General features: G+C 44.0%; 1 protein-coding gene across 1 annotated transcript; it reads right to left on the reverse strand.

The window, feature by feature from the left end:
* Window positions 1–4,012: 4,012 nt before the first annotated feature.
* On the reverse strand, window positions 4,013–88,894 carry TSPAN7 (tetraspanin 7). The gene is made up of 8 exons (XM_083855082.1): window positions 88,767–88,894; window positions 22,538–22,726; window positions 20,340–20,414; window positions 18,740–18,835; window positions 16,321–16,476; window positions 12,117–12,200; window positions 5,384–5,456; window positions 4,013–5,015 (listed from the first exon to the last, which is right to left on the reverse strand). The coding sequence occupies exons 1-7, from the start codon at window positions 88,845–88,847 to the stop codon at window positions 5,388–5,390; spliced, it is 750 nt and encodes a 249-aa protein (XP_083711208.1). The 5' UTR covers window positions 88,848–88,894; the 3' UTR covers window positions 4,013–5,015; window positions 5,384–5,387.
* Window positions 88,895–133,054: the final 44,160 nt, after the last annotated feature.

Raw genomic sequence — 133,054 nt, forward strand, 5'->3', positions numbered from 1 at the left:
GTCTTGGCCAAGGATGGGGAATAAAAAATAGCATTCAGGTGATTTAGTAGTTGCTTTGGGAATGTTTGCACTGTGGCATTGTGCATCAGGGATAGAATCACAGAATGACAGAATGGTTTGGATTGGAAAGGACCCTAAAGATCATCTCATTCCATCCCCCCCTTGGATGAGGCTGCACAGGGCCCCATCCAACCTGGCCTGGATATTTTGTGTCTGTAATAAACACTCCCCAGTTATTGATCACACAGGAGGACCACAATCTAAAATAAGTCCTTGGTGTCACCTACAGACAGCTCCAGACACCAAAAATAACCACACTGCAGCTACCAGGGAGCAGAACAGGCTCCAGAGCTCGAGGACTTGCTGCCTCAGCACAACTTGTTTTTAATGAGCTTGCACATACCAAATATCTCCAGTCACACTGGACAAAACTGAAATGACTTTTGAATAAAATGTTTCCTGGTTCCAACAGGAACAGGTGCAATGACAAGAAAAAGGCAATAGCAACAGCTTTTTACTTCAAAATCAGGCCAAGCTGGTAGAAACAGCTTGCAGAACACTGACCATACTTCACACATTTGGAGGGCAAAACACTTTTACTTACAAAATAGAAAAAATGTCATTTCTATGTCAAATAATGAGGATTTTTATCTTTGTAATACAGGTTCATAGTGAAGCAGGCCTCACTCAGCCCTGGAAGAAGTCTGACATCCTGATCAACCCTTCCCCTCCAGTGCAATGCCAGCTATTTTTACGCAAGGGGCTTGGCTGCCAGCAAATTCATTTCCTAGCTTTAAAATTATCTTCAACAGTAATGAGTCATTAAAGTCAAGGGAAGAATCACAGAAGACAAAATCATCTTAGGGGCTGCATTGGGTCCTCCAAGGAGCAGCAGCCTGGAATCCTGTCAGCACAGCAAGTCTCTTCTGCAGTGATGCTCACCCAAAGATGGCAGCAGCAGCAAGGCCTCCAAGAGCTGCCACAGTTTCCTGGCACCATGAAACATCACCTTCACAGCAACATACTGTGCTCTCAGCAGGGCTCAGAGCTGTCCTCCTCAGCACAAACACACCCTGGGAGGCAGCTCAGGACTGCACACACATCAGCTAAGGCTGCTGGCCCACCTTACAGCCAAATCAAGCTGGCAGCTCACTGGGACTGAAGCAAGGTGGTGCCCCTTCCTCCTCTTCCCAGAGTCCTGCTTCATTTGTTGTCATGATTTTGTGGTGGATTTGGCAATGCTGGGGTAACAGTTGGACTGACCTTAAAGGTGTTTTTCACCCTAAACTCCACTCTCCTCAACCTCCCACCCCTCCTGGGGCTTATCTGGTTACCCCATCATTTGCTTTCCCTCCCATACCTGCCCACCCTTCCTTGGCCCAGCTGGTTCACTGATTGCACAGAGCACAGTTTGCTCAGGTGATGCCTTAAGTTTTGGCTTTCATGTTTTTCAGATTCTGTTCTGCCTAGGGGTGTAGCTCTGAGCTTCATATTAAATGTCAGTCAGCTCTCTTCACAGAGTAGGCAGAAAAAACAAACCCTTTTCCTGCTGGAGACCAAGGACAATGGTTACAAGTGTTCAGGCCCAAAAGCACAAACAATGGTAGGCTGAAGAGAGAAAACAAGAAGGATGAGAATTCATAACTTGAAGCTGTAATTGGACAATTAACCCCAATATGCAAATGGACCAAAACTTGACAAGTCATGACCTTGTGACCAGTTGTCCATTTTTGTGACCATTTTGGGTCCATTTGGGTGTAGCCCTGGCCAGGTTCTTGTACTGCCCAAGGTGTATTCTAAAGGCCTTTTAACGAATATCTACATTATTCTCTTAGCTCTGTCCAGTCTCTGTTCCAGGTCAGCCTTCCCGAGGCATCACAGGGAGGGATGAGGCAGCAGAGCCAGCCTGATTCCTCTGCTGCTCATTCAGTTCACACCGGGGGGAGCAGAGGGAGGGCAGCCCCCGGGGCAAAAACCTCTGGTACCTGTGACAGCTTCTCCTCTGGAAGGAAAACCCCGCGCCTTTGTGCCCTGCTGACACGGACCCGTTCTCTGCAGCTCCGGCTTTGTTTCCTACACCAGCTACCCCACTTCTCCCTGGCGGAGGGAGGAGCGGGAGGGAGCGCGGGGATGCTCCACCCGGGCAGGGGATGCCGCGCTGCCAGCACAGCCTGTGTGGTCCCAGCCCGAGCCAAGGGGATTTCGCCAGGGAAGCCCCTGGCAGCTCCTCCGCCAGCCGGATCCTCTTGGGGGAAGCTGCCAAGAGCCCAATTAACACACCTACCCCATAAAAGCAGGAGTGGTGCCGCGCGGAGGGAAACAATCGAGCACGCACTGAAGGGCTTTGCTGAATGGACTTAATTCAGCGCTTACGCCTTAAAGCTGAGCGCAGCTCAGCCTTCCTGAATGGGGACAGGCACGTTTGGGGGCCTGCTGACCTGTCACCCAACATCAGCATCTTCAAAAGGAACAGCTCTTGGCACAAACAGCTCTTTCTTTCAGGAAAATGAAAAAAAAAAAAGGGGTGGGGGGGTGGGGGAAGAAACGCAAGGAGAAGCTGGTGCTTTTGTACTCCGGAAGGTCACTGGTGGCTCCTGAAGGAGGCGGTGGCAGCATCACCCACCTCCCTCCCCTCCGTGGGGCAAGCGGAGACCTGCCCGGGAGTGAATAAGGGAGGGAAACTGGGGCAGCTGGTGGGCCAGTTCTTTCTGCTCTGGGAAAACATCGCCCTGTGAACATCCTGTGCCTACAGGAGAAGGGCATCGCTCCAGCACCGCGTAGCCCCAGCAACCGAGCGAGCGGCTGTGACTGCTCTTAAGCCCTCAGCAGAGACTGCAAATGTGAGTGCTGTGACCTGCCGAGTGGCTTTGTCCCCAGCACCGTCCTGCCTGGCTGCTCAGCTCACATGCAGGACCTGTATTGGCACCTCCACCTTTAAAGATGCCTCACTCCCTCCCAATTATTGAGGGCAGATTTAAATTTGGGGACCAGATTCCTCTCCTATTTGCAAAGCTCTTTTTTCTGCTCTGGAAATGCTGTCTGAATAAAGCCAAAGAGGATGCTGCTGGGGTTTTTAAGATACGCTGGCACGTTTCTGCCCATGACCCCTTTTGGAGCTGTGGGTGGGAGTGAACTGACCCCACCAGCACCACTCAAAGGTTCACCAGGATCTGAGGCTGGAGGCACCAGGAAGGGGAACACCCCTGGGCAGAGGGTCACAGTGGCACTGATGGATGGACGGGCAGACAGACAGGGGAAGGACTGGGACTCCAGCAGCTGCACAAATCCCATAAACAGAAGGCTCCAGCACTTCTCAAGTTTCCCCCTCTGTCCACACTGCTGAGCTAAGGGCTCGGCCCAGAATTCCCAGGTTTAAACTTCCATGGGTTTTCTGTCAGATCTGTGACGTTTCTCTTATTCAAGTGAGAGAGAGGTAACTGCCTGCCTTTCCACGAGCCACCCCCTCCACCCCAAAGCTCTCTTCTCTCTCACCAAAATCAAGAGAGAAATGCTCAATGCCAAAATAATTCACATCACTAAAGATGGGATAATTAAACACTGCAGATTTTTAACAATTACAAGAAGAAAAATTGCAAAGCAGAGGGTATGTATTTGTGACATGGTGAAACCAGCTGTAGAAGGAGTTTTGAAACAATTCCAGCTTCTTCTCACTTTTTTTTTTTTCCCTTTTCCCAGGGTAGTAACATTTTTCTTTTACAAGCAAATTAGTTGTTAAAAAACTCATAGAGACGTGTCATGCCAAGCTGTGCCTGGGTGTTTCACACTCACTTTCCCCCCTCCCCAAAAAAAGAATTTTCTTATAACTAAAGAATGAGAAGGAAGCAGCTAGAAATCTGTAATGGTTCCATTTATTAATACGTATATCACAAATACTCACAATATCAATGCATTCTCGTTGGCATGCTAGACAGAGGCATTATTAAAAAAGTCCTATCTTTTTTTAAAAAGGTTTTAAACTTTTGCTTTCCCCCAAAAATATTTCATATGCCTGTTGTGTTTTTTTTTGTGATTTTTTTTTTTTGTGTGTCTGTGTGTGTGTTTTTATTTCAATTTGATTAAACAATGTATTTGGTGGCTGCAACCTCAATGCAAAAAGAAAGAAAGAAAAAAAAAAGAAGAAAGAACAAGGAAAAAAGTATGAAGGCCGCAGTACAGCACAGTTCAATTAGTTCATAGAGCTACGTAATAAAAATAAAGGGAGCAAAAAGTTCTGCCTTCACAGTAAGCAACAACACAGCTTAATAACAGTATTACACAGGATCAGGTTCCGAGGCAAAATGCACTAGACAAAGCCTACCGGGATACGCACTAGGCATACAACACTGAGTAAGAATCAAAGATGTAGAAGAACATCAGGAATAACAGTTTCCCTTCAAGCACAACATTTTAACATCATTTTCAAGTATCTTTATGTTATGTTACTGATTCCTTTGTTTTTGGGGAAAAGGGGGACAGGCGCAGGGAAAAGGGGTGGGGAGGGGGGAAAGGATGGAAAAACCTTAGTAAAGCAATAAACAAAACAAGAAATTAAGATAAAACCCCCAAAAGAATATATATTTCATATACCGGTTTATATGAACGTGTGCAACACTTATTAACCATGGTGAAAGGCTAATTATGCCCTCCAGTCACTACATGCACAGCCCGATCAATGCTGTTAATGAGTTACCTTTGTTAACTTACGATGCAAAACTACTGTGTGACCAAGAACATACAGACGGTGCCGTCCTAACGCCGGGCCACGGGGGTGGGGAGGGCTGGTGGGGACCTGGCCGCTCTCGGTGGCACCGTGGAACTTCACAGGATGGGACACTACGCATGGGGACAGTTCGGGAGGTGGGGTGCGAGTGTGCGCGCACACGGGCTTGCTCGTGGGGGTGTGCGTGCGTGCGTGCGAGAGACAGTGTGTGCTAGAACATTCATGTCAGTCTTTGCTCCACTTCTTGCAGCTCCTGGTCTTCACACAGGCTCTGGACTTCACACTTCTTGAAAGACTGGAGAGCAGGGAGGATGGAAAAAATAAATAAAGGAAAAAAACCCCAACAACAAACCAATGAGTGGGTTGCTCTGGTTGCTAACAGTATTCATGGCAGGTTTTTTTGCTCTCTCTTTCCAAGAAAACTGAAATGACAAAATTCAACACTGCATTTCTCCCCCCACCCTCCCCATCTTTTTTTTTCCCCCACCACACACAAAATTGGGATGAAAACCCCAAAGCACAGAAGCCCATGGGAAAGGTTAATTCTCAACGAATGCTCTCAGAACATAAAACTTGTTGTCTGTCTTCAGCAGAAGCAGCACAGCCACGACAACACAGCAAGGCTTTTCTAGTTTTACCACCTGGAGAACGGGAGAAGCTCACCTTGTTACACCATCTCGTACTGGTTAGCAGTAATAAACCGGGACAGACAGCATGCCAGCAGCATCCCGATCAACTGTTCCAGACAAGACAGACACAGGACAGAATTTAAGTTAAATTATATCAATGCAGAGCACTGGTAAACATGTATTTCATGTTCTGGTGTTATTATGCACAACGTATTTATGGCCTATTTTAAGGACTGCTCCAATTAGAAAAGCAGCGTCAAAATCTGTCATCTTTCTTTGTCAGGTCTTCCTCTTGATTTTTATCATTTATTTGACAGGCAGCATGCCTTTTTTGGTATTTTTCAATCCTGTTGTCAATGCCTGGCCAAGCCAGATGTGGATGAATAAATTGCTGGGGGTGTCAGCATGTTACAGGCTGAGTTTTACTTGCTCCACCTGGATTCCTCACCACCACCCATTAGCCCTGAGAGCTGGTGCCTTTAATTTCTTTATCACTGTGCCAGGGAAAAGCTTCCTGATGTCCTAGAGTAGTTATGTTTCCTTTACAAGTGATGCAGCACTGTAGAAATGAGTGCTGTAAATCTGGAAATAACTTTTAAAAAAGCCATTCACTATTCCCTTGGCTGTCACTCAGATTATTGAAAACAGATCCCAGGCTTCCACTCATCAATAAGCACTCAGTCTTTTCAATGTTTTGTTGACTGCAGTTTCTTAGTGCTTCCTGCATGTGCCAACAGTGTTAATATGCTGTAAATAATTCAACCTGGCTTTTCTCATTGGGGTTGGTCAATTAATTAACTCCTCAGCATAGCCAGAGCATGCCTAGGTACGACTGGCTGGCTGCTCATCCAAACTGGCTCCTCCTATTGCACTCCTCAGGATTTTGTGTCCCTTCCCCTAGACCAGGCACTGCTCCCTGTTAACACAATCATCATCAAAATACACATCTTCTGTACCAGGCCGTTGCTTGATTTGGGCTGGCACCAGCCCAGAGTAAGGCCAAGCCAGGGTAACTCAGATCGGGATAAACTGTTCCCTGTCTCTGAGATGTCACAGTCCTTGTCAGACCAGGCTTCTTTTGCCAGAAATTTGCTCCGTTTCCTGTTTCAGTGTCCACCAGAGCTGTTCTGGGAATTTCAGAAGGGCACAGAGGCACATTTAAAAGCAGGTTGAACCCTCCTGTTCCCCACATGCACCCCCTGATTTTGGCACCAAGGATGACACTGTCTTGGCTGTAACTAAATGTGGGGCACTGGTACCACCTCCTGACCAACCTCCAACAAAAACCAAAGCTACCAGGGTCCAGGGGCTGAGCTTTTAGTTGCCAAAATGATATGTACATGGTGAAAACTCTCCTCAGCTCTGAAAGTCTCATTTGATACCAAGAAGGCATTTTAGCCATTTTGTTGCCTTTTCTACTCATCACTGGGAGGATGATTTAATCAATTGCTGAAGGCATTGCTGAAAACCAACCACATTCTACAGGTTACATGACACTCCTGCAGCTGACTCATGCACTGTTCCTTTAGATCAGTTCAGTTTTGGAGAATAAGATTTCTCTTTTGGACAGTGCTATGTATTTCTCCATGCTCTGACAGGCTGAACAGAGGGAGTGCCTTTGGATGACCCTGTCCCACCTCCTTCACTGTCACTTTTCTGTGTTTGTGGTGACTTTCAGTCTTTCTTCACCTTCCTTGGCTGGACTCAGAAGTTACTTCTCTGCCTTATTTTATTTTTGAGTAAGATGAACTTCACAGTATATTTAATCCAAATTATTTACCCTGAGCAAATTCCAGCCCAGACCCAAATCAATTCCTCTCTACAATAGCCAGCAATGTATTTTCATTGAAGTTGTTTGTTTATTTTTGCCCACCACAATCACCCAGATTTACAGCCACTGTTTTTAACCACAATCTGCTGCTTGTATCAGGTTTACAAGGGGAAAGATGCTGTAGCCTCTACAAATAGGGAACCACAGGCTTTTCTTTCTCCCCTCAACTGGAGCAGACTTCCCTGCATACCTCTAATTAGGGATTCTTCTGTTCTGTGCAGACTGTAACTCTAATAATCAGTGTGCTTAAACTTTGTAGCATCTGCAGGCATGTAATGGTGTTTTATTTTAATCAGCTTATTCCACTAAGACAAATGGCAGGTTACTCCTGAATGTATCTTCATGATCTTTGGCCCACTTATTAATTCTTGGCTCTGACCTGAGGCTGGTTTAGGTATTTAAGTGGTTATAGTGACTTAAGGTTTAACCCTGTATTTCAAAAATAATGGCATGCATATCAAGCCATTGCACACACATTTTATTCAGCACTTCTAAGTATTACTAGGACATAGCAGAGCTATAATAAATATTCTAGAAATATTTTGAACACACATAAAAACATGTGTTTTTCGATGTGTTGACTTCCACATTTAACCACAAGAGCACTGTTCCTCCTGCAGCCCAAAAGAGGCAATATTGTACTGAGTTGCTGGATTTTCTTCATGGTGCTCTTTCATTACAGGCATAACTACAATCCTCTGCATTTTAGTCAGACTAGAGGCTCCCAGACTGTGCAGCACCAATCAGCACTCTCCACCCTGCCTTGTTCTCTGCATTTGTTCCACCACTTGCCTCCTCTGCTCTTCAGGCAGGAGGAAGCTCCTTATCCTATTGTGCACCAGGTCCCCACAGCTCCTTTGAAAAACCAGAAGAATTGGAGTTAAAGGATTCCCACAAAGAAACTGCTGCTGGGAGCTGCATTCATTTCCCCACACTCTCATTGCCTCTCAAATGCCCCTTCTCAACTTTTACCCACTTATTCATTTATTTGATTTTGCTGTCTTGATTTTTGAGTGCTGGCAGACTTGGTTCTGCATTTGTCTTCCCTCTTACTTTTTTCCTTTCTTCCCTTTTTCCTAAGATTATCTTGGTCTTCTGACCAATTGTATAGAAAGCAGAGAGTTTTCCATACCCTGGTCTTGCCACAGGAAACTTGAAAATGCTGACAAATTCTGTGGTTTAGACAACTGGGAAACCCACACCCCTCAGGTGTGTCCTCTGTACTACCACCCTGTTGGCCACAGGTCATTCCAGCAGGCAGAATACAGTGAAATTCTCATGGTTTCTAGGAGCAATCTCTGGTACATCTTAGTTCTGACCACTGAAAACCATCCACAGCACATTCTGTAGCAGTCATATCCCTCCTGTACACATAATAACTGACTTTTTAATACACTTATTCTGTAGGAGTTACCAATGACTGGAAGCTGTTCTGCATGACATATTTATTACACCTTATTATACTGAAGAGAAAGAAACTGAATTGCAATTTGAATTTCCATTTTATTTTGGGTCTTGGTATCGTCACCATTTTTCATTCTTTGGGAGAATTTCTATAAATAGAAATGTGTTGAACTAGGAATTCATCAGCACATCAGGTAAGCCAAAACTGGGGGGGGGGGATAAATCCATCAGGAATAATTTTTTAGCTCAATACCTTGTCATATTCTCAAAATGCAAATCTCCATGCAGGTCCTCTGACTCTATTTTAAAAGAGAGAATTTTCTATGTCACATGTCACTTATTTGAGTCCTGTGCCATGGGGGGCCTCTGTCACAGGTCCTACCTCCACACTGAATCCACTGTAATTCAGTGTTTGGAAACAGATTAGTCTTTAGAAACAGATCTAAAGAGTGGTCTTTAGAAACAACCCAGTCTTAGACCAGATTTCACAGAATCACAGAATGTGTAGGTTGGAAGAGACCTTCAAGATCTCGAGTCCAACCCAGCCCTAACACCTCAACTAAACCATGGCACCACATGTGCCACATCTAGTCTTTTCTTACACACATCCAGAGATGGTGACTCCACCACCTCCCTGGGCAGAGAATTCCAGGACTTTATCACTCTTTCCATGAAAAACCTTTTCTTAATATCCAACCTATATTTCCCTTGGCGTAGCTGAAGACTTTGTCCTCTGGTTCTGTCAGTTGCTGCCTGGAGAAAGAGACCAACCCCCACCTGACTACAACCACCTTTCAGGGCATTGTAGAGAGTGATAAGATCATCTCTGAGTCTCCTTTTCTCCAGGCTAAACAACCCCAGCTCCCTCAGTCATTCCTCACAAGGTCTGTGTTCCAAGCCCCTCATCAGCCTCGTTGTCTCCTCTGGACATATTTCAAGTCACACACTGGATGCTGATGTGGATCCCACTCCCTAAGCCCTGAGCAAGTCCCAGCTCCCTGTGCTCAGGGAGGAGTTGTAGCAGACAAGGGGGATGATGTCTGCACCAGAACTGGGTCCACATGCAGGCAAAGCTACTCACATTAATGCTGACAGTAAAGAGGGCAGGTGCATGTTGCACAGTAGAGAGGCCCCATGGCTGCATGCGAATTTATCTCAGTATGATGGGACCTGTATATGCCCAATAACTGGTTTGGAGCACGAGGAGAACACCTGATTTTCAGTTTTTCAGCACAAAGGGAATAATGTGGCCTGAACATTGCACTGACCTCTCCTACTTACAATCTATAAACCTCTCCAGAGAGTCTCTCTTGCATTCCTTAAGCCAATGCCTGCACGGTAGTTTTATCTAGGCACAGCTCTCCATCATCTATGCAGTTTGCATAATTTTATTCTCTCTTGGACACAACAGAGCCATCATTTTTCTGCTCTGAAGAGCACCTGCTAAAAGGAAATTGTTCCAGCTGGAAGTCAGCATTGGCATCCAAGTCTAAAATCAATCAAATTTTATTTTATTGTTATTATTTCAAACCTGAGGAGCAGAGCAGACAAGGTCAGCAATACAGTGCTTTTTATAAAAAACTCTTGACTGACGGAGAGGTGAGCGCCAGGCCTGTAAGATTTGCAATGCCATTACATCACCTTTCCCTATTTCTGGGCATCAGCACATTCCCCATGCTAGTCAACACCTAACAAATCACCTGAAGGAAAGGCCCTTGAGCATGCTTTACTGTAGAAGAGCAACATGATTTAATTTGTCTTTTATTTAGATGAAACCTATTCTCAATAGGAACAGCAAAACCTTGCCTACAGCTGGAGCCCTGCCTGGCATTACTGCCAGCCACCTTCACCTGAAATCAATCTGTAAACACTGGCCCTGATTGGGCCCAGCAAAACAGATTAGGCAGTAAATTACAACTGGCCACCTTCTATTCTTCACAGCCCAGGAGAGCTGCATTTTTCTCCTCTGCAGCCTCTCTCTTCACTTTGCTAACACCTCAAGCAGCTGGGTATGCCCTGGCAGTACCAAGGGCCAGTGGGGCTGGGGAGTGACATCTCCAGTTGGCAGCAGGGCTCATGGTGCCACCAGCAGCTTGAGATGCCAACACCACATCAAAACACACCTCGTTTTCCCCCTCAGTCACAGGGACAAAGTGCCTTGCAGCCCCTGCTGCCTGCAGCCTGAATGAAACACCCATTAAAGGCTTTCAGGCAGTATTGGTCCTGACTTTTTCCCCCAGCAGCATATTTTACAATTCCACTAGTCTCATATTTCTTTTGGATAGCTTTACACAAGGCATTAAAAAAGATGCTTTACAGCCCTCTGGCTATCTAGAACCCAAACTGAAACCTGAGCTTGGAGTCCTATAGCAGTAATCAAGCCATAATCAAGGCTGGAGAAGACTATCAATGCTGTCACCATTCATCAAGAACTAGAATAGCCTATTAAAAAAACTCCCTCCACTCATCCATGCACAAACAACTCCAGATTGTTCACCTTTTCTGGATCCCCAAAACCTGACATGCAGGTACATGCTCTGAGCAGCTGCTGTTGTGATGAACCAGCACTTCCACCCACACCAAACCACGTGCTCCTCACATCCAACACCTTGGTTAGAGGGCACCAGGATTCCAGATGTGCCCAGGGAAAGGCAGTCAGCCAGCCTGAGCCCAGACAATTTTAGGTCTCCCTCAGGCTGTGTGTATGCTGATGGAAAGGGGTGTGGGGGCCATTTTCCACATGGCCTGGGGACAGTTTAGAATTGTGCATTTTTTCCCTCTCTCTCATTTTTGCATGTTTCCAGTAGATCCTTGCTGTCACACATGAAGTGACTCTTTATGTATAAAGGAGCATCTTGTTGAAAGATGCAGGTGTTTTCCTGCCTCTTCTTGATCAGAACCTGACAGGACCTATACTTGCCCCAGTTCCTGTCTACATAAATGCAGCTTGAATATCATGGAGCAGAAAACCCCTTCTTAGCTCTCCTCTTGTTGCTCGCTCTCTGCACTCCTTTTGGTGCAAACAAGGTTTAACAATCTGATTTTAGTAGACTTATCATTTCTCAGTGTTCACTGTTAAAGGGAAAATAAATAAAACTGGTCACAAATTGGACGCTCCAGGCTCCAGGTCCAGGATGGGGAGGCCTGAGGTTGCACTCATTTGAATTCTTGAGTCTTTTAAGAACAAATAAGGGTACTTAGAAGATAGAAGCCTACCCAAACAATGGATAAGCTATTTGTCTTCTTAGCTGTTTATGCTCCATTTAAGCCAATGTTTTATTGGGTTAACCTCTATTTGACCCAATGGAGGGACAAGTTGTTTTCCTTGAGCTAGTCATTAGCTCAACCGTAACTGATATTCCCAAGGAGAAACTTCATTTAGGTTGAAAAAAAGAAAATCAATGAACAGATGACCTCAGGACTAATGAGCATGCTGAGTTCAGTCCTTTTCCATAATCCTTCCTTCCTTGAAGTCCAGGTAAAGAAAATGAGGGGAAAAGAACAGAGGGAAGGGGAGTGTTTATGTACTTACCTGTGAGAATGCAATCCCAAAAGCCACTCCAGCTATGATTCCCATATTTGTCTCCATAAAACTGGTCACCAGGTCATAACAGCCCTAGAAAACAAACATCATCATTCCTTGTACTGACCTTCCCTGCCATTAATGCATACATAAAAAAATCTCATTTAAAAGGAACTCTGGCTAGACAATATTTCTGCTGTAATTTCCAACAGTGACACATTTTTTTAGAAATAGCAATTCTGAGTGAATGATGTGAAGATGTGGAAAAAAACAGTTCCTTTTAGAAACAAATGAATTCCAATACTTTTTAAATCTAAATGTGATGTTGCACTCATTTTTATGGGTCTTTTAAAAGAAAGTCTGTTAAAAAACAATATAGCTTTGACCTGAAACCAAACCAGTAACAACACACCAATGTTATAATACAATACAGATGTCAAAAATGAATAAATGATGCTGATTTCTTAATACTCCAGGTATTTAATAAAGTGTCCCTTGAGGCATTCTGCTTGCCTTTACCCATCAAAGGACACCAGGCAAGGCACTGAACAGCATGTAACTTTAAACCATGTAACAAAGTTATCAAGGGTCTTGTATGAATTTTCTTGGTTCATTTGCCCCTGGACATAGAATTCCCTGTCCTGCTCCCCAAACCAAATCTTCTCTGCTGACTTGTTTCCTCAGGCCTCAATTCACAGCTCAGACTGGGGCCACAGGGTTCATGTACAATATCTGCCCTTCCCCTGGACAGACTTTTTTGAGAGGTTTCCCATCAGTACAATAATGTTTGACGAGATTCTCCCCTCACCTACTTGACCCCTCAAAAAAGCATTTGAAATTATCTCCTAGATTGTGGTGTCTAAATTAATCTAAACCAGTGAAGAAATAAGAAAGATGGCTTCCCCCTCCCCCTCCTTTCATTATTAACCCATCTGTCCCTGCAATCCAAAGTCACTGCTCAGCCCCTTTTGTCACCTTCCTCAAATGACCAACACTGTGGTTTAAGGCCAGTCCTGAGGAGTTCCATACATTATAACTTTATCCACTTTATCAGAAATTGGAAAACTCAGAAATAACAGTGAGTTGCCTTTCCCAGTCTGGACTCCTGTCCCATAACAGAGAAGTGTCTCCACATTTCACCTACACCCACACACCCCTTGTTCTGCAAGCACCGTAGGAACTCTTTATGACCTCAGAGCATCAGCTGCTTATAAAAAATAGCAGTGAGAAGGACAAACAATGCCCTTTATTACAGACAGGCCATTCATTAAATAAATTGTACCATTTCTTTAACTTCTTTTATAACATCACCAGACATTCAATCCTGAGAGTAATGAAATGCTGAACCTAATAGTAGCTGAGGACCAGCACAGCTGGTCCTGATTAATTTCTGAAATGTTTATGTGTACATATTTACTATGTTTTACCACAGTGTACAGTAGGTCTGATTCAAGCTTGCTTATTTAAACCATCAAGCAACAATAGTTTGCATGTCTTACATGTTAAGCAATGAGATTAGGTTTCTCAAGCAGTATTTTCATTCTGTCTGATATGGCTTAATGCTCTCCCAGCCCTTCTGAAATCCACTCTGTTGAAGAGCCTTCAGTAGATGCAACGCCAAAGCACAGTGGTAATTTGAGGGAGACAGAAGATCTTGTCAACAAAACATGCAATGGCAGGGGTTTGATCACCCTCCTCACTTGGAGACCTTGTTTTCCAAGCCCCAATAATCTGTTTACTGAAGCACATTGTTTACATATGGCTTGATTGCTCGGTCCTTACATAGACTGAGAGTGCAAGCAGCACCCACGAGCTGCATTAGAGGACAGAAGTGTGTGCAGCACTGTGTGAGCACCCCTGGGTGCTGATCCAGAGATCCAGAGCACAGAAGGGACAGTTCACAAAGGATCTGATCTTTCTTGACTCCATGCATCTGTTCCTTTCTTAGTATTTTAGAGAGAAATAGTTCTTGAGGTTTCTTGGTAAAGAACTGTGATTAAAAGCAGTAGATGAATGTTAATTGGCTAATCCTAATGACAGCTTCTAAAGTTAGGTATTAGTGCTGTTGGAGATGAAGAAACAGAGAGCCTAAATAATTAACCCAAGGTCACTAAGCAAGTTAGGGTCAGAATTGGCAAAGAAAATCCAGGAATGCTGTCTTTTAGTCCTGTAATTATATAATTAGTTTAATCCTCTTTGGTTAATTCATTATTAGTCCTCAGAAACTGCTAGTAATTTGATTAGCTCATAGAGAACTCATCTTACTGATAGTTTTGCAAGATCCACCAAAAGATGTAATCCAAATAAACTTGTCCACAGGCATGGTGAGAAGGGTCTTCTACAACACAGGCAATAAATATTTTCCTTTTTCTCCAATAGACAGAGAGCAAAGGGCCTGTTTCCAAGATGAGCAAGGGGCTTGGGTCAGAGGCAATGCTTGCTACCTATCTGAAGCGAAAGGATAGGGCCAAACAACATTTTCTTCTTCCTGCTTTTTATTCCCATGTGCCTTTCAGAAGCATTCCACTTTGCTCAAATGTCTGGGACAAATCTCACAGCTGCTGAACAGAGATCTACAACTTTTGATTTTCAGTGGCTATGTCAGAAAGCGAGACAAAACCACATGAACTTCCAAACATTCAAATTTCCTCTAGGTAATTAAATCAAGTATTTACTTCAACAATTTCCTGAGGAATCAGCAGTCTTTTCTGTCAGGTGACTTGTGTGTTTGACAGGAGAGCAAGAATGGCTGCAAATGTGCTACTGGCCCTGGACTAGCACACGCTGATCCTACAATTCAGCAGGCATCCTGTGCCACGAGGAACTCAACAGTGGACAGGGATTTCCCTGTGCAGGCAGAGCAAGGCTGGCACCTGGGGGAAACAGCAGGTCAGTGCTGGGAGTGCAAATGGTACCGAAATGGTTGTGCAGCCAGGAAAGGTTCAGAGTGTGTGACTGTCCTGAACTGCAAAGCTGGGACCTGCAGGTGGAACACCAGTCACACGAGAGAGCTTTCCTGCTGGGAAGAGGAGCAGGGGCTCAGGGTGGGCTGCCCAGGAGGCACCAGGCCTGCTGTGGGTGCTGGCTGTACTGCACATACCCTAGAACCACCCTGCCCTGCCTCTCACCTTCCTTCCACTTCTACCAAAACAGCAAGTGAGTACAAATTCACAAAGAGCAACTGAACAGAGTGGCTCACCCCCTATACTCAGGCAAGATTACTCTGCTGGTGGTGACTGTGAGTTACTCAACCAATGGACATCACCAGCATTCCACATGTCTGCAACAAGTGGCTCTCATTAAACCACCGCAAAAAAAGAGAAAGGCTTAGTGGAAAATAATCCTCTAGTATCCCTCTTACAATACATGCCAGAAAATGTTGTCTACTTGACTGGTTCTCAAAGATGTTTCAGGCCGTGCTCAGCCACCAGTCCAACCTTCTGAGTCCCAGGTGACTGAGGTTAAAAAGACAGAAACAGAAGAGACAGAGGAATTTCCATATTTCCCCTGTTGTATACTCAGGAATTCTATTTATTTTTTAAATAGATATCTGAAAATAAAAACAGAAAAGAAAATAATCCTTAAGTCTGACTAAACTGTGCTTCAACTCAGAATGATGATTCAGCCTCAATATCATTCCTCTTACCAAAAAAATTTTCCCTCTCTTGCAAATCTCAAGTGAGAAAGAATTGATGACACACTAGAACTTGAAGCAATAACCTGAGTTGCACTTCTTCAGCACAGTGTCTGCATAGTCACTGCATTATTTTCTCTTTATTCTTCCCCTTCTTTGCATTTTCTGTACTTTTATTTTCTAATTATTAATTTTCTTCCTGTTCTCTCAACTTGCCTTGTATTTCTGTCTTCCCAACCTGCCCCTTCAGGTGACCCCAGGGAAAGGGTCACTTTGGCTGTGCTGTGCTTGCAGCCCTACGTGTTCAAAGATTTTAACTCCCAATAAATGTACCCACCAACCACAACATTTACCTGTGTTTCCTCAGAACTGCTGCATCTGGGGATTGGATTTGAGAAAGCCCAGCTCAAAGAATGTGAAGCAAGTGCAGGACCAAACCCATCCTTAACCATCCCTCCAGCCTTATTTGCACATTATCAACAAACCATTTGAAATGAAATGCAGCTGCAAGCAGCCACAAACACTCCACTGGGGTGCTGGGTGGTGTCACAAGTGCCTCTGGCACGATGGTACTGTTACCTTCTGGTTTACTTTAGTGGCAGCCACGGTCATGTTGCGCAGGTCCTGAGTGTTACAGTCACTGGAGTTCATGCAACAGCTCGTAGGGATGCCGTGCTTGAAGAAGTAAGGGCTGGTGCTCCAGTTGGTGTAGCTCTGAATGCCACAGCAGCTCAGCTAGGAGGGACAAGAGCAGGTTTAAAGCACACAGACAAACAAAGCAGAATTAAAGCTGGAATAGAATAATCTCGGCCCACTTCATAAGCTCATGATCAAAATAAAGACAAAGCGCCTCAAGTTTTGAAAAGCAGGTACCACCCCTGCCCCATGAATTACTAAAGTACCAGGGATGTAATTTACAGAACACAGGAGCAGATGACCTAATAAAAAGAAGGTATTTTATGAGCAGAACAATTATTTATAACATTTGACAAAGGTCCAGCCATAAACTCATCTTTTTTAGTTGATGGTCTGTTGGGGTTTTTGCTTGTTTGTTTTCTTTACTTTTTTATTTGACTAAAGATGATCCTGTAAATTCAAGACCTCAAAACATTACACAGAATTACAGGTCACACATACAGGTTCAAACTAGTACAAATCAGTAAGGTGAAGCCTCTCTAACTCACCAAAATAATTTCTAGGACAATTCACTGAGCTGTGAATAGAAAGAGACCATATGCTCACAGGGTGTATCTAGGAAGTCAGCTAGAAAACCCTAAATTGGGAAGGATGTTCTGATTTAGATCCTAAGCTAGAAGACAGAGACTCAAACATATGGAGTATGTGCTGAATTTTCTGCATGGAAAGGGCTTATAAATGCAGCTCCTGTGAAAAGAGAACTATGAATGAAATTAACATTTTTCTACAACAAAAACACTGAAAAACTACTCAGAACTATTTTGTTTGGTCAACTCCAAGGAATCAAAAATTTAAAACACAAGTTAACATTATGCAGACAATATGACAGCAGAATATACTCAGTTTGGAGCACTGCAGTAATCTGCCAACCAGGAGAAGCTAGGATAGAGTTCAGTTTCAACCGTGCTGATGGGTCCAACATAACAGCTGTAATTTCTAAAGGTCTAGAAGTCATCAATACAATTGCACTGACATTTCAGCCACTCATCAAGCTACAATCACATGGAAAGGAAACTGGCTGATAGAATGTATTGGAAACTGAAGGAATAGCTTCTTGCTATGATAGAACTTCCAGTGGGGATGTAAATGTGAATTTTATCACTCTGTGTTGTAGTTGGTGGACTTGGTCTTTCATGAGTGGCATCCCCAGCTGGTTTGTCTGTGCTGTGTCATTTGCTCCTGCCCTGTGCCCTGCTGGAAGGCAAGGCAGCCCCCCACTGCCCTGCTACCACCCCTGAGGGTCAGAAAGGCTCTTCTCCACCAAGCTCCTACTCCATCCCTCCAGCACAGCTCTCACTGCCAATCTCAGCAGCTTTCCCCTCCATTTTCCTCTGGGGAAAATACACCCAGTTGTAGGGATGCATTTCCCACACCCAGCAAATGTTTTCCATGTAGGGAAAAGTTTAAGACTCACCCCTTAAGGTAAAGAACCCAGAAACTTTGATATTCTCCTGACAGTAATTGGCTCAGGGCCAAGAGAAAAGAATCTATTGGACCTTGTCACTGTTCTTCAAACCCTGTATCTTCCTCTGTTGGCTGCAAGCCAGGTTATCCCTCATAAAAATTCAGTATTTAGGAAGTAGCACAAAGGAAGTAGAGAGGCTTTTTGGAGTGTTTTAGGAGGGTGTCAAGAGGTTTCTCAGACACCTGTGCACGGCTGTTCATTTGTTTTCTGTAACATTTATTATTTTGTTATTTTTCCTTGTTAAACCTTTTGCTTTATAAAACACCTCTGAAGAGCAGTCTTTCTAATTAATTTTAGCCACTTCTCTGCACAGGCTGGACCCTCAGAGATTGATACATTAGCACCTAGTTTATAAGACTGGCCAGGTGCTAACCTGTATCACCCAGTTTTTCTCCTTAACTCACCAGGTCTCCTTTGCCAGGCTCTCTCACTGTACTTGTGCAGAGAACTGCTGCAGTCTATCAGTGATGCAGGACACAAGATTATAAAACCCTGTCTCATCCAGCTGAAATTTAAAACATTTTATAATCTTACTGGCTAATTCCCTTAGGAACAAGGCATGTTCTTTAGGAATAGACCCGCCACCTAAACCTAATTCAAGATCTGGGACCAACAACGAGCCAGTGGGACAAGCCTTACCTTTATCAGACAGATTTTTCACTAAAATTTAGGCATCCTGGGCAAGCATTTCAGCTGAAATACTTTTCCTTTAGATCAGTTTTGCCAGCTTCTAATTTTGCTTGCAAATTGCAGCTTGCAGATTTAGCTATCAACATTCTGGGATCAAATCCATGCTTTCTCTATTGACTAATTTTTGGTATCCAGTTTGAGACTTACACTTTCCTGTACGTTATCCACTGCATGGCTCCGCTCATCGTTCTTGTTGTAATTCTGGATTGCTTCAGTGTATGTCCTAAGGAAAGTATCCTTGATCTGTCAAGGTGAGGAAAATAAAAAAAACCAGCCCATTTGAGCAACAAGAAGCACAAAATCTGAAGCAGTTGTTGCAGGAAGTAAATACATTTCCAAATTTTCTAACAAGAGACCCAAACTAGTCCTTCTCAGTTGTTTTTAAGGGTGTTTTTAGAGCGGGCAGAGCTCCATGTTAACTGTCAGGAATCACTCATGCCATTTTTCCAGTGGGATGTCAGACATAGAAACAAGACTACTCCAGGAAACTGATATGTTTTTAAAAAAATACTTTAAAATTATTTAACCTATCAAAAAGGTATCATTTTATGCTTTTTCCCCCAAACCCTTTGTTCCAGCACTAAGTCTGAAGGAGACTTCATTCTTCTTCCTGCTCATGGATACCAGGTGGGAGCCAAAGCTGGTGCAAACACCCTGGGGATACAAGCCAGTGGCACCAAAGTAAGACATGAATCTCCTGACCAGGCATCCCCAGCACCAAAGGGATTTGGGTAAGGAACAAGAGGTCCCTCAGCTGGAAAATGTCAGGCACATCATCAGGAATGGCACTTTGACTGGGTGGGAGAGGAGCTGGGGAGCAGATGATGTGAGCAACCCACATGGCTGTGGCCTTCACAAGGCACTGCCTCTCCCAAAAGGGAGCAGTCTGACACTGGGACTGCTGCAGGGGAGGTGGGATGAAATGGGAATCCTCAGCAGGTGGACAGGCACCTCAGGACCACATTAAAAACAATCCACTGCTTGCAAGGGTGGACAGCAGGAAACTCTGTGGCAATGGAAATGTTATGTCAAAAGAGACTTCAAAACCAGGTAATACAAAGAAAAGAGACAAGGAGGGTCTCTGGGGTTGTTCTGGTCAGCACCAGTGGCATCTAGGTCCATGGACTTACAGCCAGGGATAGACCTGATTACAGTGGATAAAGCAGAAGTGTTACTACAAATCTAGACCATCACACTTTTTTAAAGCTTCTTCCTGTCCCAGTTTCCTACCTCATTCTACTTCTAATTTCTCCTTATTCTCAAGATAGAAATGAAATCCCATCCCACTCCCTCCCCACCCCCTCTCTCCATCCCCCCATGAAAAAAAGGAAAAAGATTTACAAAACAGCAAGTCTGGTGTGATGCAGGAGTTGTCTCTGCCTTACATAAACCAGAATTTGCCTGGCTGAAAAAGCTGTGTTTAAGAAAAGCATTTAATCTATTCTGCAGCCCTCAGCATATGTAAAAGAGTAAAGAAGATCTCACATGGTGGACACATAAAACCTGATAGCTCCAGAGTAAATCATCAGGCAGCTGAGGGCAAGAGCTTTGGCTAAATCCCTTCATTTGGAAACATGTAGGTTTTTAAGAACTGCACAAATTACTGCTGCACATCAGCAGTAATGTGGAGATGTGCTGGAGCCCCTCAGCTCAGCACCCCACACATTCCCCAAGCTCCAGGGGAGTTTTATGTTTTACCAGCCCAGGGAGGAGCTGCCAGATGCAAACTCAGCACATTCCCACCTACCTCGTGGCGAAACACAAACCCTGAAATGCCAGCCACCAGCTCAGCCAGGAACACCAGGGACAAGAACATGGCATACTGAAAAGGCAGGAGGCAAGAGAAGTCAGAGCATGATACAGGCTTTTGTCTCAGCACAGATATTATCACATAAAATGTAACTTTCCCCTCTAGGCACCCTTTGAAGGTGTTAAGAAACCAAAGGTCTGTTGGAGGAGATACACAGGTTATGACCTGAATGTAATACATGTGTTTATACAACTCACAACTGATATATATTGCTTAATTACTGGCTTTTTTGACATTTCTGTTCCCACCTTTCTTAGCATCCTTATATACATTAAAACACACTCACATGCCAGAGGTGAATCCAAGTCACTCAGGTTTTGATCTTGCAATAAGGGAAACAAACAGACCCCTCCTGTTTGCACGGTGCTCTGCTGAGGTTAACAGGTTTTCCCCAGGTGTTTTGGTTTGTGTTTATCTATCTCACTGCCAGATTGGGATTTGCTGCCTGATTCCTGAAGTTTCTCCAATGAATGAATTGAAGTGTGGCTTTCACTGGAAATATTCTCAGAGTAACACTAGACATATGCTCCAAATACTTTTACTGAGCCAAGGTCTATGTTTGGCTTTAGGTGCAGCATTTGGAACAGCTAAATAAACCCTGAAAACAGTGCTTTCAGTGTAGGCACTCACCAAGGCCAAAAATATATATTTAAGCAGAAATAAAGAAGGTAAAGAAAAAATGCGAAGTGGGATAGTAAAATTTGAAGTTGGGGCTTGCTTTTCTGGAGAAAAAAAATTACCTTTTTATTCCACCTGCTACTCAACAGTTAGTTAAGAAAGGAAACATTTTAAATTAAACTCAGTCCTAGCAGGATTTAGTGGAGAAAGGAAAACTTAGCTTTAATGAAAGGTTATTGGGGAAAGGAGCACAACGATGAAGATAGAACTAGAAAAAAATGTGTCCAATTAATGCAGCTTTCAAATCACTGTCTGTTCAGGAGAGAAAAGAAGTTTAGAAACATTTCTTACATGCACAATGAAAATAAACCCACATGCTTGGAACAGCACATGCTACTGTTAGTGACAAAGCTTTAAGAAAGTTACCTGAGTTATGGAACAGCAAGCAGAGCCTGATTTCCTATGGATTTATATCATCATTCACCTTTATCCCTTTCCCAGTCACTGGACTGCAGTGACTTCAGCAAGCCTTGCACATGCCCTGACAGCACATCACCAGCAAGAGACAGCAGTGAGACACTTGCCACCTGGCCACCAGCTGATGGAATTGCAGCTGCTACCTCTTCCCTTCCCCTCCCTGCCATCATTTGAGGAAATTAACTCCCTTTAACATGTCCTTCTTTTTTAAAATGCAGTTTAAACTGGAGAAAAATCATCCCATTTCCTTAGAAAAGCATTCCCAAAATACTCTCTCAGGAGATGCATTGTACTGTTAACCCCTTTCTCACTAGTTCAGTGCTTCACTGAAATGCTATTTCCATCCTTCAAATCATTGCACATGCAGGATTTTGTTCCTGAATGTGCCTAGAAACACAGTTTATCATGTAAGTTTGTTTAACCTGTAGTTATTTTGAATTTTAAGGTAGGCTGAAAAACTCAGAAGAGAGAAACTCATGTAGAGAGAGGTTAAAGTGGACTGAGGGACAACAGCTTCCCCTCTGCTCAGTGCACCTCAAGCCCCTGCTGCTTTTGAGATGAGGCCAAACATACTGTACAGTGCTCTGCTTTTTGGGTTGAATTGTTCTAGCCTAGTGAATGTTAGGAGAAAAAGAAGGGCTGGTGTGCTTTTATGAGGTACTAACTATTTGTTCCATAATTTCACATCAGGTTGTTAAACTGACCCCTTAAAATACAGTTTGAAAGAATTTTATGTTTATGATGCTTTGGGCATATTTAAGATTGTAAATATATTTATCTATCTGGCTCACAGAAAACCAGAATGGTTGTAGAGCGACTCACAGAGCAATTCAGCAGCCTTCCACCCTGCAAAATTCAGCCACAGTCAATCAAAAACTGGTTTGAGCAAAGAGCTTTTTCCCCCCACTTTGTCCAAGAGGCACAAATAGTGAACATAAGGATTAATAAAACCTAGCTTATGTGCCTATAAGGCTTCAACAACATCTGTCAGGGAGTGAGGGTGACCAAAAAACCCTCCTAAGGCACTTGGGTTTGCTCACCAGCTTCAGCATCCATGGGCTGCCACGGCAAGTGGCGAAGCAGCCGAAGAGCCCGAAGACGATGATGGTGGTGCCCGTCCCGATGAGCACGTAGGGGGCATTGGTGGAGTTCTCAGCAATCAGGGAGATGTAAGTGCCGAGGGTGAGCTTGCCCCAGACGCCGACTGCCAGGAGGATAACGCCAGTGATCTGCAGAGCAAGGGGAGAAACGGGTCAGGAGCCACTGGGGAAGGCATCACACAGTGATCCTGAGGGGATGTGTTGGTGCTGCGCTGCTGGCAGAAGCCTCAAGGCTTCTACAAACTCCAGAGGGACAGACAGACAAAACTGAACTCCAGCATCTGTTACATTAAGGCTGCCACTGAAGGACAAACATCTCTAAGACCAATCACTGCCAGCCAAGAGAGGATGCAGTGTGCCACCTGCAGGAACAGCTCTCTGCTCTGACAGATGTGGCCAGCTCCACATGTCCCTCTGGGTGAGTGCTCCCTGCTCCCCTGGATCAGCCTCGGCAGGAATTGGCATTTCTGCTACCACAGGATTAGCAGAGGCTTTCTGCTCTCCTGCTCACAGTGGCAATAAGAATAAATCCAGCTCTTGTCCATCTCTCAGTGAAACTGTGTGAAAAAGTGCTGATTCCTTGTTATTGCACCCAACAGCTGAGTGTCATAAAAAATCACCCAGGAGCATCCCAACCCACAGACACCAAATGCCTTTGCCAAGTCTGGTCCCATCCTTGCACAGCACCATCTTCACCTCTCCTTGTCCTGAACAGAAGTGGATTATTCAGCAAAATCTGAAAGCAAGCCGCAGAGGACTGGGAAATCTGCAGAACAACTTCTGGTTTCTGGCCTCCAGTTCCACAAAGGGCTGGTTTCTGTGCCTAAGCTGCTGAAAGTTTTACCACTGTCCCCAGGGAGGCATAAAAGCAGCCTTCACTGCCAAAATGAACAAGCAGCTTCACATATGAAAGAGAGCTCAAGCCTCGTAATAAAAAGCATTTTTAGTTGGCTGTTTGAAACAATTACTAACCCTTTACTATGCATTTTAAGAGTTTGGTTTCCCCAGGTCTCAGGGGGGGCCCATTCAATTTATGGCACACACAGACTTTGGAAAAAAGGAGGAAAGCCTCTTGGTGGTTTACTCCCTTTCTGCTTCTTAATAGAGCTCTGATTTACAGGCATTTAAGGAAATCCCTGGGTTTGTTGGGAGGTCTAAGCCCCTGACAAGAGGGGATGGGATGCTCCCACAAAGACACGCTGAAGATGCACCTCGGGTTGCAGCAGTGCCGGCTGGAATTTTCCTTATGAAGATGAAAAACCATAAGACTTCCCTACAAACCTTTCCATGACCTTTATTTAGCAGAGCACAAGCAGTGCTATGACGAATGCCTACCTCCACCCCAAGGCAAGCCTCATTTCCTTATTTCCAAGATACACTTTTTATCACTATCTCTCACTATCACACAGTCTAGGGAACAATGAATGTACTGGTTTCTGGTTTGGTTTTTAGGTTTTTCTTTAAAAGCAGGAGAGACATGAGCAGACAGAAGGCCAGGACAGTGCTGGCCTGAGAACAGGGCAGCAGGAATAGACCCTGATCCTGACTCTCACCATCAGTACACACATCTTCCCTTTACCTCTGTCTCCTTCCTTTGACCTGGAATCTCTCCACCAGCCTAATTCTGTGACCTGTGGCTCAGGCTTAACAGTTGCAAAAGCAGGGTGCTGTGGGTCCATTTACACTTGAAAGGTCTAAAGGGAAACTCAGAGCACTTTCTCCAATGCACAATCCCACTCCAGTCTTCCCTACTCCCTTTCCACTGTAAAGTTTCAATTCAGAGAGTGATCAAACAGGAGATGTACAAAGTATTTCAGATATCCTGGCAGTCAGAGGAGAGTGATTACCAGCACTTTGACCTTTAGAGTCCCCCTGAGCATTCAGCATCCAAAGGAACTTCATTTACAAACACCTGGAAGAGCCAGCACACATGGAGCACGAGAGCAGCAGTCACATTCCACCAGTGGACTTCTACAGCAAAACCTGGTCTTCATATGGCCCAGCAGGAATTTTAAGATTTGTCCTGGAAATGCTATGACAGCTACAGCCTGTGAGGAAAGAGTGTCACAACCCCACTCCAGATCCTCAGCAGACACAGAAGAAATGAACTGGCAGCTGCACAGCTCACACTGCCCCAAATGAGACATCTGGAGTGGTACAAAAAAATAAGCATTTGCAAAGGAAAAAAAAAAAGGAAAAAGAAAGAAAGAAAGAAAGAAAGAAAGAAAGAAAGAAAGAAAGAAAGAAAGAAAGAAAGAAAGAAAGAAAGAAAGAAAGAAAAAAAAAGGAAGAAGGAAAAAGTTTGCTTCTAAAAGGCAAGTAACTGCCAGGGACATCCTACTTAAACATAAAGACATGTGGGATCCCGTCCTTTGGTGTTTTCAAGGGAAAGCAAAAGAGAAAAACTACCCCAAATACCAGTTTTCTAAGTGTGTCACAAACTTACTGAATACTTTTGATTCAGAAAAAAAACCAACAACTTCTGGAGTTTTTCTTGAACTTTATACAAGCCTTGGTTTAAGCAGTAATAGCGCACCCTGGATAACACAGGCAAATCCACACCCAACCAGACAACATCACTAGAGAGACTCCTGCCAGCAGCCAGGGCTGGCCTGATTTATCCATGCTTAGGGCCAGTTTCTATAATCATAATGAACCCCAGAAACTCAGGCAGGTTTTGTATCCACAAATGGGCTTGCAAGTGGCTTGTGCTGGTTTTGGTTGTCTCTTTTTCATGCTTGCACTCTGTTCTGCCCCCTACACTGTTTTGATGGATTTTTCATGCACCTTCTGCTTCTTCTCTGTGTTCTTTCTCTAGTTTGCAACACTATTAGAAACTATTTCATCCTGGATGTCATCAAAGGTAGATGATATTTTCCTCACAAACGTTCGCTGCAGTGGAAGCTCCTGGACTCACGTTTCCTCAGCCAGGAAATCAGAGATGTAGCATTCCATAAAACATTATTAGTCCTGCCCCTCACTTAAGTCGAAATTTTAAAGATTAAAAGAAAGAAAAAACAACACAGGAGATATCCAAGTAGGGCAAGGATTGTAAAGGCTACACACAAGTAGAAATCACGTTGTTTAGCCCTGGCAGGTCTCACATTTCAGTGCCTCTTGAGCTCAGGCTCAGCAAACATACCCCAGAAGCTCTTGACTGATGAGATGGCAGGAAATGAAGCAGGTGGGCCACCTGGACATTTTCTAAGAAAAACTCCACTGAAATCAAGATGTTCCCACAGAATGTTTTAATCTGGATGAACTGGCTTGTTCTGGCTTGAGAAAAAAAATATATTAAAAAAAATAAAAATCTGTGAACCAACCCCCCCCCACTCTGCCTCTTGCCTCTCCTCAAGCATGGTGTCACAGACACAACCCACCAATCCCTGATTGCAGTCAAAGGCTGGATTTCTAGTCCTTTTGCCTTCCTTCAGCATCAATACAGATGTTTCCAGTGTCACCTGCAGTACTGCTCCCAGTTCTGGATGTGGTGGAAAAGTTACCACGCAACAGGCAGGCAGAAATACAACAGAATTGACTGTCAGCTCTGACTTCACTTGTCCAACAAACCAAGTGCTTATTAGAGACACACAGACAAAGATAAGGCCAACAGCACTGACACAAGGGGATGTGCCACAGCTTTACAGGACACAGGGAGAGGGATGTCCTGATAATGCTGGGCATTGCTGAAATCGGAACTAATAATAAACACACGCAGTTCCTCATTAAAAGGCAAGAGAAAAATGTCTGAGAATTACTTTTTTAAATAGTGCCAAAACAAAGATTAAACTATCAACCCTCTCCTTCTATGTAACAGCAGCAAAGTATGCAGAGAGGAGTATTCAGAAAATAACTTCTGAAAGTGCACTGTCTTTAATTCTGTCAGAATTAGGCAGGAAAACACTATGTACCCCTTTTAACTGGAGACACATCACTCCTAAAAGAGTCTGTTGTCTTCATACCCCAAAACCCACAGAGCATTGGTGGCATGATATGAAGGTTTCTGCTGATACAGGGGGCATGAAGGGTTCACCTGACATCCACAGAGATTCAAGACCCTAATTCAAACCCTTATTTATACCCAGGACTACCATATGCAATATTTAAAGTTTGTCAGTTACAGAGGTGAAGATAAATGTGCAGCAGGAATTGCTAGTTTATTGGTCCACATAATTCATGTCCTCCTGTTCACTACTGATGTGAAATATTTTGATTCCTAAGGTCTGTCAAAATTAAATTTGGAAGCCAATCCTGATTGCTGCAAGCACACAGCAATCCCTACTGCTCCCAAAAGCTGCAGGAAGAGCTCAGCATTTCTCTGGACCAGCTCTTTATCTACAGAACTGAGATACAGGATGACAACTTCATTAATCAGGATCTCACTGTAGGTGTAATTCTTCTATGTCATGTCATATTTTCAGCCTTGCTAAATGAATGTAAAATGTGGGCAACTTAGAAATTCAAAGCAGCAGCAAAGAATCAGACACAAGGAAAATAACCATGTTGTTGGTACTTTCAGCTTTTCAATTCCAAACTCTTCTTTTACCAAACACCAGCCTTCCTGCATTTTGGTAGAGGCGTGCTGTCTCTGCTCAGCTCTCCTGCAACCTTCTCCTCAAACAGGCTGGATGGAGAAAGGCTGTGCATGAAAGAGATGAAGCCAGGGGAAGGCAGACAAGAACTATCTCAATCCATCTTGGCTGAAGCTGAAAGGTCTAGAATAGGTTTAGCAGGCTGTGAGGAAATGAGAGAGGACCAAGGCACACAGCTAATTAGCTCTTCCAGACATTCCCCCAAAGGAGGGAAACTTTTTCATGAAGAAAACGTCCGACCTTGACAACATCCAGAACAAATCCTGCGTTAAAAGCATGTCCAGAGAGACTTAAAAATAACTGGCCTACCTCTGAAAATTTTATAACTTTCCCAAAATAGGCAATGGATCACATTTAAAGTGTTCTTGCTTTACAGCTTGTCAAGCACTGGGAGTGGCTGGCTTTGAGTCTCCTCCTGCCTCAGCCCCTGGAGTTTCATCAGGCAGGCAGGTGACTAAAACTAATATAAATCTTCCTTTGAGCTTCAATGTCAACTCTTCACAGGCAGGGCCAAAGCATTAAGCCAAGCTATGACAGAACATGGAAATGCCTGTAAGCCAGCAACACACATCCTCTGTCCTCACATCTGCTGATCTTGTCTGCACCTGCAAACCCAACATGGGTCAGCTTGGCACAGGGCTGATCTCTGCTGGAGTGAACAGGACATGAAGATCCCACCAACTGTACCTTTGGAAGAAGGCAACAAGTTGCAGGCCAATTAATAACCATTGCTGCCCCTTTGGAAACTGAGAGACCGCCTGTAAAGGTCACTGTGTTAGGAGAAAACACCTGCAGTGGCCATTCTTGCAACTGTTCTAGTGTCTTCTAGTCCAGACTTCACCATTTCTTAACACATTCCCTCAGCATCTAACAGGATTATTTTGTCCCTCTGCTCTTGTAACTCAGGCCTGTCCCTCTTCTTCTTCATTCCTTACAGTTTTCCATGTAAATAATTCCTTCCTAAAAAGAACAGCCAAAAAGATTTAAAGGAAAAATGTCCTAAGATTAATTCACATTCTTCTCTGCGACCCCTTGCCTGTCTCATCTGGGCAGGCTGCCACGCTTTGGGCTCAGGGTTTTCTCTCCTTGTTGCATGTGTGGAATGTCCAGCACAACGAATCTTGCTTCACTCCTTCACCTCTGGATTCTGTTTGAGTTATGATCCCTGCTGCTCATCATCCATCTAGAGCCAGCTGCTGTCACAAAACTGATTATCCACCACAGCCCTTGCTGTTTCTGTGTAAAACTGAGATTCCTGTGTATGAAAACTACTGCTCCATGTCCTCCCTGTGGAAACCATCATCAGGAATACCAGAACATGCCAACCACAGCAATGGGGATGCTGCTCCCTCTGCTCTCACGTCACCACCAGGTCAGAGCTGAGTATCAATGCACTCAAGTCAGGGGACAGCCACTGAATCTGCCCCAAAATACACAGTGGAGATTTTGATTAGACACACTGATATCAAGCTTAGCAACCTGGTCTTGCACAGCTCCTTTCTGTAATTGGACTACTATCCTATTTCCTTTTCAAAAATATTTTTGATTTTCAGTGTTTGTCCTAGCTGGGACACTATTACAAGTGCATGAATAATTGTCCCAAGTGAGCTGACATCAGATTAAGGTCCTCAGGGGTCAAACTGTAGTGCTGGTTAAAAAAAAACAACCAACCAACAAACCAACCACACACACACACACACACACACACAAAAAAAAAAAAAAAAAAAAAAAAAAAAAAAAAAAAAAAAAAAAAAAACCCACCACAAAACAAAACAAAAACCACATTGGCTTTCACCTAGATGATAAAGTGAATATCAAATTATCATGGAGCTGATGTGTCAACTCACCACCAACTCTGCAGACAACAGAGTGTGTACTAATCCCTAACTGTCTCTATCAGCTACATGGTAGAGACCTCTGAAAGGAAGTGAACATTTTCTAAACAACCCAGGTGTTTCCCAGCACTCCCACCCATCCACACCAACCACACACCAAGGTCTGATAGTGCTCTCCTTGCAGGCTGGGGGAGAAATGACAACCAGGACTGTATCACTTACTCTGTATGGAAAACAGACTAAAAATCACCTAGAGGTGAATGCAACCTTCTCCTTGCAACCAGAAGAGGCCAATGATCATTTAATGAACAGCAGGGAAGAAAACATCACAGTAATTTTGTTTGCTGCAGGATAAAAAATTGGACATGGCCCAAAAAGTCCTAGGAGCACTAACAAGGACTGCAGTGAAGAGACAAGAACTCGGAAACAACCTTGCAGCACTGCTCAAAACTCAGGATTTCTTGCTACTACAGTGCAAAAACCTATTATTAGAGAATTTTCTATAAGGAAACAATTGATTACATGCCACTTGTAGGAAGATTCAGGAAGAATAAGGACATTTGTGACCTGATCTCTATACTAATGTCATACTCGTGATGAATGGTTACAATAAACAGCCATATTCTTATGCTGAAGATGTAGCTTTATTACACCTTGCACTTTCAGTAAAGAAGTTGAAAATCTCAGTAAAATTAAATTCTTTATCATGAGAATTATACTTATTTTTTATGTAAGACACCTCATTAAATGAGAGAAGATATTCTGCTTTACAGTTTAATCACCAGTGGCTCTATTAATTGATGTATCTTTTAAGCCAGCTTGCAGACAAAAATGTGGTCATCTCTGGATAAAAATAAAATGCAAAAATACATTTCTGCTGGGAATTTTCAGACCTAATTTCTAGAAATGTAGCCCTTAAATATGCATGATTGAACATCTCAGGGAAAAGAACTTAGAGAGTGGAGACTTAAAAGCAGCATCCCACTCTTCAAGGCTAAGGCACACTCCTAGCCATAGGAATTGTGGTGGTTTTGCAGGTCTAGTAGGACACAGAACAGAAGGAACTAACTGATCATCAGCAAAGTGATACAGCCAGAGAATATTTGCCTGTGGGGCATGAAAGTTTTGGGAAGCTTAAATGCAGCAGCTGTCCCTCATACTCACACTTTCAAATCCCTTCAGTAGCAATACACAGAGGTGACAGAAATGTTTACACAGCACAACATAGCTTGGCCTCAAATTTTAAAACAGTTTACCTATTTTACTGAGATATAAGACTCCAAATAATTAAAAATGCAAGACAATAAAATATTTTGAAATAGAACTATCCCCTACCTAAATACTTTATTGTTTATTAAATGCTCTTGTTTGTTTGCCTCTTAATAAATCAAGGCAAAAATCTAAACTTCTACAATCCCTAAGTGAACAAAATAAAGGAATAAAATTAAACACTCTGAAAAATAGCTTCTAGTGCTACCCATGCCCCTGAGACTGGTACTGTGTCCAAAGCCCAGGCTGAGTCAGATTTCAGTGGAAAGCCTCCTTTGTTCCTCAGGACTGAGCAGGGCAGAGAAGACTTTGAGAGAGACCCCAGTCAAGGAGTTTTGGTAATTTCAGTGGATCAATCAGCACATAAATTCCTCCTTGCCTTACAAAGTTTGGATTTAGCAGCAAGAAAACTTGAAAATAATTAAAAAGAGATGTACAAGCTCATTAGTCACTGCACACAAGAGCAGTGGTGTGAAACTCTTTCAGAACCATTTTTTATTCAAGCAACTACAGTCCTAATAACCTTCAGAGAAAGCAGAATATGGCATTGAGGTGTGGGATGATAAATTCAGTAGTACCAAATGCAAGGTCATGATGCTGGCACCAATTCTAGCAGTTTCAAGCCCCTAATTTTGCAAATAATAGTGGAGGTAAAGGATTTCTGAGTGCCGGCTGAGCACGGTGTTTATGAGGAACCACTCAAAGCACACACATACAGAAGGAGGCACATGTAACCCAGTGGTGGTGGTGCATTTCCAAAGGCAAGGAATTTCCAGAGGAGGCTGTTTCAAGGAAGCTTTGGTGATGCTGCACCATGTCCATGGCAGGGCTCCCGGGATGATGAGACACTGGAGAGTCCCTCGGGCAGGAGTTGAGATGTGTGGCTTCCAAAGCCTGGCGTGAAGGGGATGAGGAGCAGTGAGGGGATCTAAACCTGCCTGTGAAGGGATTACACTCCAAGGACAAGAGAGAGCTGGTTTAAGCCTCAGGACAGCCCAGCTGGGAGCAAAGTGAGCACACTCTGGCCATGAATGTGCTGAGGGTGCAAATGAGGGTAATGAGGGTGGGAGCAGCCTCCTCCTCTGGAAGAGGGAAGGAGGTGAAGCCAGCAACACAACCAGAGCCTGCAAAGGGTGACAGCTGGGCATCCCTTCACTGAAGGATGAGGGCTGCACAAATGGAGAGCTGGGGGGTCCCACTGAATGACTAAAAGGCTGGAGCCTGTGAAGGGAAGGGGGGACAGTGAGGTCTCAGTCTCCATCCATGCAGAGCCAGGCTGCCTCTGGCAAGAAGGTCGTCAGCTGCAGCATTAATTTCAGTTTAGTCCATCCGAAAATCAGCTTGGGGGCACATGTAATGATAAGGTTTTGTTTAAATTTTAAAAAGGATTTTATTATTGCAACCAAGCTCCTCATGTCCTGATCCCATTTTATGGAAAATCACTGGTTATTTACATTCTCCTAATCATGCTCAGAATTAGCTGAGAACTGCCATTCCTGCTGTGGGGCTGGTGGTGGTTTTTTTTTGTTAGTTTTTTTTTTGTTTTTTTTTTTTTTTGTTTTTTTTTTTTTTTTTTGGTTTGGTTTGGTTTGGTTTGGTTTGGTTTTCCCCAGAAAGGACACATTTCTTTCATCATTAATACTTCTGGTTCTTTCCCTTTCTCCTTTCATATGAACCATGTTTTCCTCTTGTGTTGTTCAAGTACCACACTCCAGTGTTTTCTGGTGCTCTGCTGTTGGAGGCAGTGCACATAGGATGGATCCCCACTACACTGTTGTAAAGTTCACATGAGAAATAAAATTTTCTCAGTTCAGCATACCCAAGTCAGTCCTTCAAAACCAAGCATGTTCTCCATAACCATCAGCATTTAACCAACCATGTTCTCCATAATCACCTGCATTTGCTCTCACCCACACCTCAGCTACTGCCCATCCTCCCAAACACTAGCAGCAACACAGTCAAGGAAGTGAAAAAGGTTGGCAACAAGGATGGCAAAAGTAAGGTTTGTTCTACTCTAAAACAACTCAGTTTTGCCCAGCCAAGGTCCAGCACTCTGGTTCTGCATCTACATAACATTTTCCATACTGCTCTGTTGTTCATTTGTGTACAGCTCTGGTTTTCATGTGCTGCTCCTGCTACAGGAGCCAAAGTCAAAGCCAGAAGTTGCTTTTAATACTTCGATGCTTTTTTAGAGAGAAGAAGGAAATATCTGCTCCAAATTCCAACAGGACTGTAAAATCAAAATTCCACACCATAGCTTATAAATATGATTTCAAAGTAGTTTAGGGCCTGTAACCATTCACCAAAACTCTCTGGATGAAATGAAAAGAAACAACTGAATTGTGTTTTATATTCTTATATGTATACATATACTGGTGCTTAAATGGTTGAGATACTGGAGTTCCTGTTTGTGGGTATTCACTTGGGTATGTGTCTGAAAATAAAGGCATATTCCTCATATATAAGTTGGGGTTTGCTACATGTCAGAGTTGCCTAATTCAAATACTGACACCTTTGAGTGTGTATGACTATATGTGCTTGCATGGGAAAAAAAAAAAAGTTTCTATGTAGCCTGCACTCAAACTGCTAAATTCCAGCTGAAACAAAACCAAAAAATGTCAGCCAGAGCAGAAACAAAACCTTAAAAAATTCAACTCAGATGTTTGGTTATTAAAGAAACCAAAACAATGCTACAAGAAAAAAACCTCAAAACAAACCAAAACCAAAAAAACCCAAGCAAAAGCAAACTAAACCAAAAAAGTCAAACCAAACCAAACCAAACCAGCACAAAAGAACCCGAGCAAAAAATGACAACAGCAAAACCCCAAAAACCACCACCACAACAGCAAAACCAGTAAAAAATACCAGATAATTACAATACCCAAGTGACACTATTGTTGATAACACACATTTAACTATACTGCTGGTACTTTAATGCCCTATTGAGACACAAGTAACCCACAGCTCTATTCCCCATCAGGACAGTAATGCCAGCAGGAGAGCCTTTTAACCCCAGATCTCCCACTACCTAAATTCATTCTTTGGCATGGGTCCAGAAGCTGTGGGATTCCATCATGCAGGATTCCCTCACCCACCCTGAAGCTTTGCCACAGCTCCTAAGGGAGCACAGGGACAAATGTCTGTGTCATTTGTGCCCGAGCTGCTGCCAGTGCCCTGCAGAAGAGCCTTGGGGGGTCATGGCTGCTGCTTCCAGCTGTAGATTCCTCATCCCTGCCACAAACCTCCACCCAACCTGTAAAATGTCCTTTGTCAAAACCACCAAAATACCCCCAAACTGAGCAGGAATGCTCCTGCTCTTTGAGATGCAATGTAAGAAGGGATGGATTACTCTTGGGTTTTAAATCAAACTCTTACATTTCTACCTGCAGCTCACTTGCTGCTTAATCCCTCAAGTTTTCTTTTCCTGAAACAGCTGCAGTGATGTCCTAAATGACAGATGGACCAAACTTTATGGTATTTTGCATAGCTTATTGCTATGAAAGATGATTAATTTTTTAATACTTTCAGATTTCTTTATTCCTGTTCATCTCATCAGCTTTAATCAGGTTTTGATATACAGTTAACATATTTGCTAACCAAATATGCAATCAATGCAAATAAATGAAGTAAGTGGGTTGTTTAAAGGAAAGGAAGAGGAGGACTTTATCTGATCCTTGGCTCTGGTGCACACAGTTCCAGAGTACAACTTGCAAAGCCTTTCTGAGCCTCTCAGAGCAGGCAGAGATGAGCAGCCATCCCACTGGATTTTCGTGCTGCTCTTCAGTCCCTCAGGCATGAGATAAATTCCACAGAGTGAGAGAAAGAGATGAGGTTTGTTCTGCCTGGCAACCCTTCTGAGTTTCCTCTCAAGTGCCTGTAACTACGACAACTGGAGAAAGCCTCTCTGTGTGCTCGGCGTTAGTGCACGTCCATCTTCCCTGGAAATTGGGCTAATAAACCCCCCTATGTTTACATAAAGCAGAGAAGAAATATGTTGAGGAAGCAATTTCATTTTCAAGCTTGAATGGAAGTACTGCAATTAACAGAAAGAAAAAAGACAAATATAAAAAGTAGGCATTAAAAAAACTGTTATGTGTTTCAGAACAGCAATTAAAGGAAATGATTCACTGCAGAGCCCCTGTTGAAAAGATTAAAGAAAACCACTGCATCTTTCTCAAGAAGAATTACAGTTTGAAGGGGGGTTTCATGCTGGTATAATGCTAGTTTATTTACAGATATTCAATATTTATCTTACTAGCATTCATATGAGCAGTAAGGCAAGCTAATGTTACAATCATTATACACATCATTCTGTTTTATTTCATTTGACTGGTTGTTGTAAAATTCATGTTTGCACTGTTGCCAGTTGATCTTATTCAAGCCTCATCTATGCTCTTTATAGGCTCCAATTTGGGGAACCACCTACTAACGACAGAGAATAGAAAACTTTAAAAGGCTGAGCATGAGCCATAAAAATTCCAAGTTGATTACTCTACCAAGCTTTCCTCTTCTACTTCACCAGCTCTTACTACACCCTGGCAGCAGCTGTCACTAGGACTGTGCTGTGAGTGACTCCAGGCAGGGATGTAGCTCCCAAATTTGCCATCCTAGGTGGCTGGAGCTGATACACACTGTTAATCCAGGATGACACACCAGCACCACGGTGGTTTACCAAACAGGCTTCTCTAATCCTAGGATATCAAGAGCCTGGGAGGAATGACAGAGCAGCAGCACCAGCAAGGAAGGAAACAAAGATAAAATTGCTACACTCATCCATATATAACAACAACAATAATCAAAGAAAAAAAAATAAAAATCCTTGGCAGCAAACAGTATGGGAAAAGACCAGACACTCCTTTTCCATCTCATGTTGCCAAGACACTGTTAACACACAGCGGAGTGTTCTCTTCCAAACTCCAGGCATATACAAAAGGACCGCATCCTCCTACTTAATTAACATACAAAATTATATAAAGACCAGCATTTTGATATGGATTATATTATAAAGGGGACCCTACAGCTTCCAAACATGCCAGGCTGTTAGGGAGCTCTCCTGCCTGAATGTTGCAGAAGTCAAAGCTTGGGAATTGTGCACTTTCCTAGGATTCACAGGGAGAAAACAAAGGTTGCTTCCAGCTCTGACAGCCCTGTCCAGCAGTCCCAGCAAGTTCTGCTTCTTCAAAAACAAAACATCCCCATCTAAGTGTTACTGACAGAGAATGCTCCAAAATCAATGTCTGGAGAAGACACAACCCAACAAGTAACAGGAACTTCTCTGAGAGAGTCTAATATCACTCTTTATTTTCTTGCTGTTTGATTCCTCGATTGAACTTCATAAAGGATCCTCTATACCAAAACTATTCCTTTAACCCTAATTCTGCTGTTTCTTATGGCAGTTTCCCACATGGGCATTTCCATTCACACTTCTCATACATTGATCTTGGTACTTTAGTTGCAAGTTTCTCCACTGCAAAATCTTCATGCATTTTGCAGTGCATTTTTCTGCCCTGCAGTTGTGGAAACCCAGAATCAAGACCAGTAGAAAGCATCCCAAAACATGCTACATCAAGGAATGGGAATATCTAAAATTAACAAAAATCAATCTTCTGTTTGTGCCAATAGGGGCATATTTTCAAAAGATATTCTGGATACACTGTGAATTAAGCACAGAAGGGCTGAAACTCACTGACCTGTAAGTCAGCCAAACACCATGAATGAAACACCAGATGAATGCCTTGTCAATTAAAGAAAAAGTACCATTCTGTAACATAGCAAAAAAGACAAACCATCTGACTTACGAAGTTCTTTGCAAAATGCAAATTGCTTAGAACTAACGCCTTCTACAATAACACCATTTTGATAGATCAGGCAAAACCCTTTCTCTCCCAAGTTCTTACTATTCATCTTCCAGATGCCCACTTTGTATCTTTCTAGAGAAATTATAGGAGAAACATCCAACCAACCACATCCACGTCCTTGACATGGAAAAGGGACTTGATGCATCACTTCCAAGAGCAGTGTGGTGTTGCCAGAGTCAGGAGAGGGATGATTGGGAGATCTGGATGGTCCCTCTGGCTCAGGGAGTGGGGCTGAACACTTTGGTTGGTAGAGCAAGCTGGACTTAAAGATTTAGATGTGTGTCATTCATAGAGGCAAAAAATTATGGTTGGGTGCTAAGGCACAAATGCATAAATGGGTGTCCAGATAAGAAAAGAACACATCCCAGGAATATTCCACATGGGGTAAATGATGCCTCTGTGAGATCAAGCTGCCTTGACCAAAACAAAGCCCAGGCAAGTGCACCCCAAGAGGTGCCTCAAAGCAAAAGAATGCTTAAACTATAATGAAAAACTATTCTTTCTATGTACTTTGTCCTCTTCCCCAACAGAATTGCTCAAACAGAGCCAAATGCTTTATGTCAACATGACAAAGTAAGCTGAACTTACTTCAGTCAAATTTGTTGATCAATACAGAAATGTAAGGGCTTCTAAAACACATTTACACTTCTGTTGAGGAAAATATTTTCTCATTCAAATGGATATTTTAATGTCAGCACAAGTAAATACACCCCTGGTGCATCATTACAGCAACTGCACTGTTTAACAATGCAAATACCAGGAGAAAGTAAAAAAATTATATTAGAAATATTTTAGAAAGTGAAGTAAATGTAGATATAGTTTTCATTGTACAAGCTGATAAAGTGCTAATATAAATGGGAAACTAGGGCCCACCTATTGAAAATAAAATAATATTTCGCAACATCTACCATCAGGCGTGGTCATACCACTGGGTATGAGCCATTGCCTCTGCCTCTTGGGATGGGTGACACCTGGAAGCAAGTCATCAGCTAGGCATTATCTTCACTGTTATTTCTTAAACTCTCAATGTCCCATCAAAATGCAATATTATTATGATAACATTTCTTTCAAAACTTAGCACCAGCATTAATTTTCATATCCAGATGATCAGTGTACATCTTTAGCAGTGTTGCCTGTATTATTGCAGCTAAATGAAGCAAAAAAACCCCAATGTTTTATTAATTTAAACAGATGTCCTATTTTGACCACAAAAAAAATTAACTTTTTTTTTCTTAGCTTGTCTTACTTGCTTTATTAAATGAAGGCACTGAGATAAGTAGGAAGTGGGATAAAACCACGCAGAAAGCAAGGCTCACTGAAGCTCAGTTATTGCAAATTAACCCAAATAACTCTTTCTGAAAAGCTGACTCACTTTTTATACAACAGAAATACCACTGGAACCATCTGAGCTCCCTGCAGGAAACCTGCTGACAGAGCACCACGTGGAAGACCCGAAAGAGCTGTACAGAAACAGCCTGATGACAAAGGAGCTGGAAACACAGGGGAAGCTGCAATCACCTGTGCCAGTAGGAGTTATTAGAGAAACTCTGCAAGCACTGGAGCTGACATGCTTTTATGAGTGTCACAAAAAATGAGGAACATCCTCAGGGAAGTTTATTGAGGGTGAAAATGGCCAGCACTGGAGGACACTGGAGGAAATGGAGGCATTTCACACCAAAACAGAAAGAACTTGAATAACTGTGTAACGTCCTGAGCATATATATATACAGACCTCTGGCATAACCTGGTCTCAGTGCCCAGGAATTACAGCTGAAAGACCTGCACCAGCTGCTCCAAAGGTGAGTATTTGCTACTAGGGCAAAGCAGGTGTGAAAAATGCTTGCGTAAACCATGTACTTCCAGCATATGGAAATATGGGTATTAAAGAACAAAGCCCTGATGAAATCTCCTCTGGAGCAGAGTATGATTGGAGCTGTCCACGTTCAGATTATTGCATGATGAGAATGGCAGAAACCATGACTGCTGCAGAAACCAGTTTTCTAGGCTGCTCAGGGGGTTCCTTGTCTTCCTTCAGCAGCAGCATTCGTCATGCTCATGACAGTGCAAGTGCAAGGTCTAAGGGCAGTTTTATTGGCAGTTTTCAGTCATGCTCTTAACTCTTTTTGCAAGCACGCATGGCCTACCTGACTCTGTGGATCACATGTAAAATTGATTACACAGACAGTTTAAATTAGAGCTGGCTGGGGGAAAAAAAGAATGAAATAAAAGTTGATCTCAGTCTCATTTACAGCTTTTATGTTAACTTGGCAATTCCTGCTACACTTGACAATTTTTGCTACACTTTCAATCCCCATGTCTGAAGCATCAAGCACATGGCTCTATTTAAATCCACCCAGAATTACTTGAACAGAGTTCTCAGGTGCCACTTTTACTTTTTTAACACCTAAGAGTGTTTAGCTCCCCCAAGGACAAAGAGCACCCACACCCACAAAATACTGCCTGAAGTGACAGCAGAAACACTGAAAAAGGCTTAGAATTCTCCATCCGCGAAAACACTTTGTAGACTACAGATCACTCATTTTAACAGATTTTAGGTACCTAAACCCTAAACCAGAGTTGTGGGTTCCCATGGCCTCTATTTCCTTCTTCCACCTCTTGTCCAAAAACCCAGTGTTGACTTTGATTGTCAACACTACTAAAGCAGGAAGGCTGTACCCAAGTTGGGCATCACAGGGCAGAGGATAAAATGCAGAGGCCACAGCTTCTATAGCTACTTAAACCAGATTGCCAGAGATGTAAAAAGCCTAGCATGTAAATAAGGACATTTCAAAAGCACCAAGAGACTCAGAAAGGATAATGCAGTAGAAAACAGGCACTCAATTTCCAAAGGGTGTCTTTCATTCACAGAGGTCCAGCAACCTGACCATCTGAAAACCCCAGGACCTATCAGCACTTTTAGGTACCTAAATGGAAACGTGACTCTACATAAATATCACCTTTTCTGACCACTCTCATGCCAGCATTAATCTGTCCCTTCTCTAACATCCCTTGACTTGTGTTCATCTTTTCCATTTAAACCATCTTAGAACAGCAAATCAAAGTATCCAGCATTTTAGCTCCTTACCCTCAGCCTGTTAATATAGGCATAGCATATTTACAGCGGGTTTCTAATACAGACACGTAACTAGAGCACCAGCAGAGATGGTTGCTGTAAGGAAAAGATCACATTAAATATACTCTGCAAAGAACATAAAATCAGTGACATTTTGACCATCAGGCCTTGGGGAATGATCTGTACTCCCTGCTCACAGCATGCAGGCTGGTGCTGGGCTGATGCTGAGCAGATGGCTGCAGAGCAGCTTTTGCTGGCCCTGAGCCATCATATTGTTTTTCCCTTGCTTGGGAAGGTTGGGTTATTTATTTGTTACGTGGCCCGACACAGCTGTGATGGGGGCATGATGGAAATGCAAACGTACGGACAATAAGATGCTGTTTGCAGTTCTGAGGGGCTGTTCATGATCAAACTTTGATTTTCTGCTGCCAATTTTCCATTTACCACCTCTGGCCCAATAAAGCCTTCCCTCCAGCTTATTGTCGCTCCAGCTTACAACCGCTAATGAAATGCTTGGAGGTTTCTATGGGGGCTGATATTGATGTGTTTTTCCTGGAGTTTTCTTTCTTTACAAGCAGCACTGAGGATGTCAGCAGAGATCCTACAACCATTTCTGTTAAGCACGAAGGTCAGGATCTCAAACTAATTGGCATAAAGATAGAAGAGTCTTTAATTAAAGATCTGTGGCAGTGAAAGGGGTTAAATACAGAAGCAGGATTATTAGATGCTAACTTTTGTACAGTTGTTGAGAAGATACACTTTTAGTAACTAATAAGAAGCTCATTTTTCCTTTATAAATAAATCCCTGTAAAAATGGTAACTTTTATTTAAAACTCCTTCCCTATCACTAAGCCTCTCACAGATGCTCGTTTTGACACTGCATTTGAGAAGAAAGCTAAACAAGAACTGAGTATGTGTGAACTAAAGTAGAAATAAACTCTATTTGACTCCAAACTAAGATCCACACAAATTATGCTGCACAGAATCAATAACCATTCTGCCTTTTGCATGCATATTTAAACAGGCCTAATCCCACACATAAAGGCGACAGGTTTAACAATTACAAGACAATCATCAGACAGACTTTAGATCAGTCAGATATCCAGAAATATATTGTTAATCTCAACTGTAGTTTTACCTCCAAAATTACTCTATATCCTATCTTCTGCCCCCCATGCCTCATTTTTAAATCCTTCCATTATTCACTCCATAGCTTTTTATTATCCTCCCCTTAACTCAGTGTGATCAGTTAAGTTCCAGCAGATGAACACATTCTCCATATGAATCAGAAATCCAGCATAGCCACAGTGCTGCCTGATATTTACATGTAAAGTGGTAAATCTTATAAGAAGAAAATTAAAATGACATCAATTTATACTTTGCATTAAGTGGATCAGACATCTCCTCTCTCCCTTCCCCCCCTCCCTCCCACCCCCCAAAGCTTAAATGACGACAGCAGTACTTAATCTTTTTTGCTGAAGGATGTTAACAGCACTGGGCTATGTATTCTGCTCCTCTAAGTTTGTTGTTTATTAAATACTTTTTCTGCTTGGTTGCTTTCAGGCTTAGAGTCAAGTTAAAAATAAATGAATACAATGCAATTATTAATACTCTGTTCTGAACCAACTTTAAGCATTTAAGAGGTAGTGAGAGCACAGTAAGTATACTCTAAGAAATTTTATTTCCTTTATTTCAATTTAGAGGCAAAAGACAACAAAAATGCAACATTTCTTATGACTGACAGGGAAATGAAAGCTGAGGAATGCTTTGTGTAATTCACCTGCTTCTAAGAATATTTTGATCAAAACTAAACACGAAGCCACTCCCTTCATCCCATACAAACTCACAAATAAACCTGGAGTGCTTTGCTCAAACAGCTTTCTCCTACAAAACTCCACATCAATATATTCAAGACTAAAGGTCCTGCCCTTGGTTCTGGACCTCAGTTTGAAAAACAAGAAGGTGTTTCCCATTTCACAGCCCAGGCCTGCCCAGGGCAGCAGAGATGAGACCTAGGTAAGGACCATAGTCACGTATCCAATACCAAGCAATTCTCCAGCCCACACCAACCACTGGTACCTGCTGGATCCCTGGAAGAGAAAGCAAATACAATTTGCACTCTGCTGAATAAATGCTTCATTTCCTTCCCCAGCTATCTCAAGTGACAGTCATTCCTCTTATCATAGCAATGTGCATTAGTAGAATGAATTACCCAAGGCAATTGAGTTAATTTTATTTTTTTTGGAAGAGGAGGAGCTCACATCAGAACAGCCAGCATGAGGGACACTGGCAAGAAGGTATAAAGCAGCTCCAGGGATGGCCAACAGGAAACTGATGACTAAGAGAGCGCCCTCAAGAAGGCTGTGGGTTATTCTGTGGAATGCAGTCCATGGCAGGAAGAAAGCAGAGCGAACAAGGCTTTAAATAAAGAAGGCAGGTCAGTACATGTTGCAGTGACACATACTTGGACAGTCAGCTGTGCTGATAACCAATTATCCCTCTTACAGGTGCTGCTTTATATCAAATACCATGGTTAGGTCCTTTAAATTGTGGCAAAGCACATGGAGAAAGATGGAAATGACAGCAATCCATACCTCACAACACACTGGTATCACTCCAAAGTGAGGCATGGGCTGAGTCTGTCAGCTCCAAGCTCTGATTCCCCAGCAAACATCCATATGGTCTCACACCATAGTTCCCACGGCCACCAAAACTTCTGGTTACAGGAATGTGTGATGCAGCATAGCTTTACAAAATAAAGGTGGGTGAAATCCAGTTGTTACTGGATAAAAATGCATTTTTAAGACAATGCAGTAAGCATGTTCATGGCCAGAATGGTGTTTGCATTTTGTCACAGAAACACAGTGACACAAGGTGGTTTTCTTGGATGAATTTTTGTAGCCATGATCAAGTTTTGGTTTTCTTCTTCAGTGGAATGGAGTAATTCAAGCTTTCTCCACAAGCTCCTCTTTCATGCCTGAACTGGATTTTCTGAAAGCTACACCTATCACGATGCTACAGCATCTCTTCTGCTTAGGAAACTTAAGAAAGGCATCCTTAAGAAAAGTGTCATTTCCATACTCCTCTTCCTTGCAAGGAAAAGCCCACACCACTGCTCCAGCAGATCACCACGGGCTGACCAGAGACAACCCTGCCCATGCAGCATTGTCATCCCAAATTTGTTTCCAAGCATATCATTAGCAACTCAAGTATTTTTCTGGAGGCCTTTCCCTCTGTGTTTTCAGTTTCCTCCCACTGGCATCCAAGTATCCTGAATACCTCACTGGAAGAGGATCCACTGTCATGATGGCAGGAAAGTAAATTCTGGGTTCCCATCCCTTGTTGTGGACTGCATTTTCTGCAGCTCTCAAACAGCCAGGCTGGCTGGGCTGGTGAGGGCACTACTGCATGAGCACCACCATGTGATGTGAACCATCCACTTCCACTCGAAATAACTCTGCCAGCAAGGAGCAGAGTAAATAGGGACTGACAAAACAGAAAAAAAAAAAAAAAATAAAAACGGAAGAGTGATGGAGTAAGACAGCAAATGAAGAGATGGAAGGAAATGACACAGCAAACACAGCTACAATGTTTCTATTGTTCTTTTACAGCCTATCTGTGAAGCCCTACATGCTTTACTAGTGCATCTCTTTTGTATAAGGAGATGCTAGGAAAAATCAGTCTCTGGTATGCAAATGTTTTGTGCTGTAACTACAACCGGGTAATAAATATCCTTGTTACACCTTTAACCTGCCCCTGTTTTACTGTGAACCAGTAAAACAAAGAAAATTCTAGAAGGTGAGACAACAAGTGCATCAAAGAGCCCTCTGCCAAAAAGATACACAAAGCCCATGACCCTCTAAAAGCAGTAATCTGGTTTATGGCCTTAAATGCCTAGAAGATTACACATACAATTGATAATGTACATTTATGATGGCTAAATGACCATTCCGTCCTTAGACACTTGCACATGATGTTTACACTGTCACCCTGTGGTGGTCTGTCATCTTCTAAGCAGAGGTCAAATCCCCTCATGGGTTCCAAACACCAAGAGATAACTTAAGATAACCACTTGGCTCTTAAATTTATGTCCAAATTTCTAGCAGCCAGTGCTAGATGCACAGCAACCTGTAACCTGTAAGCCAGTCTTGCTGAAGACTCCTTGCCAGCTGCTCCAGCCATGGGGCACAGAAAACAGTCCAGGAATTTTCACAAGCCTCTGCCCAGCCTAGAGGTCTGTCACACCTGGTGTCCCTTCCGTCTGGGCTGGCTGGAAGGTGGCAGGCAGAGCTCAGGAATCAGCACATGGGATGGCCCAGGGGCCTCTCCCTGCCCATCCATTGGTCCTTGAGCCTCTGCTGTCACAGGAGGCTGCACAGAGCCATGAGGCAATTAAAATAACAGCATTTCGTTTGGGCATGTTCAAAGCACTGTGCAAATAGAGGGATTAATTAATCCCCACAACAGCAGAGCAAGGTAAGCAGCACTCTCCAGATAGAGAAAAAAAAATGACAGAGGCAGCGTGGAAAAGCCAAGAATAAAATGCAGGTCTGTGTGCCTTGTCAGACTTGATTTCAGTCCCTCGGGCCACAAAGCAAAACATTTGCCTTTAAAGGGGAGTGATTTATGATGATCTGGATCTCAACCTTGACCTACTTTAACTATTATAACCAGGCAGGGAAAAAAAAAATCTCTCTCAAATGTTAAATGAAGGTTTTAAATCAGAATCATCCATTCCAATGCAGAGGCATTTTCTGTACAGTGGGAAGCAGCAAACCCCTCCTGGCTCGATGGTGGCAAGGTCCTGAGCTCATTTACCCCAGAGCCAGGCTGAAAGGCAGCAGTGCTGGGATGTTTTCACTAACAAGCTGAGCTACTGGCTCCCAAGTCACACCCTGTGTGTGGCAGCAAGCACAGAGCTGTCCTGCTGCTATTTAGAACCAACTGCTAAATTGCAGCAAATGCAGCTAAAATACACAAAATTAGTACTTTCAGGCAGAAGTGCCTGGTGTAACTACCCCAGGGGTGCTACACAATACTGAAATGCCATGAAACAACCCCTCTACTGAGGCATGAGCTGCTCTGCAGGATTTGGAGCCATTGCACTGCATGAAACCTTCAGCACAACGAGTTTATTTCACTTTCACACAAAAGCCAGCTGTCAGAAAGCAGAGGAAAAACTACTCTTTGCCACACAGAGGAGAGTAGTTGATAAGAAGGAGACACCATTCTCCAAGGCAGGAGGTAGAGTCCCCTGGGTTCACTGCAAACCCAAGATGTTTGCACTTGCTCCTTCCCCACAAAAGGATTGAGCAGACTTTCATGTGATCACTCACTTGCTGGTATTGCTGTGTAGGTTAAGATTCAGTCGTCTTGAACACAAAAGGTTGCAGAGTGGAATTTTATTGCTTGGGAGATGCTGTGGCAGTTCACAGGCTGATATTGTCCCTTAATACTGCCCTTGCCACCAACCAAGAGCCTCCTCCTGATTCTTCATTCAAAACATCTGGCTATTCAAGCATCTAATCAAGTCTAGCTGTCACTCCCAGTGGGAAAACAGCTATGGTAAATATTTTACCCAATAAGCTATAATGGACTTGGGTATAATTCAGACTACAAATAACCTTGTAAAGAGCAGGTTTTAATTTTTAGGGGGTTTGTTTTCTACATGGGATGGAACACTGACACCATGAACAAGGATGAAACAATTCTGTAACAGTCTAGCTAGAACAAGGTTCTGATATTATCATCAAAGTCCCTGTGGAAAATAATTTCAAAATAATGGACTAAACTCGTGGTCTGACCCATGACAGGAAAAAGGGCAAAGGAAACACTAATTTATGGCACAATTAAAACTTTACAAAGCAAAGGATGGGGATAATAAGCTAAATTTTTTTTTTTTTTTTTTTTTTTTTTTTTTTTTTTTTTTTTTTTTTTTTTTTTTTTTTCCCTGACATCTTTCTCTGGAGCTCTCACTCCTTCTGGTCACAGTCTGGCTCCATCAGCCAGAGCTCAGAGCTCTGCAAGGGCTGCCCTTCAAGATAAGATGCTTGGTTCAGAGGCACCGTATCTCCTACTGTGCTGGAGCATTTCTGCTCTCTCCAAGACATCCTCTGTGATGTTGGAAGGCTGGGACTTCACAGGTATTTTAGTGGGACACAGACACACACTGGGTCTCTGGTGAAATTCAGGCTGCCACAGAACTGTTCCACATACTGAACAAAACCAGTGTTTTCTGAAGTCTCTTCTGTGCAGATGTCAGCCCTGCAATGCCAGGAGACATAAACCTTGGCATTTGCCTCAGGTTTTCTTTGGGAGCAGCCAGCAGCTGCTGTTCCTGTTCTGCCCTCCCTTCAAACACTGAAAGCTGGGGTGTGTGGCCATCTACTTGTGGAGTAAGGGAGATAAATGGCAACTGTGCCTGAGAGGTAAAGGTGGGAAACCTCTCAGACAAAATCCAGGATGGAGACGCTCTGGAACAAGCAAAGAATAAACTCCAAGAAACAAGGAAGAGAATAAAAAAGAAGACACTTGTAGCTGTTACCTCATTAACAGACAAAGATGGGACAAGCTGCTGATTACTCCATGCCATCCACATAAAATAACTGCCAAGATGGCACAGAGTGCAAACCCAGGAGAGATGGTGGAAAAGCCCCTTCTGGAATACAGCAGTACTCACTGCACAGGTAAGAAGCTGTGGGGATTGCACTTCCCAGACTTAGCTGGCTGGTCTCTTACCTTGGGACTGGAGATTGGAGAGGAAAGGAAACACGGATCTTCAGGTTCCAATTTCTACCTAAAATTGGAACATGAGTCTAATCTGCAGTGTGCCACACAAAATTAATCACTATCTGTTTACATTCCCCCCAAGGTCTCACTGCTCCTACCCAGAGAGGAGGCAAAAACAGGTATTACAAGGGGAAGTTGTGGACAGAGAACAAACCATTACAGAGCAAGCCACTCTTCTTATTAGCAGTGCTTTATCCATCAATTCCTGCTACTGGTCTCCACAGAGAAACCTTGTTATTTCTAAGTGACACAACTTGAGTACCAGGGGAAGGTTCACTGACACTTTTTTGGCAGCCACACACAAATCCCAAGCCCCTAAGCTGGAATTGCAGTGAGTTCATAGGTTAAAATCACAGAAATCACAGAATAATGAGTCAGAAAGGACCCAGAAGGATCACTGAGTCTCACTCTTAAGTTTTGTTGCACCTGCCACACAAATGTGCATTTACTGCCCATTCTGCTTGTTGTCTATACTCAGAGGAAAGGAAAGGAAAGGAAAGGAAAGGAAAGGAAAGGAAAGGAAAGGAAAGGAAAGGAAAGGAAAGGAAAGGAAAGGAAAGGAAAGGAAAGGAAAGGAAAGGAAAGGAAAGGAAAGGAAAGGAAAGGAAAGGAAAGGAAAGGAAAGGAAAGGAAAGGGACTCAGTTACTTCTAGCAAAAGTATGTTTCTTTCTAGCTCAGAATGCGGCATAATTTTGTTCCTAGGCTTGGCCATTTTCTCAAAGCAAATCAGCAAACTCTAACTCTTCTGGGGAATTAAGCGTTAGAGTAAGGAAATATCAAAGAGCCAGCCAACGGCATTTAGCTCCTCTGCAGCATTTGCTATCATCAGCCTCCTCCTGTCCAAGCATCAAAGCAGTTCTTAGTGAAATTTCACTGGCAACATTTTAAAACAGAATGCACTGTATATACACCGTATATATTTACATATATATGTGTGTGTGTGTGTGTGTGTGTGTGTGTGTAAACACCCACAATTTTTGGAAGGTCTGTTCAAAATGTTCAAAATCCTTCCTTAGAGAAGTGTTCTTCTCGGGGGGGGCGGGGAAATTACCCCAAAACACAATACCAACAGCTAAGTTAGTTTCTTTCCCAGCAAAGCTACTGAATCTTCAAAGTGTCATGTGGGAGCTACTCTCTCGGCAAATTTTTGGGCAATTAACTGCATTACCTGGTGCTGCCACGAGATGTCAGGGAGCAATAGAGAAAAATTAGTTGTGGCTGCCCTAAATCACGGAGCTGGTGTTGTAAAGGGAGGGGGTAACACGGCCATGGCAGCTCTGACAGGGATGTCACACATGATTCTCCCCTATTTACTGCAACGCGTCTTATCACACCGTAACATCTTTCATGCAGGGAGTCTTCTTTCAAATAAACACCCCCAGGTTTCGAGAGCATCGTCAGGGGATGGAAGGAAAAAAGGAAAATCAAGCTTGGTTTTCTGAAGCTGGAAATTCAAAAGAAAAACCCTAAGGTAATGTAACAGCATTATGTAGGTCTTAAAGGCACACGGCTCAGAAATACCCGCTTCCAAGATCAGCCCTGTTTTGTGCACATGTAACAATATTTTTACATGTACCGCTCTCTTCTCCCTTTAATTATCACGCTGTTGGCAGGAAAATTTTACACACTTTATTCAGAATCCCCACCCTCTCCAAATCCTGTTTCAGTGATGAATAAAATGCAGAAGGATGCATTTGAGGCTCTATAGCACTTACACTGTTCCTGCTAAAATGAAGAGCCCCTTCAAGTCCCTCTGTAGCAGAGACTGAGAGCAGGAACAGGAATATGTGATGGGGAGGAAGGGCATACAAGGTGACTGCAGCATGAGTTTGAAACCGTGGATTGTTCACAGGTGGTGAAGCCATAAACTGGGCTTGGATGGCAAGATAGAAATGTTAAAAAAGAGCTACCCTGTATCATCCATATGTCACCTTTCCAGAAATTCATCAGATGGCTTTTCAAATCCTACCACAGCTATTTTTTTTTTTTTAATCCCTTCAATATGATGGATACAAGGCTTGGAGCATGATGAAGTCTGTTACATGATGTAGAACACTTACACTTTCCTGTAAAGAGAGTAAGAATTTTAAAAATTGGTGTCTTGAGTCCTTTCCAAAGTAAGATGGAAGTGCTACAAGTCACAAGGGAAGGGGAAAATTCCTACTTCTCTTGCAGTGCACATCTTGTTGAGGAGCAGTCCAAGAACACTCTCAAAGCTGTGGCTTTTTAAATTACACCTTTGACTGACTTCAGGCAGAGAAACTTGGAGGTCCAGAGGAGAAAACATTTCTATGGCAGACTGAGTGACTGAAAAACATGTCTAAGGCTTTAAGACACTCAAGGCTGAAACAGGGCTGAAAGTGATCAGGTGAAGGGAGGGAAGCCTGGCCATGAAACCAATAGCATATTGCAAATTAATTCTTTTTTGTAGGACTTTCTGCATGTATGATTTTATACATTGCACTCAATAAATATACATACACATCGACATCCAAGTCCAAAAAAAATCTAAGGAGCTGTGTTTTGAATCCGCCAGCCCTTGGGGCTTGGATTAGTGGGCAACTCCTCAGGAAGCCTGTCCCAGGACCTGTGTGGTACGTGAAGAGGACCAGCAGCTGGGAGCACAGCCCTGGAAACCTGGGAGCAGATGGGAAGTGGAACGATGGATGTCAGCAGGGGAGCGGCGTGGGTAGCACTTTGTTCCGGATGCTTCGCGCTGAACGTAGGAGATTATCGGTTATGTGAGCAGCAGATATACGGGCAACAGCTCCAGCTACTGTGGATGCTCTGCTTCCTGTCATAATCCCTCTCCCAGGTGACGAGAGCAGCAGACCCAATGTTTTCCCTTCCTCTCTGGAGCATGGTACAGGATGGAGTACAAGGTAAACAGAGCGTCAACAAATTGGTTTGTGCCAGCCTCGGCATAAAACACTCGGCACATGCAGCACGTGACACAGCCTAATGGAAATTGCTTGGGAGGGCTCGAGCTCCAAATGTCTCAGTGAGGACATGTCCCCATCCTTCTGTTAAGCCAGAACACTGAGGAAATCCCGTGACACTGAAGAGCAGCTCTGCTTGCTGTGGTGGATCTGGCTGTTGCAGGCTATAAATACAGCCACTAAGGCTGTGCATTAGTTCCACAGCACGTCAGGCAGCAGACACTTCTAGTATCACACACTGCAAGCAGTGCTGCCTCCTAAAAATTCCTTCAGGTTACGGCAGCTTGGGTGTGAAGCAGGTCCTTAGCATTGCAGTCTTGTTATCGGATGCCAAATGCTTTTTAGAGCTAAACAAACTTATTTTATAAGCAACATTTGAAAAATCTCCCAAAATGTGCTGGCACCCTTATTTATTTATAAATTAGTGAGTAACTCATGAAAGAGGGCAGACAAAGGGGAAGAGACAGGTAGAAATAAGGTGCCCAGAATTCTAATGTATGTATGGATTTGAAGAAAAAACTTTTGGCTTTGAAAGATAAGACTGCACAGTTGTCTTAAAGCCTTATGATGTCATTTCACTCTCCCAAATGCACATCAGCAACCATAGGAGAGATTAGTGGTTCAGAGCCTCACCACAGAGATCTAGGCACAGACCTGCTGAGTTTGCTGTGGGCTGTTTCACATAAATGGCTTTATCCTCACGTAGGAGAGCAGGAGGCTGAATGAAGGCATTAGAGGAGACTCCATGCAAAACGGTAATTTGAATTAAAGGCAAAGCCTGGAGAGCTATGCTCCAAGGGCTGATCACAGCTGCAAAGAAGGGTTGTCAGAGCACACCCCAAATCCTTCAATAAGCAAACTTGAACTTATTTGACAGATTGAGGAAATAGCCCACCCTTAAAAAAGAAGCCCCCCAAGTTTGTTAGTGCCTAGTTTACTTCCAGACACTGTTTGTCCAGCTCTCTAGCCAAATGCAGGGCAGGCTGATCGTACCCTGCAACTGCAGGCACCAAAAGGAGTTCACGTTTCCAGCTCCTACTGCCAGCATTTGAGTTTGATAGAATCAGGTCAAAATCAGTCTTGCTCAGTCTGACGTAATGCAGACTTCTGGATCCTACCCTGCTCACCAAGATGTGAGACCTCATTCTCCCTTCCCACAGTCAAGCTCTTAAAAACTGCCAGAGAATTGCTTATGCTGTAGATTGACATACCAGCAAAAAACCCCAAACCACAGGTAGAGAGATCATTTTCAGAGAGGAGAGGTACATTTCCTACCACCACAGAACAAAATAATGGAAATGGATAGTGTGCCACGGCAGGTGGGTACTTTAACTGAGAACCATTTAAGTTAACTGCACTCCCAAAATCTATTAAAAGCCAGCACAAATCTTGATGTACTGGCTTATCATGTCGTAAATAAAAATAGAGTGAACAGAATGTGGTATCCTCCTTTCCTAACTTTGGCTCCCACAGAAACATTTGGGGGTGTGCACTGTCACAACCTCTTCTCCATCTTCATTCTCGGGTAGATTATGCAAGTCAGAAGGTCAGGGGGATACGTAATTTTGCCAATCGATCAGTGCTGAGAGCAATCTTATCTAAAAAAGACCCAGGATCTTCCAACACAAAGAAATGTCCTCAGAAAGCAGAACTTCAAACCCCATAAGGGTTCCTTCCCAAATGGTTCAAGCAGAATGAGCTAACACGGTAAGGACATGGGTTAAAGGAATGTACTGAGGCCACCTCCAGAAACGGATCTGCACATATTCCAATCAGTGAGGTCTTTTAATTGATGAAAGCTTCCTGTAAATTGAAGGGGCTGCACAGAAACGTCAGTAAGGCCTATTAATGCTTCAGCATATCCCCTGGAATTTACTTGGGGAAAGCAAAGACCAATCCACTCCCGAATTACAAAAATAAAGCCGCTAATCAGCCCAAAATCCAGGGTGCAAAGTCAGCTGGCTTTGGGAAACCGGGAAAACACAGTCATTAAAGCACAAGCGCCGTAGCTGTGCGCATTTGCCGCTCCAGCCAGTCTGAACCCCTGTGACAGCAGCAAGCGGCTGCTGATTGCCACCAGCTAATTATAGCGCCGGGCTCACGGCAGGGCGGCCGCTGCCGGCTGCTGGGGCGGTGCGAAGGCAGCAGCAGCAGCTCCGTGACACATTCACCAGCAGCTCTCCAAAAATGACCCTCTCCTGCCTCCCCCTCACGGCCACGGCGGGACCGGGCTGGGAGCGGAGCCGCCCCTGGCTCCGAGGGTGCGGGCCCACGGCGGCTCCTCCAGCCCCACGGCCTCGCGGCTGTGCTGCCCTCACAGCGAGCACCTGGCCCTTCTTCGTGTAGGAAAAGCTCAGGGCAAGACCTCATGGCATGGGGAAAGGGATATATATTCCGAGTCACTCCAGATCTGGGGAATCTTTAGGAGGAGGCGGAGCCAGAGCCGTCAGGGCACCCACCTGCGGCCTCCTCAGGAGGGCAGGGCCCGCAGAGCAGCGCAGCCGCCAGGCTGCACCCACTTCCCCGGGGCACTGCCCACCAAACAATGACTGCTGCACGTTTATTCTCTCCAACCTCCTCTGTTTCCCAAGAATGAGAGGCAAAATAAACCGGGGAGGTTATTCCTCTGGTGTTTTCCTTGACCTGCAGAAAGCAACAGCTTGCTACAGACTTCCTGCTGGCCTGCCCTTGGTCAAAGCAACTGAAAGGGCTGCTGCTGCACATGTTTCCATCTCAGAGTTGTTTACAGCGTTTTGTCCTTCCCTCGGGCACTTTCCTTCCCAGTATTAGCAGCGATGTGTGAAGATACTTTGGTATCAGTACCCTTTTCCTGGAAGCGTTCCAGTTCACCAGCCCCAATGACTGCTCTGAAGGGCAGCATTAGCCTCAGCCTCTGCATTTCTCACCCTGCACAGGTCTCCCAGGTTCCTTTCCATAAGGAGCCAGGCAACGAGGCACACACGGATTTGCAATTTGACTCTGCCAGAGTATCTCTGTAAGACTCATATTTAACAAGAAGACTGTTTTCCCTCTACTTGTGATAACCAGGCAACCAAAATGATGCCACACAACCTTAAACATTAAAGACTGCAGAACAAGACAATTCTAAAGAGGTACTTAACATAAAATCAGTGCTAAGTAGATGGGGAAACAGGGATGAGGAAGGAATGAAAAATAAAGCCAGCAAGATAGCACATCTTAGTTACTTTTCTATTCACGCAAGCTGCCTCTCTTGGAATCAATTCTATTTGCACCTAAACTAAATCTGATCAAAGTTGCTGTAATAATTTGTATACTTAAAGTATCAACTCATCAGTAAGAATGAAACACAGTCAGCTCATCAAATGCTTCTCATTATTACAGTCTTTCACAGCAGGAGCCCGCAGCTCCCATCCCTGCAGACATCTGCTGTGCTCATCAGAAACCCAAAGAGAAAGTGGCACGAAGACTCTCTTCTCAGGATTATTTCAGTTTGAGCACTTGTCGGTGCCACACACCCCATCTCCAATCTCCCCAGCTGTCACACATGGAGAAGTGCAAAAGTACTATGAAAAGAACCTACTGCAAAACCCACACACTGGCAAGGGATTTGGGGACCTACATAGCACTTGAACCTACACTTGCCTTCCGTCTGTGAAATAATTTAGCTTTCAAGCCTATGAGGCCTTTTAACATGGAAGCTTTCAATGCCAATCTTCCTAAATGGCAGCACCTAATTACCTGGTTTTGAACATTTAAAGCCAGGAGTATGGCCATTCCAATGTCTGCTACTCCCCAGCTTCCACAATCCTTATGTTTATGACTGATTTACACTTCTCTGCACGATTTTTTTTCTTATATGAAGATTTTCATGTGAGAAACCAGCACTTACGCCCCCACTGTTTAGGACAAACACTCGCTGTTTCAACTTGACTATAATCAAACTGAAGAGGAAGACACCATATTAGTAGCCCATGAGTTTTCACTTCTGCAGGAAAGCTCCAGATACCACCATACAAAAATATTTTTATAGTTTTTACTTCATGTATAGCCACACTTCCTTGGATGCTGCATTCACAGCTGTTGCAATAAGCAAGGAAGGATGCACAGTCTTGATGAAACCAGTAACAAATGGAGGACCCACATGGGTCTTATTAATGGGACACTGTAAAAGCAAAAAGAGATGTCAAGTAGGTTTCCTCCTTTTCTTTCCTTGCTCTTGGTTCTATTCTCCACTAACATTAGTGAGAGAGGAGGAAGTAGAGGACATGCTTATTAAAATTTGCAGCACACAAGTCTGGAGGGAACGCAATTACACCAGAGGACAAGATTATATGAGATTATTTCATCATTTGAAGACATGCTTTGAAATTCAACACGGCAAGAAGTATAGTCACTACAGGCACTCAGGAGCAACCAACAAAGAGAGGTTGGGGAAAACTGTTCAGACTGTTCAGACAACAGCTCTTCAGAGGAAGATCTGGAGTGTAGCAGACTATAAAGGGAACGTGCCTTGGTGAAGTCATACTGTTATGAAAGCTGAACAAACTGAGATTAATAAATACAGGAGCCCACATCACCTATAATATAAGTAATTCTTCTGCTCTGCTCAGCTTGCTTAGTCCTTGGATGAAGTATTATCTCCTACACTGAGTACTTTAAGTAAATAAAAGGGGACCAAAGGAAGAGAGTACAAAAAACAGGAAAGACATCAAGAAAATAGGACTTGTCAGGAGGCGTTACAGAAAATGGCAGTGTTTTTATCTAGTGAGGAGAATGCTATGAGCAGGATGATAATGGACTGCTATGTACATAGAAACATGCTACAAAAGTCAATATAACGATCTGTTCTTCATAACCATGGCAGATAAGGAGTAATGGGCTGAGATTGGAGCAAGAATGACTCAGATCAAACATTATAAAAACTACATATAACGATAACAAAGCACAGGAATAGATTTTATTCAGAGTTCTCCAAACACAGGATAAATTATCGGCAGTGGTACATCACTGAAGCACTGCTGATCACACCCAGGGGCAGGAAGAGGACCTTGGCAATCTCATGGCATTCTCCCTCCATCTCATTTTTTCCCAGTTTCCCATGGATCTCAAGCTGTACAACTGTAAGCACTAAGAGCTACAACAATATCATAACCATAAGAGCTACCACTAACCTCAGTGAAGTTCACATGCATTGAGTACCTCATTAATACCAACCATTAACTCACAAATGGTTTGTGCTGTCTGGTCAATGTGATGGCAGAGAAGTGCCTTTTACTAAGGGCATGATTCAGCTCACATAGGATTAGCAGAAGAGAAATTTCAGCCACATATCACTCTCAGCCCCTGGCAGAGTCAACAGAGACAAATACCCATGGTCAACACCTGCTTTGGGATGAAGGCTGTGTCAGGGCTCTGTGCTGGCTAGGCAGGCACCCTCAGGGCTAGCTCAGGGCTTGGCTGGAATTGTGAGATTTCTTGTGCAGGTAGTACAGGATGATTTGTCTGTGTGCACTGAAACATTCACCTGTGTCCTCACCCCCTCAGTCAGAAACCCATGCTGACACTTCCAGAAACTTCCAGATCAGTGCAGCCAGAGAAGATGCTGCACAGCACTGGCACATGAAGCCTCAGATGGATTTTACACTTCTCTTCTACAAAGATTTTGGCTATAATCTTTACTACACAAGGGAGCAGAGCATCCCAACATGCTTCAGGGTTCTCACTGATGTTATTCCATATGGGATGTCAGCATGTTTTTAGAGAAACGCTTCTTTGAAAGATGTACCATTAGCCCTGGATCCAGAGCCTTTTTTTTGTTTGTTTTCAAGACACAACTTGAGAAGTTACCAGACAGGAACGGCTCATGCAATATCCTCACTGGAACATCAGGCTTAGCTTCTTGCAATTAAGAAAAGCAGAACCCTTCAGATTACATTTCAGATTTGGGATCTGTCCATTTGCACTGAGCTTTCTCCTGGTGGGGCTTGGCCTCTCTGGAAGACATTACAAAGCCAGGCCAGTGCTGTCCCATAGCTCGTGGGCCTTTTGCAGGGCACAGGAGTTGCTTTCTTACACCCCAGCATTCATTCCAGCCCCTTGGGGCTGGGAGGGCGAGGAAGGCACACACAGTTCCCCTACTGTGGAGAGCTGAGATAATTTCTTCTAATTAGAGAACTCTAAATATTTGGAAGTCAGCATCCATTATTATTCTGGAAACTTCACATGGCAATACAAGATGGGTTGATTCTGGCAAAAAATTCTTCATAGCAAAAGAGCATTATCAGGCAAGAACAGAGACCTTTTTCTGGTTTTCAGTGCAGTAATGCCAACAGATACATTACAGCCAGTCAGACAACTCAGCTATCTCTAAGGGGGAAGAAGGGCAAACGTCTAAATATGAAAATTCCAAATGAATTGCATTCAGATATTTCCCCTCCTCTCACAGATGAGCCTGTAAAAAAGATTTCTGATAAAAATGGCACAGAACATCAACTGAAAAATAACCATGAATTCATGTTCAGCTGCATCTTTCAGATGTCAATACAACTTATGTGACTTCTCTTCCCTGAAATGGCTTTGAGGGGAAGGAACAGAAAAAGGAGAAAAAAGAGAAAAGGGAAAAAAAATTGTCCTGGAATTGACTTTGGGAACAAATGCTATGTCAGCTGGAAGAAAGCCAAACTTGAGTTGAAATAGCACTTTGCTATATTCAACTCTACAGATTTTTCTGACTGGAGATGGCTCCACTCAAGGACATTGCCATAATAATTGGGAACATGCTGACATCTGCATCAGAGGCTCAGTCTAGTCAGAAGTCAAAGTATGAGAAAGAGGCAGTGAGCTCACGCTTCAGGATCTAGAAAGCTTGCAGTCAGGACAGCATTTTGGGGAAGGTTGCCTGTTTAATTCCAGAATGTCTTCCTAAGCTTGCTGAAAATATTGGGAAACAGAAAGCTGATCCTTTACTCAACCACTTGCCTCAGAGCAAACCCAAGCTACCCACTGCACTTGATCAAAATGTAGTTAATACACAGGCTTTACTCAGGCAGTACCACAGATTACATTTGTTGGCCTGTTGCTGGGACAGAGTGATTCCTTTACCAGTTTATCAATTTTGCACAGGTCTAGTTATGTTGAAAGATTAACTTTCAAATAGCAAAATTCCTGTATGAGAGGAAACCAGAAGGCTTAACAAATAACAATTTGAGTCATGCTCTCTTCTTGCCATCAATTTGCAGTGTTGGGAGCAGCAGAAAGTGAAGATGCAAAACAGAGATGATGCACGGATTTGTGAGAAATTACTCATCAATCCAAACCCCAATATGCAGCAGGGCAAAGAGGAGTTTAATTTCAAATGAAAAATGTCCAGTCACCAGCACATAAAATTGCTTCACAAGAAGTGGCATTTCCAGTTGCAGACTGTGTTCTGCTTAGACACAAAATCCATTGTATTCCTCTTTCCCTTGGTATGCAGTGCACACATGAATGGGAATTGCTGCTTGCTCTCAGGGTTGAAGGTGATCACATTCCTCCTAATTATGTAAGAAAATTCCAGAGACATGGTGATTGTTGCGACAAGAACAAATGTGTAATGCATGGGAACAACAGTGCTTTGGGACTTCAGCAGATCACCCCACTCTGTTCCAAGGATGCTGAGACCTCCCTTCCTGATACTCAGTTCCAAATACATTAGGCACCAAACAGGCCCAGCTGCTATTTCTGCCTTGCTTCACTTGCTGTGATGTGGCTTCCTTTCAGTTTGCTACCCTGCATCCATCAGGGATGAAGGAAAAGTGGTAACCGGATTTACTGCATGGTTCTTCTAGCTCTGCATACATGATCCACATTCCTACTAGAATACAATAAATAACCAGTTTTCTGTTATTTTTCTCTTTGTTTGGAAATTAGAAGTCACTTTCATTCATTCACAGACCAGGAAGATAAGGGCTTGCACTGTCACCATGTGTGTTGGTTTAGCATAGCTTCAGGATACAGTATTTGCTGAATTTGTTTGAACTTTCTTTTGGTTATCAGGCCTTCATCCAAAATGTTCCTCAAGTAGAAGAATTTCCTCTTTTCCTAATACTGGCAGCAACATAGCCAGTCTCCTGCAGTGCCCACCAAACCAGAAGCTGGTGAAACTCAAGAAAAAGCAAGACTTTGCTTCCAGCACATACCAAAAAAACCCAGGGAAGTGGGATGGAGAAAACAGTTTTCTTTAGGAATATACCCAGGAGTTTGCAACTGACCGTGATTCTACCTGTGACTGTCTAAATCTAGAATTAGATCTTTGTCTTCCAGGACAACTGGGGAGACAAAGGAAGGCTCAGAGGAAAATAATAGTACAGTACAAGAAATTGGCATCTTCATTCATGTCATGGCACTCCCTGGGATACCAAGGTAGGAGCTTCTTTGTCCTGTTCCTGACTTGGCTCACACAAATGGTCAGGCACTCGCCCTGGCCAGGGTCCAGCAGCCTCCTCCTGATCTCCATTTTCCTCACTTGAAAGAGTTTGGCACCACATGAGTTTAAGTGCAGAGAAGGTTTGTAGGCAGTCATGCAGATGACCCTGAAGCAATCAAAACCAGCCACAAACCTTTCCTCAGCAAAACCACATTTGCTCTTGCAATGTTACATTTTCTTTGCTGTCTCCATCAGGGGCTGATTTGACCTGACATATGACCTGCAATCCTCACCAAAACTGCCTTTTCTCTGTTCTACATTTTCCTTTCAGGGTGACTGTTTGATCTCACCTTTACACAGGAGTCTCTAAGGGCAGAGAGCAAAAGGGAAATGCAGGAAGGATGGAGGAGAGAAAAGTCACACCAGCATGTGGACAGCAACACAGACTGCAGCCCACAGCAGAACAATCAGACCTTTCTCTGCTGGTGGGGACAACTCACGTGGCAGAAGAGGAAAGTTGCTGCTGTTGAACTTTACATTAATCACTGGCTGCCAGGAGAGAAGCTGGAGTAGCCTGGCTCTGTGTGGAGCACAAGGAATTGCTCAAGGGTGCTGGTTTCTCCTGCCATGGGGATGTGCTGCATCAGCAATCCCAAAACCAGGACTGTGGCACAGCAGATGTGGAAACTGCTGCAGTTAAAGCAAGGGAGGATATAAAATGACAGGATGTAAACCCAGCACCTTTCTCTTCCCAGAAAACCACCGAGCAAACTCAGAAGATCTTGAACAGGAAGGTACTCATGAATTCAGTAACAAAATTACCTCATATTGTTAAAACATCCTTCCTTCTCCCCGAAAGGCTGCTGCTGTCTCACTGGCAGAGCAGGCGAGGACACTGCACTCATCTGCACATTCCCTCAGCACTGAGGATGCACCACTGCACCATTTTAGGAGAAACATACTGCATTTGCATGTCAGGTCTCAAATGAGCAGCCTTTTAGATTTAGGGCAAACCCAGTGTTTTTGGTTTAAAACAACAGCACTTTTCGTGGGTTTCCAAGAGCATGTGCCATTCCCTAAAAAGCTGAGCTGGCTATTGCTTCAGAAGCAGCTCTGCACAGGCCATACTCCCACAATGTACTTCACATTTCTCTGCCCACATGAAACCCCCCTCTCAGCCTGTGGAAGAGGGCAGGCACCAGATGCCCTCAATGCAGCTCTCTGTTTCCTAATGCAACATTTCACAGCCAAAAATAAACCAGCCCCAAACAACTCACTGGTTTATAGGTAGTGCACATCCTATCTGTTTCCTCAGCTAAAGCCAAGCTCTGTGATGCAGAAATAGTTACACCTTGAAAGAGAAAGGTTCACTGGGGTAAAGAAGTGCAAAGGAAAATTAAAGAAGGATGGGGCTCTCGTAAGGAAAGCACTCTGGCACGTCTCCTCCTCGGTGGCTTGGTCCCCTGAGCAGAATACAAATGAAGAGCATCACTGACAGCCCAGTCTCACATCTCAGTCCCCTTCACAAGCCATCCATTCGGCTCAGGGCACAGAGACAGTGCAGGCATTGTCACAAATACACTGGGCACAAACAGACTGAGAGGGAGGCCCACAGACAAACATCACCCTATTGAGACTGAACACAGCCTTAAAAATATACTAACAGATACGGCTATTAACATGCCTGCACAAAACGGAATATGGGCAGAGCACTCAAAGTGCTTGTTCATTCCTCATCCTCCATTTCAGGCTATAACGTCACCCTGTAATTAGCTGAAATAACCTCTATTCTGTTCAGCTTCGCCACTGATGAGGAGCTCACAAGGAGCATGAATCGCCAGGAAAGGTTTAAAAATACACCCAAATTTAACAGCAACGAAAAGAGACATAAAGCACTTGATTTTTCTTTGTGGGTTGTTTTAGGTTTGGGGTTTTTTTTTAATCTTGCAAAGGCTGATTAGCAAGGATGTCACCAGTTTGGTTTTGTAAGCTAGTTCATAAGAATTAAGTGGGAATAGACTTGTCCTAAGTGGGGAGAGACTTTTCCAAAGCTTCAGTTCCAAGACAAAATGACCATGCCATTGCTAGGAAATATATGGGCATTACATCCTTAAACAAAGGTACATTGTAGAATCCAGCAATGCTTAGCTTTAAAATAGAATAAGGACAAAAGACCTAACATCAAGGCAAAATAATTAGCATAGCAGAATTTCCATAAGAAATAAAAAGTTGAGGATGTCATATATTTTTACTGCCTGATCATTCTTGCAAAAAAACATGGGTGGGAATTAACTGTGGGCAAATAAGAGACCCTACATTTAAATAGCAGATTATTCATGAAGGTTTTTTTCCCCCACCTCTATTACTCTGAACATCTGATTCACTGGGCCTTTTGTGTTTTTTCTTTAATTAAACATTTCAAGCCATTCACCACATCTGACTAATGAACCTTGAATCTTTCATTCTTGTTTTGTGTGCAGATGGGTTGTACACACAACTGTGAGCACTGTGGCTTATGATGGATAAAAAAACAAATGCAGATTCAAAAACTAAGAAAAAAAATCAAATCTAATGCAGTTTCAGAAGCTTGTGAGAGAAACACAGTCTGAGTGCTGGGGAAGCTCAGGCTGTCAGAATGCCAGGAAAACCTCCAAGAGTCGTGTATGAAGATGCAAAAGACAAATACACTGGGATAACAAAATTATTATAGGCAGGAATTGTTCTTTTAAAGAAAATTATGGGCTGCACAGGAACAGCAAACTGTTCTCAAGCCCAGTTCACGTTCTCTAGGTGCCACATTTACACAGACTGTAATGAGAAACGCAGGCTTAATTAAGCTTTTTATTTAAAGAATAAGCTGATAAAACATGAAAAAGAGAACTCCACATCTCTGGTATGCATTCCCCCTTCTTCTAGCTTTGCCTGCTCAAAAATCAAACACAGAGAAGATTAATTTATTGGTTGGAATATAAAACCAATTAAATAAATAAACAGCTTGTCACTCTGGCTTCAGAGTGAATCTAGTGGAAAATTTTTTTCCCAGGAAACCTATTTTGGGAAAGCAATAAACCACAGAGAAGGGCAAAGGCTAGAGAAAAGGCTAGAGGCATAAAAAATCCCACCTGGAGATACTGTGCTGTTTCTGATGTTATTGAGGATTTTTTTGGGAAGGAGCCTGCAGGAGCTGTATGCTCCAGCTCTCCTACAAGAGCAGCCCACAGTTCTCAGGTGCCTGGGCATCTCACTGCACCTCCAGCCAAGCAACCACACTGCTGTTCCCATCCAGATATCCATGGTCTGTGCTCTTTTTCTTCAGATAGACCTTTTTTTCCCCTCTATTATTTTGCTCCTCATCTATATGACTACAGAAAGATAGTGAATGTCTCTTCAAAGAAACAGACCAATGAAGCTGTGCTTAGGCCTGATGGAATTAAATCACTGGTGAAGGGTTCAGTTCCAGGTGCACCATTACCACCCACCCCTGTGAGGAGGTGAGGAGCAGCTCTCTTTTGCTGCCAGCCCAGACTCCAAAGCAGAGAAAATTACTATACACAGCACAGAAAATGTTTCCTTTGGCAGCAGTTATGAAAATGCCATTCATCCTGTACACAGCCTGTATGCTCCAGCATAATAAAGAGAGTGATTGAATGGTCTTTTAAGAAGTTTACTGGGTCACATTTCTCCTGGACTAAGGCCAAGGCTCCCATTATTCCCCAGTGCTGGGTGCACATCACACAAATCCTTTACTGGTCTCAACCCTTCTTTCTTACTGATGCTGACAGTGCCTGAGAACAGAAATATGAACCCTGACATTACTTCTAGTGTAAAACATGCTTCCAGAGGTTGTCTAGGGTAAATTAATAAGCCCACCATCCTTGCTTCTTAGGTGTCCAAATGGCCAAGAGAAGTGGAGCCTGTGCACTTATATCTGTGTCATCCAGCACACACCATTCTTCACAGGCTTGCAGGAGAATGAGAAGCAAACTAAAATACAGTGTGGGGTAGGATAATGTGAGAGCTTGATTATGCAAGCCATTAAAGTTAATGGCACTAGTCATTTAAGGACAAATTATGCCAGGGACTATGGTTTTGCAGAGAAGTGCACTGACAGTAAATTGTACTTTCCAGCTAGACATTTATGCAGCTTCCTAAGGCAGTCAGTCCTCCTCTCACCACCATCAAGGAGCTACAATTTCCAGAAAATACTCAATGCTGAGGGAAAGAGCCTGTGCAGGGACACTGCTGTGTCCTCTCCACAGATGAGCTCAATGCCTTGAGACAATCACCTGCTGCATTCAGGGGTTCTCCTGAAAACCAGCAAAGCACAGAGACATTAGCAGTTGCATAATCACAGTCTGAGGCTCTCTAGGCCAACAAGAATTGCTAGTAAGCAATTCATCTTTTGCAAAATGAAGCAATTTCTTCTGAAAGAAGTAAACCCAGAACAAATAATTTTTTCCTTCCCCTTAATTGTACTATTGGATTTCTCACCTATTTAATCTCTAGATTCTTCTAGAGAAGTTCTTTTCTGCTTTTATTTTAATGATTCAAGCATTATTTTAAGAATAATTTAATATTTTAGTGCTTTGGGTACTAGTACTTAAGGAAATCTTGTCAAGGTCCACATTTCAAAAAGCATTTCCATAAACTAAGGGTAATAAAGCTCTAGAGAGTGACCTGTGCACACTGGGAATCAGCAGCAGTCACACATCCAGAGGAGGGTGGGAGCAAAGAAATGACCATAAAACCCAGCCTCTGATTCATCCACCGAAATCACCCAGCCCTCCCCTGCACAGCATCCCAGCTGGCTCAGTCTGGGCATCGTGGGCAGAGAAGAAATTGCAACACAGCTCCTTCAGGAGCTCTTTGCTGCACACTTGTTTTAGTGACTCTGCAAGGCAGAGTGGCTTCCCCAGTCCAGGTTTGAATACACAGGACCTCAGCTGGGCCAGGGAGCTGTCCCTGCATAAGCAGAAGACACCCATGAAAGGTAAAGGCTCTACAAGGACACAAAATAAATAGGCACAGAAGTACATTTGCAAAGTCTGGCAAAGAGTTTCACTCCTCACTCCCATTAGACTAATGGGCACAAGAACAAGGAGTTATTCTTTATGCTGCCCAGATCTGGATAATTCTGCCCAGAAGGTCCATCTGTGGCAATTTTAAGTCATTTCAGATGTAAAAGCAAAGATGGGAAAGTAAGGGGGAAATAGCAGAAAAAGAAAAGAGGGAAAGAGCCTTTGAATCTCTCCTATTAATAATGTTAAAAAGTCCAAATAGCTTCATTTCAGACCCAAGACCTAATTTACTGAGCAGTAATAGCACTGTCACTGTACTTATCACAAAGAGCCATTTTGTCTCAGTGAAATGTGCCCTTGGAGGCATTACTGAAAAGCCTGCAGGACAGGAGGCTCACTTTCTTGTCTGGAGGAAACTTTCAGCCTGTGAGCCTTTGACTGAGGTAGCTATGCACAAACATAGCAAAATTATATGCCCTCTTTTGCTGCTGTCTTGCAGGGGCTGTAAATCAGCACTGCAAACACTTAACTAACACCTCACCTAATGCCAACCTCACCTAATGCCAGAGAGGCAGACAAGCAGGATTTTGATTTTGATTTTGCATTTGCAAGAGGCCACGAGCTGCTGAGAGGAACAAAGCAAGAGCATCCTGACAGTGGTGATGGCATCTCTGGAGGGCAGCGAGGTGCCCAGCTCCCACTGTGATGGCCAGTGGAATGGGAGGCTCTCCTCAGCATCCTTCTGCAGAAGCCTCTTGGCTCGTGCAGCTTCAGAAGCAAAAAGCCTCCTTTCTGGTCTGCTGCATGAGCAAGGAGCAACTTTGAGCCAGAGATCCCTCCTGGAAGCACCCCAGGGCTGGGAGAGCTCAGCCCCAAACAGATAACCTCTCAAAGAGATTTAAAACCAGACATTTGTCCAGACCAGAGGAGGCATGACAGATGCTTTGTGGATTTTCTCATCGCTCTGAGTTACATTTTTGAGCCTCCCATAAGCTTTCCCTGCTGGGATCTCCACTGAAAACTTGGCTGTGAAGAGGCTGCAGCTGCGTGGGACTGCACTGATGCCTGGCAAAACCTCCAACTCCAGGGCAAGGATGAAAAAACCAGAAGGAAATGTCGACACTGCACTACAGGCACTTGTGATGTGCCATTTCTCTGCTTCACACTGCAGCAGTTGGGCTCTCTGGTGCTCCCAAAGACCCACCAAACCCTGCCAACACTCTGCTTTTCTGCTTGTCCGTTGGTACAACCCAACAGTGTTTCTGCAGTGCCATCAGCAGTTGTTCCCAGAAGAAAATCCAAGCCAATTTTGACATGTCTCCCACAAAAGAGGTAATTTAAACCACACTGGGTACACTCCAGGCAACATTTATATTGCACGAGCAGAGTGCAGTTTTCAGTACATGCAGATCAAGCTGTGGTAAAAATTTAAGCTTGTGACACTTGTAGGAAGGAAGGCTGGACTGATAAGTGGTGACTCAGACAAGCTGGCACTGAGGAGCAAGATGACAGAACATTTAATTAACAAATTAACTTTCTACTCTCTTAAATAATCATTACAGTCTTGCAAACATCCAAGAATACAGCATTCAATTTCTACCTACAAGGCTGCCTCTGACATTTTTCCAAGCCTTACTTCCCAGTTTCCATTAAAAACAAGTTTACCTACTGCATCATCTAACATTCTGCTGACAACAACATTCTGCTCTGAGTACTTCTTTGTAGCTGCAGGACGTTATTAGCCAATTCCTCTGAGTCACTTCTAGCAGAGTCTCACTCTATCAGCAGCACTGAGTTGTGTGAGTGTCTGTTTGCTTGGCTGCCCTCCAACCACACCAGCTTTTCTGACTAAATCTCCTGGTCTCTCTCTGAGCAAACAGGAGTCAGGAGGCTTGCAGAAAGTCTTCTTCCTATTGGGAGGGTGACCCAGCAAAAATATTCCCGGAGACCTTTTTATGAACTGACTTGGAAAAAGGAAAGGAAAATGGACAGGAAAAAGTAGAACCATGTATGTCACCATAAGAGTCTTAAGACCTTTGTCCCTTTATGAAAATCTCAACCTTCAAAATTTGGGTGCTGTGTGGAGTTAACCAGAGGTGATACCAACTGTTGTATCACATTTCCAGAAAACACACAAGAAGTGGCTAAAGCTACAAAAAGACATTTATATGTGCTGATTCCACTGGATTAAAAATCTCCCCAGACAATTTGGTCTCCTGTTCTGCTTTTTGGTCACTGTCTTTTCCCCACTCCTGCATGCAGCCCTTGCTTCTCAAGCTGGAAAAATGATTTACCATTAGCAAATGTTAAGGGCTTATCCTGTTTCCCAAGATAAGCCATTTGCAAGGTCAGGCAGGCCCAAGCACCCATTTTTCTCTTTGAGCATCTGCTCTCACATCAGCCAGTCCTCAAACACAACGGCCCAAATTTCTCCAGCAGCCACCATTTGGGTAAAATTTTGAGTGTCAGTGTTTAACAACCATATGGGAGCATCAGCTCCAAACACCATTCAGACAGGTCCCTTGGGCTGGGACCCTTCTGCAACCCTTGCAGAAGCAAATCACCTATTACTTACTCAGGGTAGGTAACAGGCATTTAATTGTAATCAACAGTTTGCTGAAGGAAAGGCAGCAGTAGCAGGGCCAGGACACAAAGGAAAGAGATGCTCTCCCTCCTTCCTTGGACAGGGAACAAGAAGCAGAGACTTCCAGTGATTTAAAAGAGCAAACAGCAGCCAGTCCAAGTACCTCGGGGAGCCCTGTTGTAACGGGGAAAAGGTGTTTTGGCCAGGAGGTCTTAGAAGGAGTAACTTCCCAGCACCAGTGCTAATTCCAAAAGCCCTGACGGACACACAGTAGAGAAATCAGGAAGCAGTCTCGTGTCTCCTCCGTTTTCCCCAGGGCACTCTTCCCATCCTCCGCGTCTCAGCGCCCTGCGAACGCTTCCTCCCCGGAGCCACGGGCTCGCTTACCGCATTACCATCAGCAGGAAAACCGGGGTTGTTTATTGTCCCTCTCAGGGAGGGCGATCCCGTATTAGGAAGATTAAGGTCATCCTGCGAGCGCGTGACAGGATAATCTGCTGCGGGCGCCGGAGGGGCTGTGACAGCGACATGGCACAAACCCTGTCCGGGCTGTGACAGCGACACGGCACAAACCCTGCCCGGGCTGTGACAGCGACACGGCACAAACCCTGCCCGGGCTGTGACAGCGACATGGCACAAACCCTGCCCGGGCTGTGACAGCGACACGGCACAAACCCTGTCCAGGCTGTGATAGAGACAGGGCACAAACCCTGCCCGGGCTGTGATAGAGACACGGCACAAACCCTGCCCGGGCTGTGACAGAGACTCTGCACAAACCCTGCCCTGGCTGTGACAGCGACATGGCACAAACCCTGCCCAGGCTGTGATAGACACAGGGCACAAACCCTGTCCGGGCTGTGACAGCGACATGGCACAAACCCTGTCCGGGCTGTGACAGCGACAGGGCACAAACCCTGCCCGGGCTGTGATAGAGACACGGCACAAACCCTGCCCGGGCTGTGACAGCGACATGGCACAAACCCTGCCCAGGCTGTGATAGACACAGGGCACAAACCCTGTCCGGGCTGTGACAGCGACATGGCACAAACCCTGTCCGGGCTGTGACAGAGACTCGGCACAAACCCTGCCCGGGCTGTGACAACGACAGGGCACAAACCCTGTCCGGGCTGTGACAGCGACAGGGCACAAACCCTGTCCGGGCTGTGACAGCGACAGGGCACAAACCCTGTCCGGGCTGTGACAGCGACAGGGCACAAACCCTGCCCGGGCTGTGACAGCGACATGGCACAAACCCTGCCCGGGCTGTGACAGAGACTCGGCACAAACCCTGCCCGGGCTGTGATAGAGACAGGGCACAAACCCTGCCCGGGCTGTGATAGAGACAGGGCACAAACCCTGCCCGGGCTGTGATAGAGACAGGGCACAAACCCTGCCCGGGCTGTGACAGAGACTCGGCACAAACCCTGCCCGGGCTGTGACAGAGACATGGCACAAACCCTGCCCAGGCTGTGACAGGGACTCGGCACAAACCCTGCCCGGGCTGTGACAGAGACATGGCACAAACCCTGCCGGTTCCGCACGGCAGCAGCTCCGCACGCCCCGGTCACCCCTCGATGCTGCTGCCAGCCCCTATAAACACCACACCGATGCCGAATCTCCACCCAGAGCCCTGTGCTTGGATGCTCGACCCCGCAGCCCACGGGGTCTGTGTCACCTCCACGGGGTGCTGGACTTCGCTGCTAATACCCCCCGTCCTCAGCCCTTTCCCAGCAAGACACAATATTTTGGTCAAAATATACCAGCGTTGCTTTGGCATCCCCTCCATCTCCCCGGCACCCTGCAATATGCTCTCCTGTGCCTTCTGAGCAGCTTGTAAACCAAGATCCTTTTTAAAGTGTCAAACAAATTACACCAGAAAAGTCACGAATTAGTCCAGAAGTGTGTCAGGGGGATGGGGAAAGAATTCTTTATTTTCAGAGAACAGTTGCTGTTATTTGTATCCTAAAGGAACAAGCAACCCTTCTGCACATATTGGGAAAACAGAATCATGGCTTTTAGATACCAGCATTAACCTCATGAAACTAAAGGAAATTTAATTTCATGCTGAATAAGGTAGCTAAACACAGACCATATTTTAATGCACAGCAGCACCCAGAGAAAAAACCCCAAACACAAAACCCCCCAAACTAAAGACTTATTTCTTGTCCAGAATATCACTTTACTGCTGACTCAGGGCAGAAACATAAAGCTATTATTAACCAGCCTGGTCACAGTCATTTTCTTCAACAGCAAAGCAGAATTTAAGTTTCTGGATGCTCAGCAACTGCAGCTCACAGCATTTCTAGTATTTTGCAAGCAAAGCCACAGGATTCCCCTTGCACAGTGTCCTGACAAGAGGCCTGACAGTGCAAGAGCTGCCATGCAAACCAGGCATGCTGTAGGCAGCCAACACAGTGTCTAGGTATCCACAGTGTGAGTCCTCTCTATGCTTGTGGTTGCTTTATTTGATAACTGATGGCCCCCGCCCTACTTAGATGAACCTCTTCATCATCCCTTCCTCTACTGCCTCCACCTCTTCTTCCTCCACAGCTTCCATCTCTTCATCATCCCTTCCTCCACAGCCTCCACTCACAGGGGAGACCCCAGCCCACAGCTCTCATGCACTCAGGGGATGCAGGGCTGATTTTTAGCAACCATTCTCTCTCTCCCGCTCTCGTTTCATGGATGAGCAGCAGCTTTGAATGCTTGTCTTCCCTTCAGACACTTAATTGCTTGATGTATTGAGAAACTACCTCTTAAAATTATTATGCAGCTATGTATCACTAGATCCCCATCTCCCAGCATCAAAACCCGTCATGCACAATCAAGCCAAAGGAATCTTTATTTGTGGCATCACAAGGAAAGAATTAAGGACCCTATAAATTAAGAAAACTGCTTGTATTGCAGCAAGCTTGGAGTGGTTGGTACTTTCTGTCTCAGCCTTCCTTCTTTAGAGCTAAACCTACTTTTTCCAGACCTGCCTGCTATTGATTTTCCACCAGGACCTCAAGTGAGGAAATCACTCTGTTCTTTCTCAAAAGCCCAGATTTATCACAGGTTCTGTACCTAACGACGTGAAAAAAGAAAATAACCCTTAATGTGGTTTTGAAATCAGTGCAAATGGAGTTAATATTTAAGTAAGAAAGCCTCATTAAGTAAATCTTTATGTCTAGAAATCCAACCTGTTTTGATTCTCATTTTCCAAGCCCCCCTCCCTACCTCCCCTCTAAGCCAGCAAAGCCAGCTAGAATGATCAGAATGATGGTGCACAACAGTTGGTGTTTGGTGCACAAAATAGCCCCTCCACTCCCAAACCACTCCCATTCCTGAGGGCTGGGATAAGATCCTGGGTATGCCAGGTATCTGCTTAGCACCAATCTCAAGGTCAAATTATCTTTTAAGATCCACTACCTGCAGACAACGATGAGTTCACTCTACCAAAGGTAACTCGAAATCCAATCATCTTCACTACAGAGAAATAAAGGGGTGTCAAGTGAGAAAAAGGAATGGAGCCCCCTTGGAGAGAATCACAGCGACCGCTGAAATATTAATGAAGCTCTTTATTTGAGAGAGTCTAAAAAGGACTTTGAATAATGCATTGCAAGCAACGGTACATCAGCACTGGCTTTTTTATCCGAGAGGCAGCTGGCATTTTAAAAATAGACAACTTTCAACTTGATGGGGGTAGCTCACCAGCAGAGGAAATTATCCAGAAATGCACCATCGTTTAAGAGAACAAAGCAGACAAACAAGCAGAGCACAAAGAAAGTTCATTAGTACAAATGCTCTGAAGCAGTCCTCTTCTCTCAGCACAGACTTGCCCACCATAAGCTCAACTTCACTATTGTTGGGTGTCTCAACATATTCTGTCCCTTAATGTCACCAGAAAAGTCTCTTTAAGCTACTCCACAACAGGCATGGTCTGGCAAAGATCTAATGATTTGCACTTGTAAACAAAAGAGATGCTCTGTCCCACCCAGGCAGCTCATAAATTTCTGAAACTTGTATTTAAAAATAGGATAGTGATACTGGCTTTTTAATTCAATAGAAGAAAAGGAAGTCGGAGAAAACAGAAGTTTGATAGGAATGGAAAGTAAGACCCTTGTAGTTTGCTCTCCTGCACAGCTGATGGGACATGTGGAACCCCTTGGCTTCAGGATTGCACTGAAGGCCGCAGTCCCACTGCACAAACACCTTCAGCACATGGAACAGACACATGGGATGCAGCCAGTGAAGTGCTTGGCTCGTTGGTGGGTCAGTGTTCACACTTGTCAACAGCAAGGTGACTGGTGGACAGAGATGTTCTGTAACTGGTTTTTTGCCAAGTCCCCCAAAAGGTGATGTAAGTTCTTCCAGCCAGAGATGTTTCCTAAGTATTCTTTATATGTACTTTGTTTTCCTGCACAAAAAAGCTTTAAAATACAATCACACAGGCATATCTAAAGGTGTGGGGCTGGATTCAAGGCAAAGGTGCCCTTGTAGTGACAGTGCTCATGGCCAATGCCAATGGCTCCATTGATTTGTTGCTGAAAACACTGTGAATCTTGATGCCACCAGGAGGGACAACATGACAAAGCTGTTTGGGAAAGGGACTGATAGGAGTTTTGTATCCACACAACTGGAAATTTCCCTCCCTGCCCTCAGTGCCACACTGCCTCCCCTCCCACCAGCCGCTCTGGTGACTGACTCTGGTAACCTGCAGATAAAAGGGTTTTATGCCATGGTGGCAACTGGAAAAGAAGCACAGGCATGTCTTCCCTACTCATTTCCTGGGGTTCTTCTATCCCTACATAACCCCTGAGACACAGTGATCTCAGAAACTACCCTGCTCCCATACCTTTGCCTCTCCCCAGCAAAGAGTGGGGTCAGTGAGGCAGCAGCTCCCCACCCTGAGGCACAGGGAGCCAAAGGGGAAGCAGAGATAGGCATGAATAGGCCCCACAGTGAAGCACAAAACCCAGTGATACAGAAGTGAAATGTCTCAGAAACCAAGTGAACAGGGCCATAAACCAGAATGCCCTGCCAGCCTTATCTCCTCTTTCACCTATTTGATTTATTCTGCCTAGCCACTCACTTATTTTACTGGCCAACAATTGACTGGTTGGTTGCCTCAATTACCTGTTTCCCTTTGCCCTTCTCCATTAACTTCTGCCTTCCTTCTCCATATATCCATCCCCCTTCTTTCTGTTAGCCCACCCTTTCTGCTTTGCGTGAACAACCAGATTGAGTCACTTGTTGGTGTCCACATTTCACACAGCTAGAAACAGGGAGCCATCAGCACCAACACCCACACTCACTCCTGGCATGTGAAGCTGCCTGAAGGAAGAAAAACCCAAAGGAAAGACAGGAGGAGGAATTCCTACCCCAAAGGCATCACATGCTATTATGGCCTTAGAGAAACTCTTAAAGTGTCATCAGGGGTTGAGGGGCAGGGTAGCCTTGCTCCACCCTGCACTGGGGGTAAGCAAAGGGGTGCTGCCCCATCAGAGCCACCTGGCACCCCGAGACAGCAGCATTCACTCCTGCTGCTGGAGGATAATACAGCAGCACACGAGGCAGCCCTGGGCTCGACTTGTTTGTTTGCAAAATCAGCTTTGCCTTGCCTGGGCACAGGGGGAGACACTTGGACACCACAAACAGTGTGAGCTACACCACAGGCAGCCTGCACTCACCACCACCTCTGGGGAATACCTGAGTGGTGCTGCCAGTAATCACACAGTGAGTGAGAGCTCATCTGTGCACAGGCAGACTGTGCTGTCTAGGGGGTTAGTTGTGAATTGAGATGACAGGAGAGGAACCAGCAGGCACAGAGATGTCAGGAGTGCAGCCCAGTTTGCACTCCTGACATCTTTGTGTGTGCTGGTGCATCTGATGCCATTCCCCCCTGCATCAGCACACAATGCACCAAGGTGTATGCTTTTGCACCTCACTTCACACTTTTATTTTACATTTTTTCACCTCCCTTCACTCCTTCCCCTCCCTTTTTTAAATGTAATGCAGCCTTTTCTTCCTTGTTTTCTTTTTATTTTCTTTTTTCTTCTTTTCCTTGCACAGTGCAGAATGTAGGAATAACTCAAACCAGCCTGAAGGGCAGAGCAGGAGAGTGTGCAGGGCGTGCAATGCTGCCCAGGGCACAGGTGCTGATGAGGGCAGGGCAGTTGGCTACACTGTATGCACAGTAAATAACTGCAGCCTCATTGGGAGAGCATTACAAATCCCAGATACAGCTGGCACAGGATGGATTTAGTGTGGTTGTGCTACTCAGCACTGGTATAAACCCTCCATGCCCTAAAGCTGGATCCCCTGCTACTGCAGTGCAGCTGCCCCCTCTCTTGTTTTAGCAGTTCCCAAGAGGCAGATCCCTCCCAAAACGCTGAACAAGGACAAAAGCAGAGGAAAAACAGCCTGCAGTGAGGGCTTGGATCCCCAGACTGTGCCACAGCCTGAAAGTCCCAGCATCTGGACTTCTGACAAGCTAGGCAGAGTTTCAAATAGAGAGAGCCCTCAAAGGGGAAGGCAAGTTTTTCTAAACCAACCCAAAACCATATGGTAAGCCTTTAAACTGGGGGGCGGAGGAGGGGATAACAAAAAGAGAGAGAGATGATTTCATCAGTTTTTTTAAAAAAAGCAAAAGGGGAAGTGCAAGAGTGCATGGTGTTTAGGATGAGGCATACCCTGTGGAGCAGGTCATAAAATCAGAGGGAACTTGCTGGTTAGCCAAAGAAGAGTATTAAAAATGGGATAACTGTTTCTGCTAGAAGCATCAGAAGCAGAGTGAACTCTGAACTTTGGGATTACATCCAGGATGATCGTTAGTCAATATATTCCTGTTAGTATTTAGGTTAGACATATACACAAATATCATTTTATCATTAAGTTTTTCAAGAAAAAACTGTTCACCACTTGTCTTCTACTCCTAAAGCTGGGAGCCTCAAAAGTGCAACCCAGCTGTGCTGTAGAAACACTGGCAGGTATGTCAGGAGCAAAGAGATAAAAAACTTCAGTAGTGTGATATTTGTGAGCAACTATTCCCTTCATAAAGAGAGTTTCAAAACAAACAATTATGGGGTTTTTCTTCATTCAAATACCTACATCATGAGACTAACTTACTTAAATTATTTCAACTTTTCTATATGAATCATCTTTCACATATTGTTTGTTGTAACAGAAAGCATAGTAAAATCTGCTGTCTCTACAGGCCTCCTCACCTTCTATGACCAATTTGAAATATGTAATGCGAAAATCCACATCTTCCTACAACAGGAACCAAGTACAAACACTTATATTTTACAATCATTCTGTGATCTTCCTTCCATTTTCAAAGTCAGGTAAAAAATTCATGGTTCATTGTAGGAGTGAGCTAGAGACAAGGCCAGCAATGGAAAGTCTTATGACAAGGATATACCTAAGGAGGTAATGAACTTCCTTTTCCTCTAGCAGTGGAAACCCATGCAAAAGGAACCTGCCAATTTCTATCTGTTTGCAAGACTGATTTGTGAGGTCAGAGTATCCTGATAAAGATCTTTTTGCCTGTGTGATATACACACAGATCTTTGAAAAGGAGAGAAAGGTTCCATATTTAAACTCTGGTGTGAAGTTTTGGGAAGAAGGTGGCAGTTAACTTTGGAATCTGTGTAAGTTCTACAGCCCTTACATCATTTCTTAGGTAACTTGTCATGTCCATAAAAAAAAATAAAAATTCATATATAGCAGCCTGTGTATGAGCAGCAGCCAAACTTGTCTATGGAATAATAGGGGAAGCAACTTCCTCACCATCCAGCTCCTGATTTCCCCACTGGAACAAAGGGGCAAAGAGCAGGTTGCTCCTGCTATAGAGAGACCTGACCTGGACCAAAGCCATTTGTTAGTGGCATTCCACCCCCTCCTTTCTCATCAAGCCACTAACAAATTAATAAGCTATTTCTCAAGAGCAGAGCTTAAGAAGGGAAGTGCAAGGGAGAGTTATCATTAATTACTTTGATCCCTTCAGCAGCTTAGGTACAAAAGCAGGTGCTCCCTCCTTTGCAGTTCTCCAGAAAGAATGCCAAGGGACTCCAGTCTGGAGCCAACAATGAACAAGAGAACCAGAGAATGCCCAGCTGCCACCATCAAAGGCAAATGCATTTGACTGTTCTGCACGGCCATGTTTTCCATGTCTCCTGGAGAAAGTGGGGATAAACTTATCTTTCCTTCCCTTGAATGACCAGCAATGTGTTTCTAGTCCTGTCTCCACACACAAAGTTGTTGGTGAAAAAGCTTTTAAATGAATACAGAATCTGGCTTTACTCTAGACCCAAGCAAGTTTGTGTATATGGGCCAGGGGGAGAGGAGGAATCACCACCACCTTACGTGGTTTCCTCTTCTCTCCCAGGGCATTTTAGAAGCATTCCTCATGGATTTTTTTCTTGACACATTGGCAACAATTTCTGCTTATGCTCAAAAGACACACATCAAGACAGCAGAAACCATGGTCAACGCAGTGATATAGCACTAGGAAAGTGCAAAATTCATAAGGCAAGTTGTGAGACAAATCCTTCCTGGCCAGGCTGACAAGAAGGGTCTTCCCCTTTCTCAGCTGTCCAAGGATAAGGGCATATCCTTGATATGCTGACAGGATTGCCTTAGGTTATCATCCTAAGATCTTCCACATCATTCTCTTGGCAGCTGTAATGTCTTTTATCTACTACAGGTTATTATCCTGCTGGTGAGAAGTCAGAGGGTGGTGAGTCACTGGAAGAATTTTCCCAGAGAAACTGTGGCTGCCCCAGTCCTGGAAGAGATCAAGGCCAGGCTGGGTGGAGTTTTGAGCAACCCGGTCTAGCAGGTGGCATCCCTGCATTTGGCAGGGGATTGGAATCAGAGGATCTTTCAGGTTCCTTCCAACCCAAACCATCCTGTGATTCTATGATTGCCTCATCCCATGACTGATACAAGCTCTAGTTGCCTTATACAAAGCAAGGACTGCTTAGCCTCTGTCCATGCAGGGGAAAGAAAAGGATTTAAATGTCAGAACCAAATGGAATGTTATCTTCTAAACTGAAAGCTTCTAGCAACAACGACAAAAACAAAAAAAAAACCCCAAACCCCACAAAGTAATGATTTTCCCATGACTGTCCAATAGTGAATTTTTCAGTAGCAAGTTTCTCACATTTTTATTCATGTCGTGTCTTAGTGTCAAGAAAAGACAGGTACCAATATGTACTCTAAGAATCCTCTGAAAGGCCTGGTGCGCCAAATCTTAATCACATGGCCACATCTGGGATCTCTTGGTCATTTCCTGCTGGCACCTGGACAAACATCCAATATAATACAGTACAAGACAAAGGTGGCTGTGGCTAAAGTGTCTTGGCCACCTTATCAGAATCAAAGCTTGGCCTCCACAGACTCTGTTCAAGATCACAGCTTTCTCCATTCATGCTTTTTGTCTGCCCCCTTGGAAATGTGCCCACTGCTACAGAAGAAAACCAGGTTGAAGCACAGAGGATGCTGCCAGCCCAGCATTAGGAAGAAACTTTCCCAGAACATGAGCTCTGCAAGGCAGCCACTTTCTGTCACATCCCTCTCTCCTCTTTGGCCTTTTGCCTGTCATGGTACCCAAGTGTTTTAGTGCCAGAGCAAGCTAGAGGGGGAAATACTGGTCAAATATCTATGATTAATTCTGGTTTTCTTCCTTCAGTTGTGCATTAGTTACTCCATTTTCAGGCCATCCTGTGGTAGAGCACACATGGAAGCAAGATTACATCATGAACCTGGCTGCTCTCTTCTGTTTATTTTCTCACACAGTACTTTTGATTACAGGATAAGTGAAAAAAAAACCAAAAAAAACCACAAAAAAACCAAAACCAAAACCAAAAACAAAAACAGAACAAAACAAACAAACAAACAAACAAAAACAAACAAACAACCCCCCCCCCAAAAAAAAAAAAAAACCAAAACCAAAAACAAAAAAACCACAAACCCAAAAAGAAAACTAGCAAGCACAGTGATTTTATTCAAGAGGTATAATTTCAATATTATTGATCTAGCCCAACATGAACTTGATTTTCACATATGCCAAGACTTGGAATAGAGAATACCAAAAATCAGATCTCAGCAATTCCAGTGCCAGCTGTGCTTCCTCCTGGGAAGCATTCATGATGCAATCCAAAACACGTATGTAGATAACACTGGCTCCTACCCCTGTGATCCTTCCTGTCCTCGCTAGCATGGGCCATCTGTCACTGCTTAACAGGCAGCCCCACTAGACACTTGATTGGTACGACTTGCATGAAAAGTATGAAATAAACTGCCAGGAAAAATGGCATTAAGAAGTCTTTCCTAAGCAATTTACCATTTGAAAAGTGTAATTTAAACTGCACCACATAAGGTGATAAAAGAAAACAAAGCATGAACTAAGCCACAGAGCAATCTCTGTCCCTACATGATACCCACTCAGGGGGAAGGAGAAGTGGGAAACAGAAATCATGCTGTGGCTAACCTGAAAAGTCTCTCTGCCTAAAAGCAGCATGGTCCAGGAATGCCAGAGAAATTAATTACCTTCTGCTGAGTCCCTGCTGAGCCCTTTGCCCTCTTGTTCACCAAGCCATGGGAGAGGATAAGGACAAAACAGAGACTGCTCTAAGCCATTCTGCTCTGCTCTCAGCCTGACCAGCTGAGCAATAGCCCTTACAAGGGATTTTAGATAGAACTGCACAGGGCCATCAGAAGAAAACCAGCCTGTCATTCACCCACTCAGATTCAAGATGCATGCTAGAATGAATGATCACATCTTTCCATGAGCTGTCACCGCCTACACCCACCAAACACCAAAATACACCTTAATCCAGGCTAGTGAAAAGCCTTAATTTAACTCTGACACAAGAGCAGCTAGCATTAATTTCTTCCAGAAGGGTCTCACTGGGGTGTTGGAGAAAGCACAAGCTACAGAATAGGCTCTCAGCATGAACAAACTCCCTTCTATTTGAGGAAATCCACAAATTAAGTTTCCTCCAAGCAGTAAGTTACCTGATATCCTTTTCCTTATAACATGTTCTAGCCTTAAATGACAGCTTGGGAAGCCCCCACTGTCCTTCCCAGCACAGCCTCTGCCCCAGTAGATGCTATTGCTCTCTTCCTGTGCTAAAGCAGAGTCCTGAGAGCTGCATCCTCACACACAGTGTTCTTTTTAGCTGCCTGATTACTATTTATGAAGCAAAACTGTTAATAACTCTTTGCAGCTGTCATAATATCTATTGCATGAGTAAACTTAGACAGAAGCCCTTCTTGAGCGAAGAAGTCAGTCCAGTTCCTAGAAGCACTTGACAATCCCACTCCCAAAACCTGGCAGAATCCACAAATGACCAAATTCTGCATCCTGGTCTTTAACCAGAACTCCACATTTGCAAAATCTTCCTCTGTGTCTTCATGTCCACAGCAGGGTAAAAGTAAGCAAACCACCTTGTTCTGGAGGTCACCATTTAAACCTGATCCTGCTTGCCACACTTGGAAAATACCATGGAGATAACAGATTGCTGGCACTCAGCACAAAGAGGATGAGGACATTCTTAAGGAGGTACACCAAGTCTCCTCTCCATGGAGAAAAGTGTTAACATGCTTGTGCCCCAGTCAAATGATCTTCCAAAATAACGGTGGATATCCATCTGCAGAAATGTGCAGCTCCTTCCATGAAGAAAAATTATTCCCCCTATGCCCTGCATGACAGGATTTTTTTTTCCCCTCACAAAAGGGCTTGCCTGATCTGTGAAGTCAGGAAAGTTGCTGTGGAAGCCCACTTACCTTGGGGCTTGGTCTCATGCATCTTGCCCTCTCCCAAGATCTTGGGCAGACTAAGGTTTTTTTCAGAGCACTGTCAATGAAGCTTCAGAATAAAGAAGCATCATGGTGTATCAATTTCATAGCTCAGATGCAGCCAGCTGCTCCATCATCATCTGTCTTCACAAGCAGCATTCATTAGACTTCTCAGAAGCATTCCCATACTCTGCAAGCAACATCAGGTAACCCAAATTTTTATTTCAGCTTGCTACTCCTGCAATTGAAGTAAGATGTCAAAGTGAATGCTACAACATGATAATTATTACAGTTAGGGACTTAAAATAACTAACTCACAGCTCTGCCACATCTTAGACATATTGCCTGAGTAGCACCAGTGGCTGTGTCTTATCAAATGGACATGCCAACTATTATTTTTTAAGGACTGCCACTAGTAAATAAATCCAAAGGTTTGGTGTTGCCATAAGTAATTACACAATGCTTCTTAAGAACAGAGAAAATATAACATACAGCTATCAGTGTTGTAAAAAAATCCCATCTTATCAACATACAGGGTGCAGCCAGGGTCCAGTTTTTTCTGAATTTAATCCAAACAATATGCACTCTGCCATGCCCTCTGATGCCAGCCATAATACTCAGCATTTATTCATTTATTCCACCAACTGACTCATATGGTCTCACACTACACCATCTCATCAACATGGAGATAAGTCTTTTGCTCCTGTATTCTTTTAGTTTATGCTTTGTTTTCACAGAAGCTGCAAAATCTGAAACACAATTTTACCTCTTTTAGGGTCCATCTAAGCTTCAGTGGGACCAGTGCACCAGAGGATCACATATCTTCTTGTAAAATGATGTTGTGCTGCAAAATCACGGGGTAACCAAAGCAAGTCTAGAGACCAGAGTCTGAATTTGACTTGATAGAGGAAGGGAAAGAAAGTTTATCCTGTTGAGATATCCAGCACATGAATGAATGATAAACTCTCCCAACCACATGTCTATGGGAATCCTGTGAAATCCAAACCAGAGTAATTGTCTGTTTCACTGGACATGAATATTAAGCACAGGTGAGTTTCAACAACCATTGCCTGACTGCATAAGACAGTTTGGTCATGTTTGTTTCCCACTTAATTTAAGCAGAGCAAGATGATGTTCTAAGATATTTTACACCTTTCATGTGGACCAAGCTGAGTCCACCCACATGTGCCCATCAACCAGAGCTGATGTAATTCTTCTTAAAATGTCTTTTTATTTCATATTCTTTTGCTTACCAGTATTGCACTAACATAGGATGTAGAGCAAATATGTTTTCAAAAGGGAAATTTTAGTGCCACACAGACTTGGACTTGAGGCACAATTGATAAGCTGGTTAATGGTACTAGAAGAAAAACTGGATGATTGTCTGCTCCTCACTGATGAGGTGGCTCTTGTTCTTATATCATTAATAACTTGATTGATTGCCTAAGAGCTAAGACTTAGCATGAAATTCTTCTCTATATACCCTTCAGATTTAGAGGTCTGCAATCTTAAATATTTTTCATATTCAATAGTGCTGGAAAAAATAGGAATGAATTTTGGTCTAACACCTGCTATGACACTGGAAATTTAGTGAAATTAAGAGAAGAAATCAACTAAGTGATTGTGGCTCAGCTATATTCCTTATCATTTGGGGATTGTATTGCTCTAGGAAACAACGAAGCTCCTTGCTTTAATACTGGATATTCTTCATGGCACAGGGATTAATCATGTCTGGTCCCCCAGCAATATGAGATCAGTGAGGAGGAGGGAGGGGAACACATTAAATCTGATACTTCTGTTAAAAAATAGCTATGGTGCAGCATGCTCAGGTTTCTGTACAACAGGGACCAGGTTTGTTTTGTGTTAAGGAGTATTACATGCATATCATGCCAGCTCACAGAAACTGAGGCAACTTTTCCATATCATTCTGATCAATTCCATGAGCTGAAAATTCCCTCTACCACAAACATACCTATTTTGAGTACAACCATCTTGTCACAAAGCAACTAGCTGTTGCTTACAAAACACAAAAGTCCTGGGAGTGGGAGGTTTTATTTTTGTTGCTGGTTTCAGTAGAAAATTACACAAGAGCTGGATGAAATACTGTTTGTTACCACAGTGGCTGGTCCAGCACATCTCCTGCAGTTTGTAATTTCACTGGCTGGTGAGCACAGAGGGAGAGCCCACCCCACACCTGCCTGGCAGTGCTCTCGTGCTGGCCAGGAGGCTGCTGGCTGTCCCCTGGCTGTGGCAGGGACCACCTTGGATGGGACAAGGACCAATGGCCCTGTCTTGCACGTCTCTCTGGTGAAAATGCCAGTAAACACAGCTGAGGGTGGGTGAAGTCAGTGCTGAGCAGGGCACAGAGGGCACTGAGCTGCCCTTTCCATGCTGGGAGGATGCCCAGTAAAAGCATCACTTTGAAGTTGGAGACCAGCAGGGAAAGGTTTAAAAAGGAGTGTTTTTTTTCAATAAGGAACTATTTATTTACAAGGCCATGGGCAAAACCAGCAGTTGCCCCATCTGGCCAGTGAGAGTTTTGCACGAGTGCTCTGAAAGCTGCACAGACATCCTGCACATATTCAGTAAATGCAGCAAGGTCATGCTGCCTCCTAGAAAGGCTGTTATGTGTCCCCAGCCCTACCTGCCATGACAGAAATAAACCTGTAAGGTCGTCTCTGTGAACTACTTTTTTTTTTTTTTTTAATAGTGTGACCTTCTGTTGGAAAATCCTAATTCAATCCCTTTGCATCAGCTCCTGTTTTCTGAGAACAGGAAGCAAGGAATACACTGAGGGTTGGCTTGTATGTTCCAGGAAATAATAGAGAAACATTCCTGAAAGTCAGCTCTCTGACATCTTGAGGCTCTGGTTCTTTCTTCAGGAGGTTTTAGATCACACTTGCATAGAAGAAAACCAAAACCCTGAAGACTGCAAGTGATGCACAGATGGCCTATAGGTTATTCTGGGACAAGAGAGATCAATTTAAGCCTCTAGATTATTAGACCCACACGATTTAACTCAGCAATTTTCCTGAAGTATACTGGAAAGAGGAACTCAGTTCCAGGTAACACTCAAGCTGACCTCAACATTTACAACTGCACACTGGACCAGCTTTAATTGGCTCAGAAATTCTGCTATACAAAAAAGAAGATCTAGTGTAGCGTCAATGACCTGAAAACAAAGGAAATCTGAAAAAAAAAAAATTCAAAAACATGCAATAATATCAGCTGCTGGTTTCTTCTAAGACATTATATTGCAGGTAAATTGAATCATGCTCTGTCTGCAATCAGTGCACGCCACAGAGCAATAAATGCTACATCCAGCACAGGGCAGCTGCACCAGTGAAAATGAACCCAGCCATAAGATGCAGCCATCAGGGAGAGCATCAAGGCACTGAGGGTAACCTGTCTGTATTTGTTTCCTTTCTTTGTTTTCAAAGGGAAACAGACATGCACTTAATTATGTTCCCATTCCAAGCCTAATTAGAGCCTGTTAGATGTTAAGTACTATTGAAGTGAAACAGGAGGATTGAGTTTCTATCTGTTCTTCTGTTAATGCATACCTGGAAAATATCTTCTATCCTAATCTATTCTTCCAAGAATGAAAGGCACAACCTGCATGACACATTTCTGGTGTGTTGACTCTCTTTTGATGCAGTGGTGGCCACGGCAAGTTGTAATAAAAAAGCTTTGGGCAGGAGACTATTAGGGAAGACAACAAAAATCATGGGTTCTCCACTGCAGGAAATCTGCAGGAATCCTCCATCTCAAACAACTTTTGGAATTAACTTGGACATGTTTCCATGATGTTTACAATGTCCTCCACCTTTTCTTTGGTTGAGGTCACAGCGGAGTATCTGGACAGTCCAAGAAAGCTGCACACTGCCATGCACCTTTGTATTATCTTCAAGCATGGACAAAAATCCCAGTCCAGGTGTATATCCTTGCAGGCTACATGGGCCTGCAGACCCCAGGTCCTCATCTCTGCCAGACTTTCACTTGTGGTTGGGCTTCAAGCCCCAGACACAACTTTGAAGCCTTGGTACTGCCCAACTGGACTGATGCAAAACATACCATGACACAACCTGTGATACCATAAATTTGCCTCTGTTTCAAGTCCAAATACCAAAAAAAAGAAAAAAGAAAAAATTCAGTGCTACCTGGCATGTTCAAAGAATTCTGATTGCTTTGAAACTTCAATTTTTTTTCCAATTTCCCAAATCACTAAGTTTTTATCATTGAGAAGACTACCTCCATCAAAAATGTCAGGTTCTGATATAGCTCCCATTTACTTTGAGAAACATACAAAATGAGCAAATTTTCATATTCTTTTGCCAAAAAATGCTAAAAGAGGTTCTCCAAATGCTTTAAAGATTTTTCCAGGTGAAGTCTGACCTCTGAGAAACTCCATTCAAACGATAAATGTTTTTAAAACTTATCAAATTACTAAACCAGCATGGCCTGGCTGAATCTTCAGTTGCAGGAGATATTCTCAGATCCCTACAGTAAGAGTTTTTCATGTGCTGAGCTGCAGACATGCTTTGCTGGTGGCATTCAGTGCAGTTTGCTGTTCCTGTGTACTGCATTCTCCTGTGTACTGCATTCTCCCCATAATCCAGTCAGGAGCAAGATCCTGAGGAACTTGTCAGCTTCACTGGTAGCTTCAATCCAGTGGCAGCAGCAGGTCTGAGCTAATAATTTCTGTTCAGAGGCATTAAGGCACTGAGTGGTTATGTGGGTCAGATAGCAGGGGCTTCCTTTTCCCCGTTTTAGAGAAATGTAAGTGCTCTTCTTCCTATGATATTTACAGGGTTTTACTCTCTTTTCTCCTCTCCTACCCCTCTGCAGCATCCTATAAGCATGCCAGCTTTTTCCTTAGGTCTGCTCCCAAGATCCAGAGGCTTCTGCAGATTAATTCCATCACGTCATTATTCACCCCATCACATTCTCCTAGCAATTAAACTCTTAAAAAAGACCCTTTTTGAATATAATAGCAAAAAAGTAACATTTCAGTTTGATCCATTCAAATCCACATTCAGCCCAAACCAAACTCAACCTTTCCTCAAAGTCCTCAGCAAATATCTCCCAATAATAAATGACGGCAAGACAAAATTTCAACCTTCTGCTCAGCCCAGGCTGTTGGTGAATGTGGTGAGTCTTGCCTGGCTTTTGAGAGAGAGTCACTGCCAGCATCACGCAGTGACCACCCACAAACTGAACTCAGCACAGCAATTCAGGGAGATGGGAAAAGCAAGAAACAGAGAGGGAAGGGGGGCTGCTTGCTTCTTTTATGGATTTCAGTACTGTCCCCAGAAGTTAAATGCTAATTAATAGAAATGAGCCTGAAGAAGTAACATTGTGCAAATAAGAATGTCCATACAATATCTGTCATGGAGATGAAAAAACACAGCTGGAAAACATCTTGCAAAACACTACATGGAAATTACAGTAAAATTAACATTAACAACATTAACTTCCACTCCTTTATTACAGCTCCTGTGTCCTTCTCCCAGAGCTCAAAGAACCAGCTCAGCTGTGAAGTAACAATAATCCAGCAAGACACAAGTGTGCCATGCTTCAGAGTCCATCAGTGCAGGGGAAATTCAAATGCTTCCCTCTCCTAACCCACAACTGTTATAGAGACAGAACATTTCAACCATCTGCCCACCACTGTGAGAGAGAGCTCAGATGGAAAGAAGCCTGCTCTGCCCGTGTGAAGGACCTCTTCTCTGAGAGATTATTAAATGCTAATTAATAGAAATGAGCCTGAAGAAGTAACATTATGCAAATAAAAATGGCCATACAATATCTGTCATCTGCTCCTCACAGTCATTTCTGGAGTCCTGCATTTTATTCTAAAGATTCAGTTGCCGAGGTTTGCAAGGCACTGAGATCAACAGGGCTGAAAAGTGCAAATTTGGTGGCTGCAGAACAGACTCAGCACTACAGCAAAGCCAGCATCTCTGTAACAGGCCTCACTGGGCTTAAACAGCATGTGAAAGATTGAAGGAGATGTTTCTGCAAGCTCACATGCACAAAGAGCCTTTCTAGATATTCATCTATTAACTCACTGGCACGTAAATTTGTAGGACAGTTTTAACAATAGAAGAAATGATGATAAAAATCCAGAGATGGAGACAACTAACGGTACCAGGTAACCTAATTTCCCCTCCCTGACAGCATGGGGAATTGATAAATAGTCACAGAATCAGAGATAAAATCAGATTATTGGATCCATTTTAAATTCCCTTGGTTTACCTACGATAATTGCCTCCATTTCCTTGACAAGCAAGGTTGGAATGAACCAGCATCCAAGGACTCTGCTGCTTTTTCATGGAAAAATGCTAACAGGGCCTCCCCAGCACCTTTCCCTAGAATTTATATTTACCTTGTTTAGGCCACGCAACAGGTTGCTCAGAGCACGAGGGAATGCTAAACAGCCAAATGTTTACTACACACACAGTGACACTCCCCCACAGCCCCATCCCCTTCCCTGTGAAAAACATGGGCTCCTGCAACTGCTTGGTTATGAATGCATCCCATGCCTTCCCAAACAGAACTGAAACAACTTCCAAGTCACCCCCTACCCACCTTCACCTGTCCAAACTGACCCATTGATGTGAAAATGTCACCATCCTCAAACTACAGAGCTGTCCTGATGCAAAGCCCAAGGTCAAGGGGCTGCACCTGCCCAGATGCAAGCACAGCTTCACAAATAGAAAAGAAGAAGTATTTAGCCAAGGGCAAAGTCAATTATTCCATTAAATGAGGTGTAAAATGCTAATTTGTACCAAACCCACACAATTTTCAGAATGTGAAAAATTCCAATCAAAACCCCATGAAACTAAGCCAAGCTGGGTACACGTCCCAAGAAGGAATGTAGAAAGCTGACTGGAGTTATGGTTTCAAACACCATCTAGCCTTTTTTTTTGGTTGTTTTTTAAAATCCAGTTATTTATTTAGCCAACAGAATTCACCTTGGGCTATGCTCTCTAGAAAACACCATTATCTTTAATCTTTCATGTATATCATTATGAGAACAGAACAGGAAACAACTGACTTAAGGAGGCAACTGCATGAGGTTTGTGCCTGAACAATGGAGCACTTCAAATCTGTCATGGTGGGGGGATACTGTGCATTTTTGAGAGCTTGGTTTTTTTGGGATTTCAGGTAACTACATATGAGCAAAACCAGTTCTTTCTAAAAGTACAGAAATGTTGACTTTGCAATAAAATGGAACCACCAAGAGATTGAGCAATCTAAGCCACATGGGAAAGCTAAAAATTTCCCAAAATATTTCCTTTAAAACCATCTGCTAACATATACTTTGAAAGAATTAAAAGAAAAGAAATACAAGCATGGTAAGAGGTATTAAAAAGACCAGAAACATGCAAGAACCAAGGCAGAAGCCTTGGAAAGAAGACTTGGGGAGAATACCAGTTGTTTCAGCAACCCAGCTGAACACTTATAGGGGAGATGACTAATGCCACTAGTAACTCAAAGGGACACCAAATTTAATCCCACATTATAATGCACAGCTCAGATGGCTGCATTTGAGGATGGGTCAGGAGTTGAGCCATAAATCTGTGTTCCCCAGCAGGCTCCCACACTCGCTCTTTGTCTTGGTCATCTCCCGGAAAACAGCTTTGTGAGCCCCTGGAATGTCAGGGGAATGCCCCCTCCACCCTCCTGCCACAGCAGGAGCTGCCTGTCCCAACAGCAGAGCTACTCCCAGCACTCACAAGTGATATCCTTTTGGGGGAAGTCTGAGATGGAAATGGAGGGGGGCACTTCAAAGCAGACTTTCCACACCTCCTGTGCCAGAGGGCCACTGAGCCCATCATCCTTCATGGGGCCATCTCCAGACCCCCTGACCTCCACACCAGTGGTACCACATTCCCAGAGAAATTGGTTAAAAGAAGAGGAACCATATGAAAACATGCAACTTCAACCCATTTTTAAAATCACAGCCCTGGTGTGGCCTCACAGCCAAGCAACACTTACCTGCCCCACCACTCCCCTGCCACCTGCCAACTTCCAAGGGGTCACATCAGGATGCACAGGTCTGTTTTCAAAGCAATAAAAACTCAGAAAACCAAACTACCAAATAACTATGAGTATCTACCTTAGTTCTGATTTTGTCACATAGCCAAAGACACACCAAGTTCTAAGAACATAATGTAGTCCCCAAAAACTTCAGGAGATGCTCTTCAGATCAGTGACCCACCTTGGAACATTACCTAAATGGAAACTCTACTTCCACACTTTTATTACATTAACTGACTGCAAGAAAACCCAATTCCAGCAGGACAGCACACACAAATCACACATTTGAGTGCCTAGTCTCTCACAGGGCCTGGGATCAGGAAGAAATCACTTTGCTATGGTGCCTATTTGGGGCAACAGCAAGCTTTGCATGGAAGACAAACCCATTTTCCTCAGCCATATAACTTTAAGGGCAAGTGCATGCCCCCTTAAAGCTCCCTCCCAAAGCACATTGAGGAAGGCAGTTAATTTGGTAACAAAATATATTTAGAAGGCTACAATGAAATATTAATTATACATGTGTTTTAAGACCAAAGGTTACTTAAGTACTAGACAGATACAAGATACTGAGGGGTGCTTCAAGGTTTCTCTCTCCTATAAAAATTCACTTAGAATTCTAATCCAAAATTCATCTTCTCTTAAAAACAAGACAGGCTCTATCTCGGATTTCTATGCAAGCAATTTATGATACCCAAAAGGAAAAAAATAAATTTAGCTAACAGCCAAGCAGAGCTTTTATCGCCTTTTTTTTTAATCTACTAGTTCCAAACCAGATGCATTCAGCACAGAATTCTGATTAGGAAAAAAATGGCTGTTGAATTTTTATTACTACATCCCTTAAGGACCAAAAGCGGTAACCTTAGGCATTTAATGTGTTCTATGAATAACAATACGTATGAGCACACAAAAAGCTTGTTATCTCTGTTTATGGAATTTTTTTCACCATGTTGATACATTTACGGAAAGAAGTTGGGAAGTGTGGTGAGGGGGAGGAGAGGAAGCTATCAAAATAACAAATTACATTAAACAAAACCTATTTGGAAAGGAACAAGCTACACAGTATGAAATTTGAATGAACTGTGTCTCCCCATTACAGTCCTACAGCTCCCATGAAATCCATGCAGCCTCATTTAATGCCTATACTAAAAGCCTTCACCTATACAAATCTGTCCTGCAGATACAGATGCAATTCATATTTAACCCTGATAAAAAATCACTTGTTGGGAGAACATGCTGTGTACACAGATTTTCTTATTTTATAAACAACGTGAAACACACAGAAGTCCTTCGTGGTGGTTCAGAACAGCTCACTGGATGCAAAGAAGCATCTTCTCCCCACTCCCTCACACCTGGAACCACCTGACCCAACAGGCAAAGGGTTGCCACCACACACCACCCTGTCACAGGATGAGTTTCTGCCCTGTATTGTATGACAGCTCCATTCCCACAGCTAGAAAAAAAAAAAAAAAAAACCAAAAAAAACCCAAAAAAACCCATACAAACTGCAGCTAAGCAACACAGAGCTTTCTTCTTCAGAAATCAGCTTACAATCTCTCCAAAAAATGTGGGAAAGCCGTCAGAATAAAAATTTACAAACCAGCCATTTGTGGCGCTGGCATGGTTTCCTTCTGGCATTTAGATCAGTCCAAGAAATAAATTTTTAAAATAGTTCCTCCAATAGAATCCTTCCCATATTTTCAGCTCTGAGAATTCACAAGGATTCAAGTTGAGCTACACTGACTCTGGAGCCAGCAGCTTCTAAGAGTACAAAAATCACCCCAGAAAACAATGGAGGGGGGCGTTGAGGGAAGTCCATGCATCCCTCAGCTCTCAATCTTGCCTGAAAAAATCCCAAATGAGCATACAGCCAGAGCACACCATGTTTTTGCTCTCCTTATGGCAATAGCTGCACCCTTGTTCCAATTTATCTTGAATGGATTCAGAGCCCAGAAAGGGGACAAAAATGCGAATTAGTTTTTGTTATTCCTTTTAGCACAGAAGAACTGATAAAGACTTAGAATCTGCTGTCAAATGCTCTGGACCTTCACCAAATCCTTCGCTGTCTTCTCCCACTGAGGCCTGCCTGGGAGTCCCTAGGCTGGTGCCTTGAGAAACCAGATGCAACAGCAAGAATGATTCTTCATTCTGCTTTGATCATGGCTGCAGGATTCTGTCTCCAACCATCGATTTCCTCCTCCTCTTCCAGGCTCAAGGAAGAGGACAAACAGAGACTCTGGTGGCCATCGAATGTTAAGTACCTGGAAGATGCCCTTGGAGAAGATCAGGACACACGTGAGCCTGACCCACAGTTCAGAGGAAGAGAATTCCCAGCAGAGCATCCCACCAGCACAGCCATGTTGCTGGAGCCCAGACAGGAGCTCAGCTGTGTTATTTACCCTACGAGGTCCCAGCTGTCAACCTGGCCTGGCATGGTGACAGCCTAGGGCACAAATGCCCTCAGCCAGCTGCTTGGCTCAGTGTACAATTCTCTCTTTTTAAATGAGATTAGCCTTGGTGAAATGTGCTAGCTCAACGGGCATGCTGATCTAAGTCCTCTGTTTATTCGGGCCACAGCAGATACAACAATCACTTAAAAAAAAAAAATAAAAGGCAATTTTAAAAGGTGCCATGAATTCGCCTGAGCTCCTGCAGTTGCTCACTCATCGCAGGATGAAGAGGGGTTTCTTCCAGATCTGCTGAGAACTGAGGACTGGAAAGGATGAATCTTGGAACTGTGGTAAGTATATAAACTTAGCCACCTACCTCCTTGACACTAATGTGAAGGATCTACTTGCCAACAAAAAACCCAGCAGATGATTCCGGCTTCCTATCCATTTCAGTCATCTGACACATCTGCTGCCACCAAAATTATTAAAAAAGAAGGAAGGGATATGTTAAATACTGGGGGGGGGGGCAGTAACACCGAGGTACTGCCATAAGTACAGATAAGCAAAATGTGTTTTGGTTATGCTTAAAAAAATAAAATAAAATGAAAGCCTATGAAGTTAAAGTTGAAACAGTTGAAGTCCTATGTTCACTGTAAGGATACCCAACGTTATCGCCATGAATAAGCAATTCTTTGTTTAGAATGCCTCTTTAAGCAGAAAGATGACGATTTGAGTCACTGTGTTTCACAGGCACTTTCCACAGCACAAAGCTACCAGAGCCACAGAGCACAGCCAGCTCCCGTGGCTCGGAGGTGACAAACGCGCCTCGGTGCGCTGTGCCGATGATGCGCGGAGCGGGTCTCTAACTGCACACAGCGGGGCCATTATCCTGTGCTGTCACCGTGTGCCATTAAAAGCTCTTTAACCTGCCGATCGCCGCCGCGATACGCGGCTCCTGCCGGGGATCTGCTGAGTAACAGCCCGGGGAGCTGCGGAAACCTCCGGCTCCCGGGGTCGCCCGAAAAACACGGGCCGGGCCGCCCGTCAGGCAATCGCGGCAACTCAATTAATGCATCTGGGTCAGGAAAATGGTTTGCGGGAGCCCGAGCCCGGTTACGAAACGCGGGTACCGCGGCCGGGGCAGGGCAGGTACCGGGGGCTGGGGGCGGCATCCCCCGCAGCGGGGACACGGGCCGGCCCTGGGGACCGCTCCGGCCCTGGGGACACGGTCCATAGCTCTGGGGACACGGGCCGGCACTGCGGACACGCTCCGGCCGGCCGGGGGGCGGCGGGGAGGGGGCAGGACAGGGAGGCTCTCGGGGAGACCCCTGCAACTTTCCCCCGCGGGGGCTCGGGGGGATGTGCTGGCCGCACGAGGAGGTAAAACCCATCATTTTTTACACATAGATATATGTGTGTATATATGTGTGAGCTCCTGTATATACGTGTGTGCATGCGGATCCGTGTTCCGGCGGACATGCCCGGTCCCCGCTCGCCCAGCCCCGGCGGACCCCCGGTGCCCCCCGCCCCGGGCAGGTGGGTCTGGGGGTGCCGGGCCGTGCCCAGCGCCCCCCGTGTGCCCGCGCCCCGCCGCGCCGCACTCACCCAGAACACGAAGGAGTAGATGATGAGGAGGGTTTTCAGACACGTTATCACGGGTTTGGTCTCCATTCTCCTCGATGCCATAATACTGAGATCCCGGCTGCAGGCTGGGCGCGGGAGGAGGCGGAGGAGGAGGGAGGGCAGGGGGAGGGAGAAGGGAGCGGGGGGGCGGAGGGAGGTGAGCTCAGCTCTCGGCGGCCGCGGCCGGGCTCACCGCGCCTCCTGCTGCTGCTGCTGCTGCTGCCGCTCCTGCCGCCCGGGGACCCCCGGCCGCCCAGGGCAGAGCACGGGGGGCTCCAGCATCACCTGCCGGGCGCGGCCGCAGGGGTGGCATTTACTGGAATATCTCGGGGAGGGGCGGGGGGGGGGGGTTGAGGTTTTGAAAGATGAGGTGAAAGACACCCCCCGGCCGCCCCGTTTTCCCGGGAAGGTGCTCGGGGGCGTTGCTTGGGCTGCTCAGGGGCTTGGGGATGCAGGCGCTGCATGGTCGGAGCTGCAGAGGGAATTGCCGGCCCGGGAGAAAATGTCTTTCAGTGTCACGATTAAAATGTGTGTTCCTGCGCAAGCCTCAGAGCTCTGGAGACCACAGCAAGGGCAAGTAGCGCAGGTTTGACGGTGCTCTGGTTCCAGCCAGGCGGTCTGGCGGAGCCAGGCTGTACCTAAGGGCAAGAGCTCGGCACCGAAGCCATTTGGGGGGCCGGGGCTCCTCTGGCTCTCCACATTTTTGCAGCTCCAGTGCGGGTGACCGTTTGGAGGCTGTGAGAGCTGTGACCCATGAACGGTGCCTTACAGGAGCCAGTCATGAGGCTGGGGTGCTGCTGAGCCTGGCCCCTTCCCTTGGCTTCGTGTCAGCCTTGAATCTGAACTCTGTGCTAGAACTGCTCTGGACATTGAACCCCAGCTAAACTGACCAGAAACCTCATACTTTTATGTCTTTGAGGGCCTGGAGCAGACCTGGCTCAGCTGTGCCTGGAGTGCCAACACACCCCAGAGAGAGCACAGAGCTCCAGAGGGAGCCTGCTCCTCCTCACTGTCACTGCAGCCACCAGCCCGCTGGGAAATCCAGCAGGGGCTGGACAGCAGGGAAATCACCGTGCTGGCCTGGGGATGGAAAGGGAGCTGACCCTGCAGAGCCCTGGCAGCAAAGCTGTGTGTGGGTCTCACCAGCCTCCTCTGAGAGGGAATAGAATAGGCTTGTGGGCTGGCTGCCTGCAGGAGGAGCATGGGCAGAATGAGGGCACACATGTGCCTTGGCAGCCCAAACTGCTGCAGCAGGGCCGTGGGCAGGCACAGAGGGGATGCCCTCAGGGGTTTTTTTTGTAGTTCACGTTTTGGAGGAGGTTATGTGTGCAGGGCAGTGGGTGCTGGAGCACTGCATGTCCCCCCTGAGTGCTGTGCCTGCACGCCCCACAAGGCAGGGATCTGAACTATGACTTTAACTGCATTAAAATCAAAACAAGGTCAACACTAAACAGAGGATCTCCTCAAGCTACAAAAGTGATGTAGTTGGTGCAGCTGAGACATATCAAAGTGGTGAAACAGCCTTTGCCATTCAAGGGACTGTTTGAAAAACAGAGTGAGAAAAACATGGTTTCTGAGCAAGTGCTTTTGTAATATGCAGAAGTTTTGCCATGAAGACTGCTGCAGGATTTTGCTGGGTTTAACTTATGACTTCTAGATCTGTTAGCCTACTGTTCCCCAGAACAATGAAGGCATCTAAAAGATGCTTGGAGAGGGAGTATTCTGCAGGAGATACTGGGGTTTTTTTAAGCAATCACCACTTTTGTGGAAAATTCAGATGACAGGTGCATAAATCTTTATTGGCCTGGCCATTAAAATGTAAATAAGTGCACTAACTGCAAAAAATTGTATTGACACTAACAACAGTTATAAATATTCACTGTACAAAAATTACACTAAGATTTTTGACAGAAAATAGCTACGAGCTGGAGAATTCTCTTCCTTCCCCTCACACAAGGGCTGTAGCAAAGATAAATGCTGCTGTCACAGCCCAGAGGACAGCAGCCATTTATTTCAGTAGCTATGGTTATACTTCCCCTCCCCTTCAGATGTTTTTAAGAAAGCATGAAACAAACTATAATATCAATCAGAATGGATATTTTGGTAGATGCTGATTTTGACAAAGACTCACACTTTTTCCCAATAGCTTGTGATTTTAGGTCACTCTGTCCCATAGTGCCTAATTTGAGATACATCCCCTGAGTCTTCTCAGAAGGATGTTTTGGGGATCTAAACTACATGAGTGCCTTCAAAGCCTCCCCTGATAGTGCTGTTAAAACTCATAGGATTTTGCACCAGGGAACCAGGGAGAAAACAGAGGTACAAGAAGAAAAGTCCTCTCAGGAAATACAGCTCCTTTCTTCACAAATGTCAGGCCCTGGTGGGGATGATGTCCTGAGAACTGAGAGACAGAGGCTCCATGATATCTCCACCTGAACCTACAGTCTTCTCACGAGGCTGTCTTTGGAGGAACTCTGAGTTGCTTTTTGGCATACAGTCAAGGAGCATACACTTTATTGGATGTAGATGCAAATTTTGGATTAAAATGAGGATGTCTGAACAGAGCTGAACAAAAATCTGCCTGATTACAGAAAATACCATTAAAATATGACAAGAGCACTGAGCCATCAAACATTTTAGGCTTAAGTGGAATTACCGAACAATTGCTAGCCTTTATATGTAGCTTGGAAACACATCTACCTTTAAAAATTATTTTTATCATAGTTTTGCAGGCTTGGGAGGGCAGATTCTCAAGTATTACTTGAACAAAATCAAAGCAAGCCGTTCTAAAGCAAAATACGTTTTCAGTTCTGTAATCCTTGTTTGCAAAGTTGGGAACATAATTGCTCTTCACATCTCCCCACAGAGAGAGAACATTCTTTTAGCTATTCAAAACAGGACATTTTTGCCTAACTGTGTAATTTGAAAAATATTTCTTTAAAACACTGGCAGTTTGCAGGGGTTTCTTCTTCAATCTGCAAACTCCTATTTCTTCATGATGCACAGGGAATATTCTCTATCTGAATAAATCTGTTTGGTCTAGAAGGAGCTCCTTCATCCCATGGCAGAGCCTTGTACCACAGAAAGTCAAAATGAGGACTTCCATCCTTACCTGAAGCTGACCTTGGCTATTTGACATTTAAATAGCAACTTTCTGGGGAAAATGGTGGGAAAATGTAAACATCTCACACTCTTCTGCAATTAGAGCATGTGAGAAATTTGGTTCTTTGTTCTCTTCATGCCCATTCTGGCCTTTCCTGGATTTGCTGTGGTGCTGTTGAATGTAAAGGCAGCAACCTCTGCTATCCTTTACTGGGCATTCAAGTTTATAATCCACACTCACTCCCTGGAGAGTAGAGTTTTGAGGGAATTTTTGCACTTCCCCATTTCCCCCTGTCTCCATGTGGCCTGGCAGTGGCTGTCCTCAGCTGGGGGAGCCACAGCCTGGGTCACTCCATTGCAGAGTGACCACAAGCTTTGAGGCAAGATGCAGGAAACAGGAGGAAAAATAAGTGTCTGATAATTTTGCTGCACTCACAGTTCACAGGTGAGTTCAGACAACTCCATACAGGTCCCACAGACGCCTCTACATCATAATTCAGCTCTAGAAAAGCAGAGTTCTCACTCAGCAGCCAGTTTCCCACATGGCTGGTAGCTGGATGCTTTTGGCAGATGCACCAGTGGGGCCAATCTGCCAGGCCCAGGCCCCAAAATGTGGCTTCTAAAGATGCCTCAGGCTTTATGGGTCCCCAAGGAAGAGATGTGGGGTTACAAAATCAGTGCCAGAGAATGATTTGCCAGAAAAGATGCTGTAAGGAGATGAATGTAGTGTTGACAAAGTCAACCAAGGTATTTTCATTTACCACAGCTTGGAAATAAAGGCCCAGTCTCCTGCAGCACAGGCATAAGGGAACAAATACAGACATCAGCTTCAGTAGTTTGGCAACAGATATGGGTTAGGATGAAATTTATATTCAGCACTGATTCAACATAAAGGGCTGATGGGATGGCTCTGCAGCAGTGAGATCATAGTGCTTACCCTGGTGGGCAGCAGTACCTGTTTTTAGAGTAGTCAGTCAGTTTTAGTAGTAATGCTGGGAAACTTTCTTAAACCTTTTAAGAAGGTCTTTAGGATGCTTTATAGGAAGTACCTCATGCTCTCTGAATTATGCTCAGTTTATGCTCTTATGTTAGGTCAAAAAGAGATGTTCTTTATCCTGTTTCCCTTCAGAGTGGGCATGCAATAGCTGGCTTTTATCAGTAACTCTGATACAAATAAGCTTTTCATAACTCTTTGTATTTCTCAGAAAATGCCTTGATTTAAAATGGAAGTTTATGGCTGCTTTGTAGGCAGGTACTTCTCATGGTCTGTGATGACTTTCCTGATTATGCCAAAGCTTTGTGAAGTGTTCACTTGAAAGGAATGGAACAGAAATACATTTGCGACTAATCATAACTACCACAACAGGATAAATTAAGATCACCAGCATTTACAGAGGGAGGGTGGAGGACTCGGAAAAGATAAGAAGTCAGAAAGCAGAAAAATACACAAAGGGCATATAAATAGACAAAGAGCAGATCTATATTATTTCAGGAGAAGCATTATTGCTTCTCCAAATGATGAGAGTTTTGACATACAGCAAGAAGAATGGAGCCACACAATTTTATTATCTTCACCTTTAGCAATAAAGTGACAATTAACCCTGCACATTTGCCAAGTCACTCAAATTGGTTTGTCACACTGTATTTTCTCTGGTTTTTTCTTTTCTTTGTAGTTATGAACAACAACAACACCAGATTCTCTCCTGTGTGTCTCCGGACTACCTGGACATTTTCTTAAGGTCAGTAGATAATTAATAATAATCTTGGATGGAATTAAATAATTTCTTCTTCTGGAAAGATCAATGTGAGGGACCAAAAATCATCTATGAGGTCCCCCTCCTCCATGGTTTTCTGTTATTTAGCTTCTGTCAAGAAGTGTGGTTGGGCTGCATGTTAAACTGTGAACACCAAAGCATTCAGTTCTGTTTGCATTTTCCTCCTTTTCCTTTCTTGAATGTGCCATGATTTGTTTCCACTAGATTTCTCTTTTGTGTGCCCTGAAGCAAATGCAGGCACAACTGGGGGCCTCGGCCTCTTCTCCAGTGCTGGCAGAAGTTACCCATTGTCATTGCTGGTCTGTGAGTGTTTGCATAAGGAATAGGGGCAGGGGAGCAAATCCCAATTTAAGAAATAGGGGCAGGAGAGCAAAGCCCAGCTTTTCTGTTCTGCAGCAATCCCCCAGTGTGACAGACACAGGCTCCTGGCTGACATGGGACTGTCTGTATATTGTGTGGTGTTTTCTGGGCTGGGTAAGACATTGGTCTGCCTGCAAGGACCTGCCAGGCCCTGAACCTTGTCTCTGACAGCAATCACAGGTGGTACACGGGGGAGGACTCTGACCTCTTGCCTGGGCTGCTCCCACTCTTGTTGTCCCAGCTGCAGACTCTGGATTTTTTTGTGTCAGCCATAAGAGCCCTGCAGCAAGAGTGTTCCCATCCTTTCAGCAGAGACCACTCCAGTTACAGTTTGGAAACAGGTTTGAGAAAACTTCATTTTTTCCCTGAGACTTGCTTGTCCTTGTATGCATCCCAGGTCCAGTTCCAGAGGAAAGGAAACCATAACCTAAGTCTTGTGCAGCTGTTTGAACAGAAAGGGAATTCTAGATGTCCTCAGCTTATGGACAGCAGGATGGGGAAAGCTCAGGTGTGAGACAGCGGATGGACCATGGACAACATAGGTGCTGCTGAGGGAGCTCAAGGTGGGGAATGTGATATTCAGAGGACACTGAAGAGCACCACAGAGGCCATAGGAGCACCAAGAGCTCTTTAGTAAACAGCCATGCTCAAGGTAAAATTAGACCATATAGATAATGAAAGGAATTTGAGGTACACTGCGTGGATTTTGATCCAATGTGTTTTCTCTCTACATGGTGTCTAGTTTTCTTTCTCTTCCTCTGAACAATGGCTCCTCTTCTCATCTTCAAAAGACAAGATGTTTGTTTTTTAAAGCTGCCATGTATCTTACAACAATATGCTAGTAATGAAAAGAGAAAAAAATGACAACAAAATATTAGCATGTTTTAGCAAATAGAATGATGCTGCATAAAGAAATAACATTTAAAAAACCATTCATTACAGGTAATGTGTATGGCAGCAAATCTTAAAACCACAAAAGAAACAAGACTGATCCTTAGAGCATGCCTTGTGCCCACATCAGTGCCAGTGTAGGCAAAGTTCTTGTTTTTCAAGGACAGCCTGTTGTATGTTGTGTACAGGGGTATCTCTTACAAGAGCACGCAAAAGCTCTGGTTCCAGCTTCTCATTGTGTGCAGACTCCTTCCCTGTGAGGCTGGGGAATGGAGCAGACAGAACTGCTCACTCAGACCCTGCTTGTTGCTTGGATGAGCTGGGAGGTGGACGAGAGCAGCTCTCCTTCCCTTGTGGAGGCTTTTCTTGCTTTGTGCCCACAACCCTTCCTTCTGGAGGAGCAATCTGTTCCCTGGAGACACCCACTGCCTGTCCCTGCGAGGCTCCCTCAGCGAGCAGCCTCATTTTCTCCATAACCATCCAGCAATTCCCTAAGCCATTGGGTGAGGAGCTCTGTTCCTCTAAGGGGAAGATCAGAGCAAACATTTGTGTCTCAATTTATGTCAGGTTGCCTGACCCTTTGCACACCCTTCAGCACCTGGGCTTTGACTGCATGGGCTTGGGACCAGCTTAGGTGAGGGGTGGAGGTGTCACATCTTGATTCAAACATTTGGGAGAAGCTTTGGTGGAGATGGAAGGGCTGCCCTTCTCTCTGGAGATTTCAGGCTGAGCACTCTCTTCATGATGCTGCAGCCACATTGCAGCCCTGCCTGTGGCCATGCCTGTGCTCCAGGCTGGCCACCCAGCCAAGATGGACTCAGGTCAAGGAATGCAAGAAGCACAAGCAGCTTGTTCACAAAGCCTCCCTGGCACTGGAAACAAAGCACCATATGCTCGAGCAGCCGGAGCAAAAGGATGAGCCCAAGGCAAAGGGGGCCGAGAGCAGAAGGGAAAGGGAGGTGCACAGGGAAAACACCAGGACATCTCGCTTCATGCTTCTCCACTCCTCCTTATGGGCACGGGTGGATAACTCAGAGATCTCCTCTCCTCTCCTCTCCTCTCCTCTCCTCTCCTCTCCTCTCCTCTCCTCTCCTCTCCTCTCCTCTCCTCTCCTCTCCTCTCCTCTCCTCTCCTCTCCTCTCCTCTCCTCTCCTCTCCTCTCCTCTCCTCTCCTCTCCTCTCCTCTCCTCTCCTCTCCTCTCTCTTCCCTTTTTATTACTTTTGTATACCCTCACCTCCCTCCTCTTTGCCTTACAGTCTCCCCTGCTGTCTTGGCTGCAGGTGAAAGCCATGGCAGGGTGAGCAGCCTGGGCAAGGAGTTGAGGTCCTGTCCATGTGCCATTGTCCCCAGCACAGAGCAGGGCTGGAAAGCCCTGGTGCCACTGTCACTGTCACCTGAAGCACAAAGGATGCCTGCATTACTGGTCTGTCACACTGGGCCAGCTGCATCCGGGCCCAGACTGGAGATACACAGATTTTAATTAACAGGTTTTAATTTAATCAGCCAGGGCTTTCCTTTTGAAGGATGCATAGTGGAGGCTGATAAAATTTTTATGGATTTATTGGCTTTGAAATGTGTGATGTCCACATTTGTTCTGAATTGTATGTATTTCTTAAAATTTCTTCTTTTTCTGGACAACCTGTAGAAATATACCTGTGTTAGGAATTGAGATAAATAGTTTATTGACTCATTTGAAATATTTTTAATGATGTCACTTGTATTCAATACTCAATTTCATTTAGCAAAAGAAGACATAAAATGGGGCTGCATAAATCTCACCACAACAACACACTGTGGAAACAACCTCTGTTTTGATGCAGGATTTGGTATTTAGTGCCTGGATAACATTATTGACCTTCAGAGCTTTGCTGTAGCTGGTAAAGTAGTATCAAATAAAATTTAAAGTTCTACATTTGCTTTCTCCTGAAGATTTTTCTGTCAAACTGGGTCAACTTCTAAGTAAAGCAGGAGATCATTTTAGTCTGTCAGCACTGCAAAACTAGTCTGGTATTTGAAAATTACTTGTGTGCTTGAAAATGATGTGGACTCTGGGTTTGGCAGGCAGTATTATTTAAAATCTAATGGTATATAATTCAAAAACTGAACCTTTCTCCTTTGCTGAGCTTACCATTATTTTAGCAAATGTTTGTTTTGGTGGGGTCTTGGAGGTTATATGAGCAAATGAAAGCTCTATAATAATATTTTTTCCAATACTGAAAATAAAAGAAAATAAGCAACATCCCCCCAGTTTTTTAAGCAGTAGTATTTGCCACCTTTATGACAATTCTATTACAGGCAAGGAAACATCATAAAGCTGCTATGCCCAGATCTGCAGGGGAATCAAACAGATGGCAGATCCCACTGCAGTTTGGATGAAGATTTCATAGCTACATAGGCAAGAAAATAGCCAAGGTCAGTGATGAGGTGAAAAGCATCCCCCAGGTGTCCTTCAGCTAGGAGCATGTACAGCCTTCTCACACATTTAGAGGAAATGCACCAAACCCAGAATTTTTTTCAGAAGTAGAAGCAAATGCCCTTAGTGTAATACAATGTAGCAATAGGGAAACAATGTGCTTACTCAACTGTCATTATTAAAATTGAAACTATTTTTTTCCAAATTTATGTGTGTATGTGCTAGTATATATTTTAAATTCTGTGAAATCTGCAGGTGGTCATACACCAGATTGTAAATAATATTGTTTGTGAATTTTGGCAACCAAAATGATTCTCAAATAATAGTTATTGTTAGTCAATTAGTTCTGGCACCAACATGCATCTAGAGCTCTTGGCAGATTATTTTTTTCCTCCATGCTTCTGTCTTTTATGCCCTCACAAATGTCTGAATTGAGAAGTTATGGCTTTAAATGGAAAATTTCCTCCTTGATTTGTTGTGTTCTTTTAAAAACAAAAACCCCAAGCAATCTACTTTGGGATATACATCAGGTTCAGCTACACAGATCTGGAGGCTGTATTTCTCTCTTGTTTATGTCGTTAGTCTGGTTTTAGTTAATTTTCATTTCCAGATGTCTCTTGTGCATGTTGGGTTTGTTGTTTTTTGGTTTTTTTTTTTTTTTTTCTTCTTGTAGTTAACAGGATATAAATTACCTTGATAGGACAGAGCTGTTTGCTCTGTTTTACTTGTTTAATTTCTGGGTATGTTTTATTGAGCCTGATCCCTCATCATCACAAAATAGATTTTTACTGGCTTAGAACATAGATTTTACTGCAGTTATTTACTGACATGAAATATGCACAACTCAGTGAAGAATCACACTTGCACTCTGAGTGCTTGTTTTTTCTGTCATTAAAAGGGCACAAAGACCTGCTCTGGCAAGGGCTGTGTTCAGCTCTCAGAGCCCTGAGGAGCACAAGGACTCCAGTTAGCCTTGCTGAAAGAGCAAAGCTGGGGACTACTGCTGTGAAGGCTGACTCCTGCTTGCTGGGTTGGGATTTCACCTAAGAGCAAACAGTGCTGGGTGGCTTCATGTTTAGTATCTGCCATCTGTGAGAGGCAAAGGTTTTGGTTTTACTCATTTTCTGTGAAGGAGGTGCTGTAGGGCAGCAGCTTTAGACCTGCAGTGGGGTCTCTGCCAAGCAAATCACTCCTGTGCTGCATCCTCTTCTGCTGAATCACTTCTTGTCCTGAGGTTTCCCTCTGAGGGAGGAAAGGACAGTGCCAGTGTCCAGGCAGCTCCTCCAGTTTTTTTTTTTTTTCCCTGCAGGAATGTGTGAAGAGGGGTGTTCGGGGTGCAATGGTGTCTCTTGTGCCTCAGTGGACTTGAGCAGATCCCCACATTTCTTCAGTTACAAGGGGATCAGGTGCCTTTGTGTGTGGGTATTGCTGGGTTATATAAGGCACTGCAGCAATCAAATACTTCCTCCTGCTTTCCCAAAGAGCTGCTGCAGGGACACTCACACCTTGCACACAGGGAGGGCAGGGCACCTTGTGCTTTTTGCTGGAGGCTTTAAGAACTTAAAGAGGTGAGATCCAGCAGTCTTAGAAAAAGCCTGAGAACTGGTCCTCCAAGAAGAAAATCTGAGTGGCAGAGAGGTCCCCAGGCTTGTTCTATGCCGTCATTTCCCCATTGGGAAACTAACACAGGGATAACTAACATTCAACTCCAGGCCATCAAAAAGAACAGAAATGCTTCTAAAATTTTCCAAAGCTTAAAAAAATACACAGAGTCATCAAAACAGGCCATGATTTAGGGGTCTGCTGTTTGTAGTTACCACCTCCAGACAGTCCTTGGTGGGACAAATCAACTTACTGCAACACTTGCTTAATTTAGGGGCCAGATGCAAGTGCTTTTAGGGCACCTTCCTCCTGCTGACCAGCTCACAGGAGCACAGGTGGAGAGGAGCAGCCACAGAGCACATGCCCACAACCAGCAGCACAGATGCACGCACCAACTGTTGTCACTGAGGTTACATATTAATGGTTACTCAGAGCTGCACTGACAAACACACTATTTTTGGCTCTGTGCTAGTCAGCCGAGGTCCTGAGCTCCTGCTGATCAAGGATCACGAAGGAGACGATGCAGCAAATGAGATTTGTATGCTGAAAGTCGCTCGTGCTTTGAGAGCCTGCCAAAAATAATGTTTCAGAGGGCATGTATAACACTGCCAAAATCAAGCTGATGAATGGCTGTATCATTGAATTTGGATGCAAAATGAGGGTCAAGTTCGGAACAGTCTAGCAATAGGCCATTCATGCAATCTAAGCAGGATGGGATCAGGGCATTTTGTAATCAACACTTATTAAAGACCTGTTTTATTCCAAAGTGCAGTAGAAAGAGGGCAGAGAGAAATTAAGTCTGGAAGGTAGATGACAAGGGAAGTTTGGGGCTGTATTGTGCCAGGCTTATCTGATTTTTTGGGAGTTTCCTCTAGTTATGCACAATAAAACAAGAAAAGGGAATACTGATAGTCTCTTCAGAAATCTGTACACATCCAGGAGTGTATTCTGCAACACTAGTGTTCAATATTTTCTTGCAGTAGAATTGTTCATGGTTAATATTAATTCAAAACACGGGAATAAGAGGTTTGTAGATTAAATGCTGCATGATATTTTGCCTGAAGATGTGAGGAGTTTGAATTTAAAAAATGAGGCTTAGCTCTGAAAATGTACAGCCTTGTGTTTCATTTTTTATTGAGGAATTTTATCTCCCTGGGTAACATGCAGGTGCTACAGCAAGAAGTGCATCACTTTTTCCTATCTAGGGAAAGGTGGTGAAGAAAAGCACAGATCAGGCACAGAGAGTGTCAGGTCTTGACTGAATACTCTCCTCTCTTAGCTTTTGCTTTTCAATTCCATTTACATTTTTCTCTTTAACCAGTAGGTGCTTTCCCATTGATTTTGCTTGAAAGAGCTTTTTTAAAATGACAAGTTACTTTGGACTGGAGCCAGTTTTGATCAGTTTTGTAGTCAAGGACCTTGTGACCAAGAAGAATATCATGTTCAGGTCCATCATGGCAACTGCTGAGAAGAAAACTGAGGGCTAACATCAGAGACAATGCTGTCTAAAATAACCACCAAGGATGGTTCTGCTAATTGCTATTATCTTATGAAAAGTGCAATATCATTTCTAGCACATGCAAACAGCAGCACTTGAAGGTGTGCTGGGAACGTCATTGACAATTCAATTGAAGTAACTGGAGGTGTGGTAATTGTTGCTCTAACCTTCTGTGGTTTTTGTGACCTCAGTGGGATCTCATACCTCAGTCATGAGCTCCTGGAGTGATGAGGAGCCACTTCCAATCCACAGAAAAAGGCCCAGTCCATGGTATGGAATTATATCCAGAAGGGAACATAACAGAGAGATGACTAAGAAAACCACTTAATGTAAATTAGTTGTTTGTGCCTAGAAATGTCATGTGAGAGAGCTCTTGATGCACATGGCTCAATGGAAGACAGAAAACAATAAGAGAATAACAAACATGTAATTAAATAGAGTTTACAGCTGAGGCTATCTATCCAAAATGATCTGCTCAGTGTTGCCATAATACCTAGTGATGGACAAATCCACCCCATTGTATCTGGACATACTGGTTTAATACATATTTGTCAGTTCTACATCTATGCTTAGGTTCCTAAATGACTCATATGAGGCAAATTAAATCTCATGGCAGAATATTACATTAGAAACATTAGCTAAGCCTTATAGACCCGAATAATTGCAGAGCTATTCCAAGTCATGAGTGATGATTTATACCTATCCTTTTATTAATTTATTGCCTGCCCCTAAATTGGAGAGTTGCTCTTCAGGAAAAATGTCTCTGTTAAAATAAGAACTGAACTCCAGAAGACAAAGGACTTGGATTCAATATAGCAAAGAGGGTAATAGGGATTGAAGAGTTGCAAGTGATGTATTAGTTTGCAGTTTGAATTCAGCTTCAGCAGAAATCTTGCCAAGATACCCAATTCTCTTTCTGCACTTATCTCTGGACAGCAGGGCTGGATGCTGTCCATTTCATCCAGACAGGAGTCTGCTTTTGAACCATGTACTAAATAATTATCAGGGTCTCTCTCTCCCAACCAACAAGTCCATCTCAGTGATCTTTAAGGTCAAAGCTAGAGTGCACAGAAAGAGTTTTACTTAACTGCACCCTTCTGCCCAGCTCCTGCTCAGGCATCTCATCCTGTGCTCCTGCTCAGGAGCACAAAGACCTAGATTCTGGTCCAGGACTTCACCACTTATCAAGGATTCCTCCTCTTCCTCACCACCTCCAGGCATCCATCTTGTGGGTCTGGACTGAAAGTGCTGCCTGCTTTGTTCCCTGATCTCTCTGTGCTTCCTCACTTTTTCCCAAACAACCCCTGCCTACACAGTGAGGGTTAAACCATGTTGGTGCCAATTCCTGCAGCGTGGATTTGTACAAGCACTGAGGAACAGGAACAGCCCCTCTCCACATGTCCCTGTGAACAAACAGTGGCCATTCAAATGTTTGCTTAAACACGAATGGATTTAAGCCTGGCTGAGCAGGATTTCTGTCTGCTTAGGCACAAATATTTGATAGGATCTTTCTCCATCATTTTCCCAGCTAATTTCCAACTTTATACTTAACTGATTATCTAATTGATGACTCACTGTCAGTGTCCATGATAAGAAACAGTGATTGTCTCTAGAGGGAAGTTTATTTCATTCTCCCAGGCCACACTGAGGATGATGATGTTGCAACGCCCAGGGGGTGAAGGTCGGCCTTCACAGGAGGGTGGAAGAATAGGTGGCTGTACTTTCATTAGACCAAGAGCTCACATTTTTAAAGGTCAGATCTCTCATCTTCAATTTCCTAGCTACAATCCAGCCACTGCTTTGAAATGCATTGCTGCTCTAGCTGTAAATAACAAAACCTAAATTTAGGCCAGTTTATGAAGCGGCACTCAACCCTATAGCTTTCATGGCATCTCCTCTTTTGAGACCCGTAAAAAGCAAATTTATCCCAAGAGGTGTTGCCTTACTACAGGTGTCAGATTCTCTTAGAGTCTGAGATTTGAAGTGAACACCTTGGCAATGGTGAAAAGTGTTTTGTGTTTGGAGAGCAGCAAGTTAAATGTCTAGCCTGCATCCATTTTTCCTGCTTCAGCTGAGCAGCAGTGCTAAAAACAGCCCAAAACACCAACAACTTGCCTGCTTTTATGAATTCAGATTGCCCTAATTTATGGGGCTATGTGTGGATATGTATGAGATCTACTGTGGGTGAATGGGGAGAAGAAATCCACCTAGAAAAACTGGAGTGTGTTTTTGGGCTGGTACCGGCTTACAGGGACGTTGGCAAAGGTTGGTTAATGCAGCTGCAAAAAATGTGGCTTACACATCAGAAAATAGAACTGTGATGCATTTGGAGGAGCCAGCTGTGCTTTATGAATATGGGAGTGGGTAGTGCTGCTGGACAGGGTAAAGCTGTCTATGCTGTGTATGGATAAGGTGGAAGAAGATCTACATGGATAGGCTTGCCTTTGCCATGTTAGGCAAGTTTGTCTTTGGAATGGTCCAACCTAACCAGCTCAGTGGCCTTTTTTATAGAATTTATCAGACTGAATAATAGAGCAAATATAAATTGAAACATGCATGCTACTTAGTTTATTTACAAAGCTAATAAAAATGCAAAAAATATAGTAATCAAATTATGTTCTCAAGTAAAATGAATCAATAGATTAATAGCTTCAAAGTGCTTCCGTACCAAATTAACACAATAAGCAATCAAATCAAATGATGAGGCTGTCACTTTCCCTCTCAGTCCTTGTCACTAATGAAGTTATGCTGAGGGAATCAGAGGAAGAGTTGTTTTCAGACCACAAGTGTCTGGCATCCAACCCAAAACATTCCTTTCACTTCTCTGGGGAGCAGCACAGGTCACATCACCTCTTTGGTCTGGGCTTTGACCCTTATCAAGCAAGAATGAGAGAAGTGAGCAATATTCCTCTTTCAACACAAGTAGTGCTCAGCTGTCCAGGTGTAAACAGTGACTCTTGCCATAACATTTTTTTAAAGTTCTGTGGCTGTTTCAGGGAGATGGGTGTCATTGCCAGTTCCCCTGTCCATGCACACAGTTTGTGGACAGTAGGTCCACCCTCTAGCACAGGTGGGATTGCTAAATACTGCATGATGGCAGCTTTAGAACAGCTTTTGTCCTCAGCAGAACTTCCTGACTAACTCAGCAGCGGGCTGACATAATTTATTTTTATGTAACTGAGAAAGGTGTTTCTCCTTGAGCTGTACACAAACATTCATTTGTAACTGGGGGAGAAGGGTGACAGGGGGAAGAGAGAATATACATGGACAAAGTCAGCCTGGAAGTGGAGCAATCCAGTGAGGAGCCTGCAGCTGTGTCTGGGAGCTGGGGAAATGCACTCTGGCCTGTGCTAGACCATCCCCAGGAGCCAGGATAGTGCCCACTTGCCCAGGCTGGATCATGCTGAATCCCTGGAGTAGAACTGCTCAGATGCCACTTGATTCACTGCTGCTGACACACACATGAGCAGGAGGCAATATGGAAAAATAGAGAGAAGTGGAGAAGGTATTGCTCAACAATGCCCATGTAAATGTGCACTAGGAGAGGCTGTGCTTTCTGATGACCAGAGATTTCTCTTCCTGAAACAAAACTGAACCCCGGCGAGTGCTGGGGACAAGAAGGGCTGGATTTATCCTCTTAGGGCGATGCTGAGAAAAACATTTCTGGATGTTTCTGTCACTAAAATATCTCACTAGAAGAGTACAAAGGCAGATACTATTGAGTTTATCAAAAGAAAAAGCTTTCAACCCATCAGGGAGCAACAATGTGCTGTCCAAGGAATATGAAGATAAGCTACTCTAATTTCATGCTGTGTTATTTTATTCCATAAGACAAACTATTACTTGCTTTCATAAATTTATAACGATGACCATACAAATTATGGTTTGATGTCACAGTCAGTCTCTTGGTTTAGCCAGCAGGGGAGAGGAAAAGGTAATTGCAAAATGTACAATGACAATAAAACAGTAAAGCTAGGTGGTTATGGTAGCCATTATTTCTGATGTGTGAATGTTTCCACTACAGCTAATTTTCGAGAGGAAATTGGAAATTTCTTTTAAAGAAAAATCCTTCCTGGAATCCTAATAAGGGCCAGAGGAAATGGTTGGTAAAGTTGGGTGAGCAGCATGAATGAGCAGTAGCAGGGAAGTTTGCTGGGATGTCATCTGCTGCTTCCTGACAGCTTCAAGGAGAGGATGTCAGTCAAGGATCAACTGTGATGAGAGCAGGCATCAGCCTGGTGGTCCTTGCTGGGGGAGTAGTTGGAATGTTGCAGTCTTCAGATATGCAGTAAATGAACAATGCAAGAAATCAGTTCAACAACTCCTCTGAGCAGATCAACACCAGCAACAAGAAGAAATTTCTGGCAGATAGTGAGAGGAAAGCCCCCACATCAGATCTGCGTGGGTGGTTAGCAAGAGTGCAGCAACCTGCTTCTTTTCGGTATTGTTCTAAAATATTGGGAAGTCACTGAGGACAACCTCTCTGGGACAATGGCATTGACTTTAGTAACTCTTTAAAGTGAAGATGAGCCAACAGAAGGTGGGCTGTGGTACAAAATAAAATGTTCTAGGGCATTGTGACTGTTGAAGTAGGTGCTTGTTTAACATGGCTGGGAATACTGTTATTAAAATAAATATTTGTTGCTAAGATACCCTGTTAGTCCAATAGCCTTGAGATCTAGTTTGTGTCATTTGACTGGAGGTGCAGATATTTTATAGATATGTCATTGCAGTGATTGCAGGCAGACCTAGGAGGCAGGGAGGGAACTCCTCAAACACTAATAGGAAATAAAACAGCTGCTAGCAGCAGTTCTGACCTTCAGGGCAAAGCTATCCTTGGAAAGCCAGCAGCTTGCTGAGTGGGAGGAAGAGAAAGAAGGAAAACAGTGGTAAGAGAGAAGGGAGAAAAGGAGCAGGATGAGCCACAAGGGAAGGGAGCAAACTGCCTGATAAATGCCACCTCATTTAGGCTTTGTTCACATCAGCCTGCGAGGAGGAGTAGCAGGGGCAGAACCTGGAATAAGAGGGGTGGTCTTCTGGCAGCCAGAATTCCTCACCGTTACTACAGGACATTGAGTCTGCCCCTTGACTTGTCCTATGAACAGGTCCAGCCAGTGACTGGAGCACCATAGATGCGTACATAATACATACTCCTGCATTGTGTCATCCAGACTGGGATTGCCCAAGCATAAACAAGCACCCAGATATTGGGTTCTTTATCCAGAGCATGGCTGGGCACTGGCACAGGCTCCCCAGGGTAGTGGCCAAAGCTCCAAGCCTGGCAGAGCTCAAGAAGTGTTTGGACAGCTCTGTTAGGCACATGGTGGGATTCTTGGAGCTGTCCTGTGTGGGGCCAGGAGTTGGATTTTGATGATACTTGTGGGTCCCTTCCAACTCAGAATATTCTATGATTTTGTGATCTAATTTAGGTCAACACCAGCCTGCTTCTCGGGTCTCTAGCCCATGGTATAGAAACATTTCTTCCAGCCTTCCTAAAGAAAATTCTCTCTACCTTTTAGAGAGGGCAGAAGGCATCCCTAGAAGCTTCCAGATATTAATTCACCATCTTTGAGCATCTCTCTTTCTCTCCATTGATAATTTAAGAAATGAGTAGGAAATGCTGGATGACTCATTCCACCAGAGGTACTGCTTTTCTGAGGAGGATCAGCAGCTTTTTAGAGAAAAGGCAGTCGCATTAGCTCATCTTTTTCTTCATCTTCCATCTCACCATATAATAAGACTAGGGGGTGGAAAATGTGCCTTGAATGAAAACAGCTTTGGCTTGGTGCTTTCCTCAGCCCAAGAAGATCTGGTTTTGTCTGATATGAGAGCATGGAGGGGAGCCAGGGAGGGAGCGTCAGGAATCCTCTGTCCCTCCTGCTGGCAGGGGATCCCTCTGCAATCCTTAAAGGGGTCTGGCTCCCAAAGCTCACAGGGCTCAGCAGCAAAGAGGGAGTCTGAGTCTCATTTGGGAAGCAGCAGGAGGCTCTGTTCCCTGCAATATGTCAGTAATAATAAAAGTAGTCACCGAGCAGGACTCAGGGTGTTTTGGGACAAGGCACTGACTGCCCTTAACTGTAAAAAAGTAAAAGCCCCAGGGTTGAGTCCTGATTTCAGGCACGAAAGTCCTGGGGCAATGCTGGCCCACAGAGGAAATTTACCACATATTCTCCCTACTTTTTGGTGCTTTAGCAGATGATCTTAACATCTGTATTTCTCAAGTCAATGTATACAATTTCATTACAAAGAGTTTTGTCAGATGGTAACCCTTGCTGTAGCAGTTTAAGATGTTATTGCCTCCAGCTGTCTGCTCTGTCCCTCTGTTCAAAGTCACAACCTTTTAAGAGTCAGCAGAAGGAGATGTGCACCCACTTACATCTGCTCCCATTCCCAATCCTGCACATAAAAGCCTTCAACTAATGCTGTGGATCAAAATTTGGAGCCACCAAAGAAGAGGTGACATTTCCTTCACCTCACATTGCTAAGGAGGCAATAACCTTTGCAACGGGGAGTGAGTGACAGCTGGATCTGGGCACACATTAAAGCAGTTGCTCAAGTTTCTCAAAGCTCAAGTGTGGCACTCGGAAGCTGTGCTGGCCCTAGAAGGATTTTTCTTGCACAGTGATGCAGGTACAGTGATATGAGAAACACAGTTTGTTCTTGGGTGTGTAGCTGTATCCCCATTTCTGCTCTCTGTGCTCCTAAAGAAACCAGAGCTGTATTTTATGAGCAAGCCAAACTATCCCAGAGAACACCAACTCTCGCCAGTGTAGCTGGATCTGCACCAGAGGCTTCTGCTGACACAGTTAAGACAGTCAAGGATTATTCTGCTTTTCTCCTCTATCAAGCCACCAGGCTGGAAAATATCTGTTGTAGAGAGCGGAATAAAAGCAATCACAATAGTTTGTCTTTTCTGTGGTGCTCCAATTTAAACAGGATCACATGGGCAGCATCCGTGGGTGCAGCTTTACTGCAGAGATCGATTTCAGCACCATGAAGAATTTGATCAGTGGTAATGTAGTGTGGCTTTAAAATTAGAAAGCCCAAATGCAGCCAGGCTCTGTCTGCACAACTTCTGCTTTGGTGGTTGGGGCCACCAGCCTGTTCATGTGAGGGCAGAAACCTGCCACAGGTGCCCCATGGCCAGCCTTTGAAAACAAAATATTGGGTGTGCATATGAAAAGGAGTACACAGTTACACGTAGCTGCTGTGCTGTCTGCTTGTATAACCATTTTTTACTCACAGAGGAGTGATTCTGGCAGAGTATAAATACTGCCATAACAGTCTGAGAGCAGTGCTGAAGGAGAAATATGTGGTTTAGCAGGGATGGCTAGTGAAGCACTTATGTCACCTCCTTGCAGGGTGATGGAAATATTATATTATTACCAGCCTATCCTAGGAAATGGAAGCCCTCCATCATTTTCCTTGTCCCTGTGCTTTAATAATGAGAGTGGTGAACCATATGGTGTCCTCTGCAGGCTAAGAATCTGTGGACAAATTACTAAATTACTAAATTCATTAAAGACAAGCAGATAAAATCTTGATCCTACTGACTTCAGTGGGGCCTGGATTTTACTTTATGTTCACAAACTTTCCCATGTGTCATTTTGTACTGTGTTCTGCTCTTGTGTAATAGTTAACTCATCTCCCTGTACTAATGTTTAACATAGATTTTTTTCTAAAAAAGTAGTTTTTAGTGTAGAACTAATTGATTCTTGCTCTGCCCTGAGTTGCTGGTAACTGAACCATACTTCCTTTGCAGAGGGGTGATGCATGGGAATGTTATTATCTGACCCTGGGACTGGAGAGCAAAGAGTCCACTGTGTCATGGTCCACCATTCCTGCAGCTGTTTAAAGTAGCCAGGAGCAGTGGGGATGTTCCCCCATTCCCCACTGGTGGTAATCTGTGCTCACCTGGATGAAGAAAAATCCCTTTTTGCTGATCAGTAGAGGTGATGCTCAGAGACAGCCACTTTCTCATCTTGCTTCTCCTCTAATTCCCCAATGGCTTTGGGCATGTCACTTATTGTCCCTCCCCTTTTTCTCATATTTATTAAAGAGGGATAATATTTATACAGTCTTTCAGCTCTTGTGATGTCTGTTAATTACTGTTCAGGCATTGCTCTGAAATTAATGTATGATACCGGTTCTAGGTGTAATTTAGTTATTGAATTTCAGAAGCATTTGACTCTATGGGTTATTTTTAACTCTTGTTTCTTAGTGTATATAGAAAACATACCTATTTCTTTCAGTCTGCAAAAGTCTGTGTTAACGGCAAAAGGCATCTATGACTTGAAGCTGGATGTTACAGAAATATGAGACTTTCTGGATGCCTAGAAACCAGAGTAATGTTTGCACCATCTTCTATACCCACTACTGCACCTTCTTTCTTCCTGTCTCCTCTCTTCCTTTCTTTGCACTGAATGGTGTATTTTTCCCACCAGTTGCTACATTAAACCTGCCTGGAGAGTCTGCCTATCTGGATACAGCTTGGTCTTAAGATTAACCTGCCCCCTATCTTACCTTCAAAACTCATTAAATTTCTGTGCTCTAAACTTATTACAATTTCTTCATTTCTTTTCAAGCTAAGAAAAAAAAAATCTGCTTTTTTAATTACTTATGACTGAAAATCCTTGGGGATTTGGCTGAACTCTATGTGGAGAGCTCAAATAGATGGTTTGTGTCTTGTCAGATATGTCATGGTTTGGCTGAATGGATGTTGCTTGGTCTCTGTCTTCACCAAACCATGACGTGGATTTTGTGTGTGTGTGTGCGCTCATGGAAAGAGAGTTGCACTTCTCCCAGTTTTGTCCTGCTCCCTCAGGAACTTAGAGAAAAATCAGTGCCTGTGCTGCAGAGACCACAGGGACCACCACTGAAGGAACTGTATTTGTTGGATTCCCCATATATTGGCTGTATTCCCCATTGTCATTATCATACATCCCCTGCCTGGTGTGTGCTGGGTTGTTTCTGTGGTCTAGAGAAGAGCAGTACTTACTCTGTGGAGGATTCAGAAGGACCTCATTCCCCAGCAGACAGGGACAACAGGGTCCTGAGATCTGTAGCCAGTTAAAAGGAAAAAAAATCAAACCCTTATACTCCAAAAGTCGTAGGGAGGATTTAGGGGAATGGATGAGAGTTGCATGCTCAGCTGCTCATCTTTAAAACCTGATAGGATCAATGTTGAGACAGCAAAAAGTTGTAATAAGTTTTTCTACTAGATATTTCTCTTCTACAGACAGTTTAGGTGAGTCTACAGAGGCTAACTCAAGAAATGCCCATAATTTCTCAAATTCTCCAATCCGTGTGCTGCCAATAACTCTATTCTGGGAGTACTGGGTAATATCTGACAGGCTCAGTGAGTACCCTCTGCCAGACAAATAGCACAGCTGCTGCAGATGGTTCTGAGGAAATAGAGACCAATGTGTTTATGCCAGAGTGGAGGGAGGACAAGGAGTCTCCTCAGGCTCTCTCCTAACCCAGCTGTTGCCCCTGAGATCCCTCTGCCTCAGGGGAGACACAATTCAGGATGCTTTAAACCCATGGCCTGAGGCAATATCTTTTTCTAGAGGAGCTGTAGGAAGAAAATATAAATGTAGAAAGTTAGGGAACAACACAGAGGCATCAACCAGGCCAGAGAGGCAGACCCAGACAAAGGACCATTGCTCCATCCTTGTCCTGATTTATGAACAAAGCCAAAAGTCAGTTATTTTCTTGTGGAAAAAAAAAATAAATATCTGTACAATATTTTTTGTTCCAGAAAAGCCAAAATACCTGGAAAGGGCTTTCTTCTCTCCACTAGAGGAGTGGTTCTGAGCAGGCTGAGAATGGCAAGACTGGGGAGAGGAAAAGCCTTCAAGTATATAGGAGCAAAACTGAAGAGAACTGATGGCAGCCAGCATGGCTCTAAGCTTGTTAGGAGAAATGTATGGAAAAGACAAGAACAAGTCAGGAGACAGAAATAGCTGTATGCTGTATTCAGTAGCTACAGAAAAAAACCCCAATACTTTGAGACCGTAAAGCTCCTGTCTTGCTGGTAAGATGAAACCAAACAAAAGGCTTTTCCACTAGAAAATGCAGGAATAACCTTTTGAGAAGAGGGTGTCTCGCATGTCATCGTATTTTTTTCTTGGTGTGACAGTTACTGTGTTGAGTCTTGAGTTATGAATCACATTGCAGTAGGACAAACAGTTAAATGGGTCTGAATAACTAAGCACATCTGAACAGAAAGGAAGGAGTGCTGGAGACTGAAAAATGGGAAATTGTCATTCCACAGAGAAAAGGGTTTGAGTAACAGTGAGAGTGACTCTTTATACATTCCCAGCATGTCCATGCAGCAGCTACAGCAGTAATGTAGTAATCAGCTGGAGTCAGGGTGCATTTGAGCTGTTACAAAATACATGGTTTGATTTGGTTCCATACCACAGCTCTTCTTCTATTGCTGTTATGGTTTTCCATCAGTATATAATATTCTGCCTAACTGTATTTTAATAGCACACTATGGGCAGCTCTGTGCTCTGCTGAAAACAAAATATTTAAACAAAGGACTGTGAATTTTTAACCCATTCATATTTTATGGCTAATTTTATTGAATTTTTTATAGCATTCCAATAGTTTTCTGCAGAGGTCACAGTGGCCTTTTGCTAATAGGCAGTATAACAAGTTGGTCCATTATAACATGGACCCATCTTCCAAAGAAGATGGCAATGGAAATATGGCAGCTGAGAAGTAGAAAGGTAGACAGCACCAGGGCTTTCACAGAGACTTTTTGAGGGGTCAGACATAATTATTTGTAACAGAAATGTGCAGTGGTTATTACTTCAGCTTCATACTGGTGCCTGAGTGGATTCATTCTCTGTCTCGCCTCAGCCCCAGCTGAGTTCAGCATCACACAGGGACTGAATCATGGGTCATTCCAGCTGGAGCACACTGTCCAGACCACTTCCCAGACACTTCTGAACTGCTTTCTAGCCCTGAGCATGTAGAGGCTACACATGAAGAAAAAGAAACCCATTCATAGCTGGCATGCTGAGGAAGCTTGGAAGACAAGCCCTCTGACTCTGGCTGCTCTGCCACTGCCATGGCAGAGCCACGAGGTTGTTCCAGCCCCTGCACAGCTGCTGATGCAAGTGCCCAGCAATGAGGGTACCAAAAGCTATCATTAGCAGCACTTAAACACAGCAGTTGGGAGGCAGCACTGGGAAACACAAACCCTCTGATTGCAGGAAGCTGGGATAAAGTCCTAGCACACTGGGAGAAAGCAAAACCTGTGTTCTGATATCCCTTTTCAAGACAAGCCAGGCTTTCAGCTGCTGTGGTGCCATGTGGCTGAGGATGCCATTAGTAGAGAGGTGTGAGACATCTTACTCAAGTCTCATCTCCAGGCTGAGCATTACTAGGTGAGCATGTCATCTGCAGTTCAACAGGATACAAGCAAGACTCTGTGTGGGAACATGTTCCTGGATGGCACAGTCATGGAAGTGTCTGTGTCACACCTGTCAGCTGTGCACATTTTGGGAATGTGGCAGCAGGTCTTTGTCAGCCAAAAGGACACAAGACAGAACATCAAACTGTGATGCTGTAGACATGCCTGTAGCATGACTAAGAAGGGGTGTCCATAGACAAACCTGGCACATTCTAATTCAGGACAGGCCCAGACTTGTATCAAACCATGTGATGCCCCATTTAAAATAATTTTAACCAATTTTTTAGTTATTGGTAAACCTGAACTTCTGGTTTATGTGGATGTAGCTATATTGCAAGACAGGAATTGTCCCTTTTATCTTCTTTGGGCTTTCCATTTTGTACTGATAAACACAAAGCAAAATCTCATTAGTGTCTTCTAAAAATCGTTCAGAGATGTGGTTTCAATCAGAGCAGCTGATTTTGCACTCCAGGCTTGGTGAGCATCACACAAACCAGCACAGGGGCTTGGCACAACAATACTCACCACTTCCAAGATGTTTTGCCTGTCAGGCACCCATGTAAATGGCATCCTGCCCGTGATAAGCAACTTTGTCCTCATTATCCCTCTTAAAAGCCTAAACCCCTTTCTGATTAATTCAGGAGAAGAGGATAAGGGCCCTGTCATTTTACATTGCTTAGTGCTTTTCATTACAAAAGACCATCATGACGTTTCACCAGAAACTCTCATATATTCAGTGTTTTGCCGTGGGGTGAGGGGAGCTGGATTTTCAGCAGCAGCAAAGCCTTTTGGCTGGAAGAGTGAAATTCTTGTTAAGTTTTTGTGAAGAAGTGTATTGCCCCCAAAATATCACCCTTAATTTTAATCTTTGGGAAAGACTTGCTTCCTTGCCAGCCATCAGCTTTCTGAGGCTGTGGCTGTAGCAAAACCACTCATCTTACTCCTCTTGGGAGGCCTCAGTATCTCTGCTGAAGCAATCAGTGATGAGAAGAGAAACAGGCCAGGGGCTTTCCCTCTCCCTGTACAATCATACATTACTCTGAACCCTGTACACAGCAGCAGAATCCCTCCTTTTCTGGGGCACCATGTGAAAGAACAATATCCCCCTCCTCACTCCCAGCCTGGAGGACCCTCCTGTCTCCAGCAGGTGAGCAAGGAGTGAGCTGAGCTTGGCTCTCCTGGGTGTATCCATTCCCCAGCCTGGAGGGGACATTCGGGTTTCAGTTCTGTTGTCCAAAGACAACTTGTGCAATTTCAGACACCCTCTGCTCTCCTGCAGATTTCTCTGGGGCTGAAGGAAAAGCAGGAGACCCACAATCTTCTGGAGAGGTGGCTGGAGAGCAAAGAAGGTTTCCTGTGGTGTGTAAGACAGCACCAGAAGTCCATGGTCAGGGAACAGGTTCGGATGCTTCTCTTTGTTTCTACTTTCAGACACTTAAACACACCTCTCCCCACTACAGGTACCTGCAGGTGGAGTGAATGTCTCAGTTCCTGTTACTGTCACTGGAGAGCCATTTAGTAGGACCTGCAGAGCTGTGAATTCACCAGACATCCCATTTTAGGGAAGTCCTGTAGACTCCAATGACTACACTGGCAGGATAGGTAAGTGTTTCACGTGTAGACCGCTATTCCAGGAACACCCAGATTTTGGGGTCTGGGTCTGGAGGCAAGTCTCATCCTCTGTGTCTGGAGTTCAGGTCCTTCTCACAGTGACAGCAGGTTGCTACAGTTACCTATAATTTGATTTTCATCATTTTCCACTCAAGAGGAAAAAATGGAGGATTACATTTAAAAACAGAAGCATGCAAAAAATTCTGCTAAGAAAAAAGTTGCAAAGTCAGACACTTGGAAATTAAAAGTTCTGTATGTAGAAGTCATTCTGCAAAACCTAACTCAGTTACCTTCTGAATATATTGCAATTTTCTACATTTTATACAGCATTATATTTTTTTCGTATCCACTTCTCTCTTCATTTTGCATTTCAAATTGCTTTCCTCCAATGTTTAATGATACATTATTAATATAAATATAGGAATATAAATGTATTACAAATCTCTCTGTACAAAAATTGTATTTATTTCGGCTGCATAGTCAAGCACTTGAAAGCCAGGAAATGCCAGATGCACGCACTGCAAGCACAGCAAGATACATTCTCTATCCCAGAAATCTTATGAATCAAATTAGCACAAGGTGAACCATCTGCCACAGGGGTAGGATGGGAAGACAAAAATAATAGTGACCAGGACATGTTATATAACCTAGGTATGAGCACTGAGGGAAAATGAGTGATTGCCTTTGTTTTCTTCTAAGTGGTTTCAGGAGACCTCTTGGCCCTGATGCTGTTGACATTCCTGGAATAATATTCTGCATATTGCACATATCCCTGGACCTTCTGAAATGGCATCATCAGGAGCAGTGTGCCCGTGGGGGCTCAGACATGCTTTCCTCCAATACTTGTTAACAGACACACTCCTGGTACCAGGAATTTGCAGTACTAAGTGGGACTTCATCTAGCAAAAGTGCTGCAAGTAAAAAAAAAGGATATTTCATGTTACAAAACATGACTCTGGGCTCCAGGGTAAGGGTAGCCTACCCTGAGCCCACTGTCCTGAAAAACCAGGGCCTTGCAGTGCAAATTCTGCCCCGAGTGGCCTCACTCAGGAGCTGGCACATACTTGGATTAACCTTCTTCTTCATGTTCAGTGTTATTTTCAGGGGTAGATATCTGAGCATGGGTGTGTGCAACAGCACTGAATGTTATGTGCAGAGCTGTGATCCCACTCTTGGGGTCTTTGTGTCTGAGTATTTCCTGCTGGCTCTAGTGACAGAGCATGACACTGACACTGCCTACTGTCCCCACATGGGATACTTTAGACATTGAGGGCAGAAAAAGGAGGAGATAAAATAGAATTAGGTTCTCAATTTGATCTCCTTGCCAGTTGTTCCACCAGATCATTCCCTCTGATACAATTCCTGGTCTCTGTGTGATGCCTCTGTTTTTATGCTCGTGCAAAAATATCTCAACAATGGGAATGTAGAAAGAGACAGTAATGTGATTCCATGTCCCTTTTGCTAGACTGGCTGCAGGCCACTCCTTTGCCCCAAATGCATTTTTCTCCAGCAGGCTCTGCAGAGCATCTCAGGCTGCTCTGTGCTATAGGTTTCTGATGAAGGTTCTGGTGGAAAGGCAGGCTCCTGAAGAACACTGGCTTTTCAAAAACTGTCTGGGCGACTGGTTCACCAATCTGCCTGCTAATTTCAGATTTGTGCCTTTTCTGTGAGATCCAGGGGGATTTCCCAGCTTCTGGATCTGTGTGTGTGCCTTCTTCTCACTTCCGGACGCGAGGCTGAATCACGACTTGGATATTTGTCACATCATTCCTGTCTCCACATTCCAAAAGCCTGCATGAGCTGCCCAGAGAAAGAGCAGTGACACACTTTCCCTGTGCTTCTGTCTGAAAGGAGAGGAGAGCAGGCCTGCAGGGCTCACCACCATGGCCTGTGCTACCTGAGTAGCACCCTGTCACGAGCACTTCAAACTCTGTGCAATCTGTTCTCAACTTCTGGTGTGTCAGATGATTCATAGCACAGAGGAGAAGAATAACTAAATATAAATGGCAATTCTCACCATGCTGCTATTAATCATCTCAGAGTATTGTCCCATCACACACCTCTCACTGGCTGATAACCCTCCAGAGTGTTTGTGTCTCATGGGCTTGTGCAGCAAAGGAGGGGTAAGCACGAGTGAAGCCATGTCCCTGCACATTTGTAGTTCTCCTAATAACCGGTATTTTCTCTTGTAACTCCTGGAATCTCTGCAATCCACTCCCCACCCTCGTGCCTGCCATCTGCTCCAGCCTTTCTGGTGGCGTTGCTGTGCCCATGTGAGAACAACTGCACACAGCTCACCCTCAGAGATGTGTCAAATGCTGCTTTCTTTCCAGGCTAGAAGGAGGAACTGTGGGAAGGGTGTGGAGATCTTCCCTTTCCTGGTTTCTGGAACCTTTGAAAAAATATCTTTTCTGTAATAATCACAACAAAATTTTCTTTTTCTTCTCTTTTATGCACACTTCAAAGCACACCCCTTGCCCTGATCTTTCTTTGGAGCAAGCAGTTTGTTCCTAGTACTCTTTGCTGTTGTTAGTATTGATGATTATAGTGCTTCCCAAGTTTCCTTGGTCCAGTAGGTGGAAAAACCCCACCATTTCTCTGACCTTTAGAAACGCTTTTCTTAGCTATCAGCATAACTCAATGTGCAAGACGTAAAAAGGGGTGGAAGAAGATTCATCTGTGCTGGTTTGTAGAAGTGGGGTCAAGTGGGTGGAAGGAAGAAATAATTTGAATAGAGAGGTGTGAATTTATCTTCTTTATGCTGTTTCTTGAATGTATTCCACCCTGTCTCTTGGCCTGCATGGGAACAGGCAGGTCCACACCCTGCACGGTGCCAGTAGCACTAGAAGGTTCTCTGAAAACTTTAATTACACTAATGATTTCAACCTGAGCTACCAAATAGAGAGTCCTTTAAGTGGGGGATTTTTGTCTAGCTTAATTGGCACTTCTTTTAAAACCACCCCTAAAGCTGCCCCAAAATATCATTAGTTAAAAATGGGATTTTTCTATGTCTGGCACAATAATGGAGGAAGGCATGTTCTCACTGCAAGTGTGTTGGAGCTCCCCTGTGGTACTTTCCATGACATCACTCACCAGGACACTGCACATCTCCACACAGCAAAAGGCTACATCAGTGTCAGTGCTGAAGCAAAAATGGGAGGAGAAGGAAGAAAAGCTTTCTTTTTAAATATGTATATAGCTCAGCTTGCTAAAATGGCTTTAAAAGAAAATGTAGACAAATTCCCTTCCTTATGAGGCTGAGTCAGAGAAATTGCTAAGATAATTAGTCTGAAAGTTCAGAATTGAAATTACAAATTGAATAGAATATGTCCTGGATGAACAGGACATTCCATTTCACAATGGAAATATTTTCCTATAAGTGCTAATAACATATTTACCATTGCTTTCTATCCAGGCCAAAGAAAAGAGAAGGGAGCAAAAAGAGGGGGTGAGGAAAGAAGGCTACACACTTCTGTGTGATGCAATGTTGTGATGTCTCTCTTAGCTGCCAACAAAAGCAACACTAGGAGTTTTGGCTGATAACTCAACTGGGAGAATTTCAAAGCACTTTACTGATTAGCAGAAGAACAACTGTAACATAAATAGTAACACAGACTGAGCAGGACAATAGAGGGGAAAAAAAACGAGATCTCCATAAGAAAACACTGTGCATCTCCCTGGCAGCCAATTCAGTGTCTGGAGTGCAACAGTCTGTCCCTTCCTTTTGCACCCACACACTCAAGAAACACAAACTTCGGGAAAATGGGACAAGATGTGAACTGGGCAGACCATTTCCATCCCATCTTTTCTGGGGTTGCTTGGGAGTGGACCTTTCTCTGCCTCCTGAGCTGATGTTGCAGAGCAGCAAAGCATGTTGTTATCCTTTTGTGATGCCTCCTCATTTTACACTTGTGATACCTCACATGTATTTTGAGTTATGCTTTCTGTATTTATTAATTTATACCTGTATTTTCTTGCTCACATCATCCTCATCCTTGATAATTTCTACTTACAAACAGGTTGTGCCCCCATGGCTCCCTGACTGCCTGGCTAAAAGTCTTCAGGTGCAATTGTTTGTGAGAAATGTTTTTGTGGAGAAAACCCATCCTGCATGGGAGGGGAAGAGGGAAGAAGGACAATGTAATATATTTCCTCTTTTATTGCTTTTTCAACCCTTTGATCATTGTTATATAAGGGACTTAGTTTCCCTTTATATAAGTTGACAGTGTCCAGAATAGAAGGTGTGTTTATCATAAACTTGGAGCTGCTGGAGACATAAGGGACTTAGTGTTCTCTAAGAATGTCTCTTGAGACAACATTCCTAAAAATCCATTATTCTTTCCAGATATTTGTAACAACTAGTGAGCTTTCTGCTCTATCTTAAAAAAAAAAAAAAAGTCTGTGATATTTTCTTTACCTCCCTTCCTAGAGGTAAAAATGGCAATAGGACAATAGGAGACCCAGGCTGCTTTCAGCTCATTCCTAATATGGGAAAAATCAGACAGCTCCAGAGGTTTCACCAGGGCTGAGTTTTCTCTCAGCTCTAATCACTAAGAATGAGAAAAGAAGATATTTGCTGTTGCCTGCTGGCTCCATCATTCTTCTTAGTTAGTGGACTACAATATTTGTGTTCATAGCACAAGAATGCAGCCAAGAGATCCTAGACAAACCATATATTTCTGGGGTTTAGCAACCCATAAAAGTGGAGAGTAGCATCTGATTTATCTCAGCAAATGGCTCCAACTGTTCTCAGGAACATATTTTTTTTATCAAAGGAGATGTTCCTTAGTTTAAGTCTTGATTTGAATCTCCTTGCCCAGGGATATATTTACAGAACTACTTATAAAATATTATCCACTTCATAACTGCATTTTGAATGCTTTGTTCATGCAGTGACTCTCCTGAAATCATTGTTTATTCCCAAAGGAAGCTAGCAGGATTATTAGTAATTGCTGGATTATCAAACAATGCACAACCTCATTTTCTGGCCTAAGCAAGTTACTGGAGTTTCACAAATGCTCAGTCATGTGCATTATTCTACTATGCTGACCTGAAGGGACCACCAAGGAGAAGGTAAATGACCCACAGAGGGACAGAAAAATATTTCCATTCCTGAATGATCTGGGACTTCACTTCCTCGCTGCCTGTGAAGTTGCTTCTTCCATGTGTGAATGCAAGGGATGCCTGGCCCCTGTGTCCCACAAAATATTGATAAGAGAATGATGACAAGCAGTGATGGTAGAAATACCTGACATTTATCTTGGCTTGGTTTTAAATAGTGGAGTCAACCTTTACTCATCTGCAAGCATCCAGCACAGCTGCTTTATGGTCCCTCCCTTCTTCCTCTCCCAACAACTTTCTCTTTTTTGTCTCTGAAGCCTAAATCCTGGTATGATGCAGAGATGAAAAATCTTCAGGCTGGTCTCCATCAGAACAAAATTCTACTGGTCTTCACAGGCCTCCATAAATCACTGGCTGGCCTTCTTCCTTCCAGAAAGGAAATCGAAAGACGAGTGTGACAGGTACATATTTTTGATTGTTTAACACTTAGTTTTAACCAATAGGTGAATGTACTGGAAAGACAATGCAGAGATATATTAGAGGGACTATTTTTCTTCAGGTGGGAAATGCTGGTTTGAAAAAACTGAATTTTTTTACTGGTACACATGGCTTTCATTAAAATAATTGCAAAATATGTTAAAATATTCCATTCTCACCTTTTTGCTACAGCTTTTATGTTACACTGTTATTTTAAATAAATGCAAAATGAAGTCTAATTTAATGAGCCCAAAGAAAACAAATTTACTTTAGTGTTTGAATGTTTGCCCCCCATGAAAAAAAAAAAAATAGAATCAGTGCAAGCCACTTCATTTAAGATTCAGAATGAAACCAATTTTGAAGCCCTGCAGCTTTCCTGAGGATGGGATTTCTGGTGGCTGGCTGCCCCTAGTTCTGGTGCAGCTGTGAGACAGCCAGCAGTGCTGGTCATGGCACAGAAATGGGACTGAAGGGGTGCAGCACATGGCATGGACTGAGGTCTCTGCTCTGTACCACTGCATCCAAGGGCCACAAAAGCTTCACTCAGCAGCATCCCTGGAAAACCTCTTTTTAACTCATTTTAGTTGCTTCTTCTTTTCTTATTTACTGTTGGTGGGGTTTTTTCCCTTTTATTTTCCCCTCTTTTTCTCTTCCAGGGACTTTTTTCATAGTCTTGTCTTGCCTTTTCTTTTTTTCTCTCTTAAATGGTTCGGTGAGTGTGATGCTCTCTGTTGGCAGTCCATATGTGGGTTAAAGAATGAGGAGAGATGCTTTGCCCTTGCCTAGGGGTGGGTAAACTGCCTAAAATTTCTTCCTGGGAGACTTATTTGAATCCCTGCAGGAAGGTGGAAACACGGATGATACATGACTAAACTATTTCATGGCTTATGACTTTTATCAGCATGTAAATGAAAGACAGTGAGTGGCTCTTTCAAACGTTCACAGTGAAGGTGTTCATTTGGACACATTATCAAAAAATAAGCAGTGAGGTAGAGATGGGAACACAGCAGAGAGAGGCAGAGACTGGGATGTGACCAGTGTGGGAATGAGCCATCTGAAGCTTCACTGGGGGATGTGGTGCAGACTTACTTTGTGACCCAAGGAAAGCAATTTACACGTTTTCAAAGCAGCCATTAACTCCAGGAGACCAAATTGAAACAGTGTGAGAGGAATTTCTCTCACCGGAGATGTCCATGAGTGGGCTGGTCACAAATCCTCTACTCACAGCCAGGAGAAAGCAGTAGCTGGGCTTAAGATATTTACCTCTTGGACTGCTTCAGGTGTTCACACCAGGACAAAATGCATCTCTCAGAAATGCCTGTTCCTACCCCCAGCCTACACAGGAGCCAGCATGGCTCACCCATGCCCAGCTATCATCAGGACAGGGGTCTGGAGAGGTGAGAAGCTGCAGCACCTGCTCTGCAGCATCTTGGTTGATGCAGCTGCTGAGTGGCTGCAAACCCCCTAACCTCAGGTGACACCTGTACAATGGGTGTTTTGGAGGCAAAATCATTTTCTTGTGATTTAGTACATGGATCTTGTAAAAAAAATTAAATCTAACAGCCTGAAATTTTTTTCCTCAGGGAAAATATCATTTCAGGATCGTGCTCCTTCTGCTTCAAGATTCTTGAGTGTCAGGGCCAAATTAAAAAAGAGGAAATGAGGAATGTGCTATTAGGAAATCACAGATACTGTTAAAGGCCTCAACCATTGTGCTGTTCCTTTCAAAATGTAATTCCTTAACCAAAAATTGCCTTGTTTTTAGAATTACAGCAAGAGGCAGATAAGATCAACATCTAATGGAGGTCTTCAATCTGGCAGGTTCTGTGTCTTCCAAGTTACTTTGTCTTGTATTCATGCATAACCATAAAAGTGTTACAGGTCTTAAATAAGAAACAATAATCCCTAAAACATTCTAAGGTGTCAGAATAGAGAAAGAAGATACAGAAAATTCAGACAACACTCCCTATTCTACCTATCTACTAACCTATTCTACCTATCTTTCCTGGAATATAAGAAACTTGAAAAGATTAAAGAGAAACTTCTTGGTTTTCAAACAGTAATCCATTGCCCTAATGTGTATCCCAGGCCAAATTCACCCATCATGTAAGTGATTGGGACACTCATGAAGTCAGGAAATTCATGGAGCCAGGCTTATGCCTGAATTTGGCTTCCTATGTTTTATGGGAAAGTTCATATCGGGTTTTTTTTCCCTAGGAGTGAAAATACAGTTTACAACCAGAATGCGATGCATCCCCTCACAAATAATAAACAAATTCCCTGTGACAGAAGCTCAGCCTCACCAAACTGAGCTCTGTGCAGCACTCAAAAGAAAAAGAATAAAAAGCTGCTACAGCCCTAACACAAGCTGGGATGAACACGATGTGTACCTGACTTCTGGTTTGAATTCAGCAGGCTCCTCTCTTCTAACAGAACAAACGGATCCTGCTTCCCCAAGCATATGGCAGCAACACATGCAATTTACATTCCATATGGGATCTTTTTTCAGGCAACCATCCGACTATAAAATGTCACAAGAAGTCACTTTAGATCCCCATTATTGAGTGCAGACACTTAGCATTCCCTTTTGTAGCATTGTCCACAGCTTCAGGAGAGGGGCTTTTATTATCATTTTTATTTGTGCTGCATTAGCACCTGCAAGTTAGAGAGCACTGCAAAGCCTCTGCCATCATGCTGTGAAAAATGTGAAATATAGGATCCCTTCAGATGCCCATGGACTAATTTAGCCACAGATGAAACCAGTTGGAGTGACACATAATGGGAAAGAGTGGGACAGGAAAAACAGCAATGGTTATTGCATAGCATATTTTATCACTCAGTCTCAAAGCACTTGGAAAACAGGGTAAGCAAAATTATCCCTGTTTCAAAGGTGGGGAGACAGAGGCATGAGCAGGTGACTTGTCAGAGCATGCCAAAGCAGTGACAGAGCTGGCATCCAAACCCCAGTCACAGGCCAGCCCTTCACACCCTTTCACACCGCCTCCTCCTCACATACCCGGTCCCGTTTAAAGAGATCACGTAATGCCTATGAATAGCTCAGCCACACACATGTAAATGTGGGGGCAAAACACCGCACAGAATAGGCCTTTTCATCTCCTTGGCCGCCTGTACCATCATGTTTAATTGGCACTGCTGTGTAGGCAGCACAATGAAAATGCTGCAAAATGCAGATTTTAAAGAGCGGTATCAGGAGGGCCCCCCTTCCATGAGGAAAGCATGTGTGCACTCAGTGGGAAACTGGATATCCAGGCAAGTGAGGCTGGGATTTCTGGCATTGCAGAGGATGGAAATCAACAGGGGCATCAAAGTAAATAAATGGTCAGAAGTCTGGAACGGGAAAAGAGAATATTTGCGCTTGATATATTTATAAGGAAGACAAGAGCAGAAAGGGATAGAGCAGGAAAGGAAATTGCTTTATCAGTGCACATGCATTAGATTTAATTGTTTTCATACTAGGAAGGCCAAGAAGGGAAGGATTCATAAATTCCCCTCACAGTGGACTATTAAAATACCACGTTGGGAACAGCAAGTAACTCAGGCTGTGGAAATTCATCTCACAGTGGACCTGAAAGACAGGGAGAGTGGTCAATGAGAGACATCCAGGGTCAAGGAGAATGGTGATGACTAAGGGAAGGGAAGATGCAAAGGATGTTGATGTTTTAGCCTAGAAAGATTACTTCCAGGTTAATGAATGGCTCTTATAAGCTCATAAGAGGATGTGGCTGGAATGCAGAGAGGATGAGCAATGTACTGTGAGATTCTCTTTTCAAAGAAGAGAGGAGAAGAAAGAGGAAGCTATTGATGAGAAGCATTAAAAGAATAAACAGGGAAGTAAAAAGAGGTCTTGAGAGGGGCAGGACTGTGCCAAAGCCACAGAAAGAAAATGTTTCAGCAAGGGGATAAGACTGATGTCACAAAGCCAGTAAGGAGATTTAGGACCTAAGGATATGGACTAGCTGGGAAAGAAGGGATGACACAATGGTGCATGTGCCCCTCAACAAAAACTGCACAAGCAGTGGACCACTGTTCATCCCATTTCACTTACCCTTGCCCAAGAGCGCATGAGGGAATTTTAGTTGTGTGGCAAAAACCTTGTCTTGAAGGATCTTACCTCTTTTCACTGACCGACCTTACATCATGTCCTTCATCCATCCTGACAGTGACACCACTGTTAACACCACTGACTTGACATGGCAGTGCCATGGAATCCAGATAATTGTACCATGAAAACCCAAGTATTTCACAGCACATCACATAGCCAGTCTCCAGCCAGTAATTTGCCTGCAATGTTGTCCCCTTAGCAGGAGTTTGCAAAATCCAGAGAACTTGGTCTGGACAAGAAAATATTCAGTGCAACACTTGAATTTCCTGCAGTCATTAATCTGATGTTTTTCTTTTACCTCTTCTAGTTATCCCGGTCCTTTTTAATGAGACTGTTTATTAAGTCACTCTAGGCTTTACCTTTAAGTTTGCATGCAGCAAGATTTTGACAAATGTTTTTAATAAAATTTCTTTGGTTTAGTCAGGCAACAAACTTCCCCACTGCCAAACACCTACGCCCAGCCTGCTGTCTTTCCATTTAGTCCAGTGAAGCAGGTCAAACCCCAGTCAAAGCCTCATTCCTGGGAGGCTCCCACTGGGCTATAAAACTGATAATGACATGAGGACAGTGAGCCCAGTGCTCAGACACAGTAATTGCTCAACAGTCCATAAGAGAAATAATCACAGTGTATAGATAGTAGCCAGCACAGGGAGACCAGAGAGTCCAGAAAAACAAACATATTGTTCTCCAAAGAAGACCTCTAGTTAACTTCTCCCTGCCTTCGTCTAGACTGGAATTAACCTTATGAATTCAGGTAATTATTCTGTGCCCTGACTCCTGTGCAAGTGGCTTCAGAGCCGTGTCCCTGCTGTCTCCAGAAACAGCAGCCCACAAGGACATTTCAGATATTAATTGGAAGGGAAATGTTTGCCAAAGGTCAGTTCAAGCAGAAGAAAAGCCCCTTTCATTGTGGCTGGGGGGAGAGCAGAGAAAATAAGAATCTCAAGGGAGGCACAGCCAGCCTTTATGATTTATTTGGTAGAAGGCAGGTGAGAATCAGTGAATCATCCCTCTCTTATTATTTCTGCTCAGCCTTTACCAACTTAACACATTTCTAGCCAAGACATAGATCACCTCAGCACAGTTCTCAAGACTGTCTTTTTTTTTTTTTTCCCTCCACTTATGCACACACATGATAAATCACTCTGCCTATGACTTTGTGTGGATTAGTGCACAGAAATGTTTAAATCAGTGTTTGGAGTGGCTCATCTCACTTGCTGATGGCCAGCACCCAGTTTAATGCAAAATGGCATTCAGAGACCAGAAGGGCATTCCCCCTGTATTTCACATGAGATCACGATGCCATTGGGGATGCAGAGACTGAAGTTTAGGAATAATAAGGATAGGAAATTATGAAGGACGCATTGAAGGCCTCCTGACAGTTCAAGGCAGATGCAGGAAATACATCATAAATTATTTCAGCAAGGTCTTCTCCCACACTGGACATCTACCTCTTTGCTGTGCAGGCATTTCTCTATAGATCTAGATGTCTCTGGCAGCTCTCATTTTGTTCCAGATTTTTTACTCTCAGACAAATGTAGGATTATTTTACTCTTATTTTTGTGGTTACAGACAACATATGACATAAATGGAGCATCACGTTGCATTCATTATTTAAGAATGGGAGGGGTTTTTTGGTAAAAATTTGTCATTTCAGGCCTTTGTTCCTCACTGTCTTATGTTCCTGGGTCCTGGTAAGCTGGGAGATGCATTGGGAATTCTAGGACTGAGAGAAGGGGATGGGCAGATGAATTTGATAATTCTGACTGTGCTGAAAGTCTCTGAAAAACAGAATGAAGATCCTGGCTACAGGACAGTTGCCTGCCAAGCACCTCAGTGCCGAACACTGGAGGTGGCTCCAGGGTGTTCAGACCATGAGCCCAAATTTTCAGACAGCCATGGGCTCAGAGGCTTGGAATAGGAGAATCTCCAAAGCTGGTAGGCACTTGGGGCTCTGTCTCCTCACCAGGTAAACACCTGGGTTAAAGGACACATATTCTCTTCAGTAGCCTGCTGAAAAAAACTCAAAGACAAGTTGTTGTGGTTTGAAAGCAAAACGAGTGAGAGGCTCCAAGTCAGAAATACAATTTAATAAGAAGAAAGGTAAAAAGGTAAAATAAAATAAATGCAATAACACAAAAAACACAAAAGACAGAGTCAGAATACAACCTGAGCAGGATGGTGGAAGCAGTCCAGATGAGGTGCTCTTCTTGAAGCAGTAATCCTGTAGAAAGGTCTGGTAGCTCTGGTCCTCTGGGAATCCAGTAGGTAAGGGCTGCTTGTGCTGTCCCACATACCAGCTTATATCCAGGTGAGAATGCTTGGCTCCTCCCCCTGGGTGGAGCATCTCACAATGGGATGATGAGTCATGAAGTGGGTCCTTGATGGCCCATTAAACAGAGATAACTCCTGGAGGGAGTTACCTGTGAGTCATGGGCAAGGCATTGATGGGCCATTAGCAGAAGACAGCCCAAAGGCAGGGGGCCTTGGAAGACACTGCCTCACTTGGTTTAACAGTTCATGAAGATGGTGATAGAATACTTTGTGTACATCCTACACTACAACCCAGGACACAAGTAAAATTTCCTGAAAAAGCCTGAGCTCTACTGTGACAAGCTGGCTTGGCAAAGTGTTTTGATACTGTCACAACTGCAGCTGGAAAAGCTGCCCCCAGTTTTTGCAGAAGTTTTGTTGCAAAGAATGTTCTCCTGCTTAAGCATTTGCTTAAACATGTCCTGTGTTTGCTTCTGCGAACAGCCCCTGTAATACAAGTTCTCCATCTTCATCCTGGTATCAGACAACCAGGCAACCTGTGAGCAATGGCTGTCCAACAGCTGGCTGAGAAAGAGGACTGCTGGAAGGAAAGGCACTCTTTTGGAGACAGTCCAGATATTTAGTATGTAGAGGCCAGTCCAGTTAAGCCATGTAAGGCAAATACTCTGCAGATTACCTTTTTAGCTGCCTAGCTAACAACTAACAACCTACAAGGACCTCCTTTATTTTTTGTGTAATGGCCTTTGACACGTATTTCTCAGAGGCAGCAGTAACCTTGAGACAGGCAGTGTGAGCTTGGAGTGCTCATACTGAGATATGGAGTGCTTAAGGTCCATGCAATTTCTGTGAATTTATTTCTCCCAAAGGTTAGCTCCCATGTGTATAAATTAACTTCTCAAGTCAGCAGGACCCTGATTATTGTTACTGGCAATATACAGTATTCAGAATAAACATTGTGATCCTTCTTCTGTCCACCTCAGCAATGGGGAAGAGTAGGAAAATGCACTGTGACCCTGAGCATCAGCAGTGAGCAATGGAAACAGCTTTGTCCCTTTGCAGAATGAGGCAAGTCATAAAAGTTACAGGTGAAACAACTTCCCCGCCTAATCATGATGATCTCAGAGGGACACCTCTGTGGGAGAGATGCTCCCATCATCATCCACAGTGAAACAGTCGAGCTGCAGAGACAAGAAAAAGGAACCAGTGACTTTTTCCTATAGTCAGAGGGAAATCCCTCCAAGGGGTAATAACTGACTGACCCACAATTCAGGATCCATCCTGCCTTTAGAAACCTCCAATACAGGTTGGATGTACTGACCTCTCAGAGCAGCAGAAAAGCTTTTCCTTGGCAGGCCCAGTTGTTCCTGCTATATGGACACCTCAAAGCAATTTGTGCAAAGTCACTACAATAGTCTTTCAGAGGAATTTATTTAACATGCTTTCCTGAGTCCCTAATTGCAGTCTTGTGAATCCTAGTTACTACCCTGAGCAAATCAACAGTATTGCTGGGAGAATAAGTATAATCTCCTGGTTTCGTTTTCCCAGGAAGAAAATTAGTAAAATAGATAGTTCTGCTGTACTGCAACTTCCTATAGCTGTATTTGATTGCATTGTCCTCCCTAGTGTTACAATAAGAATTAAACTTCTCTCTCTGGTGCAGTTTTCAGATCCTCTCCTGCTGGGAAGATGCTCTGTAATGCCCAGTGATTCACAGCTCTGATATTTCATGTCTAATGGAATTATTTCTGGATGGAATTGTTACCTTTCCTGAGAGAGAGACATTCATAAAGCTGGTAGGAGACAAATTATATACATCTTCCCCTATCTCCTCTGCAGTGCTCTCAAAATCAAGTTATTTAGCTACATGTTTAAAAGTTCCTCCCACTGCAAGAATGTGGGAGAAATTGAAAGAAAAACATGGGGCATTGAAATTACACAAAACACAGGAAATTCAGGGTTACAAATGGACTTAAGAAAGACCCAGCTGTGTCACAGAACAGAGGATTAAGACAGGGGGGATCTGAAAGCTCTCTCTTCTTTCTCTGTAGACCATATTATCAATAGGTCTCCATTATAGGATTATATGCCTATAAGGCATATATATAGATCACCACACGGGGTGTGTTCTGTAATTGCTGGATTGGGATTAAGACATTTTATTGCTTGAAGCCAGTCTGAATTTAAAGTATTTTAGACACCCTGCCCCTGCTCTCTTCAGAGGTGGCTGTGTCCTGTCACAGGTGGCAGAGCCCCAGAGAAGCCCACAGGGCTCTGCCACAAGGGAAATGCCCTGAAGAGGTCTTCTGTCATCTCCCTCCATCACCTCATCCTCAGGAATCCCCCAAAACTGGTCTGGGACTGCAGTCAGAAATCTGAGCTGTGGAGTGGGTCTCATAAGCCTGCTGGTGAATCATGCAGGGATCCTGTGGAGCTGGCAGACATATCTTTTCAATTAGTTGAATTCCCAAAGTAAGCAGATGTATTTCAAGTGATATCAATTACAAACATTTCAGTCTGCCTGGGGACAAGAGCAGTGCACCATCTGTAGGGCTCCATTCTTGGGGTTTGCAGGACAGGGACAAACCTGCCCCACTGAGGCTGCCCTAGGGTGGTTGTTCAGCCCCATGGGACAGGGCAGGGGACAGGCTGGTCCCCCAGCAGGGCAGGAGGTGACAGGATGTGATCACCCATCGGTGGGACAGTGCTTTGCAGGTGGCTGAAGCCCATCCATGGGGACAGCACACCCCAGACATGCAGCAGAGCCTCCTGGGCAACCAGAGCAGTGCAGATCCCATCCTGACACCACCAGAGAGCACAGCAGGCTGCCCTGCCAGCAGGGACATGTCAGGAGGGCACTCTGACCCCCTCATTCCTAACCTAAGTCAAGGTTTGTGTGCAGCTGCGTGTACTTGGACTCACCAGGGCATTTTTCTGTGTGTGCACTACGGTGTTTCTCATTTCAGGCTCTCAAGGTTTTCCTTCTTGTTACCCAAACAAGAACAACATCCAGCCACGAGCAGTGTGTGTGTGTAGCACAGAACCCAGGCAGTCCTGGCTGGCAGTCTGTCAAACACAACCCTTTGGCACAGCAACACCCAGGCCATGTTCACCTGGACACAGAACTGGGAACGGGAGGGGGAAGTTGGGCCACAAACAGAACTTGGTTTGTGTCACCCGAAACAGGTATTTTATCACCACTTAGTTGCCATTACTGTGATGAGCCTCATCTTTACCTTCTGAAACAAGTGTCTACACTGGAGCTGCAGAGAGGTTATGGATCACATGGGCCAAACCTGGAGCCAAGGTGGGGTTCCCACCTCTTGGGGTTGGGCCACTCCCACCCCACACACCTGCTGCCCACCCGCAGGGAATGGGCCATGAGAGCAGCAAGGGAGCCATGGAGTGCTCCTCCTCCAGGAGTCCAAACTGGCCAGGAGTGGCACCAGGTGAGACAAGACATTCCCCTCACCTTCAGGTAGTGGGTGGGCACATCAGGTGAGGCAGGACAGAAGTCAGTCAGGTGCAATACCATTGATCTTGCTGACTGTGAGATGGAGAGGGACCTGTGAAGTGTCAGAATTTCAGGGGTTGTAGGGCACTGGAACAGGTTGTCCAGGGTGCCCCATTCCTGGGAAAGTTCAAGGTGAGGTTGGATAGGGCCTTGAGCAGCCTGGCCTAGTGGAAGGTGTCCCTGCCTGAGGCAGGATGGTTGGAACAAGATCTTTAAGGTCCCTTCCAACCCAAACGATTCTGTGACTCTATAATTCTATAACCCATGTGGATGGTTTAGCTTTTTCCCTTCAATTAATATTATTTTGCACTTAAATCACTAACCATGACCTGCATTTGCCCTGCCAGCTCTTCAGTACTCTTCTTCAGCTATCACTGCTGTTCCTTACAGTTGGAATTAAGTTTTGGCTCAACCAAGGAAACTTTGATCAGCAAAGATTGCGGATCTTGGTGCTCATCCCTCTTTCTAGATACATTATGCTTGTGTTGGAGCCTACTTTGCATGAGTGCCAATCCCCTGAAAATAGGCCCATTAAAGAGCAACAGCATTCATTAATCCTCTAGCATATAATGCAGACCACAAGGAACTTTCCAAGGGATTTGGCAAGGGTAGGCAATGCTTTGACTGTGGCTGTGAAGGATCTGTTGTCTGAATGGAGGTACCTCAGATTTCCTGCCCCTAGAGAAAAATCCTCTATACATATACATGGAAGGGATCATCAGCCTTTACAGAGGCCACAAAGGTTTGGGATTTCTTCAAAAAGCTGGTAACAAGATTGTGTAAGAATCAAATAACCTTGCAAATAGCTGTATCCCATTAGTCGTGAGAGCAAATGCTGGGCTGAATTAAATGTTGATTGTGGCTTATGAAGTGTCTCTGTACACATAACCTTGGGCAAGACCCAGAAATTCTGGGCTCTGCATTTGAAAGGCAGCTGGCTAAATAGCCATGGCAAAATAATCAAAAAGGCACTGTTTATTTTCTCAATACATTAACCAAGTGATTAGCCAAGAAATGGGAGACACAGAAGAAAGAAGAAACCTTTCCCTTTGTGTGAAATCTGTTTTTCAGACTTTCCACCAGTATTACACATTCCTGGAAAACAAAACTAAGCTCAATATATCTCAGCTCAGCCATGAAATCTTTCCCCAGACTGAATGATCAGTTCAGTGCATTGCTCAGACCTTCTTGCAGCTTTGTTCCCTGTCTCACAAATTTGAAAGGCAGTGAGAAAATTCTGGATTACCTACAGTCTTATGAGAGGCAAACATTAATTCAGGAGTTCCAGAGGATTTCAGGCAACCAAACCTTGCTGTTTCCTCACTATTTAGTTATTCCTGTATTTCTCTTTTAGCAGCTCAGGCTTTCACAGGCAAGTGCTTCCGCTACCAGACAATAAGTAAATCTGCTGTATGTGGTGTCATTCCTGATGTAAGCTGCCACAAATGAAATATTTAATTCTCTTTGAGAATTTTTACTTTGTTCTCTTCTGGTTGTCCAGGCTCCCCATTCAGTCCTTCCTAAGTTACACTAATAATTTGCAAATTCTTTCCACAGGCCTCTTACCTGCTGTGGTTACGGTGCTCTTTTCCTTGTAGTACACGGGAAAAAATGCTGTTCTTCCTCCTTGAGAAAATTATAAGGAAGATTTTTGCCCCTCTTTGTCTACCGAATCTCTAGTTAATGTTAGATCACTTTTGGAACATTACACACAGATAATCAAAGAAACCCCCCCACTGCTGTTAATGCGCTGCAGAACAAGGATTTACAGAGTCTGTGAACTCCTAAAAACAATCCTGCACTTTTCTTTCTAGGTGTAGAACAGGAGTAATCCTCTACACACCATGAATAAAGTGAGGGAGTGGTTGCCAAAGCACTGGATTTTGGGCCATCTGAGGTGCTGTAGGATGTCCTTGCTGGCCACCAGTTCCTGCCCTCAGTGCCCCATCGGTGCTGTGTCATATCTGCTGGATCTGTGCAAATGTCTCCAAGACTCCCAGCCGTCTAAAATGACATTAAAGTACCTCTGGCCCCTGTGGTCCCCCATGGCCTCAGCTGGGATCAGAGCCAGGTTTAGTACTAACTTTGGATCTGTATCTGAGCTTTGGGCAGCAAAGTTAGCATGAGTATGTCCTCTTGGGACACAACCTCAGTGCCTGCCTGTGTGTGAGGTCTGGATGTGCCTGCACAGGCAGGAACATACAGCCAGCCCTCCAGGGAGGAGGACCAGGACAGGGGGGATCAGTCCACCCCTTGTGCCTCTGAGCAGGAGATAGATTAGGCTGGCAGCTGCCCGCAGCAGTGCAGAGTCCTGGAGAGGGGCCAGAGCACAGCCATGCAGATGTGTGGGGTGAGATATTGGACCAGGGGATTATTGAATGAGTCAGATGTGGGTAAGGCTTGATAGACCTGAATAGACTCAAGGCTGTTCTCTGGGTCAAACAGAAGAGCTGGACTTTTGTGAAAGGAAGGTCTTGGCTATCAGAAGCCAGGTAGGAGCATCTCTGTAGAAACACAGAGAAAACAACACCCTATCCTACAAGAACACTCAGTAATGAAAACAGCACTCCTACTGATTAAAGCATAATAAATGTAATGAAATACACTGTAAGCTGTTAGTGACTGCTACCTGTTATGCATTTGATTTAAGCCCTTTGAATGCTGATAAACTGTTTTCCCCCATAGAAAATCTCCCTGCATTATTGCTGTTTCTCTTACTCACCACATTTGCAGTCATCACTAGTAAATTCAAGTAATGAATTAATGAGGAGTCTGGGTGGCATCATAATGCTGTCTTGCCCACTACCACAGCTACCATCCAGCCATCTCAGGATGCCAAACCTGCCCAAGTGGATTAATCCTTGCAGTGCTGTTCTGCTGTATGTCAAGGCAGTGAAAGTCCCTACAGGCATAACAGAAACCCTTCTGGGCACCACATTTCAGGGTCTGTGGGGCAGAAAGTCTATTTGGTACCAATCCAATGCCTCTAGGAAGTGTCAGATCTGCTCTGCGAGCACTGTGGAGACAGTCTACACATGTTCCATAAATCTGTCTACTGGGATGTTTTTGGCTCCCAGCACACAGGCTGGGTATTGCACATGCAGGGGGGTGTAGGAGGTTCAGTGATCCCACACAGTGGAATCCAGTGCTCAGGATATGTAAAGTCCACCCAGTGTTTCTATAAAGCACCAGAACTGCTCATGGTGTGAGCAGCTTGTGCAAGACAGAGCAGGGACTGTCATCCTTTGGTGTATATGCTCACAGAGGAATAGAATGAGGTGTAATTACCCTCCTGGAAATGTCGGACCCTCTTACTCACATGCTATGCCAGCAGCTCTGTGCATGTGTTATAAAAATGTCAAGGGGATTCAGCTGTCTGGCATCCTGCTCAGATTCCTGATTCCAAAAAGAGCCAGCAATAACCAAGATGCACGTTAGCTGTAATCAGAGCACTGAGAATCAAAAGAGGAGCAGGATTGTTAAAGTGTTCACCATGAAACATTTAGCAACACAGCTTTGGTATTATAAATGTGCATGACTTCACTGACAGTACATTGAGCAACACCATAAAACTGATATTAATGTGGTTTTTATGAAAGGACTAGCAAAGTGAGCTGTCTTACTCTCAGACAGCACTAAAATGAGGTCAATAAAGAGATTTTCAATTCTGAGCACACCAGCAGCTTACCAGGTCCAAGAGGACCAATCATACTTCTACATATCTTGCTAAACTGGAACCTAATTCAAAAAACAACTGGTTACTGCAACCAGAAATATACTGTATTCCATGTATTTTCCTCCACATGCTGAACTGGGAAGTAAAACATTGATTTCTAGCACATACCCTATTCCTACATCATTGATGCAGCTATATCTCTGCTGAAGTGTAAATGTTCACTGAATTATTGAAACCCCTGTAATGTTGTAAAGGAAAATGTTAATCTTAACAAGACACACACACAAATGCCTGCAAAACCAAGAAATCAATTGTAAATAGATAGATAGAAAAAAAAGGTATCTTTATTTTCATTTTAGTCATGTGTGGCCCTGCAGTGAACTCCATTTTAGAAAGGAACTGAATAATGTTTTGCAGCTGGTCAGAAAATGCAAATCCGTTTGCAGAATTTTTTTAAATATTGCAGTCAT

The sequence above is a fragment of the Zosterops lateralis genome, assembly GCF_965231275.1.
Source record: "Zosterops lateralis genome assembly, chromosome: 2".
NCBI classification, from domain to species: Eukaryota; Metazoa; Chordata; class Aves; order Passeriformes; family Zosteropidae; genus Zosterops; species Zosterops lateralis.

Bases quoted from the DNA above. Each gene is read 5' to 3' on its own strand.
- TSPAN7 (XM_083855082.1), bottom strand. From the start codon at position 88,847: ATGGCATCGAGGAGAATGGAGACCAAACCCGTGATAACGTGTCTGAAA. The intron at 18,836-20,339 runs GTAGGTGGGAAT...TCACCTTGACAG, and splicing joins GGTTTGTGTTTCGCCACGAG to ATCAAGGATACTTTCCTTAG. The intron at 12,201-16,320 runs GTAACAGTACCA...TTTGTTTTCTAG, and splicing joins CCACTAAAGTAAACCAGAAG to GGCTGTTATGACCTGGTGAC.